The 144,179-nt window shown below is 40.9% G+C and overlaps 3 protein-coding genes and 1 pseudogene across 4 annotated transcripts; 1 reads left to right on the plus strand and 3 right to left on the minus strand.

Moving 5' to 3' along the window:
• The first annotated feature begins 15,845 nt into the window (after positions 1-15,845).
• Positions 15,846-20,231, plus strand: LOC131230892 (salutaridine reductase-like). Its single transcript, XM_058226917.1, has 5 exons — positions 15,846-15,986; positions 16,176-16,419; positions 17,199-17,273; positions 18,105-18,287; positions 19,486-20,231. The coding sequence occupies exons 1-5, from the start codon at positions 15,949-15,951 to the stop codon at positions 19,861-19,863; spliced, it is 918 nt and encodes a 305-aa protein (XP_058082900.1). The 5' UTR covers positions 15,846-15,948; the 3' UTR covers positions 19,864-20,231.
• A 4,851-nt stretch (positions 20,232-25,082) lies between these two features.
• On the minus strand, positions 25,083-57,259 carry LOC131230626 ((+)-neomenthol dehydrogenase-like; annotated as a pseudogene).
• A 2,816-nt stretch (positions 57,260-60,075) lies between these two features.
• Positions 60,076-77,554, minus strand: LOC131231042 (uncharacterized). Of its 2 annotated transcripts, XM_058227124.1 has the most exons (8): positions 77,040-77,554; positions 76,321-76,484; positions 69,415-69,626; positions 65,832-66,086; positions 65,264-65,350; positions 61,475-61,647; positions 60,897-61,042; positions 60,076-60,296 (listed from the first exon to the last, which is right to left on the minus strand). In XM_058227124.1, the coding sequence occupies exons 1-7, from the start codon at positions 77,492-77,494 to the stop codon at positions 60,934-60,936; spliced, it is 1,455 nt and encodes a 484-aa protein (XP_058083107.1). In that variant the 5' UTR covers positions 77,495-77,554; the 3' UTR covers positions 60,076-60,296; positions 60,897-60,933. The 2 variants fall into 2 exon arrangements, with proteins under 2 accessions (XP_058083107.1, XP_058083106.1); XM_058227123.1 differs by lacking the exon at positions 60,076-60,296 and having other exon boundaries at positions 60,867-61,042.
• A 2,988-nt stretch (positions 77,555-80,542) lies between these two features.
• LOC131231906 (NAD-dependent malic enzyme 59 kDa isoform, mitochondrial) lies at positions 80,543-111,512 on the minus strand. The gene is made up of 19 exons (XM_058228268.1): positions 111,085-111,512; positions 108,213-108,309; positions 102,657-102,775; positions 102,357-102,524; positions 96,783-96,911; positions 95,994-96,054; positions 94,580-94,683; positions 94,407-94,490; positions 94,179-94,285; positions 93,919-94,024; positions 92,551-92,664; positions 91,854-91,919; positions 89,613-89,685; positions 89,392-89,478; positions 89,252-89,306; positions 89,103-89,174; positions 87,991-88,053; positions 83,408-83,522; positions 80,543-80,835 (listed from the first exon to the last, which is right to left on the minus strand). Exons 1-19 carry the CDS (start codon positions 111,211-111,213, stop codon positions 80,764-80,766), a joined length of 1,821 nt encoding a protein of 606 aa, XP_058084251.1. The 5' UTR covers positions 111,214-111,512; the 3' UTR covers positions 80,543-80,763.
• Positions 111,513-144,179: the final 32,667 nt, after the last annotated feature.

Genomic DNA, 144,179 nt, shown 5'->3' on the forward strand with positions numbered 1-144,179 from the left:
GTTACAAACTAACTCAGATCGAAGAGCAACACAGCAACCCAGGCTGGTGCTGTGTTGACGTGGAAATTTCTGGGAGCCAATTGGATATTGAAGGCTTTGGTGGATACCAATAGGCTGTTTCCTTCCAATAAATGCTCTTCCAACAAGATCTGTTAGTGGATGTTTTCCGTTTAAGATGTGAACGCACTCGGCCACGCACAGGTAGTTGTTTATCTTAAGAAAAAATGGATGTGGCCTGTTTCTTGTGCTGGGAACCCAAGTGGGGCCCACTGTGATGTTTGTGAGAAATCTTACCCATCCATCCATTTTTTGAGTTCAATTCAAGACATGAAGCCACAAATGAACCGTTTCCAGAGCTTAAGTGGGCCAAAATCATGATAATTGAACGTCCACAGTTGAAATATTCATGGGCCACAAAAGTTTTGAGTCATGCTAATATTTGTGATTTCAGTTCATCCTAGTAAGAATGAAGTTATTAATGGTATGGATGGCTTGTAAACATCACTGTCGAACCCAGGTAGATTTTAACGGTAGGAATTTCTCTAACCACATTTTCCTTTAGTACGGCCCACTTGAGCTTTAGATACGGTTCCTTTTCCTTTAATACGGCTCACTTGGGAAATTTCTGCTTGTGGCAAACACAGGATTTGAAATCTTCTTAATAACATGTCACTTGTACAGGACATTAGCACGGTCAAAAGTACTAGGCCGTAGCATGAGGATCACCTGGTCCTCTCATCAAGTGGACCACACTGTTGGAATCAATGGACGATTGGTGGTTTGAAGCAACATAAAGACACTCTTGGTTTTGGAGTCTTGTTTTAATGTTGAAGATCATTTACATAGTGAAACTCACCATTGGATGTGGAAAAAAAAAACCACCTTAGATCGAGTTGATTTTATCATTGATCATTTCACTCTGCTCTCAATGCCTATACAAGGATTCTAGCCAAGAAATTTCCCACCATCTGCATAAATAGTGTATCCTGGTGCTGTGAAATTAGATATGAACTACTTTTTGTGGGCGTTGCCGCCCGATGGTGGGCCATCTGACCACTTCTTCGATCAGATGGAGATGTCAACATATTGATATGAAATCATTGGAAATTTTCAAGGGCTGTGATTGCTTCTCTGTTGTATTTTGTTTTAAAATATATATTAAAAAAATAAATTTCAAATATTTCAGTTACTCTCTAAATTTGAAATTTCTGTTACTTTCAAGTTGCAAGTATAGTCTCACATTATATTTTTTTAAGAAAGTTTTCTTGTATATAAGATGATCTTTTTGTCTTGGAGCTTGAGCCCTATTCCGGAGTATGTGAATTTAGTCTCATAGGAATGTCAATAGCTCTTATATATGACATTAACCACACATGCGCACGCACCACGCCGATCCAAGTTCGCATGCAGTATGATAGTCTATTTGATTCAACCAAATACTCCGACATTCTCTCCTTTATTTATCCCGAGCGCTTGTGCATGTCTTAATTCAAAAACCCAAAAACTCAAATTGATATGTAGTAGGCTTTGGTGAAGCATCCTAGGAAAATCCATATAAAAACCCGAGTTCAACCATGGGCGGCGCCGTCCGAGGGCCATACTCGACTAGCTAACAACGACTAGATGTACGTTTGTACTTAACATTAGGGTAATTAAGTTCAAGCCACCATTTCTACAAATGATGATAGGTTAGGATCGCAACTGCTACTAGCCCTAACGCCATCTGAGATCCGAGGGAAATTTTGAGGGCCTGCCCCTCTCGGGAGTGCCCTGAAACTTTGTAAGGGACTTAGACCACGCATCAAGGGTCCACTAGCCTCGAAACTATAAAATAATATCTGTCTTACTAGGCTCGACGTCATCATGGGAGCCGGACCTGGATGGTGTCAAGAACCGCTCAACTTCAGCCAAAGGGTAGGTGCATGAGAAGCACAAATGCCCTGGGAGAGAACCAGAAACTTAAGTGAAATGGTTTGTCCACTCTTACGTGAAGTTGAGAGTTTTGGACTGTCAGTTTACGGCCAAACTTTACAATTAAGGTAAGGATAATTCCTCGCACACATTTGTATAATCGCAACCCCGATTAAACACTTCTAACTATTAATCTGACACAGGCTTTCCACGGCCGATCTGTGTATCCGATCGTGTTGAGACTGTCCTAGCATGGATCCATTGGTGGGGAACCTACCTCATGGTGTAGATGAGTCTGCGGGCCCTCATGGGGGCCCCGTTAGTTAGAAATGATCGCCGGCCATAGGGTATAAACGTCAAATAGAGTGACCCTAGGGCCATTTGCACATCATCCGGAGCTATAAATGACTCCCAATTTGCACAATTTCCTCCCAATCCAAATTTAGGAACCCTAAAGTGGGAGAGAGAAGTGAAAGAAGAGATAAAGAAAGAGAGAGATCGAAGGAGGGCTTGCTACGAAGGGTGACCCCTCTTCCGTTTGACTTGCGATTCTAACCACAACCACTGTCAGAACTTCTCTGACGACGATATAAGGTAAAACTACAAACCTTCCTTGTAGATGTAGGTCTTCAAATGGGTTTTCCCCAACCCTAACGAACCCGTGTACTCGTATAGGTGGCCAACAATTCTATAAAATAATATGTCTTACTAGGCTCGACGTCCATACACTAGATGTATGTTTGTACTTAACATTAGGTTGCGATTTATCAATGCTAACATTCTATTTAATTATTTATGATTGCTATATAGTATGTGCATTATAACTTAGGAGTATTTCGATTTCTGTCCAATAAATTGTAAATTGTAGTATATTGATGCTTATGTGTTCGATAAAATGCCTAAATGAGTAGACTACTAAAACTTAATTATCAAATGTCAATCTTTGTGTTACAAATTCTAGTTGACTTGATTTAAATAGAAATTAGGACTACAAGAGTAATCTGGGTAGCCGGTAAATTTCTAGACATGGGTTGACCGAATTAGACTAGCCGCCTCTGCAAGTTCGATTGATTTGGGTCGAACTCGGATGACTGACAGTGGCTGGGCCACATAGAGTGTTTACGCACTCCATACCGGTTACGTTGATGTTCACCTGCACCAACCGAAATTGCCCAAAGAACTGACTGACCTTTTATATGTTCACCATATATGATCACAATTACTTGAATATGGGGCACCCCCTTACCATTGTTAAGGTCCACTATTAACCATTTGTATCGCGATCCTCAAGACTGGTGAGCCAGGCATGGTGGTATGGGACACCGTGTCTGTACTGTCAGCTTACGCTGAGGCAACGAGCCTCCCCGTAGTGACCACGAGCATTTCCCTTATAACTTGTCTTTCATTTGCGCTCAGTTGGGAGTGACGAATCAAGAATAAAAGAGCGGGAATGTTGCGGTCGTCCTACGCCTAGTGATTCAGATGAAATCGATGATTAAAATGAAGGTATTTTAACTTCCCCAAATTATTGGATGAATAGGCATAATTAATCACTCGGCTAACATGACCATTCATCGCATCGCACTGGTATAGAATGTGGTGAATTAGGCATTGAAATCATGTGTTGAGAGTGTTGTCATTTGCGAACCAAGTGGTCGGAGTCGCCTGTTGAGAGAGTGTTGGATGGTGAGGGCATGCCATCATTTCATAAACTTCATTATTTGCATTAGTAAGAGTAATTAAGAAGTGTTTGTTTACATTATTTTATCATTCTTGTACTGTTATACTTAATAACCTGTGTAACTCATGCTTTACGGAAGCACTGAGTTAATCACTCACTCCCACTATAGGACGGTGTTTTAAAACACCAACCAGACGTTGATATAGATGCAGGGACTATCGAGGCTAATGTGCTGGAGTAGACATTCACGGATGAGGAAGAGAAGTTCTCCTACTTCCAGCTCTCGGACGGGCCGATGTAGGCCGTGCACTTCTCGACAGGGAGCGTTGGGAGCACAGGCTTAGCTGGACGTCGCATTTCTACATTTTTGTAATTTTTTTATAATTGTATATTAAACCCAGCTTGGACCCATACTCTAGAAGAAATCACACTATATATGTTTTGATTTACACATTTGCTTTAATAACATTTAATCTAGAGTATAATACATTGTTTAGTATAATTTTATGCATACTCTAATGTCTAATGTAGAAGTAATCGAAAAGTCGGCTTCTACAAAGCATAAGTGATGCCTAAAATCTTGGGAGTAGAGCTTTGCTCAACCCTCGAATTCAAGGTGTTACAAGTTGGTATCAGAGCATCAGTTTAGGATTAAACTGGACCATGGGTTATGGTCTTACCATAATGCATTCGTTGACATAGATGGGAGCGGTGAAACTTAACAATGTAAAAACCCTAGGATCGAACCCTTAGTTATTTCGAGTGATCGGGCCTTAGTTTAGAAATTGGACTTAGAAGGGACTTAAACTAAGACAGAGTAGTGGTGGTAATATTGAGGATAGGGCCTTGGAACACTGAGAGGTGTTTCGGCCCGCACTCAGGGAAGAGCTCACAAAATTCGGTATCGCAACTCGGTGTAGCAGGGTTAGGTGACTAAAATAGCTCGTCCTACCCCAAAACCATATATGGTATGTCCGATCACATATTTCGGTTAGTGAGATATGTTCGTTTTGAGTCCTGACGGTCGAGATCATCTTTGCTTCCAATCGGGCCTTTCTTTGGCCCACCTCAACTATGTGATGGGAAAAACAGAGTCAGAATTGGAAAGAGGGGGTAGAATAAAGTAGGAAAAACCAAACTTCGCCATGAACCGATGCCTCTTTGCCCAAATGGGCCACCGCCGACTCAGAATTGGCCTTGTTGACCCATTTTAGGGCCATGTACCTACTCGACTTGACATTTTCGGTCCATCTTAACCCCGGAACAGACGAGAGAGGTTGGAAATTATAAGAGGGGAAGAGATAGATTAAGAAAAATCTAACTTTGCCACAAACCGATGCCCCATTGTCCAAATGGTCCACCGCTGTCTTCAATTGGACCTTTTTCGATCTATTTAGACTATGGAACGGACGAGAGAGATTGGAAACAGAAGGAGGGGAAGAAGTAGATTGAGAAAAGCCTAACTTTGACGCAAATCGATACCCCATTACCCAAATGGGCTACCTCCAACTCTCGATCAGGTCGAAAATGCGGAGAAGAGAGAGAGATGAGCAGCAAGGTGTGTTGCTGCCTCAGAGACAACATGTTGTCGCCCAAAAAGGGGTAACAACCAGTGTTGTCACCACAAGGATGGCGCGCCACCTCTGCTGGAGGCAACAGGGGGCGGAGCCATTGCAGGCGCAGCGTACCACCACCCCACTCTGGAAGCCGTAATGGCGTGCCCCCGCCACACTCGCGGTACTGCTGTTGCTGGAGGGTAACAGCCCGCGATGCCATCGTCGCCGCTGCTTCCGGTTGGCTGACCGAGTGCCCACACGAGTGGGGCCCTTTAAACCCCAAAGAAACCCTCATTTCAACCATTCCTCTCATTTTTCCTCTTCTCTCTCAAATCCCTAAACCTCTAAAAATTCCAAAACCTATCTTCCTTTCTCAAATCCCATCTTCTTCCCTAATCTCTACTATTCTTCTTCTTACTAAAACCAAACCCATTCTCCTTTTCTCAATGTCTACAACCCAGCTTGACCCATCTTCACATCTCCTTCTCAATCCCTACAACTCATCACAACTCATCCTCTCTTCGCACATCTTCCTTCCCTACACTTTCACATACCTGTTTTTCATCTAATCCATTCTCCAAGACCCCAAGCTCTTTCAACCTTCTTCACAAATCACAAGTCCCCCATTTCCTCCCTTCAAAAACCCATCTCAAAACCTCTACCCACATCTCATCCTCCAAAACCCCATTTCCCCAAGGTTGGAAGGAAATAACCCTTCTAGGAGTTATCTCATCCCTTTTCTCCATCTCCTTGATTCTTTTCCTCATGGGGAAAAGGAAAGCAGCTGCCGATGAGGTGGGGCCGAGCCATCGTACATGGACAAAGAAAGAGAACGAGCCACGTTCGATGGCGGCTCCTAGCGAAGCAGGGCCAAGCCGTGAGAAGCGCTCAAAGCAGATTCACGACGAACAATCGACGATAGCTCCTCCCGCGCAACCCAAAGTGGAGCTAGGCAGGTTCTAGAAGCAGAAAGTTGTGTTTGAAGTTTCTGTTGAGGACAACCTATTCGGCGAGTACGAGTTACTCGAACACCTCCTGCACAACATGTAACATCCAGGATTTTTACTGTTTTGGATTTCTAAAAATCCTTAAATTTTTTTATGTAATTAACTTATATTATCACTTATTGACTATTGGCACTCAATGGTAGTTTATACACAGGTGATACCAGTAAAGAACCACACAAGTCCGATTAATCAACCATAGGGAGCCAACGAATTTGCCCGATCACTTGAATATCAAGTTTAACCCCATGATTTACTCATGTAGGGCCCAAATCCAACCGACCCATTGCTAACTAATCAGGACAATCATAACTAAATTAAAGATCTAATCGAAGCCGAGTCAAATAAGACCCGGATCTTGATTAATAGACCAAATCAACACCATTACTCTTTTAGCCTAAAACCGACGGTTTAGAGTAAACATAATCAAATCTCCACTTTCACTACTTATAAATAGGCCACACTATGAACATAGTTAATCCTAATCCTAATCATTACTCACGAGAAATCTCAATACTTAATTCTTTCTAGAAATGTCCCGATTTCCTGAACAAGCTCTAGACCGCTCGTTGGTGGGCCACTAGTTCCAAAACTATAGGATAATATCCGTCTTACTGGGCTTGACGTCTATCGTGGGAGTCAGACCTGGGTACTATCCAGAACCGCTCAACTTGAGCCAAAGGACAAGTGCATGAGAAGTGCAAATACCCTAAAGGAAGGGCTGAAACTTAAGTGAATTGAGTCGTCCACTCTTATGCAAAGTTGAAGATTTCGGACCGTCGGTTTATGACCAAACTTCACGCGTAGAGTAAGGATATTTTTCTACTCATATCCATATAGCTGCGGCCCCGATCGACCATCGGTGACCATTGAATAGACTTCTAATTATATATGTCGATCTGCGCATCAAAATGGTGGGCCGATCATATCCATACATAGATCATCATTAGGGCTAGCTATCCTATAGTGTATATCAATATGTACGCTCCATAGTGGGCCTTAGAGGTTAGAAGGACCCTCTCATAGGGCTAGTATAATAAAAACCTAGCTCTTGGGGCCATTTACACCAAAACTGGCCCTAAAAAGGGCTTCTTTGGGGCACCCCTCTTCCCATAGGAATTTGCATTTTCAAAGGAGATGAAGAGAGAGAAGAGGAGAAGAAGAGAGAGTAGGGTGGGGGAGGCTTTAGTGCTTTTCTTCATCGGTCTCATCCAATCAAGCCTTAGCGTCGATCATTTTCCTCCGTCGAATCCGCCTCATTCGCGATTGGAAGGTAAGAAACAAAACTTACTTCCTAACCTAGGTTTTTCTAAAGTAAATTACATGAATCTTATCTAATTGCTTCTAAATTGATATAGGAATCATTTTTCCCAAATTCTCTAACCCAAGGGACGCCATGAGTTGGGCGAAACGTCACAAGGTGTGGACTATTATTCTTAGGTGGCCTAGCACCAATTTTAGTATGATTCTAATGATTATGATTGCTTAGATGATGTATTTGAAGAATCTAGAGAAAACCTAAGTAAGACCTTTTATTTTAGATTCTCTCAACCAACATGTATTGATTATGGCATGTTTGTTGTTTCTCAACATGATTGGACATGAATTGGTGAATGCATGATCATTTATTGCTTGATTTTTGTGTGATGATCCCTTTTAGCTTGTATGTTACATTAATCCTTGTTGTATACGTGTGTTTGCATAAGTCCTCAATGTATGTTATGCTAGCATTGATCCTTGTTGCATGTTTGTTCTATGAATGATTCATAGCTCTTGCCTTCTTCACTAACCCACATGACACACATGCACTTTTATTTCATAATATAGTTAGCATTTGCATTGTAGAAAAATTTAAATTTTTATGGTTGGAAATATAAATGCATGATATCGCTTGTATTAGTTGATAACCCTAATTGTTGAAATGTTATTGAATACCATCCAAACCCTTGGGTTGGTCAGGAATCTGAGGGGAGAGATGGTGGTCCCGTTGGTAGGACTATCCTGAGGCTAAACCTGTGGATTTGGGTAGGTACGTATGGGCGACAATGGTTGGACTACATGGGTCGCTTATGCCCTATGTTGTTTGTCACGTACTCGCCCGAACTCGTGCGATCTAGTCTACTTACTGACCAACCATGTTTGTTAACCATGTCTGCTCACGCCTGAATGGAACCTGGGACACCCTTCGCCCACTGAAGCCCATTGATAACTGTTGGAAACTGATCCACTGTCTCGAGAGCCGGACATGATGGAATGGGACACTTTGTCCGAGCTGTCGGCCTACGTTGGGGTGACGAGCCTCCTCGCTGTGACCACGAGCGATCCCTCTACTAAGCACTCCCCATGTGCTTGAAGTCGAGAATGAGGAACCCGACGGGATCAAGGATCGCAGGATCTTGGCCTCGCGCGTTGAGGGGCCTTAGCCTCGCAACTAGTTAAGGGCATTGATATCGTGGGGTGTACTAGTTTTTTCAATCTGCTGGATGAACGGAAATAACTAAATACTCGGTTAACATTATTCATACATTGCATTGACTAGGATTTGGCGACTCGGCAGTTGAAGTCGTAATGAGGGAGTACTGGTCATGTGCGATCGTTAGACGGAGTTGCTCAAGGGAGTGTTGTGACGAGGTCATGCATCATATCATATATCATGCATATGCATTAACAAGATTAGTTAAGGATTTATGAATGTTTATTTTTCATTAAATTCATAATATAATTAATGTCTGATGTAACTTAAGATTAGTAGTACCCACTGAGGTGATCACTCACTCCCACTCTGGGACGGTGTTTTAAAACACCAACTAGACTCTTCAGTAGCTGCATGTGACATTGAGCTCGAGGAGCCTAGTGGCGCGAGTCTTGAGGAGGAGGACGAGTTGTCCTATTTCCAGCTGATGGGCGGTTCTCCATCGCCCTAGTAGACGGAGCTTGGATCGCTGGGAGTTGGATTCAGCTCACCATTCTTTTGGACATATTTTGTGATTTTATTGGGCAACGCTTTGTGCGACCCATAGTTATAATTTTTGAACTTGTAAACATTTAACCTCTTTCATTTTAGTAGACTAGTTGTGGTTGTGCTTCATGTTTCCAGTAATTTCATACTGCGCATTTAAACCTGATTAAACATAAATTAGCAAAAATTGGTTATAGGTGATACCCGGGAACTTGGGAGTCGAGTGTACACACGACTCCCAATTTTTAAGGCGTTACACAACAGGTGGGCACACACGTTCGAGGGTACTTATTATGCCGATGCGGGCCTGGTAAGGGCATTCTACGCCCGGATCCATAAACCAAGTCTCGATCCCTTGGGATTCGACATCCCTTACAACAGGCAGGTAGTCCATATTGATGTAGAGGTCATCCCGCGAATACTCGACGCTCCCCTGGGAAGGGCGCATATCGATGAGAAGAATATGAATGAGAAAGAGACTTGATCACGCCATACCGGTTGCTCCACCACATTTGCACGTATAACGTATATCCAAGGACGAACAACAGTATCGAGTGCTCCTGTTATATGATTGAGTTCCTTTACCAAGTGGGCCACAGGGAGGAAGTATTCCTTCCCACTATTGTGCTTGCCTAAATTATGAAAGTGGCAATGACAACTCAGAAGACTTTAGGGCTCCCATCTGGTCATTTGATTTGTAAGATTGCTCAACAGTACGAGTTCAAAGGATCCAATGGGGACCCCGAGCCAGTGAAAGTCATCAATGAAGACACTCTTAACCACATGAGAGTGGGCCCAAAGCAGCGAATAGCTTGACTCGAGGAGTTTGGAGACGAAGCCAATGAAGAAGAAGAGGAATAAGAAGAGGAGGAGGAGAATGAAGAAGGAGACAGAGACGAAGAGAAAGCTTAAGTTAAGGGTGAGGGGACATGCGAAGAACCCTTTGCTTCGCAGGAAATACGAAATTGCCTAAATGCGCTTGAAACCAGGATGGACGGGATAGAGCAGAGGTAAGAGAAATGGAATAATAAGTTATATCGCGTAATGAAAGCGATCTTGTGGTGCGTGCAAAAGGAGGGAGTGCCCTCTCCTTCGCCTGACTTCGAGGACCAGTAAGCCTTAGCTCTAGTGTCATAGGCTTAATAGGACTAGTGTTGTCACTTCCTCTTTCCTTCTTTTCTGCTTATGTTTGGTAGTGTGTTATAGCTAAAGCTTTAATTCTTGTTTTTATGTTGTTATGTACTTGGTGTCTTTAATATGTCGATTGCATAGGATTGATGTATTAAAAGACCTCACTTATGAATAAAATATTGTAGTTAATAAATTTGTATGAGTGAATGTTGAGCATGCCAAAACATGAGATTTTTGCTTGCCCGGCAGTACCACGTGACTCCTTAGTCTGTTTAACGCGCCCTGTATTGAATATAGGAAATGCCTCCCAAGGGCAACCGGACTATGATACGTCTTGCATACGGTGGATTGGTCGACGGGGCCCATCCCCTCACTGATAGCCAGTAGAGCCCTAGCTTGGGTCCAGAGAGTGAGACACTGCCGGACTCGCAACCAGCCATCGGTACTATGACTGGGACCGTGCCGGACTTACTGTTGGTATTGGGGTAAAACCACGCCTCATCCTCGATGCCGCCTACATCTCAGGCAACCCCATCCTTAGATATGATGCGACATATGTTGCTCCTAATGCAATAACAACAACAACAACAGTAAACCCTAACAACACTAGTGGGGGCCATCACCCAAAACCTGAATGCGGCCCCACCGGTGCAACATGTGCCAACTCCCATGGTAGTGGCGACGAGCAGGTTGTTTGAGCGCTTCCAGCGCCTTCAGTCGCCCACCTTTGAGGGCACTCATCGGCTTGAAGAGGTCAAGTATTGGCTAAACCAGATATCTAAGATGATAAAGTCACTGCACTGCTTCGAGGCGGAGCAAGTAGAACTCGTCACCTACGGGTTCGAAAAGGAGGCTGGCATGTGGTGGGACAATGTTCTAAGGATTGTCTCGACCAAATTTGTATGGACTTGGAATGATTTCGAGACGCGCTTCCCTAACAAGTATCCCCCCTCACCTATCGCAATGAAAAAGAGGGCGAATTCCTCTGCCTTCAACAGAGAGAAATGACGGTAGTGGAATACAAAAACCGCTTCACGGAGTTGTCGAGACACGCTCCCCTGATCGTGGCCAATGAGCCGACGAAGATGCGCGGTTTTCTAAGGGCTTATAGGCTGACATCCGTACCAAGATGTGATGTGTGAACATCCACACATATGCCGATCTTGTGGACATGTCCTTGTGATCTGAGCAGGATGGTGAGCGAGTGTCCTGAGCGCACTTGCAGATGGGCCCGAGGCCTAGGGCGGAGTTATAGTCTCCACCGCTTTTCGACAAGAGGCCACGAGTGAATTTGCCCCTAAGACTCATGGCCCAGCCGGGCCCACAGACGCGGTTCGACCGTGTTTGCACCTATTGCAATAGGGTGGGCCACACCGCTCCCTTTTGTTTCACTAAGATGAGGGACAATGGCTACGCGCCACCCCAACGTATCAACCGCTAGCCCCCTTATGCTATTACAACCCCTCCTTTGTGAGCGGTTGCACCTGCTCAACAATACAATTGGCCCCCTGCATACTAAAACAGGCTGCCCCAATGGCCTATGACTCGCCGCCTAACTATTCGCAACAGGCACATGTACATGCACTAGCCGCTGAGGAAGCTAATTCCGTAGTTGTGGTGTCACTAGCATTTGAAGTCACGGCCCACATCCAAGGTACACTTGTGTTTTTTTAGTGGACACAGGGTCTATTGTTTCTTTGGTATCATGTTCCACAGTCAAGCGTATAGGGTTAGACACCACCCCTATGCCAAGAGTGAGGGTTATCGTTGCGGCAGGAACCTTCTCGGATGCCACTAAGCTCTGTAGGGGTTGACCTATAGATTTAGGGAGCAAAGTGGTGTGCATCGACCTAATTGTAACCAAGATCCACTACTATGATGTCATCCTTGGCATTGATTGACTCACCGAGATGAAGGCGGAGATTGACTATGAGTCTCGGCTGGTGACGGCCCATGAGACCAAGGGTGCATCATTCACCTTCCCAGTCTAGGTCGGCCACCCCTTTCGGATCTGCTACTATGCTTCCATGTTAAAAGGCCATGATGATCCATCGTTTGTAGCCATACTAGTAGTCTGAGATTTCATGGATGTATTCAGGACGATTCCTGAGCTACCTCCTCAACGAGAAATCGACTTTACTATCGACCTCGTGCCGAGCGCAACGCCCATCTCCTTGCTGACCTATCGCATGCCTCTATGTGAGATGGATTAATTAAGTACCCATATCAATGATTTATTAGCATCTGGCTTCATACAGCCGAGTGTATCACTGTGGGGAGCTCTAGTATTATTCGTAAAGAAGAAGGACGGATCGTTACGATTGTGCATCGATTATCGTAAGTTGAACTGCATCACTGTGAAGAACAAATACCCTCTGCCCATAATATATGACCTGTTGGACCAACTGAAGGGAGCCCAGTACCTCTGCAAGATAGACTTGTAGTCTGGGTACCACCAATTGTGTGTTAAGAAAGAAGAGGTGCATAAAATAACTTTTAGGACTAGTTTCGGGCACTGTGAGTTCCTCATGATGCTGTTTGGACTCACCAATGCACCAACTGTATTCAATGATTTGAAAAAGAGAAAAGAAAATAATATTTTCGTCTTTTTGTTTATGTCTTTGAATATGGAGTATTTTTATTTGGAGAAACGACATAGTTATAAAACAACCCAATCGTCATAATCATTGAATCAACTGTGGATAGAGCATAGCCCATAAATTAAAGAGAGAAGACAATATTAGCTATATGTTTTTCATTTCTAAATTAGACCACTCACTCATCAATCTAATCTAGATATATGATCCGTACAATGGCCTAGAATTTGGATGGTTTGGATATCTATACATCAGTGCCACATGTGAGGATGATGAATCACTGTCATTTTGTAAATGGGACAACTAACATAGGAGTCCATCCCAATAAAAATGATACTCTAGTAAAGTGTGATGGATGATACACAATCACTTAGAAATTACTAGAATTTACACACGTGGCATGCAAAAAAATCAAATTAAGCCATCTTAATTTGAAATTTTCAACTAATCTTATTTCAATAGTGTGACCAAAGAAAGTGGGTTCCACAATTTTCTCGGTTTGATTTGAGCTAATGAGTGGATTCCAAAAATTTACAAATGTGGCATACAAATAATTCAAATTAAGCCGTCCAAATTATGTATTCAAGTATAGATGCATCACAATCCAAAAAAACACATGTATTTGATAACCAGACTACTGGATTGGTGGACACTTATTGTATGGTTACAGATGAAAACTATCCCATGGTCCTACTTTGAAGTAGGAGTGTCTGCCAATAAGAGGCTAGGATTGTTCAACTAATCTTATTTTGGAAATATAACTAGATAAAGTGGGTTTCACAATTTTTCTGGTTCGATTTGAGTTAATGCATCGCAAGTATCCAATTTCTCTATGCTTGTGTATCAAGCTTCATACTCTATTAGAGTATCAAATAATTTCCCTAAAAATAATATCAGTACCACAAAAGGAGTGTGGGGCTAGCATAATGCATGTTCCTTACATCCATACCATTCATTCATACTGAAAACTCATTTTAGAGTATGATCCAAAAAATGAGGTAGATCCAAATCTCACGTGGACCATAGTTATAGGTGTACACGAGTCGAATCGAGTCGAGCTTGGCACAACTCAACTCGGCTTGGCCACTAGCTGACACTCTGCACCTTGAAAATCTAACTGTATGTAAAACAGCAACATTGGTTTTATAGGTATTTCATCAAACAACTTCTAAGCAACATAAATTTTTTTTTTTTTTAAGGATATTTGTTTCATATACATACCTTCCTTGCAACCAGCCGACGCTTTTTTGAGTCATTTCATCAAACACTTGGTGAGCAACATCAATATCAAAGTAACCAAGTCACTGAGTTGGTTCAATCCGAGTTCAATTTGAGTTGGGTTTGATCCGAGTCAAGATGAGCTCAGGCAAGCTCAAACTCAAGTCGAAATTTTTTTGAGCTAAAAATTTAGCTCGACTTGGCTCGAACTTAATTTCGAACTAAGTCGGATCGAGCTTTTTCAAGTCAAGACGATCGAGCTAACCGAGCTAACTTGGTTCCTATATAGCCCTAACTAGGGGTGCATACGGTACGGCTCGGTTCGGTCCGGTTTTGGGGTGAAACCGGAACCGAACCGTTCCTTACAGTTCCAGGATTTTCGGAACCGAAACCGGACCAAGATTGTTAGCACCTTAAATCGAACCGGAACCGGACCGTGAAAATCGGTTCAGTTCCACGGTTCTGGGCTTTTTATAATCCGGCCCAATTGCATGTTCTATTTTATAATTCATTCGTGTTGTAATCCACTTGATGAATGGTTTAGATATTGTATATGGTATGAAAAAATACATTTATGAAAACGAGTAAAGGATGCATTGTAAACCATAAATCATCAGTCAAATATATAACTAAAATATATTGTAAACTCACAGTTCCAGGTTCGATTCCACGGTTCGGTTCCAAGTTTGGTTCCACGGTTTGGATCCACGGTTCGGTTCGGTTCTACCTACCCCTAAATTGGAACCGAACTAAACGGTTCTTTAATTTTTGGAACCGGAACCGGTGCACTCTAAAACCGGACCAAACCAGACCGTTTGGTCAGTTCCACGGTTTTACCGGTTCGATGTGCACCCCTAGCCCTAACCATACTACAGGAGAAACAATAATAATTGACAATAAAAAACTTATGGTGGGCCACGAAAGTTTTGGACCAAGATGTTATTTTTGTGGTCTATTCACTCTGCTCTTTGTGACCTTATCAACAAATTGGATGGCAAATTAATATTATGTGGACCCACGAAGTTTTTAACGGTGGAGATTTAATCATGACAGTTTCCAGTGGTGTGGTCTATCTAAGATTTGTATATGCTTCATTTTTTGCATCATAAACTAAAATGGGTTTTCAATACATATGGACGGCGTGTATGTATGTCACATACATCAATGTGTGCCCTACCGTCAGGGTCCCACCCACCTCGGTGGATCCGGAATCCCCAAATGCCGCGCCCCAACAAAAGCTACCTCCAGGCCGAAAGCAATCGGAAGATTCTCTCTCGAGGTGCGCTCATATGGTCATATGGCACTGATACCGCCCCAACTTGTGGTGGCACAGGCCTCTAAGGGCTCCGCATCAACTACAAATACCATCCACTCCGTCCATCATTTTTTACACCTCATTATTACCATTGAAATTAAAAATCAGATAATAAGAAACTTATATGAACCACAAAACAATGAACAACGAAACATCATGGTTAAGATCTCTAAGTTCATATGGTATGATCCATCTGGATTCTAGAACGGAAGGATTTTTATTATTTCCATTCATCGTAGTGAGGATCGTTTGATAAATGAATTAGATGTCATATAAACAATACAGTGGATCCCACAAACATTGAGAAAACTTTTATTGGTTGGATTTTCCCTCTCAACATTTATTTTTAGTGTGGCCCATCTGAGATTTCATTAGATCTGATTTTTGTTTTCATAATCAAAAATCGAAGTTCAGACCTAATGGACGGGGTGGATCATATGAAAAGTTGACATGGGCCCAGAGCAGCACGGTCGTACAACAAAGAGGACTTCCACGTATGAGCGCACCTCTTTATTTTTCAGAGCAATATAAATAAGCCTTTCAGCTCTTTAAAATCATCAAGCAAAGGCATTCGCAATGGAAGGAGCAAACATTTCCAATCCAGCGGAAAAGAGGTACGTATATCTCCCTTCCACTTTTCCCATACACGCTCTCACACGTGCAGAGCCCTGCCCATCCACACGTGATAACATGTGTCAATATGGAATGCATGTGTAAAATCCCTGATTTCCATATTCTTGCATAAAATCAGGCCGTTTAATCCGGTGGAACTTTATATTGAACATTTTCACCGTTATTTTCAGGTGTGCAGTTGTTACAGGGGCTAATAAGGGAATCGGATTGGAGATCATTCGCCAGCTGGCATCCAACGGTATTACCGTCATATTAACGGCTAGAGATGAGAAGAGAGGCTTGGAAGCTGTCGCAAACATCAAAGAATCTGGGCCGTCTGATGTTGTTTTTCACCAGTTAGATGTGAAGGATTCTGTTAGCATTGCTTCGTTAGCCAATTTCGTCAAAACCCAATTTGGGAAACTTGATATCTTGGTAAGAAGTATGGAGTTGTTATTCTTTGATCTGGACCTTTCATCTAGTGGGCCCTTTCCAACTCGGCCGAGTGTGCTCGGTTTTAGTTGATATTTAGGACCGGAAATCCTCTACAACACCTGTTTTTACACACAATAAAGCTTTGTGACCCCATCATGTTGTCTATTTGAAATCCACTCCGTCCATCAAATGTGATGCCCAATTGTAGACCGTGGGAACAAAATTCATCCACACCCACAACTCAGGTGCACCACACCACAAGGAACAGGTGGGATGGGAAGCCAACCATAGGTTTGTGTGGAGGGCGACAGTGGTATGAATCTTTCATCAAACCCTTTCATCGTATGTGATTCACTAGGATGAAGGGATGGTAAGAAAAATTCATTCTGATTCAAAACTCAGGTGGGTCACACCATGCCAACTTAAAAGTTTTAGCCCAATTTCACATTGCTCCAATTAGCGCGGCCCATCTAAGCTTTTTATCTAACCGATCTTTCTTATATATAAGGGTTCTCAACTGATGGATGAGATGGATTTTAAATATACAACATGGTAGGCCCCACATAACCCGAGTCTTTCTCGCCTCACATAAAATAGGTGGTGTTGGAGTGTAAAACATGGTCTTTTGACTCGGCGACTCGCCCAACTCGTTTTTGGGATGACTCGTTCACAACCAAAACTGAGTTGACTCGCCCGAGTCAGCTATTACTCAGACGAGTCGTGAAAATTTTATGTTTAAGAAAGAGAGGGTATCATGAGAATTTTATTCTACAATGCAGGTGAACAATGCTGGCATCCATGGACTTGTAATAGACTCTGATGGTGTAACAGCTTTACGACTCCTAGGTGGTGAGGTGAGACTCATGGCTAATTTTCAGTTTTATACAAGTGGGGCCCATTATTCAGTGATCTAAACCGTTAATATTAAGGTCCCTACTGTGAATTTCAATACCCAAAATCTCCTTTAAAGTTGGCCCACTAAGGAACGGTAAAGAAAGAAAATACATCAATGGTTTTGTTAAATATTTTTGGCTATGATCTTTGAATTTGATGATCTTTTGTGCATGGACCATCCAATATGTTACCCACCATACCAACGTTTCAGATCGTTCAACCATGGGCCCCACTTGTTCAAATTTAAAGCTCAAATGCATTATATAATATGTACGGCTGAGCATTTTGCTGTACCTGGTAAAATGTATTAATGTAGATGTGGGGCCCATCTTTTCGATGATCTAAATCGTCTGGACAGTGAGCAGAACCCAACGGTGAATGGGAGACCCAAAAACATCTCTCATCAAATGATCCTGACCGTCTACTTAAGCATTTGTTATATATGGACGGATGTCACTATCTTCATGGTACGGCAGGGATACTTTTAGGGGAGAAATTGGGACATCGCCCACTGCATGAAGGGCCAACAGATAAGTGGATCTGGCTGCAAAAAGGTGGGACCCACCATCTGAACCATTGGGCTCATGGACATCCAAGTCCGGTCCAAGATCGAACCAACCAGGTCCATTCCCAGGCCGGCCCAGCCCAAATCCATCTCAGGGCCAGGGTGGGCCCACCATCTGAACCATTGGTTAAGAACATGAAGCTTTTCACTGAGTATCCAAGCATCATGGAAAAACCATATTAGAATTGGATTGCGAAATGAACGGTTTGGATTTTGATTGATGCAGATGGATGAAGAGAAAATGAAGATAGCAAGGGGATTGTGGCAGGAGACATATGAAATGGCAGAAGAGTGTCTGAAAACCAATTACTATGGCAGCAAATCAGTAACTGAAGCTCTTTTCCCACTCCTTCACTTATCCAAATCACCCAGGATTGTGAATGTTTCATCCATGGGGGGGAAGCTGGAGGTAACAAACTCGCCTGAAATGTGTGGTCCACTTGCTTGTTATGGCATGTGGGTATGAGATCTGGGCCATCTATCTGGTGGACCCTGCTGTGGATTTATGCTCGCCCAAAAATCATGCCATTTGGCTATAAGGCTGGGTGTTGTTGTATGTGATAAATGGACGGTCCAAAGGAGTCCATTACCCATCTGTGACTGATGTATCAGCATCATATACACATTGTCGGCCCCACCTGATGAGAAGAAGCAAGTGTTGATACGTGAGATGAGCATGGATTGCTGACTTGGACTCAGTCACGTACGATCCGGCCCAACTGAGTCACAACTGACATGTTCGAGTCACAACTCGACTCCCGGCCGGGATGAGTTGGTCCAAGGTCTTGAGTACCGCTGGCCATAACTAGGGGTGCGCATCGAATTGGTAGAACCGTGGAACCGGACCCAAAAAAAATAATCAAAGAACCTACTAGTTCAGTTCGGTTCTCGGTTTGGGAGTATGTACGACCAAATCAAATTGTCAACCGATCCGTAGAACCGAACCGTGGATCCGAACAGTAGAACTGAACCTGGAACCATCCTCTCTCTCTCTCTCTCACCCAACGAACAGCCACCTTCTGCTCACCCTCTGCCCACCGGCCACTGCCCAACGATCCCCACCCCCCCCTCTCTCTCTCTCTCTCTCTCAATTGAGCTGGATTATAAAAATCCCAAAACCATGGAATCGATCTGGAACTGAATTTGTTTTAACGGTCCGGTTCCGGCTCAGTTCTAGGGTGCTAATGGTCTAGTTCCGGTTCTAATTCTCCTACAACCGTTGGGAACGATTTGGTTCCGGTTTCACCCCAGAACCGGACCGAACCGACCCGTGTGCACCCCTGGCCATAACATGTCTCGTGCAAAAACCCACCCGGAATTCCATGCTCATGTTTCTCACACGTTGTTGTGTTGTTGCACGTGTTTGAGATCTAGGCCGTTCATCAAGTGGCCTCAACATGCACGTGACATGGACCAAAAATCAGCCCTGTACAGTCATACGACAGCCACGGGAAAGAATTGACTACTGTCTGATGTATGCCTGCAGCCCATACAATATATACATACATGGCCCACCCAATGAACTGCCAAGATCTCACACAAGGTCCCACCTTGTCATTCAAAATTGCAAATTGAACACAATAACATTTCCAACCCTATGGTTTCAGCTCATCCCCAATGAAAAGTTTAAAGAAGAAGTGAACCATGTTGATGGCCTAACCGAGGAGAGATTAGATGAATGGCTACAATCATATCTGAAGGATTTCAAAGAGGAACGGTTGGATAAACATGGATGGCCCACCACAACATCAGCATATATAATCTCAAAAGCTGCTCTCAATGCCTATACAAGGATTCTAGCCAAGAAATTTCCCACTTTCTGCATAAACAGTGTGCATCCTGGTGCCGTGAAAACAGATATGAACCACCTTTGGTGGACGGAGACCCTTGAAGAAGGCGCTCATGGGCCTGTTATGTTGGCGTTGCTGCCCGATGGTGGGCCATCTGGCCACTTCTTTGATCAGATGAAGATGTCAACATACTGATAGGAAATCATTGGAAAATTTTAAGGGCTGTGATTACTTCTCTCCTTTGTTTATCCTGACCGCTTGTGCATGTCATGTTTCAAAAACATGAATTTAAAATAAATAAATAAATAAAGAGTTTTTTATTTTTTATTTTTTTTGAGTTTAATCCCACATCTGAATTTTATTGATTGAAGAAATAACATAGTTGTAAAGCAATGTCGATCCACCAAATAACATAGATGGAGCATAGCCCAGAAATTAAAGAGAAGACAATATTAGCTATATGATTTTTATTTCGAATTTGGACCACTCACTCATCAATGTAATCTAGATACATGATCCATACAATGGACCAGAATTTGGATGGTCTGAATATCTGTACGTCAGTGACACACGTGAGGAGGATGAATCACCATCATGTTGTAAATGGCATAGAACTAACACAGGAGTCCATCCCAAGTAAAAATAATACTCTAGCAGAGTGTGATGGATGACACACAGGAACTTAGAAATTACTAGAATTTACACAAGTGGCATGCAAAAAATTCAAATTAAGTCATCTTAATTGCAAGAATTTACAAATGAATTATCCCATGGTGTCCTACCTTAAAGTAGGAGTAACTAGGAAACTCATTAATAAACAGATTCAAGAGTTTTTAATTAAAAAAATAATAAAATTTCCTTGAAATGTAAAAGGACATTTGATGGCTGACTAAATGCGTGGTCACATGCGTGTCATACCTATCTAAGAATATTACTACTCCAATATGCGAATCATAATATGCAATTATCCACCAACAAAAGGATCCTATTGAGAAATTATTTGAGTGGAAAATACTTTCCAAGAAAATAATATTTTTACTTGCTTTTTAATTCTAGTTCACCTTTTAGTAGAAAATGGTTTGCAATATAGTTGTATCATTTTTCTTAATAGGGTTCAGATCATCTGTTCGCCACAAGCATGGATTCCTGTTTGTTGCAATGTGATTTGAACACATTATCACTAGCTAAATACATTTAATGCAATATACAACAGTCTATAATAACATGAACCAATCACATTCTAATAAGTAGGAAGTTCCTGTTTGTAACAAACTTAAGATTTAAATTCTTCTTAAGGACATACCACCAGTGTAGGACATTGGTGTCATTAAAAGCACTAGGCCATGGCATGAGGATCATCTGGTCCTCTCATCAAGTGGACCACACTGTTGTAATCAATGGACGATTCCTCTTCCAGTTTTCGAGAGAGCATATCTCGTTTTGGAGAAAAAACATACAATTTCGTATGAGAATTAGATTGGTAGATCGATGGTTTGAAGCAACATAAAGGCACTCTTGGTTTTGGAGTGATGTTTTATTGTTGAAGATCATTTACAAAGTAGAACTCACCGTTGGATGTGAAAATTAAAAATATTAAAACAAAAGCAAATAACCACCTTGGATCAAACTGATTTTATCATTGATCATGTCACTCTTCCATGCAGGGCCAGCCTCCTAGGACTAGGGCCAGCGCTAAGGCCTTGTTAGCCCAAGTATGGTGAGGTTCCTAGGCCCATGTTAGGAGCTAAGCAAAAGCCTTTCCTTGGAACTTCCAGCCATGGGAAGGTAGGTGGGCCCCATTGTGATGTTTGTGAGAAATCTACCCTGTCCATCCACTTTTCCAGATCATATTAGGACATGGGCCAAAGAGGAGTAGGTCCGATGCTTAAGTGGGCCGCATGATAGGAAACAGTGACGATTGATGGGTAGCTATGTGGGTCCACTGTGATGTTTGTGAGAAATCCACATTTTTCAATATCATGTTAGGACATGGGAAAAATAAAAAAAAGTAGATCCAATACTCAAGTGGGCCCATGATAGGAAACAGTGAGGATCAATGGGTAGCTAGGTGGGGCCCACTGTGATGTTTGTAAGAAATCCGCTCCATCCATCTGTTTTTCGGGATCATGTTACAACATGGGCCAAAAAATGAGGTAAATCCAATACTCAAGTGCGCTGCATGATAGGAAACAATGGCGATTGATTTTCCACTATTGAAACATTCCTGGGGCCACATAAATTTTAGATCAGGCTAATATTTGTGTTTTCAATTCATCCCAGTACGAACGACCTCATGAATGATACGGATGCCATCTAAGAATCACGGTAAACCCTACGGAGGTTTAGCCGGTAGGCATTTTCCTACCGCTTTTTCTTATAGTGTGGTTTACTTGCATTTTGGGTCTACCTTGATTTTGAAACCATGTCATAATATTATCTGGAAAACCGGATGGACGGGTTGGGTTTTTCACAAACATCACAGTATGGCCCAACTAGCTTCCCATCACAAAAAGTTCTCTGTAAAAGGCTTTAGCAGGCAAGCTTTAGCCGGCAATTCGCTTACCCTGACTAGCCCTGGTCTGTCTCACCCATTTCCACGTATAATTTATTTTTATTTTTATTTTTTTATATATTTATATTAATAGTAGACTATAACTTACATTCACCTCTCTATTTTCGTTTCGAATAAAACTTATTTTATCAAATTAGATCTCTACTCATACAAAAACTTTAATAAAAATGAAAATACTTTTATCTTTTCAACTGCTTTTATGAAAATTAAAGATGTTTTTCTTTAAAATATTTTTTCGTACCTTAAAAATGTACTTTGACAATATAAGTTTTCAGAGTTCCAACATTATTAAAAAATTAAAAAAAAAAACATAAAATGGAAACATCCACGGTGCTAATTTTTTCCCATTTCCACCCCTGGTTCTCGTGGGGGTCTGGCCAAGCCGAGCCCGTGACTTAATCTTGAGCCCAAGCCTGGCTAAGGTTGAGACTGCAATCCAAACCGTTGATATAATTGATCTTATCATGATCTAGTTCCCTCAAAAATCCTCTGTATTTGAAGTTATAACTGCGCATGGCGGAGAAGAAAGCGGCCCTGATTTCAAATGGAAAATGGTCCGAATATCACAGGTTTGTGATCTTCCAATTGGAAGACTTTTTGGGATTTCTCATCTAAGGTGGGCCCGTCGTATCAACGGTTGGGATCATGGAGAGAGAGGGAGAGAGGAGTTATTTGATACCCTGCGGGAGTAACTCGCTCGATGCTCTGCCACTGTTGCTCATGTAGCATATGTTGTAGGAGGAGGAATATATGATCCTCAAGCTGAAGATATATCCAATATCGATCGTTATCTGGATAAGTGGGCACATAATCAGTGATACAGACCGTTGATCTGATGCATGGATATACCATGACACAAAAAAAGTCTCAGTTTTATTTCCTGTTGGATGTGGACCGTTGGTCTATTCTCCTGTTAACTGATTCATTACAATGTAAAAGGGAAGGTCTGTATAATGAGGAGATATTTTGAAGATCCTCCATCTACTGTGGGGCCCATCAGATCAACAGTCTGGATCACCGATCCATGGTCCCCACGTTTCCATACTTAAGGCTCAAGGTCGCCGTACACGTACTAGACTCGAGTATATCACGCTTCGTGGACTCTACTATTATACGTACGGGTATAACGGTATGGGTCTGGTAGAGATGGTAGAACTGGAATAAGAAGGTAAGGCCTTCTCTTCAGAGAACACATGACTGGGTTAAAGATCAATCGGGACCGTCCATCTTATGGGAACATGCATGGATGTCCTATGTTTTGAAAATCAGAATAACTGAAGAATTGTGTCCATCGTTTTCTCAACTTTCCATTACTTAATTTTGACCGTTTAGCACTTGGTTTTCTACTGATGTTTCTGAAGGTCTCTGATTGGATGGCTAGGATCATCTGATGTATGAGTGTTTTGAATCACTTGTCGTCTTTAATTGGTACTGATAGATGAACGGTCCCCACGATAAGTCACCACGCCAAGGGTACAGATGCGCTAGATTCCTTTTTAGTTATGCAGAATTTAGAAAATGGTAGTGATTCATCGTCCTCGCATGTGGCACTGATGTACAGCAATCGAGACCATCCAAACTGTGGGTCCCGTTGTAGATTGAATATACTAGCAAAACCACACTGAAAAAGCAATCCTAGCCATCCAATTAATTAGTAGAACATGGATGGTTATGAAAAAAATAGCAGGTGGTCCAAATTTGAAGGGAAAAGATGAGATAGTTATTATTATCTGCTGGTGCAACTTTTAGATCATGCTCCATATGCAGTTGGGTCAGATGTTTGGACGGTCTGAATTTCTATACAACTATGCCACGTGTGCGGTTGAAGAGTCTCCAACATCTTTTTTAAAACAGTTTTGGAAGCCGATTGCCTGCATCGCACGACTCTATGGGCCCCACCCTGATGAATTTATTTTATCCACTCCATAGATCATTTTTACAGCTCAGTTTAGGGCCATGAACATAAAAAATGAGGCAGATCCAAAGATTAATTAGACCACAACACAGGAAACAGTTGGGATAATGACACCCACCGTTGAAAACTTTTTAAGGCCACAGAAATCTTGGATTAAGCTGATATTTGTGTTTTCTCCTTTAAACGGTTCGTGTGACCTTATGAACAAGTTGGATAGGCCCTAGGAAGGTTTCAACGGTGGGCATAATTATACCCTCTGTTTAGTGTTGTGTGGTCCACTTGAACTTCGGATCTACCTCATTTTTAGGGATCCTGCCCTAAAATGATCTAGCAAAACGGATGGACGGCTTGGATAAAACACATACATCATGGCGGCCCCACAGAGTTGTGACACCAGGGTCAATCCGCTTCCATTTTTCAAGTGGTGCAAAACTAACATACGAGACTAGGCCATTCATTGGTAGCCCACAAATTGGCGGTTAGGATTTCCTTTTGGACCATAGCACATAAACGAATCACAGATCAATGTAATTTGACAATAGATCATTCTGGAAGGTCTTTGATTAGTGGGCTTAGAATCCAAGATGCAACTTTTGGGCCGTAGACTAATGCAATTTTTGTTACATACATAAGTAGGCTTTTATGATTGGTGGGCCCAGAATACAAAATTCAAGTTTTAAGCCAGAGGCTAATGGAATATTGGGCCTTGGATTAGTGGGCCCAGAATCCATGATGGACTATTGGCCCATAGATTAATGCAATTTCAAGGTTACAGATTATACAAGAATTAGACCTTTGATTGGAGGGTCCCAATCCAAGACATCAAGCATGGGAAGTACTGAGTCGTCTGCGCTGAGAATATGAAAGGCTGCATTATATCCAATTCATCTCTCACAATGTTATACCTGTAGACTAATATCCATCCAATCAAAAGGTGGATATTTCCATCTGATCAAAGAAATGGCCAGACGGCCCACCATCAGGCAACAAAGCCAACATCACAGGGCTTCTAGCACCATCTTCAGTACTCAAGATCCCAGCCACAAGATTCATGTCTCACAATGTTATCCACGCCGTTTGACTCGGAAGCGGATTGGCTGGTGTACCACACACATAGGTACGTGTCGTGCGAAGACGAGCGTTGACACTCCTTGAACTCCGAGTTGTATGAACGGTTCAAAGGAGATGAAAGTTACATCGCTCCACAGTCATGCATTTATTATATCCACAGCATTTATCCATTTTTCAAGATCATTTTATAGAATTATCCAAAAAATAATCATATCCAAAGATCACCTGGATCACACCACAAATAACAGCATGAATAATGTTTTTTACCATTAAAAATATTTTAGGACCCAACATGATGTTTATTTTCCATCCAATCTGTTCATAGGTCACAAAGACACCGATGAAAATGAAAAACAAATTTTGTATTGATCCAAAACTTTTGTGACCCGTAAAAAGGTTTAGATGATAGACGTACTTGATAGTTACATCTGTCTTAATTTTTCTTTTCAAGCTCGCCTGATGTATGTACGGTCTAGATATAACACATATCTCATGATTAGTCAGCAATTTCTAACTTGCCGACGCCAATACACCAACTGTATAGCTTGTGTGAGGTACACCAGCCAATCCGCTTCTCTCCAATAAGTGAACCCGACTCAACCGATTCAGAAACGTGAATAATCGGAGCAAGGTTACTGCGCGCGGATTAGGTACTTCCCCGCCTGTTCAGAGCAACTGAGGGTCCACCATGATGTTTTAATTTTATCCACACCGTCCATCCATTTTTCCATATCATTTTACATTATTAAAACAAAAGTGAAGAAGATCAAAGGCTTAAATGGACCACAAGGTGGGGATTATATTCCTACCGTTGAAAATTCTTGGGGATCATAGAAGTTTTAGATCAAGATGATATTTGTTTTTTCAATTCGTCCAAGTGTATATGACGTGTCAACAGGTTGGATGGCAAATAAAAAACACGTGGACCCTAAGAAGGTTTCCACGGTTGGCATCCTTAGCACCACTGCTTCCTGTGGTGTGGTCCAATTGGGTGTTGGATCTATCTTATTTTTTAATCAATATTCTAAAATGATATGGAAAAATGGATGGATGGTTTGGATAAAATTAAAACATCACGGTAGACCCTAAGTGGCCCTTAGAGCCTCCACCTGTCCCGAGCTCCGAACAGGCAGGGAAGTACCGCCCAAAGTTACTTAGCCCCGGAAGGATGTATTTATTATATTTATAGGGTTCATTTATTTTTATGGTTTGTTTGATTTTTCAAATTTATTGAAAATGCCCTGCAAATACCATCTTATTATAATTTCACCTTGGAAATTGGTAGGTACTTCTGCTTGGAAAAACGGTTCAAAAGGATTAACTTAAATTTTTGGGCCCCACCATGATGTATATTACATATCCGCGTCGTCCATCTATTTTACCATGATATTTTGAGGCATGACCCAAAAAATGAGGCAGATCCAACATTGAAATGGCACACACCAAAGTAAACAGTGACCCTAGGAAGTTTTTAACGGTGGGTGTTTAATTACCTTTTTCTTGTGGTGTGGTCCACTTGAAATTTAAATCTGGCTCATTTTTTGGGTCGTGCCCTAAATTCAGTTAGCATAATGGATGGACGGTGTGGATAATCCACATACATCATGATGGGCCCCACAAATATTTAGCAGCATCTTTTATTTCAGCGTTGAAAAAAGTAACAGTCAAATCAATTCTCGAAAATAATGCATTAATTACCTACAATGTTTAACTTAGAAAATTAAACAAGCCCTTAGATATTATTTTAGAGTTGGACCACACCAAAAATAAGAGCGGAGATAATGATTTTCACCGTTAAATAATTCGTAGGGCCCATCATAACATTTATTTTCCATTCAATTTGTTTATAAAGTCAAAAAGACTTGAACAAAGAGGAAAAACAAATTTCATATTAATCCAAAACTTCAGTGACTGCAAGAAGGATTTCAATTGTAAATGTTTGATTCCCCACTACCTTTTTAAGTGTGGTCTACTTGATAGTTAGATTCATCTTATTTTTCTCAGGCCTTAAGATGAGCTCGTCAAATGGATGAACATTTGGATACAACACATGCATCGTGATCGGACCATAAAATTGGCTGACGTAGATATAGCAGCTATGGACGCGGATTTCTTGAGAAAGCCTTTCGCAGGAAGTTCCTGCGCTCGAAACTTAGGTGGGGTCCACCATGATGTTTTTCAAAAATTCACTCCGTCCATCCGTTTTGTGAGCTCATTTTAGGAGAAGAAAATAAAATTTAGAAGGATACAAGACTCGAGAGGGCCGTACTAAAGGAAAAGGTGGTTAGGGAAATTTTTAACGTTGAAACCTCCTTAGGTTCAACAGTGATGGTTACATGCCATCCATACCGTTAATAACGTCATTTTGTGCTGGGATGAACTGAAAACACAAATAATAGCATGATTCAAAACTTTTTTAGCCCCACGAATATTTCAACGTTCAACTATAAACGTTCAATTATCATGTTTTCGGCCGACTTGAGCATTGGAAACAGTTCATTTTTGGCCTCATATCCTAAAATGAACTCAAAAAATGGATGGACGGAGTGGATTTCTCAAAAACAGTGGGCCCCACCTGATTCCCAGTGCAGTGACTTCCTGCGAAAGGCTTTCGCAGGAAATCTGCCTCCAGCAGCTATAAGGTACACCAGCGAATCTGCTTCCACATGACGGAAACGGATTGGCTACTCCCCCTTACACTAGCTCCGTGGCTGATGTTCAATGCTCTGTGGGGCCCACCATGATGTATGTGTTTCATCCATCCCGTTCATCCATTTTTAAAGATCATTTTATTGCTTGATCCCAAAAATGAGAAGGATATAAATCTCAGATGGACCACACCACATGAAAACAATAGTAATTGGATATCAATCATTAAAATCCTCCTATGGCTAACTATACTATTTATTTGACATCCAATTTGTTGAACAGGTCATACAGGCCCAGATGAAGAGAAAAAACAAATATCAGCTTGATCCACAACTTTTATGGCCCTCAAAATGTTTTTAATGGTCAACCCTCATTCAACACTGTTTCCTGTAACGTGGTCCACTTAAGATTTGGATATACCTCATTTTTGGATTTATATTGTAAAATGATCTGTAAAAATATATGGATGGCATGGATGGAACACATAGATTAGAGTGTGGCCCACATAGCACCGACCACCAGCCATTGGCTGGTGTCAGGGGGAGTAGCCAATCCGTTCCGCCCACATCACAGGGGTGACAGTATAAAGGCCGATTTGTCTGTCGTACACCAGCGAATCCGCTTCCACATGACAGGGCTGCCAGTAAAAAGGTCGATTTGTCTGTCGGCGCCGACAAAGTTATTACGTGTTGACCGTATGTGGGCGCGCTGCCATGTCTGTGGAGGACGCCGTTTAGCTGCTGACAGTTTGAGTAGCCGGGTTGCCACTGAAGTGACGTCACCGAGTTGTGTGGTCTCAACATGATGCACCACGCCGTCCATACAAATGGAGAGATTAATTTCCGATGCAAAGCTGTAGTGGATCCCACTACATAAAACAGTGGAGAGAGTGACATCCACCGTTGAAACCTTCCTAAGTACACCGTGATGTTTATTTTGAGATTAAACCTTTTCATAAGTTAAAAAAGACGTTAAAAAAGAAAAAACACAAATTTCTGATTGAACGATAAGTTTTGTGGCCCTTAAAATTTTTTAACTGTGGTGGGGCCCATTGGAGCTTTGAATCTGACTCACTCTTTGGCTCATGCTGTAAAATGTTCCCTCCAAATGGATGGACGGTGTGGATACAAAACATACATTATGGTGAGACCCACATAACTTGGTGATGTCACTTCAGTAGTAAGCCTAGCTACTCGACCTGTCGGTAGCTGATCCGCGTCCGTTTGTGGACCACACTTTTTATCCCATACCTAAAATAGATTCGAGAGGAGGTACGAATGGCGTGGATAACAGATACATCCGGGTGGGCCCACCCACAGAACAGAACTGTCCCTTCTTGGCTGGAGACAGGTGGGGGCAGGACGATTAATCTGCCTTCTGTTGACGCGGTTTGGCGGGTGACCTCTGCACCAAACAGCAAGCTGATGGATCTGTGGGCCCCACCATGATGTATGTGTTTTATCCATGCCATCCATCCATTTTACTAATGGCTTGTTTGGCCGGACCAATCCCACGGCATTAGGTGGGATGGGATTCAAAAAACATTATTATTACCCATGGCAGGGACTGTTCCCTGATACCATGTTACCAGGGATAAGCTTAATTCCCTTTTTTGTTTGTAACACAGTGGTACATTGAAAGGATAAACCCATCATCATCTGAAACTATTGATATTAACACACATGTTATATCTAAACTGTTCATTTATTTTGTAATCTCATTTTATGGCATGGGCCTAAAAATGAGGCAGATCCAAAACTTATGAGGCCCCAAAGAATTTTTCAACGGTAAGTATTCAATCCCCATTGCTTTCTATGGTGGGGTCTACTTGAGCTTTAGATCTACCTAATTTTTTGGCCCATGCTCTAAAATGATCTCGAAAAAATGGGTGGACGGTGTGGATATAGCCCACACATCATGGTAGGACCTACACAACTTGCTAACATTGAGTGATATTAGCACGGACCCAAAACGATTCTATCCTACTTCCACTCTTCCCAAACATGGAGTGGAAGTGGCACAGGACCAGATGCAATTCCATCCCACCCAAGCCCATCTAATCCAGCCGGCCAAACAGGCCCTAAATCATTTTAAGATATGAGTCCAAAATGAATAGGATCCAAAGATCAAGGGGACCATACCACACAGGAAATAATGCCGATTAAACACCTATCATTAAAAACTTATCAGGGGAACAAAAGTTTTGGATCACGCTGATATTTGTGCTTTCCCTTCATCTACGGTTACGTGTCAGTATGCCAGGTTGGATGGCAAATAAACATTACGTGTGCCCCAACAAGTCTTTAATGTAAGCATTCAATCCACCTCTTTCCTATGAGGTGGTCCACTTGATCTTTGGGTTTGACTCATTTTTGGTCTCACGCTCATTTACAGGTTGAATGTCAAATAACCATTACAGTGGACCCTAGGATGTTTTTGATGGTAGACGTCTAATCAATACTGTTTTCCCATGGTGAGGTACCTGAGATTTTGATCTTCCTCAGTTTTGGGCCCATATCATAAAATTATCTGGAAAAATGGATGGACAGCATGGATGAGACACATACATCATGTTGGGTCCACAGAGCACCGACCACTCAGGGAGACTGGGGGAGTAGCCGATCCATTTCCGTCATCAAGACCACATTATCACAAGGATTCCAAAAATCTGCAGATCCGAAAACTCAGGTGGACCCTACCACACCAAACGGCAGGGATTGAATGCCCACCATTGGAAACTTTGTGGGGCCACGCAAGTTTTGATCCACTAAGAAATTCAGTCGGACTTAGGTCTAGCCTTCTGGACCCGTATAAAAATCGGCTTTAGCTGGGCTCGAGTTACATCCATGTAATGGACCTAGTTAAAGTCAAGTCATATCTAACCACGTCCGGTTTAAGTTGCCCCATACGCCAAGGTCTAAAACTAGGTCAGTGGACTAAAAGTTCTGCCAAGTCAACTCGACTCAACAAGGTTCAAGTTTAGTCCTGGGACGCTCTCGTTGGTGAGCGAGACTCATTCCTGACACGGCGAGACTTATGGACTCAGCATGGCTTGAAACTCTCCCAAGTCAACTTGACCCAACAAGATTCTGAGCTGAGTCACCTAAGATGCCTTTGGATTTTAAGTTACTTATGCCTTAAGTAGCTTATTTTGACTTCTTACTTATTAAACTAAAGTGGTTAAGTAACTTTAAATAAAAAAGTTACTTATAATTGATCATCTACAAAACTTACTTATCTTGAATAAGTTACTTATCTACTGCTGCTGCTATAAGTAGAAAAAGTAATTTATTTGGTAGCATTCAAATGGGACATGGCTGGATAGGTTATTATTTATCTTACGTTAAATAATTAAGTTACTTTTTTCACATAAGTTAACTTGGCGGTATTATAAATGAAACTTATGTTCCAAAAGCTACTTTATTTTAAAAGTAATTTTCTAAGCTTTTTAACTTATAACTTTTCTACTTCTCTCTTATGGTCCATGTGAAAGGAGGCCATCTCTCAATGTACATATCAAAGGAGGCCCCACATGGCGGATTGCCCACATTGAAGGTGGGGCTCACATGGTGGATGGTCCACATAATAGGTGAGCACTATATGATAGATGACCCCATATTAATATGGTTCCATATATGGATGGTTCACATCAAAGGTTAGCCCATAGTGATAAAAAGTACACATGCAAAGCATGTTGGTATGATGGACGACCCGCTTCAAAGGTGGGGCCTACATGATGGATGGTCCACATCAAAAGTGGGCTCTACATGATGGGTAGTAGACACTGAAGTTGGGCCCCTCATGATGAATGACCCATATTGAGGTGGACCCACATGATGAACGATTCACATCAAAGGTCGCCCCTAATGATGAATGACCCACATTCAAGGCGAGCCCTGCATGATGGGCAACCCACATGATGGATAGTCCACATCGAAGCTGGGCTCCACATGATGACAATTAATAATGGTGGGCCCCACACGATGGTTGATACACATCGAGGTGGGCCCCACATGATAGACGGTCCACATCAAAGGTCGGCCCTAATTATGAGTGGCCCATGTCCAAGTGGGGCCTTGCATGATGGATGGACCACATCTGAGGTGGGGCCCACATGATGGCAATTCACATCAAAGGTGGGCTCCACATGATGGGCTGTGGATATTGAAAGTGGGCCCCATATGATGGACAATAACATTGATGGTGAGCCTCACTTGATGGATGGCCAACATTAAAGGTGGGCTCTACATAATGAATGGTGCACATTAAAGGTTGGGCCATAGTGATGAATGACCCACATCCAAGGTGGGCCTTATATGATGGACAACCCACATCAAAGGTGGGGCCCACATGATGAATGGTCTGGATCAAAAGTTAGCCCGACATGAAGGATGGTAGTTTAAGGAGGACCAAATAGACCAAGGGATTTGGAAACCAAATATGCATTTCTACTTTCTAGTTGATAAATATATTGATTACCAAAAGTACTTATGGACTAAATAAATAAAAACCAAAATAAACTACTTATTACATAAATAGCTTATCCAAAGTAACTTATGATCCAAATACTCCTTGACAAACTAAATTCAATTCTGCCACATCAAGAAGTTGACTCATTAACTTGGATGACTTGACCGAGCACAACCTCAAGGAGGAATGCATACATGTTTACCAACTCAGTAATTTAGCTATTCTTTTTCACTCATAAATATTTCAAATATCTACTATCATTCTAAACACTTTTTTCAATAAATTATTAAATAATTGAGTCATGTCTTCGAGTCAGCCCGACTCGATTGGATATCGATTCTAACCGAGTTTTTGGTTTTTGGACTATGACACGACACACGCTCAAGGGATAGTGATCCAACCCTTGAAAATTTCCAAACGATTTCCTCTATCAATATGTTGACATCTCCATCTAAGAAGTGGCAGGATGGCCAGCCATCAGCCAGCAATGACAACATCATGGCCCCATCAGCGCTTTCTTTCAATGTTGACTTCACATCAGTTTCACAGCACCAGGAGTTGCATACTATTTTTGCAAGAAGGTGGGAAGAGATTCCTATCAATATGTTGACATCTCCATCGAAGAAGTGGCAGGATGGCCAGCCATCAGCCAGCAATGACAACATCACGGGCCCACCAGCGCCTTCTTCCAATGTTGACTTCACATCAGTTTCACAGCACCAGGAGTTGCATACTATTTTTGCAAGAAGGTGGGAAGAGATTGCAAGAAGGTGGGAATTCTCTTGGCTAGAATCCTTGTATAGGCATTGAGAGCAGCTTTAGAGATTTTATATAATATTACGGTGAGCCAACCATGATTTTAGGTTCAATGCAAAAAATCAGCCCCATCCATGATTCGGGGGAACATCATGATTAGAAATAATATATATCCACATCATTCATCCAGTTTTCGAGATCATTTTAATGCATGAGCCAAAAAATAATCATATCTAAAGTTCAACTGGACCACACCACAAATAGCAGTGGGAATAATGATTTTCACCTTTAAAACATTCATAGGGCCTACTATAACATTTATTTTCCATCAAATTTGTTGATAAGGTCACAAAGACCTGCATGAAGAGGAAAAATAAATATCATACTGTTCCGAAACTTCCGTGACCCCCAAAAGGGTTTCAATGGTAGACGTGCAATCCCCCACTGCCATTTGAAGTGTGGTTCAATTGATCTTTAGATCTGTCTTATTTTTCATATCAATTCTAAACCTTAAAACCAACTGGTCAAATGGAGGGATGGCATGGATATAACAAATACCTTGTGATGGAACCCACATAACTTGCTGGCGACAATACACCAGCTATATGGCTGGTGTGTGGTACACCGGCCAATCCGCTTCCGCTTACGCTGTACGCGGATTTCCTGCGAAAGCCTTTCCCAGGAAGTTCCTGCACAAGGATTCTAGATGGGGCCCATTGTGATGTTCGTTAGAAATCTAACCCTTCTATCTGTTTTTTGAGCTCATTTTAGGACATGAGACCGAAAATGATTAGGATCCAAAACTCAAGTGGGCCATACCAGATGAAACAGTGAGGAAAGGAATTCCTACCATTGAAACCTTCCCAGGATCCACCTTGATGTTTATATTCCATCCAAACCGTTTATAAGGTCATTTTCACTGAGATTAAGTGAAAAAGCCAAGAAATTAAACTGATACAAAACTTTTGTAGCTATATAAATGTTTCAACGGTGGTCACTGAATCCCCACTATTTTCTCTCGTGTGGCTCACTTGAGTTTTTTATCATCCTCATTTTTGGTCAAATGTCCTGAAATGAACTCATAAAACGGATGCACGGAGTGGCTTTCTCAAAAACATCATAGTGGGCCCCACACAGAATCTTGTGCAGGAACTTCCTGCGAAAGGCTTTCGCAGGAAATCCGCGTCCGCTTATGCTCATCGAGCTTAAAGTTGTACCAACAGTTTAAAGTGGATCAAAGTTATATTGGCTCCACGATGATGTATTTATCATATCCACACCGTTCATTAATTTTCTGAGATTATTTTAGCACATAAGACAAATAATGAATCATATCCAAAACTCAACTGGACCATACAAAAAAATAGCACCGGGATAATGATTTTCAACATTAAAACATTCATAGGGCCACCATAATGTTTATTTTCCATCCAATCCGTTCATAATGTCACAATGACCTGGATGAAGATGAAAATCAAATATCATATTGATCCAAAATTTATGTGACCCCCAAGAGGGTTTCAATGGTAGACATTCAATCCTCCACTGCTTTTTACAGTGTGGTCCACTTGATATTTATATCTATCTTATTTTTCGGCTCAAGCCTTAAGAAGAGCTCGTCAAATGGATGGACGGTTTGGATATAACACATAGCTCATGATGAGACCCACATAACTTGCAGACAATACACCAGCTATGTGGCTCGTGTGTGGTACACCAGCCAATCGGCTTCCAGTGTTAGCGGGTAACAGGTAATACCCTGCGTACGCGGATCAGATGCTGAAAGGTCGAGTAGCTAGAATTATACTAAAGTGATGTCACCAAGTTACGTGGGACCCACTGAGATGTATGTGTTGTATCCACACCATCCATTCATTTGGAGAGATCATTTTATGGCATGAGACGGAATGAGTCGGATTCAAATATGGAGTTGACCCCTCACTGGAAAAAGTGGAAAGAGTGGTGCCTATCATTGAAACCTTCTTAAGATCCACTATGATGTTTATCTGAGATCCAACGCTTTCATAAGTTAAGACAGACATTAAAGAAGGGAAAACACAAATTTCAGCTTGATCGAAAACTTTGGTGGGCCTTAGAAATTTTTAGTGGTGGATGTCACTCTCTCCACTATTTTTGTAGTGGGGTCCACTAGAGCTTTGGATCTAACTCATTCTTTGGATCATGCCCTAAATTGATATCTTCAATTGGATGGACGATGTAGATACAACACATACATTATGGGGCGGGGATTGGCTACTGACAGGTTGAGTAGCCAGACTGCTACCGAGGTGACATCGCCAAGTTATGTGGGCCCCATCATGATATATATTTTGTATCCATGCGTCCATCCATTTGGAGAGATCATTTTAGGGTAAGATCCAAAGAATGAGTCATATCCAAAGCTTCATTGGACCCTACCAAAGAAAACAGTGGGGAGAGTGACACCGCCATAAAAAACTTCTAAAAGCTACAAAAGTTTTCGACCAAGCTTGTATTTGTGTTTTCCCTCGTTTAATATCTTTGTTAACTTATGAGCAGGCTGGATTTTGAAAAAACATCATAGTGGGCCTTAGGAAGGTTTCAACGGTAGGCTTCAATCTTTCCACTGTTGCCTATGGTGGGTCCACTAAAGATTTGGATATGCCTCGTTCTCTAGGTCATATATTATTTCCTTAAAATAATATCTCCAAATGGATGCTATGGATACAACACATACATGGTAGTGGGGTCCACAGAACTTGGTGACGTCAAATAATTACTTATATGCGTAGACAATGACAAGCAGTCAATGACTCACGAGAATGGATGCAGAGATCTTTTCAAAAACGGCAACGGATTCGCTACTCCCCCACCACCAACCAGGTTGGTGGTCAGTGTTCCGTGGGCCATCATGATGTACGTGTTTTATCCATGCTGGCAGTAGACGAAAGATGAGGTATATCCCACTCTCAAGTGGACCACATTACAGTAAACAGTGTTGAATGGACATCGACCATTAAAAACCTTTTGGGGCCCATAAAAGTTTTGGATCAAGCTAATCTTTGTTTTTTCCCTCATCTGGGTTTGTATGATCTAATCAATAGATTGGATGTCAAATAAAAAGTATAGTGAATTTTAGAAGAATTTTAATGGTAGATATCAAATCACTATCGTTTTCCTGTGGTGTGGTCCACCTGATATGTATATCCCTATTAATTGTTTAATCAAGACAAAAAATGATTGGTAAAAATGGATGAACCGAATGGATGAAACACATACATCATAAAGGGGCCCACAGAGTAGGGAACACTAGCTACGGGCTACTGGCAGGGGGAGTAGCCAATGCGTTTCCCAAAAAGCGAGACGGTTGAACGATGTGGTCATGTCAGGAAAAACTACATATCAGGTTATCAGTTTTTCTGACATGTCGGTCCACTGCGAATGAACGTAGTTTATCCGCCTTCCATCCATTTTTCTTATGTTTTTAGGAGTTGAGTTCAAAATTTGAGCACATCCAAAGCTCAAGTGGACCATACCACAAAAATACAGTAGAAATATTGACGTGGATGAAGTGAAAACACAAATATCCGCTTAATTTAAAACGTCCGTGGCTCCCAGGAACTTTTGACATTCAATTCACACTGATTCCAATGGTGGGGAATTGGATAACACCCTAAAATTATATGGTAAAATTGATGGTCAGAGCGGTAAAATGCATAGATAACGGGAGTTTACTCGGTACGATAAGGGCACCGAGTTACTCAGTACTCAATCTGCTTCATACGTCATGCGTGGCCCACAATTTTAAACCAATACTTTTGGTTCGATTTTGGAAACAAAAATACCCACTTATGCCTTTGGACCGTTTTTCAAATCAAAAATACCAGCTTACTTTAAACAAGGCGAAGTTGTAATAAAACCTACTTTTAAAGAAGATAGAGTTGTAATAATTAGTTATTTACATGGTATATATATTGAATTTGGAAAATCAAACAAGCCCATAAAGGGGTTTTTTTTTAAATTAAAAAATAATAAATTATTTAAATGATTTACTTTAGAAAGCTAAAATAGATAGGGTTGTTACTTAGAGATTCTGGATAGAGGGTTTTTTCTATCTGAATAAAAAACGAGAAGGACTTAAATAACAAATTCACCAGATTCTTGACAGAGGGTTTTTTCTTTCCGAATAAAAAGTGAAAAGGACTTAAATAACAAACTCACCATACATTTCCATTTGAAGAAGGAATTAAATCACAACCTCATCAAGACTCATCATACATTTTAGAAATGCTTGATGAAGTTACAGAAATCCCTTCTAATTAGAAAAACAAAAAAACAAAAACAAAAAAAAACAGACAAAACAAAAAAGTTACAAAAGCTAATAACTCCATCATTCAACATCACTTGACCTCGACAAACAGACACAACCCCCAATCATCTCCGCATAGGAATGCCCAAATGCATATGGAATCCCCCTCCTTTAATTCATTCATCTCTGCAATATTGAGGTTGTCATGTTACATGAGTCATGGTCGTCATGTTATATGGGTCATGGTTGTTATATTATATGTGGGTCGTGGTTGTCATGAGTCGTGATTGTCATGTTATATGGGTTGTAGCTATCATGTTATTTGATTTGTCAAGGTCGTGGTTGTAGCGTAGTAAGGGTGGAGGTTGTCATATTATAAGGGTTATGGGTCCTGTCGTGATTTATGTGTCGAATTCAATTCGTCCATTGGATTTAAATTTTAATTTAGCGTTATGGGTCCAAAAATGAATTACATTCAAAAAATTTATGGCCCCCCAAAAGGTTTTCAATAGTAGGTTTTCAATTTCACTACTTTCTATGATGTGGTCCCCATGAGACTTTGATATGCCTCATTTTTGGGCTCATTCCCTAAAATGAACTTTCAAAATGAATGGATGGCATGGATAAAATATATACATTACAGTGGGCCCAAAAAGACCATCCATCTCCACATAGGTCTGATTGGTAATGTTGTAAGGGTCGTGGTTGTCGGGTTGATATAATTAATAACTTGATTATTTTTAAATAATATGAATCGGGGCCTACAATAGGGTTATCCGTTCCATCCACCTTGTCAGCCAGCTCGTCATGGGACCAAAAAGTCTTGACTTGGGCAGTGTCCACTTCTAATAAACATCACAGTGAGCGTGTGGGGATCCTTACTCTTGCTCCGGTGGTAGACTCTATGGAGTTTCAACACCTAGTCAAGGGTTCGAGTACCCATAGGTGGTGAAATCCCACTATGGCGTGAGTGTGTGGGGGTGTATGTGCCTGTGTAAAAAAATAAAAAAAAATAAAAAAGAAAACATCACAATGAGCCTAGAAAGTTTCAACAGTGGGTGCCACTGTCACAATTATTTTCTATTATGTAGCCCACTTGATCTCTAAATTAGGCTAATATTTGAGCCCTAGCCTCAAAATGACACAGCAAAAAGGATGAGTTGTGTGGATTATACATATACATTAATGTGGGCCCACAAGTTGAGCTTGCCCACTCCTAAAAAAGGCTTTTGTCTACGTCACTTTCTTTTCTTAGCGTTAAATACTTATTTACTAAAAAACCGTACAACTACTAAAGCAAGGACAAAAGAAATTTCGTTTAAAAAAACTTCACAAGACATATAAAAAGGCTACCCTCGAAATATTTGGAATATCGATGATCTTTCGACAATTTGACCATACATCGAGGTCAAAATCTCTTATTTGACATCCAACCTGTAGGTAATACAAATATCAACAAAGGTAAAAAAAAGAAAAATATCATCTAGATCTAAAACTTTTGTAGTCCTAAGAAGTTTTTAATGGTGAGGGTTCAATCAACACTATGTAGCTCACTTGAGATTTTGATTTACTTCAGTTTTGGGTTCATGCCAAAAATTTAGCTGGGAAAGATGGACGGCATGGATGAGACATACATTATTATATCACCCTCGAAGCACTACTGGCCCATTTGGCATGGTCAATCGTTTTCGGACAAGACAGGGCCTTTCCATACCTGGATAAAGCATGAGAGGATGCGGATTTCCTATGAAAGCAGTAAGTTTCTGCCCAAGGATGCTGATTGGGACCTACCGCTATGTTTGTGAGAAATCCACTCCGTCCATCCATTTTGCGAGCTCATTTCATGATGTGCAACCAAAAATCGAGAGAATTAAAAACTCAAGTGGGTCTCACGAGATAGAAAATTGGGGAAAGAAATTCCTACCGTTGAAACATTTCTGGGCTCCACTCGATGTTTATATGTCATCCAAACCACTTATAAGGTTACTCCCACTTGGATGAAGTAAAAACACAACAAATTTAGGTTGATACAATACTTTTATGGTCAGTAGAATATTTCAACGATGCTCGCTGAAAACCCACTGTTTCCTTCGTGAGACCCATTTGAATTTTTAATCTTCCTTATTTTTGGTTTCATGTCATGAAATGAGCTCGTAAAACGGATGGATGGAGTGGATTTCTCACAAACATAGCGATGGGTCCCACCAGGCATCCGTGTGTAGTAACTTCTTGCCAAAGGCTTTATCTGGAAATCCGTGTAGGCCTTACCCTTACTGTGAGGCCCACCTTGATGATTTGTTGTATATCCATAACATGCATCTGTTCTTCCAGCCCATTTTAACACGTGATCCAAAAAATTTAAGTAGATCTAAATCTAAGGTAGACCACATCACAGGAAAGTGTTGGTTGAATGCCAACCATTAAAAACTTCCCAGGCCCACTGTAAGCAGTTCCCTAATGTTTATTTCGATCAAAGCCATTCTTGAGGTCAACCAGACCTGGATGAAGGTAAAATACAAAGATAAGCTTCATCCGAAGCTTATGTGGCCTAAAAAAGTTTTTAATGGTCATTCACCAATCACCACTTTCTCAAATGGTGTGGTCAATCAGAGATTTAGATCTGCTTTAGTTTTAGACTAACGATCATAAAATAAGCTGAAAAAACGGATGGGTAGCATGGATATACAAAACATTCATCAAGATGGGCCCACACAATAAGGATAACAACTAATCTCTTCTCTCCTTATCATGGGTTTGTTTCCCTTCTCAAGACTCAGATGCACGGCTCCCAAAGATCTAATTTTGTTGACGTATTCAGCGGAACGAAGACGTGGCATCCTAGTAGTGATAGTGATTGAGCAAGAACGATGACATGGACGATGACATGGCTTCCCCAATGACTCGGATGCGCAGACGTGTAATGCGGTGCCAAACTGCCAAAACGGTCTGTACGTCTGTATCAATAGGCGTAGTTGATACATGATACAGACAGATAGACAGTTGATACAGACCGTTTTGGCAGCTTGGCACGCATTACACGTCTGCGCATCCGAGTCACCTAAGCGTTACATAAATGAGATGATATGGTAGAGACGGAAGAACCGTAATTTCGTAGAGCGATTTCTCTGCATTACACGTGGAAATGTTATCTGAGGATCAGGTCCGTTCATATGCAGGCTCCAAACATAGATGTTTTGTATCTCAAAAAATCACTACTATTGAACTATCCTTTCGTTCTGAATCACGGCCATTATATTAACGGTGGAAACAGGTAGATTTAAGGTTCGATTATACGGTGACTGCGGTATGATGATCCATGCCATTGCAAAAAAGGGCAGTGACTGCAGTACGATGATCCAGACGATTCCAAAAACAGGGCAGTGACTGCGGCGTGTGTGCGTGTGTTAAAAAAATAAAAAAAAAACAAAACAAAAGTGGGAATATTCCTGAGGCAACCGACTCGTTGTCTTCATTCCCGGCCCATGGGACTGCTGAGCTTGTTGAAAGTGTTGACAACAAGAGGAAAGAAGAAAAAGAAAAGACAGTAATCCAAGATCCACGGCTCTCTCTACTACTACATACCTGCATGCGACAAATGCGTTATTCTTTAAGTATTGAGTAGAGAGGGGCTTCAGCCTACACTAATCATATTTGAGAATGAAAAGAAATCGGAGTTTGGTGGAGTCTTCACGGAGTCGTCCCAAGCTGCCGGATCTCAACTCTAGCTCATGGGTAGAGGTCCAACGCGAGATGCATGTTGGGGATTTCGTCCTCGTGCTCCATAAAAAGCTCACCACGTCCGATGTAAACCCACATCAAAGTCGTGTCTTCCTCAACAAAGATTGGATGGAGAAATACCTCATCCCGAAAATGAATGCGCGTGAGGTATCATTGCTGCTGGGTAATGAGAGTGAGGGCCTCCCAGTCACTGCCCTAGATCCTGCTCGTTGGCGTTATGGTGCTGTCATCAAGCTGTGGCCCAAAATCAATCAATACGCGCTTAAAAAGGAGTGGACGAAAATTGTGAAAAAGAACGGACTGAAGAAGGACGATTCCGTCTGCATTTGGGCATTCCGACGAGGAGATAATGGGGAGCTGTGTCTGTTCATCGAGGTCGAGTGAGTGTATGAGAGAGCTATCATCCGGTAATCTGAAGTTTCTAATACTTGTTTAGTTTCCTCTACTGCTCTTCCGTTACTATAAATAAGGAAGAGAGTACTAAAATGATGCTCTGTTTTTGGGATATTACAACTTTCCTTTTTCTTTTCTTTCTTTTTTTATTTCTTCTTCTTTTTTTTTTTTCCCTTATAACCGGAGGATTAATCGGAGAATAAGGAAAATCAGGTCCAGCCCAAGGGTCGGGAAATCAAGCCCGGCCTGTTTACGGTGAGAGGGCCACACGCCGCGGGAACTTTGTGGCCGCCGACAAATAAATCCTCTGTTTCACTTAGACACCTGTCATGTTTGGGGAACCGATTGACCCTGCTAGTAGCCAATCCATGCCGTCCATCCATTTTCCGAGCTAATTCTATGGCATGAACCCAAAAACGAAGTATATAAAAATCTCAAGTGGACCACATAGTGTTGATTGAACTCTCACCATTAAAAACTTCCTGGGACTACAAAAGTTTTAGATTAAGCTAGTATTTGTTTTTTTTACCTTCATTCAGGGATATATTACCTAACCTCCATGTTTTGGATATTAAATAAACATTACAGTGGGCCTAGGAGGTTTTTAATGGTAGACATTTAATCAGTACTGTTTTCCCCTGATTTGGTCCATCTGAGATTTTGATCCGCCTCATTTATGGTATAAAGTATTAAAATAATGTGTTAAAATGGATGGACGGTGTGGATAAAACACATACATCATGAGGGGCCCACGGAGCAAAGCATCACTAGCCAAGCCACCTCGAAAGGTAAAGCATGTTCTTTTCGACGACGTGATTATGTTGACAAAATTAGAACTTAGGGATCCGTGCATCCGAGTCCTGAGACGGGAAACAAACCCATGGTAAGGAGGGAAGGGATTAGGTGTTATCCTTACTGTGTGGGCCCATCTTGATGAACGTTTTGTATATCTACGCCACCCATCCGTTTTTTCAGCTTATTTTATGATCGTCAGTCCAAAACTTAAGCAGATCTAAGTCTCTGATTGACCACACCATTTGAGAAAGTGGTGAATGATCATTAAAAACTTTTTTAGGCCACATAAGCTTCGGATGAAGCTTATCTTTGTACTTTCCCTTCATCCAGGTTTGGTTGACCTCATGAATGGCTTTGATCGAAATAAACATTAGGAAACTGCTTACAGTGGGCCTGGGAAGTTTTTAATGGTTGGCATTCAACCAGCACTTGCCTGTGATGTGGTCCACCTGAGATTTAGATCTGCTTAATTTTTTAGATCACGTATTAAAATGGGCTGGAAGAACAGATGCATGGTGTGGATATACAACAAATTATCAAGGTGGGCCCCACAGTAAGGATAAGGCCTACGCGGATTTCCAGATAAAGCCTTTGGCAAGAAGTTACTGCGCACGGATGCCAGGTGGAACCCACCGCTATGTTTGTGAGAAATCCACTCCATCCATCCGTTTTACGAGCTCATTTCATGACATGAACCCAAAAATCAGTAAGATTAAAAATTCAAGTGGGTCTCCCGAGAGGAAACAGTGGGTTTTCAGCGAACACCGTTGAAATATTCTACTGACCATAAAAGTAATGTATCAGCATAGATTTGTTGCGTGTTTACTTCATCCAAGTGGGAGTAACCTTATAAGCGGTTTGGATGACATATAAACATCAAGCGGAGCCCAGAAATGTTTCAACGGTAAGAATTTCTTTCCCCAATTTTCTATCTCGTGAGACCGACTTGAGTTTTCAATTCTCTTGATTTTTGGTAGTACTTCATGAAATGAGCTCGCAAAACGGATGGACGGAGTGGATTTCTCACAAACATAGCGGTGGGTCCCAATCAGCATCCTTGGGCAGGAACTTACTGCTTTCACAGGAAATCCGCATCCTTTATCCAGGTATGGAAAGGCCCTGTCGTGTACGAAAACGATTGACCATGCCAGATGGGCCAGCAGTGCTTCGAGGCCCCTATCATAATGTATGTCTCATCCATGCCATCCATTTTTCCCAACTAATTTTATGGCAAAACTGAAGTAAATCAAAATCTCAAGTGAGCCATATAGTGTTGATTGAACCGTCACCATTTAAAACTTCTTAGGACTACAAAAGTTTTATATCTAGATGATAATTGTTTTTTTAACCTTTGTTGATATCTGTATTATCTAATCTACAGGTTGGCTGTCAAATAAGCGATTTTGACCTCCATGCATGGTCAAATTGTCAAAAGATCGTCGACATTCCAAATATTCCGAGGGTAGCCTTTTTACATGTCCTGTGAAGTTTTTTTAGATGAAATTTCTTTTGTCCTTACTTTAGTAGTTGTACGATGTTTTAGTGAATAAGTATTTAACGCTGAAAAAAGAAAGTGATGTGGACAAAAGCCATTTTTGGGAGTGGGCAAGCTCAACTTGTGGGCTCACATTGATGTATATGTATAATCCACGTAGCACATCCTTTTTGCTGTGTCATTTTGGCGCTAGGGCTCAAATATTAGCCTGATCTAGAGCTCAAGTGAGCTACATAATAGAAAATAATGGTGATAGTGGCACCCACTGTTGAAACTTTCTAGGCTCATTGTGATGTTTTTTTTTTTTTTTTTTTATACACACGCACACACACCCTCACACACTCACGCCATAGTGGGATTTCACCACCTATGGGTACTCGAACCCTTGACTCGGTGTTGAAATTCCATAGAGTCTAGCTACCACTGGAGCAAGAGTAAGGATCCCCACACGCTCACTGTGATGTTTATTAGAAGTGGACACTGCCCAAGTCAGGACTTTTTGGTCTCATGACGAGCTGGCCGACAAGGTAGATGGAACGGATAACCCTATTGTAGGCCTCGACTCCTATTATTTAAAAATAATCAAGTTATTAATTATATCAACCTGACAACCACAACCCTTACGACATTACCAACTGGACCTATGTGGAGATGGATGGTCTTATTGGGCCCACTGTAATGTATATATTTTATCCACGCCATCCATTCATTTTGAAAGTTCATTTTAGGGAATGAGCCCAAAAATGAGGCATATCAAAGGCTCATGGGGACTACACCATAGAAAGTAGTGAAATTGAAAACCCACCATTGAAAACCTTTTGGGGGCCATAATATTTAGTCCCTGGCCCTAAAATGACATGACAAGAAGGATGGGCGGCATGGATTATACACATACATTAGTGTGGGCCCCACGAATTGGGCTTTGCCCACACCCAAAAAAAAGGGTTTTGTAGACATCATTTTCTTGACATTAAATATGGCGTAACTTCTTATTTATTGAAAAACCGTACAACTACTGAACCTAGGACAAGGGCATTTTGGTTCAAGTAATTTTCAGTAGCTTGTCAAAAGGCCACCCTCGAAATATTTGAAAGATTGAATCTCTTTAGGAAATTTGACCATACATCGAGGAAATTTGACCATACATTGGGACCTTGTGTGAGATCCTAGCCGTTCATTGGGTGGGCCACATCCGTATCTATAACACCCTGGATTTTTGCCAACTTGGAGATAAACATCCTTAGGCAATGGGTCGATCATAACATCTTATTAATTTCTCAAAACTCAACCTCAAAGTCTAAAATCAGTTTTTTAACACATTTCCTTCAAAATCTCACCTTTCACCATCTTATTCTTCAAATTTTTTTCTAAGTACGTTCATACTATACACAAATCTTAAAGTTTAAGTGATGAAGAACAATACTTAAACTAAAATTTACTATAAATAGTAAATAAATAAATAAAATGGGTTTTTGACCATTGAAATTTTGGAATCTCATGAAATAAATAGGTTATTTGGATAGATCAGTTTCTCTTACCCCAAAATCATATAATGCACGTCAAATAACTCATCCTGGTTTGCAAGATACGCCCGTTTCAAAAATCACGTGGCGGAATCACCACCGGACAGTCCAGCAGACCGCGGCGCACCCCGGTTCATCCGGGCCTATCGGGCTGCAGCGGGCCGGGCGGCCCGTTTTTCATAATTTTTCTACAATTTTTCATACAACTTCGAAAAGTCATATCTCCCTCATTATAACTTTGATTTAGGTGATTTAAAAGATAGATTGAAGATTGTTAAGTCTAGTTTCATATAAAAATAAGTGAAAAATATAATAAAAAGTTTAATATAGTTAAATATAGGTCGTTGTGACAACTGTTTGAAAATTATTAGTTTGGTCAACTGCTGCTTCTAGAATTTTTAGAATTTTTCTGCGATACGAAATCAAATGAAATTTGGTAGAGATAAACTAGACTTGATGAAAAATTACTAGAAAAATAATTGAAATAATATACTAATTAAAAGTGCCAGAAAGGGGCGTAAAACTACCCTAGGACAATATTCTATCATAATTAGAGCATAATTTAGTTAAGTACTAAACTGGATACTCAGTAGAATTAGCTTAAACCACTTTAAATATAAACCGCAAGACCCAAAATGAGTAGAACTGCTAACGCTACATTATCTAAAAACTTAGGATCCATCTCTAAACCCAGTTGCTCTCAGGAGCATCTCGAAACTCCGTATCGGACTTGGACCGCACGTCGAAAGTCTGATGACCGCAAAACTATACAGTTATGACCGCATTACTGGACTTGACAACTCCTTCAGAAATCAAGTCTTGATTGTGTTTAGAAATGTACAACTTGAGCCTGGAGTAGAGTGTGTGAGAAACGTGGATATTTTTAGAAATAAAATCTGAATTTAAGTAATCTGAGTCGTGTCACTTGTGGGCTAAATATAAGGATTCAGACCATCAGAATCTGACCCAAATATACCCTCGGATCAGGAAAAATGTCTCATACATGGCCATGTACTTGTGGCCCTGATCGAGTGACCGTGACCGTTGAACTGAAACTGACCCGCTACGGCTGATCTGTAAACTCGATCGGAACGAAAACTCAGCCTAACCTAGATCCAATGTCAGGAAGCTTAATTCCGACTGCACATGGAAAAGGGGCCACCAGAAGGGCTCCGTTAGACCGGAACAGTCCATATTTGGATATAACCTAAGTATACCTTGGCCCTGGGGCCATTCCCATCAAACCTGGGCCTATATAAGGACCTTAAACCCTCTCTCTCTCTCTCACCCCATACGAATTTGAGAAACCCTTGGGGAGAGAGGAGAGAAAAGAGAAGGGAAAAGAGAGAAAGTGAGATTGAGAGTTGGAGATTCTCCCTGGAATTCGATCCTGCTACTCCTCGCACTCAACCACCACTCCTGTATCGCTATACAGGCGATTCCGATACCGTTCTTAGGTAAGAAAATCTAACCCTAATCTATTTTAGGGTTTCAGATAGTGTAAGTTATGAAATATCTAACCTAATTTATGCTATAGGTTGCCAATTCGCCATTGACAAATGCTAAGTGTCTAAAAAGAATCCGTTACGCGTTTACCGGCGTAAGGTGCGGACTATAAACATATAGGTTATGGTTTTCAAGGCTTTCAATGTCAGTTAATGGTTTATTACTGATGTGGGTGATATTTCACATGCCAAATGCGATGTTTGTTTTGCGTTTCAGATATGTATGAACTATGTGGAGTTTAGTGTATTCCATGTATTTGTAGAAAGGGCCGTATACGTATGAAATTTGAAAGAGTGTTTGCCATGATTAATCGTCGTATGCTTATACTAGTTGTATGTGTAACAACTCCTTGGCGAAAGGATTTGGCCCAGTATGTGTTACGGCTAACATACGTCATATATGTTGAAGTGTGTAGACTAAGTGTTTGTCGAAATGTCTGAGTGAATATGGAATCATGATTTATACTTGTTATGATAGATGCTTGTTAATACATGATCGTTGTATGTGTCGCAATTCCTATGTGAAAGGATTTGCTATAATATGCGTTTTAAGTAAATAAATTTATGTATGTTGAAATGTGTAGTCTAAGTGTTTATAGAAATGTCTGAATGATCAGGCATGTAATATTTGTACTTTACATGGGTGTTAAGATGAGATTCTCAACTACCTTAACGATGTATACGATTTCCTCCATGTAACTTATATTCTTTATCTGTTTTGCTTAGACACTGCATATGTGTGAATCCATGTTTTAGTTAAAATCCATCAAATGCTCACATGCTTGTATGATTGGAATTGTTGATCCATTACTGTTTTGATTATCTTACATGATTATCTGTTAAAATTGAATGTGTTTGGGACTATGTATAGTCCAGGCAATCGGTAACAAGTTCTAATTTGGTGGCTGAGGTTGTTTTCGCCCCACAGGACGTGTTCGATGAGTTCGAGCCATACTTCAGTTGTCGACAGTAGTTAGGCCACAGGAGTGCTCGTGCACTTCATGTCGATCAATTCGATGTGCACTCGTACTAGTCGAGCTCGTCAAATAACCCGATTGACCCGATATATGTTCACCATGTATGGACGCTATTGTTTGAATCTAGGGTACCAAACTCACCAGTGAAAATTCTTTAAAACCTTGGTACCTCAATCCGCTAAGACTCATGAGCCGGGCATGGTGGTATGGGACACCGTGGTCAAGTTGTCGGCCTACGCTGGGGTGACGAGCCTCCCCGTAGTGACCAGTGAGCAACCCAGACTTGTGAGCCGAATACGGTGGTATGAGACACTGTATTCAAGTTGTCGGCCTACACTAATAAGGTGACGAGCCCTTTGTAGTGACCTCGAGCGTACTCTTAGACGCAGAATAGTCTAGAATAGTCGTAGAATAGTCCTAGGAACCCCTATTTATAGTTTAGGCAACTTCTCTTCTGCACTCTTGCAAAACCGCCTCAAATTTACGCAGTCTGGACCAAATCCGCGCAAAATCTGCGTAATCTCGACTAGTCAAGAGCGGTTCTCGACCGGTCGAGTAGGCCACTCGACCGGTTGAGCAGCCCACTTGACTGGTCGAGCAGCATGGTCCAGATGAGGCTCCACACCTCAACAAGTTGGACTATAATTATGGTCCACTCAACCAATAACGTCCAAACTTTCATGCGTGTATGACATCCAATCTACACAGTGTGTATGACATCCAATCTATTCAATATGTTGGCTTTATCGTAAAGATCACCAGTTTAAAAAACTTTTTAAAAATCTACTCATTAAGTGCACCACACTTCGTTTTAACTATTTATTAATGGCTAGAAATTGTTTTATATGATGTGGCCCACCTGGAAGGTAGATAGAGATGATTTTTGCCTTAGATGATCCTCCATGTAAGACCAACCTAAAAGGTTGCATGTCACATGCACTTGATAGTTTAGATATTATCTACTGATTGAACCGTAATTTTCTGCGGTCCAATTGGGTGGACTTGATACCTACTCTTAAAGAAAAGGTCTTAATTCCAACCCCTTGGACTATGGCCCATCCGGCTATTAATTTCCAACTTTTCATGTGTGCATGAAATCCTCAAATTCAAAGATAGTGGCCAAAAATATATAACAAAACCATTGCTATATTTTCTTTCTTTACCGTTCCTTGGTGGGCCAACTTTAAAGGAGATTTTGGGGCATTGAAATTCACAGTAGGAACCCTAATATTAGCGGCTTCAATCACTGAATAATGGGCCCCACTTGTATAAAACTGAAAATTAGACATGGGTCTCACCTCACCACCTGAGAGTTGTAAAGCTCTTACACCATCAGTCTATTATAAGTCCATGGTCGCCAGCATTGTTCACCTGCATTTTAAAATAAAATTCCCAGAATACTCTGTCTTAAACATAAAAACATGGTTTCACGACTCGTCCGAGTTCAACTCAGTTCAGTTGTGAATGAGTCATCCCAAAAACAAGTTGGGCGACTTGCCAAGTCAAAAGACCATGTTTTACACTCCAACACCATCTATTTTATGTGAGGCGAGAAAGACTCAAGTTATGTGAGGCCTGCCATGTTGTATATTTAAAATCCATAGCATCCATCAGGTGAGAGCCCTTATATATATAAAAGATCGGTCAGATAAAAAGCTCAGATGGGCCACACTAATGGGAGGAAGGTGAAACTAGGCTAAAATCTTTAAGTTGGCACGGCGTGGCCCACCTGAGTTTTGGGTCAGAATGATTTTTTTTTTATCATCCCTTCATCCTAGTGAATCACACACGATGAACGGGTCTGATGAAAGATTCACACCACTGTGGCCCTCCACACAAACCTATGGTTGGCGTCCAATCCCAACTATTCCTTGTGGTGTGGTCCACCTGAGTTGTGGGTGTGGATGAATTTTGTTCCCAGGGTCTAGAATTGGGCATCACATTTGATGGACGGAGTGGATTTCATATAGACAACATGATGGGTTCACAAAGCTTTATTGTGTGTAAAAATAGGTGTTGTAGAGGATTCTGGTCCTAAATATCAACCAAAACCGAGCTCACTCGGCCGAGTTAGAAAGGGCCCACTAGATGAAAAGTCCAGATCAAAGAATAACAACTCCATACTTCAAGATATCCAGTTTCCCAAATTGGGTTTCGACGAAATTAGCTAACGAAGCAATGCTAACAGAATCCTTCACATCCAACTGGTGAAAAACAACATCAGACAGCCCATGTGCTTTGATGTTTGCGACAGCTTCCAAGCCTCTCTTCTCATCTCCAGCCGTTAATATGACGGTAATACCGTTGGATGCCAGCTGGCGACTGATCTCCAATCCAATTCCTTTATTGGCCCCTGTAACAACTGCACACCTGAAAATAACAGTGAAAATGTTCAATATAAAGTTCCACCGGATTAAACGGCCTGATTTAAGGCAAGAATGTGGAAATCAGGGATTTCACACATGCATGCCATATTGGCGCATGTTCTCACGTGTGGATGGACAGGGATCCACACGTGTGAGAGCGTGTATGGGAAAAGTGGAAGAGAGATATTCGTAGCTCTTTTCCACTGGATTGGAGATGTTTGCTCTTTTCATTGCGAATGCCTTCGTTTGATGATTTTCTGGAGCTGAAAGGGTCATGTATGTTGTTCTGAAAAATAAAGAGGTGCGCTCGTCTGTGTTAGTTCTCTTGTGTACTACCGTGCTGCTCTGGGCCCGTTTCAACTGTTCTTCTGATCCACACCGTCCATTAGGTCTGAAATTCGATTTTAGATGAGGAAAACAAAAATCAGCCCGAATGAAGTCTCAGATAGGCCATACTACACAGAAATTTTTAGAGGGAAAATCCAACCAATAAAAGTTTCCTCAATGTTTTTTGGGACCACTATGTTTTTTATATGACATCTAATTCATTTATCAGACTATCCTCACTACGATGACTGGAAATAATAAAAATCCTTCCATTCTAGAACCCAGGTGGATCATACCATGTGAACTTACAGATCTTAGTCATGATATTATGTTGTTCATCGTGTTGTGGTCCATATAAGTTTTGTATTATCTTGATTTTTAATTCCAGCGGTAATAATGCTGTATAAAAATGATGGACGGGGTGGATGGGATTTATAGTTGATGTGGGCCCCACAGAGGCATGTGCCACATCAAATTGTGGTGCTACCGGTACCATAGGACTGTATGAACGCATCTCGAGAGAGAATCTTCCGATTGCTTGATCGGCAGGGAGGTAGCTTTTGTTGGGGCACGGCTTCAGGGGATCCCAGATCCACTGAGGTGAGTGGGACCCTGACTGTGGGGCCCACCTTGATGTATGTGGATTACATCCAGGCCGTTCATATGTATTGAAAACTCATTTTAGTTCATGATGCAAAAAACAAATCATATTCAAACCTTAGATGGACCACACCACTAGAAACAGTACTGGTGATTAAATCTCCACCATTAAAAACTTCATGGGGTCCACGGAATGTTTATTTACCAACCAATCTGTTTATAAGGTCACAAAGACCTGAGTGAAGAGACCACACAAACATCATCTTGGTCTAAAGCTTTTGTAGCCCACCAAAAGCTTTTAATGGTCAATTATTACTATTTCTCCTATACTATGGTCCACCTGAGGTTTGGATCTACCTCATTTTTTGGATCATACTATAAAATGAGTTTTCAATACGGATGGACGGCATGAATCTAAGGAACACACATTAAGTTGGGCCCCACGCCCCTTCTCTTGTGCTGATATTATTTTAGGAAACTTATTTGATACTCTGGCAGAGCATGAAGCTTTATACACAAGCATAGAGAAAATTGAATACCTGCAATGCATATACTCGAATCAAACTGGACAAAGTGTGAAACCCACTTTCTCTTGTAATATTCACAAAATAAGATTAGTTGAACAATCCTAGCCACTTATTCGCAGACACTCCTACTTTAAAGTAGGACCATGGGATAGTTTTCATCTGTAACCATACAATAAGTGTCCACCAATCCGGTTGTCTGGTTATCTATTTTTTTTAGTTTGTAATTCATCTATACTTGAATACATAATTTAGACAGCTTAATTTGAATTATTTGTAGGCCACATTCAAAATGAAAATCATATAACTAATATTGTCTTCTCTCATTAATTTTTGGGCTATGCTCCATCCACCCTTGATTCAGTGACATAGACTATCCGTGTTGTTTTACAACTATGTTATTTCTCTAAATAAAACTATTCCCCATCCAAAGACTAATACATTTAAAATATATAAAATAAATAAATAAATAAAAACTCCTATATTATAGGAAAAACATTTTTTCTTTGCTTGTTTCAAATTCATTTTTCAATAGCAAATGAAATTTCAAAGTTTTTTTTTTTTTTTTAATTTTAATTTTAAAAACCAAAATCTGAACAATTAATAGGGCCCCACATAATGTATGGTCTACTTAAAATGTTGGCCTATATGATAAATAGCCCACATGTAAAGTGGGCTCGTACGATGGATGGCCTATTTTAAAGGTGGGGCTTACATGTTGGACAACCCACGTTAAAGGTGGGCTCCACATTTTTTGGTGGACATTGAATCTGGGCCTCAATCTTCGCATTAACGTCTGAGTCAGTTGCATATCGAGTTGAGTTTTTAGCATTTTGAATTAAGATGTGCACATGCTTTCAGGATAAACAAAGTAGAGAATGTTAAAATATTTAGTTGAATCAAATAGTCTATTTAAAATAAAAAGCCAAAAAGAAAATAATTTGAGATACAAGGCCTATAGATTTGAGTCGGAGCATAATGTAAGTCACTCGGCTTGAAATTAAATTTGTTTTTCTGTTTCCATAAAAATCCATTTCTAAGATGCATTGACTATAACCTTGTCCTGACAATCACTCCAAGTATACTCTTGCACAAATAAAACTTCCTAAGTTTCCATACACAAACACCCGCACCTTGACCCATCCATCCTGCACAAAAACTCATCTCAGCGTAGTGTGCACAAGCGCATATGTAATAATGACATAAATTAGAGCTATTAGTATAACTCTGCGTACAATCAAATTCATGTACCCCAAATGTGAAAGCTTTTAAAAAATATATAATAATAATAATAAGCTTATCTTATATATAAGAAAATTTTGCTGGACAAATTTAATGTATGATTAAACCGACAACTCAAAAATAACATAAATTCTAAATTTTCAGTAAACCAAAATATTTAAAGTTCTCTCATTTTATTTTAAATATATATTTTGAAAAAAATACGATGGAGAAGCAATCACAGCCCTTGAAATTTTCCAACGATTTCATATCAATATGTTGACATCTCCATCTGATCAAAGAAGTGGCCAGATGGCCCACTATCAGGCAGTAACACTAACATCACAGGCCCACCAGCGCCTTCTTCAACTGTGGTTGTCCACAAAAAGCAGTTCATATCAGTTTTCACAGCACCAGATGCACACTGTTTATGCAGAAGGTGGGAAATTTCTTAGCTAGAATCCTTGTGTAGGCATTGAGAGTAGCTTTCGAGATCTTATATGCTGACATTGTGGTGGGCCATCCATGTTTATCCAACTGTTCCTCCTTGAAATCCTTCATATACGATTGTAGCCATTCATCTAATCTCTCCTCCGTTAGGCCATCAACATGGTCCACTTCCTCTTTAAACTTTTCATTGGGGATGAACTAAAACCATGGGGTTGGAAATGTTATTATGCCAAATTTTCATTTTTGAATGCGAAGGTGGAACCTTTATTGAGATCCTGGCCGTTCATTGGGTGGGCCGTATGTGTATCTATTGTATGTGGACTGTAGTATAAAATATGGCCCACCTGATGAACGGCATAGATCTCAAACATGTGTTTGACAATTTGACAACGTGTGAAAAACACGTCGGTGACTCGGACCAACTCGTCCGGTCCTGAGTCAAGTTGTGACTCGACCATGTTGGGGGTGACTCAGTTAGGCCGGGTCGTACTTGATTGAGTCCGAGTCAGCAATCCATGCTCATCAGGTGGGCCCACAATGTCTCCATCATGTCGATACATCAGTCACGGATGGGTAATAGACTCCTTTGGACCGTCCATTTATCACTTACAACAACAGCTAACCTTATAGCCAAATGGGACTAATTTTTGGGCCAGCACATATCCGCATCGGGACCCACCAGATAAATGGTCCAGATCTCATGCCCACATGCCATAACAAGTAAGTGGACCACACATTTCGGGCGAGTTTGTTACCTTGAGCCTTCCCAAGATGGATGAAACATTAACAATCCTGGCTGATTTTGATAAGTGAAGAAGTGGGAGAAGAGCTTCAGTTACTGATTTGCTTCCATAGTAATTGGTTTTCAGACACTCTTCTGCCCTTTCATATGTCTCCTGCCACAATCCACTCGCCAGCTCGAATTTTTCTTCATCTATCTGCATCAATCAAAATCCAAACCGTTCATTTCACAATCCAATTCTAATGTGGTTTTTCCATGATGCTTGGATAGCAACTGCCCAGCTCGGGTGGCAAATGGGCCACGATGGCATAGCCCTGGACGGTTCCAGATCATAGTTTCAAAAATAGGGAGCGGATTAGGTGTTACCCCGGTAACAGCTTAGTGGGTGTTACCATTACCGTGTGGGGCCCACTTCGATGTTTTTTTTTTCATATCCACGCCGTCCATACGTTGTTTTAGATTATTTAAATAACGTATCCCAAAATTTAATTAGATCCAAATCTCTGGTGGAGAACACCGCTGGAAATAGTGGTGAATGACCATTAAAAGCTTGTTGTAGGCCACAAAAGTGTTGGATTAAGCTAATATTTATATTTTTCCCTTCACCCACTTCTGTTTGACCTTATCAAATGGTTGGATGGAAAATAAAAATTACTTATCTTCTTACAGTGGGCATTGGGAAGTTTTTATTGGTGAGCATTCAATCATCACTGTTTCTTGTGGTGTGGTCCACCTGAGATTTGGATATGCTTAATTTTTTATACATTGTCCTAAAATGATCTGAAAAAACGGATGGACGGAGTGGATATACAACATATGATCGAGGTGGACCCTACGGTAAGGGTAACACCAAATCCATGCCCAAAAAATGGCATGAACTCGTCCGAGTTTTTGAGTTGACCCGACTCGACTGAGTTTCGATTGGAGCCGAGCTTCCATGTTTTTATTTTAAGCTATGGATCAGATGGAGTGCCCAGATGGGCCTCGAGGCAGATTTGGGCTGGGCTGGGACCTGGTTGGTTAGCTCTTGGGCCGGACATGGACGTCCATGAGCCCACTGGTTCAAACTCATTTACCATCCAGGTCCACCAAAGTACGGGTGAGTCCCACTTTTTTGTCACTGATCTGTGGGCCCTTCATGCAATGGGCTGTATCCCAATTTCTCCCCTATGAGTATCCCTGCCATAGTACGAAAACAAAGATACTGACATCCGTCCAACTATAACAAATGCTCAATTAGACGATCTGGATCATTTGATGAGAGGGTTCGGATCACTGTCCAAACGATTTAGATCATTGAAAAGATGGGCCCCATATCTACATTACTCTATTTTACAAGGCAGAAATGGTCCTGACTTAGTAAGACTAATCAAGTCGACATAACTTGAAACTAGAAATGGTCCTGACTCAGTAAGACTAATCAAGTCGACATAACTTGAAACTAGAAATGGTCCTGACTCAGTAAGACTAATCAAGTCCTTAGACAATAATTGTTGATGAGCTAGAAATGGTCCTGACTCAGTACGACTAATCAAGTCGACATAACTTGAAACTAGACCGAGTCAACTTGACTCAACAAGATTTTGAGCTAAGTCGTTGAGAAACTCGTTGACGATTCAGATTCGGCTCTTCCTCGACAAGAGTTGTTGAGTTGACTCATTAACTTGGACAGTTCAACACAACCTCAAGGATGAGTGCATGTTTGTTTATCAACTCAATAATTTGGCTATCTTTTTCACTCATAAATATTTCAAATATCTATTATTACTTGAAACAATTTTTCAATAAATTATTAAATATTGAGTTGAGTTGAGTCTTCGAGTCAACCCGACTCAGCTGGATATCAAGTTGAGTCGAGTTTTTGGTTTGTGAACTATGACACGCACACATGCTTAAGGGAAAGTGGTGATCCAACCTATGAAATTTTCCTGTGATTTCCCATTAATATGTTGACATCTCCATCTAATTAAAGAAGTAACAGGATAGCCCGCTTTCAGGTGGCAATGCCTGTGATCCGAATAGTGGAATAAACAAATAGTCTATGCAACAATAATAGAGATTGCATACCGTAATCTTAAACACATCTTGTAGGGAGGACATTTTTGACGTTGCGATATCGTTGAGGGGAGATCTTGATCTTCAGTAGCTTATACCCTGTAGACACCCCACCTTAGGCCAACAAACTGATTAAGGATTGGACCAACTCCACTCGACTCCTAACTATTCCAAACCTGATCCAACCCTAACCTAAACCCTAAACCCTAGCCTAATCCCTAAAACCACAATCCAAACCCCAACCCCTAACCTAAATCTGAAACCCAACTCAACTCGAATTACACCCTGATCAATAGCTCAAGTGGTAGACTAAGTGAAAGATATCTCGTTTCAACACTGAGATCTTGGTATCGATTCCTAGTGGGGGTGGCTAACAGTGAAGTGTGAACTGACAGTGGGGTGTACTAACAAGCTAACAAAAAAAAACAAAAAAGACTCGACTCAAATTTGGGTATATATATAAAATTAAAAAAATTAAAAAAAATCTAATTTCCAACATCTCTAACCCTACCCGCCACACCTGACCCCAATCCAATCCCAAACTCTCTCCCTCCCTCATCATCCTATTCCAAGCCATCCACCACCACCACCCACCCCTCTCTCTCTCTCTCCCTCTCCCTCCAACTCAGTGCCAACCAACTCGGTACTTATGACTGGATCAGACTCTCTCTCTCGATCCAACTCAGTGCCAACTAACTCAGTACTTATGACTGGATCAGACTCGGTCGGGATCAGTCCAAGCCAAACAGGACTTGGATCGGGTCGGGCAGACTCGGTGCTGAGTCAGATCGAGTTCAAGGCAGGCCTATTTCAAAACCGGATCGAATCAGGTCAGCCCTAACTCTATCCAACTCAACTCAATGCCCAGCTCTAGTCTTGACCGTCTTCCTGGTGGTCTTTGCCCTAAACAGTATATCTATATCTAGTGGCCTGAATTTCAACCATTTGGTTTCATTTTTTGCATTTTACAATTCATTTTTAAGGCCTGTGATAGGGTCTCTTAGGTGTATGATCATGATACCCTGCCCCGTGGATGCTGAAAGAATGGTTTGATCACATCCGTTCCCTTCAAGGATATCTCCAATCTCTTACAAACAGTGCACATAAAGGCTGTTGGGTCATCTGGCTCACCCCATAATCTCTTCACTGTTGAATTCATCCCGACCCCACATAACTATAATCTGGTCGGGAAAGCCCTCATTGAAAGGACCGGATTGAACCTTAATGACAGGTCCTCTGATGGGCCCCCCAAATGAAACCCACTTGAGCAATGGTCAAGTTTTAAGAGATGGATGAAAATGATTTGTGGATCCATTCAATCTCAGCCGCTAAAAGTAAACATGTCAATGGCATCCTGAACACAAAACTAGAACAAGACTATAGAGCTTTGCTTAGCTTACGTGAGTGTACAAGTCAGCATGACATGGCAGAAGTAAATAATCCAAGCCATCCATCAGGTGGACCTCAGTGATATTAGAAATTTGAAAATTTTAGCTTGTCTTTTCACAACGGTACATTTCTTCAGTTAAATTCTGGCAACCACCTGATATTAGGATAGAGCTTCTGCTGGATGGCTTGGAAATTGTACCTGTCTGCCATGCTTGGATATCTCCTGTCCAAACCAGCTTTTTAAATAGCTTATGCTAAGCATGCAGATAGCATTTAGCTTACATAACTCATGAAAAAAAATTTAATACGCTACATAACTTATGCCACATGCTACTCGGCTTACACTACAAGTTATGTTTTCAATGATTTTTTACATTCATTATTCCAAGTATCGCAATATTATCGATTTCACTAACTCGTCGACGCCAATAACACTGTTAGTATCAGAAATTCCAGGGGCATCTGTGAGTGCCGATATATTACAAAGTATGGCCAGCCAAGCCATGATCTACTTTCTATTTCTCGTCTAGTATAGTAATGCCTCATTACAATGATTTGATAATGTCAATAGCGCCTAAGATAATAATAATAAAGAGATGATACTTGACGTTATAGCTATGCATTTGCCATTCTTGATGCTGGGGCTTATTTTCTTACCATATTTTTGTTTTTTTCAGCTCTACAACTGTTTGAAGTATTAGTATCACTACAAGTTTCATTGGCCGGGGATACGGAAACAATATCGGTATTGCTGATAATATCGTCAATATCCAGAAATGTGGGAAAACACATGGAAAACGTGTCAGCGAAACTTCAGGAGATGTTAAAATACACATCTTTGCATATTTAGGAATCCAAAAATTACAAAATGAATACATATATAATAAGTTTCCATTTAATGGGAGCCTAAAAGCACGTACTATCGTAAGAAATCAATCCAACCATCCCATCAATCCCATCTATCAATCCAACCATCCAAACATCCATCGATCTTTCACAATATCGACAAACACTATTTCTCCAAGAAATTTTTGACAACTGCTAAGGAAACGAAAGATTGTGTTCTCAATATTGCCCATATTGCAATAACAATAATATCACAATATTATCGATATTATCTTCGACAATTTCAACACTACATATAACCATATGCCCATATAAAAAAAATTGAAATGAAAACTTTCTAATAAATAATTTTTTGCGACATTGATACATTGACAATATTATCGAAATATTACTAATAGACTGGTGACACAAGCGACACCTAGAATTTACATAGTCGAAAATATTGACGATACAAGCTACGCCTGGAATTTACAAAGTTGAAAATATTAGCAAAACAATGGCTATAATGATACATTGGCGATACTTAGCAATACATTTCCAATACTTGGAATTTCTGATACTACGAGTGTAATCGGTGTTGCCAGGCTGGAGAGACGGATAATATCAGGGATACTCTGAACAATGGCATCTACACTTTGCAATTTCTACTCTTGATGTTGGCTGCTTTACATCACTTAAATTGATTTAAATCTTATGCATTTCCTTGTTCTCGTCCGGTATGTTGGAGGCGGGCTAGGGCCTGATAAAAAGTGCTAGTCCTATGCTTCCAACAACTAACTCCAAATGTCACTTGTATTGCTAATGTATTGGCGATATTATTGATATCGCCAAAAATCTACTTATTATAGTAAAATTCCATGTTGTATAATGAAATGTATACATGTATGCATGCATGGATGTATGAATAGATCATGTATGCATGTAGGTATATTTGTATGGATGGATGGAAATGTATGTGTGTATGTATGCGTGGATGGATGGATCATGCATATGTCATACGTGTACATATGTATGCCATTGTATATATGTATGTATGCATGGATGGATGAATCATGCATGTGTGTTTGTATGTCCATGCATGCATGGATTGATGGTTGGATGGATGGATGGATCCACCATTTTCTCCATATGTTTCTCCAATGCTTTAGACTCCCATTAAAGGGAAACTTATCATGTATGCATCTTTTTTGCTATTATTTGATTCCTAAATATGCAAATGTGTATTTCTTTATTTATTGAAGTATCATTGAGAAATTCCACCATTTTGCCCATATTTCCCTAATGTTTCACCAAGTCAACATTGAATGCTTTTAGGCCCCCATTAAAGGAAAACTTATTATGTATGCGTTTTTTTCTTTTTTTTTTTTTTTGTTTTGCAATTATTTGATTCCTAAATATGCAAATGTGTGCATTTTAGCATCTCCTGAAGTTTCATTGACAAATTCCAGTATTTTCCTCATGTTTACCCAATGCTTTCCTCAATCAGTGATACATTCCGGGTATCAATGATGATAATATCGGTGATATCGATACATGTTTTTGTATTCTTAGCTAGCGATACATGTAACGATACTAATACTATAAACACTGGTTACATTTTTCTATTTTTCAATGAAATTAGTAGATCGATTTTTATTTTTTTTGATATTGAAACATCCTCCCCCCCCCCCCCCCCCCCATTGCAACCAATTCTGAATTAGCCAAAAAACCTTTCTAACTATAGACCCCAAAGGTTCTTTCCTATCCCTGAAGCATCTCTCATTTCTTGTACAACACAAAACCACTAATAGTGCCAGATGCCAAAACCTGATATCCTTGGAGTGAGGACCCCCCTACACGCCAAGATAAGAACAACGCCTCCAAAGAGCTTGGCATAAAGCACGGCACTTTGAAAGCTGGCAGAATGTTGTCCCACACCCCTTTCGCGAAAGGGCATGTGATGAAAAGATGCACCGCGAAGTCTTCATCCTCCATGCACATTAGGCAAACGTTAGGTAGGACCATCCCTCTCTCCTTCGAAGAGTAACAGTATTAAACAAATTCCTTTCAGCAATTTTAGTAAAGTGATAGAAGTAAACAGCATTGAACAAGTTCTTTTGCTCTTTCTTTATCCTTACAGTTAAATCTGTCCTATTTTTCCTCTTATTTTAGGTTGTGTTTGGTTGCACCAAATATCATATAGTTTTATCATTAATCAAGCTAATTTGGTGCAAAATATCATGATATTTGGTGCAACAAAGCACGGCCTTAATTAAAAATCTAAAAGTAGCATGTAACTTACACTACGCACTGTAGTTTACACCTCATGTTTCAGAGTGAACACTATGCTACATGCTATTCGCTATTCAAAACATTGGTCCAAACATACTCCAAACCCGTCCTTTCGGGTTTCACTTTATGTGCCTTCCTAAACCTACAGTCAGTTCAAAATGAATTCACCCCCACCAACAGATCCAACCAAAATCGATCTGAGGGTACATCCAATTTCCAAATTCTATATAAAAATTGCACAGAAAACTGTTGGCATCATTGGGTTTGCAGCAACGAAATGAAATTCTTGCCTGATGTAGTGCTGTCGACTCATTCTCGCTGGAGTTTTCAGATGAAAGGGACCAAAAACCTCATCTCCGAGCCATTTCCATTAGATAAGTAGTAAATCTTCTTCCATCTTTCTTCCGAAAATTTATCCCTGTTTACAAGTCCTTGCCTGCCATAAATGATGGTTAGGGGCTAAAACAAAATGAATGGAACATGATCACAGTCAACATGAAGCCAACAATTTAAGACATTAAAACTTGATCCGCAACGAATTATCGGTGTTTAATTCAGTTCCATTCTCGATGTCAACAAACTGTATGTTTGCGGGCTTGTAAGCATGGTTTTTAAGACAGACAGGTCACGACTCACGTAAGACTCATCCGAGTCTACCCAGACTCGAACAGACCTGATTCGGTTCGCCATCACGAATCACCTCGATGAGTCACCCTTACTCGGGCAAGTCAGGCCAATTCACATAGCCACTACTCAGTCGAGTTATGACTCAACTCAAGACCGGCCGAGTCACCGAGTCTTAAATCGATGCTCATAAGTTTGGGAGCTTATGGTTTCTCTTGAAATGGAGCAGTGGATGGAGCCATACCTAAGATAATAGTGACAAACAGTCGCAGCCTCATCCAAGGTGTAGCGAGGCAAGTTGATGCGAGCATCTACTGGGACATTTGGCAGGTCTTTACGTAACTTTCCTACAGCTGTTGAATGAGAGAAGGCCCCCACCATCATGTTATCATGCATCATAGATCGGAATGCATTCACCTGTCAATGTCAAATAACAAAAATATTACTATCACATGGGCCTTTATCAAGGTGTAAAGATAAACTCCTGCATGAATTCAAATCAATCTCATTAAGAGCAACATCTGTCACCATGATCAAAAGAAGGCCATTGAGTAGTGAAATGACCCAATAGTAGAAAGCAATTTAAAACGACAAGATTCAGGTCCAATAAAAATTAAGATAACCAACGAATCTTCATCATCATCATCTTTAGTCTTTCTTCCAGAACTTTGGGGTTGGCCTTTAAATGGTAAATTGGCAAAAGTTCTATGATCTGCAGCTCACCAGACATTAACCTCCCTGTTTTACCTGGGCTTTTGGAATCAGCCATGGCAGAGGCTGACATTCATGTTCATGCACAGTACTAAACATTTTTTAAATGGTTCACTAAAAGAAACAAGGAATTTTTACAAAATAGTACCTCATTAATATGGTATTTACATCCTGCTACCTTTTTAAATTACAGTTTCATTAAGATACCTCATAAACCAAGTCATGGTCAAAGGGGTACCTTACTATTAGTTTTTCTTAACTACCATTAAAATTTTTCATAAAATGACAAAAATGACCACTGATTAATGAGATTGCATAAGAAAATTAAAAAGGTAGATGAGATGTACTTATCAAGAAAAATAATCCAGAGGCTTTTTTGACACAGATTGCATTGGGACGTGGCTACCGGTTGGTGGTATGTGGGTCCACCATGATGTATATGTTTTATCCATGCCCTCCATCCATTTTTCTAGATCATTTAAGGGCACGAGAAAAAAAAATGAGGCGGATCCAAATCTCAGGTGGACCATACCATAGGAAACAGTGGTGATTGAACGCCCACCATAAAAAACTTGTTAGGGCCCACTGCAACATTTATTTCCCATCCAACCTGTTGATTAGGTCACATAGACCTTGATGAAGGGAAAACACAGGTACAGCTTCATCCAAAACTTTTGTGGCCCCAAGAAAATTTTAATGGTGGGTATTGAATCACCACTGTTTCTTATGGTATGGTCCACCTGAGATTTGGATGTGCGTTATTTTGGCTGATGCCATAAGATGATCAGGCAAAATGGATGGATGGCGTGGATAAAATGCATACATCATGGTGGGGACCATAGAGTACCATATGCAAACTGCATCAAAGTTAAAAGCTCTGCTGCTACAGCAGGTTAAAGGATTTCTGGATTATGTACAGACCTGGCCTCACCCAACACAGTGCAGCCCTGACTGTGGGGCCCACCTTGATATCTGTATTGTCTATCCATGCCGTTCATCCGTTTTTCCAACTCCTTTTAGGGCACGAACCAAAACATTAACCAGATCCAAATATCAGGTGGACCATAACATAGGAAATGGTGCTGATTGAACCCCCACCATTCAAAACTTCATGATATTTGCTTTAGCCCTTCATCCAGGTTTGTATGTCCTTATCAACAGGTTGGATAGCAATTAAACATCAGGTGCCCATTACAGTGGACCCAATGAAGTTTTTAATGGTGGGGGTTGAATCAACACCATTCCCTATGTTATGGTCCACTTGATATTTGGATCTGCTTAATTTTTTGGTTCATGCCCTAAAAGGAGTTGGACAAATGGATGGATGGATGGCATGGACATGCAATACATAGATCAAGTTGGGCCCTACGGTCAGGGCCACACAACGTTGGGTGAGGTTTGGGCCATACGTAATCCGAAAACCCTACCTGTTGCGGCAACAGGGATGCAAATTGCCCAGCCCGACGGTGCTCTTGGGCCCCCACCACCATGATGTATGTGTTTTATCCACGTCATCCATCCATTTTTCCATATCATTTTAGGGCATGAGCCCAAAAATGAGGAAGATCCAAATCGCATGTGGACCACACCACAGGAAACAGTGGTGATTGAACGCCTACCATTGAAAACTTCTTGGGGACCACAAAAGTTTTGGATGAAGTTGATAGTTGTGTTTTCCCTTCATCCAAGTCTGTGTGACCTAATAAAAAGGTTGGATGGTAAATAAACAATACGGTGGGCCCTAGGAAGCTTTTAACGGTAGGCATTCAATTACCATTGTTTTCTTGTGGTGTGGTCCACTTCAGATTTGGATCTATCTCATTTTGTGGATCATGCCCTAAAATGATATGGAAAAATAGATGGACGGCATGAATAAAACACATACATCATGAAGAGGCCCGCAGAGCACTTTCCAATAACCACCTCGCTACTAGCAGAGTTAGTAGGCAATCCACGTCCCGGCAACAAAGCCTTTAACTTGAATGGAGCTTGCATATTGTGCTCCGTGGGCACCATGATGTATATGTTTTATCCATGCTGTCTATCCATTTTACCATATCATCTTATGGCATGAATTAAAAATGACGTAGATCCAAATCTCAGGTGGACCACACCATAAGAAACAGTGGTGATTCAACAGGTTGGATTGAAAATAAAAATTATGGTGGGCCCTAGGAAGCTTTTAATGGTGTGCATTCAATCACCACAGTTTCCTATGGTTTAGTCCACCTGAGATTTGGATCTACCTCATTTTTGGGCTCATGCCCTAAAATGATCTCGAAAAATGCATGGATGGTGTGGATAAAACACATACATCATGATGGGGCCACATAGCACCCACCAGTAGCTCTGTCCCAATGCAATCTGCATCTGAGAAAGACTTCGGATTTTATTTTATTTTTGAATTTTCAATAATTACATTTAGTAACCTTTTTAATTTTCTTATATAGCTTCATTAATTGGTGGGCATTTTTGTCATTTTAGGAAAAATATAACGGAAGTTAAGAAAAACTAATGGAAGGTACCTCTTTGACAATAACTTGATTAATGAGGTATCTTAATGAAAACGTAATTTAAAAAGGTACCCAGATGTAAATATTGTATTAATGAGGTACTATTTTGTTAAAATCCCAATAAACAATAAACATCATATTACTATTTAAGAGAATCAAATAATAACAATAACCCCATTTCAATACATTGCAATAACCAAACCCCAAGTTGCAATTGCCTTTATATTTCAAGTTCAACCAGAAAGGCATGTAATTTCAATTTGGAGGCTAGCTCCATGTTACAAATTTGGGGTGGCTAGTGCCAGTTTGGTCATTTCTGCTTCACTGAATTGGGTTATTGCAATTCTGTTCCATCATAAAAGGCACCTTAGGCTTCTGGGAGACAACAGTCATTTTTATCTCCCATCTTGGGATTGCATTACATGTAACTGCATGTGGAAGAAGACAAAAACAACCCATGTCAATGTTGATAAATAGTTGCATGAAGTGTGAAACAAAGCGGCAACAGATTCAGGTGCATACGCAGGGAAGCATCTGCTTCAAAATGTAAACAAGTAGTAGGGAGCAGGAGGGGGAACAAGAGTCTGATGTGTGATTCGAAGCGGGTGTGACACCTAGTTAGAAGGATCCAGTTTATCATGTCCATCTTTCTCTCAATACATCACAATGGAATTACCATGAAAAAATCAATGAAGATATAGTTTGAAGGTCAAAGGAACTAATGAAACTCAAGTGATGAGAAGAAATGTTTCAATACTGATTTGCGTACATAATCTGCAACAATTAAATAAAAAGATTGTAATACTAACCGTTGAGATTTCCCTTGCATGGATTGGACGGCAAGAACGAGGTGTTACTGGTTCCTCATATCCACTGAATGTAAACCAGCTATTATACTGAAGAAGAGAGAATAGAAAAGATGAGGGAATAATTACATCATTTAGACTTTACTGTTCAAAAAGAATTGCTTCGGCAAGATGATAACTCAGGAGGAATAATGAAGTGTGATGCACCAGGATGTGAATATCCTAATGCAGTAAGTTTATACGAGTGGGCCCAGGTTGGGTGATCCCAAACTATTGATCTGATCAGCCCCACCATGGATGGAAGAGACGGCGTATTTTTATTTTTTTTTCTAACCATCTATTTGTAGGACATTAATCAAAGGATTAAGACCTTCCAACATGGAATAACCTTGAGGCATCACATCCATGACTTGCCCCAAGATCAATGGTTTGCATCTTAGAACAACCATGGGCCTGATGCAACAGGCCTATAAATTCTACTCTTTTTTTCTGGGCAACTTCCCTACACTTTTCATAATTACAAAAAACCATAGAAAGCAATGAAATTGGAATGAGGTGCATTTGGTTTTACCTGGTCAATTGCAATAAGGACAGGAACATCTTTTACTAATGATAACTCCTGCCTCAAACGAACTACTACTCCAACTGCAGCATGTGTGTAAGAAAGCCCTGTTTGAATCAGGTCAAACAATGTAGAACCTTCAGGCATTGCCATGGAATCAACCCCTTTCATCCACCCGACACCAGCACCCTCCCCCAACGGAATAGGATCATAGTTTTGGCAAGGCAATTGTTGCAAGCGAGATTCATTGCATTTAAGAAAATCCTGGAGATGAAAGATACTGCAGTAAATTAAATCAAAGTATAGCTCAAAATAACATTTATCTCATTTCAGATAGTATCTGGAAAGAACAAAATATTATCTTGCAGAGAAACAATAATCACCCATTCAGGTTTCATTTTCCACACCACCCCAAACAAGCAATTAGTTCAAAACTAAATCATCCCACCAACATAACCAACAACACATCGACTTAGGAAACAAACATAAGAAAAAAGAAAATGTCTAGGGTGAGTTTGGATGCATCGTCAAATTAAATCACAGTTGTAAAATGGAAATAAGCATTCCTTTTTGGTTGATAACGAAATTCTATTAAAAATGCCCATGGGAAAGCTACAAACCTCCATCAAAGCAATCAATAAAAATCCCCAATACAGAGAAGAAATGAGACCCTGGCTAGGGAATTGAGAATACAATTTTTAAAACTGGTAATACAATTACCCTCCCCAGGAATTTATGATTACGAATCTCTATATTACAGGAAAACATTCTTAAGCCATTATAGATAAAAGCATGATCCAGAGGGGGCTGGGGACATCAACCATCAATGACCTGCCCACTCAATTAGCAAATATTTCCACTCCCATTTTGATAGCTAACAAATTGGCTCTTTCCGAGGAATCTTTTTTTTTTTTTTTTTTAACAGCAGAGGATCTATAAACAAATTTACAACTACTGCATAGAAATCCCAGGATCTGATAGAGGCTCTCAGCCCCTCGAAAAATGAGTCTGTATCTCTTCAAAATTACACCCCTTAAAATAAAGGGAGATCTGAGGTCCAAGCTATGGAAAGCCCATTAATTTTGTGGAAGACCTGACCTAGCGATTTTGTTCTAGGAGCCATTGACTGCCAACCCTGAAATGGAAAATAGAGTAGGATCGCATGTGACATCCATGTTGAGCTTCCAACAAATGGTAGGAGGAGCTGACCAAGGGCCGGAAGAAAGGGACCAGTCTCCTAAATCCTTCAAGAACCACACTCCAATCCCTAGGAAAGTTGGATTCAGGGACCCTCAATTTATCAAAAGACAATTTAGTGTCTTGATTAAACTGAAAGCCCGTAATTCAATTCACCTGTTTATCCAAGTGCAGCCTCAGCTTTCAAGCATCATTTTCTAATTTTCCTCAATTACAACCATGTGTTATTCCCATCTGGATATGGGAATGTTGTTATATGGTGATGGCACAACCAATGCATTATCACAATGATAATGATGATGACAATGATAAACATGTTATTGAGCAATCAACTCGTAACTCTTTTTGGTGGGTGACTAGCGAGTGAGAACTTTTATGAACAATTTAATGTTTGGGTTCATTTTTATCACTTTATGATTTTATAAAGTAGATTAACTAGATTTTATCAGTCAGATACTTGTTCGGCATATTTTCAACATGACAAATCCATATTTATTGCATTTTAGGTCATAAATTAATTAGATTTTATATTGAAACCAGCTTAGGTATCATTTTGCAATTTTTAAAATTTTCTATGTATATATATTTTTTTTTCCATGCATTTTGAGAAAAAGGAGGCAACTCGGCAGTAGAGTTGGGCACGGGACAACTCGACTCGCCCGACTCGTTCAAACCCGACTCGACCCGAACCGAATGGGTGAATCGGTCTAAACCAAGTAGGCTTCGCCCAATCCCAACTCAAATCGAGTCGAGTCCAATTTACCCAATAACTCGACCTGACTCGACCCGAAACTCGATCCGAAACCTGACTTGACTCGGATTTGGGTATATATATAATAAAAACCCCTAATTTTTAAGTATCTCTAACCCTACCCGCCGCACCCGATCCCAAACTCTTTCTCCCTCCCTCCTCCTCCTCTTCCAAGCTCGGTAGCCACCCACCACCATCACCGCCCTCCTCTCTCTCTCTCTCTCGTCTCCACTCCCTCCCCCCTCTTCTTCCAAGCCCGGAAGCCACCCACCACCATCACCACCCTCCTCTCTCTCTTCTCTCCACTCCCTCCCTCCATCTCTCGATTCGACTTGGTGCCAACTCGACCTAACTCGGTACTTTTGACCGGGTCGAACTTAGTCTAGATTAGTCCAGGCCAAACTCGGACTCGGATCGGGTTAGGCATGCTAGGCTTGGTACTGAGTCAAGTTGAGTTCGGGTCAGGCCTATTTCAAAACTAGATTGAGTCGGGTCAGCCCTAACTCAGTCCGACTTGATTCAATGCCCAACTCTACTCAGCAGAGTCACCCCCAAATTGTTTCATACAGCCTAACTTGAGATCAAACAAGTCAATGTGAGTGGGCAAGTCTCTTAATCCACTGATTCAGGTCCGGAAGTGAGGAAGCTTCTTTTCTTTTTTTTTTGTTTGGGGGGTGGGGTCAAATTTTTTTAATGAAAATTTAAAAAAAAATCAAAAAATAGGAAAATTTCAAAAAAAAAAAAAAAAAAGAGTAGAAAAATTATAAGAAACCAAGGGAAACTTTCCAAAGTAAATAGATAACTAATTTACATATTTAAAATACATTTGAGAGAAATAAAATCAATTTAACATTGAATTAAACATCAACTCATCAACATTCAACAATATAGTTAACAAGTAAGAAGTAACAACAAAATCAATAGGCTATTTATTTATTATTGTAGAAAATCAACAAGCTATCTTCCTTGAAACTTGAAAGTGCTTGAATCTTGATCTTCCAACTTTCAAGAAAGAGGGAATGTAGGAGAGAGAGAGAGAGAGAGAGAGAGAGAGAGAGAGAGAGAGAGAGAGACCACGTGAAATTAAGAAATGTAGGAGAAGAAGAGAGTAAGAGAGTTTTGGGGTGAGAATATTGCAAATGGAGGAGGTTAGGAAGCCTTTTTATAGGCAAAAAGTTATTTTTTTGCAAAAAATTTGAAAAAAAAAAAAATTTTGACTGTGCCATGGCCAATATGTGATCACATATGTTGTATGTGATCGCATATTTTCGCATATGTGCCATGATTGCATATTTCATGATCGCATATGGATATGCGCATATGCGGTCGCACATGGCAACACTAATCAATCCACATCAATTTGCTCTCAATCATATCATTATATGCATACATGCAAAGGAACCAATGGACAGGAACATGGACTAGTATATTCTGGTACATGTACTTGTACTAGAATGAAAAGGCTTGACTGTTTCAGCTAAAACAGAATGAATTGACAACTCTATACTATACATAGAAGATTTAGATTCAATTTACTTTATTTTTTAGATTCAATTTACTTTATTTTCAAATGAACCAGCATTTAAAAGTTTCCCTATAAGTTTAAATCACTTGTTCAAGAGGAAGAAGAAAATAGATTCATACCTGGAGAATTTTAGCAGCCTGAACAGGAGTATCCCAAAAACCAGTCTCTGGGTGTTTATAAAAGAATCCACCATGCGTCCACTCCCTAGCTTGTGGGACATACAACACTAGCCAACCTTCACTTCGAGCCCAATGTACCAGCATAGCAAGTGTAATACTTTTTCCACAACTAACAGGACCATCCAAGACGATCTGCTTTAGAACTTTTGGACCTGGAAACATGGAGAATATCAACGGATTAGAAAGAATGTAAATTAAAGTAGATCTCCTCATGGATCTAACATAAAAGTCATGTTACGCTTGTATCCATTCTTCACAACTAAAACAATCTCTAACAATTATGTAAATTGCACATGGACACATGTTGCTATCAGACATCGGGGATATGGTATTGGATACAATGGCTTTTAAAATCAGATTCACCGACATGTCCATACAGACTGAAAATAATCTAAATGACATATTTTTAATAGGAATGATCACCTACAATGCATATGTGAACTTCGCATCATGTGCTAGCGTGTTACATACTCCCATGTGTGCAACATCCGAGCAATGCAAAATGTTGGACCCACCATGAAGATCATGTAGTGCAAAATCAAACCTTGCACGATCCTTCCAACTAGGTGATGCTCCCACTTCCAATCGTACTTTGAACTTGCGCACCCACTCCCGCTTCCTAGAAGTATATACTTGCTAACATTTTGAAATAGACACTTCCTGCTCATGCACCCGAATCTGTCGCCGCTTTGGTTCCCTCTTCATGCAACACTCATCAAACTGACTACACATGTACTTTGCATCAGACTATTGGCATGTCTGACTTAGAGCATCCATTGTTTTTGTAGGCACAGCCTGCCTAATGAGTGGGCAGGCCTGATTCTGCACATGAAGGGCCTATTCGAGAAGATGTGAAGGCTTGTTCGCTTACCAAGGATCTAATATTAGAATCTTAGATAGGATTGATTGAAGAAACAGGATCTGTGATGGGGACATCACACGCACACGCACACCCCCCACCCTATGCAAGTATGCAAGGAGGAGGAAAGCCCCACTATTGATCTGGATCGATGACGACATCTAAGGAGGACCTCTTAGTTAGGAGGCTGTGCTATGGAGCATTGGAGTGAACCCGATCATTATAGAGATTCCACCAGTGGATCTCGTGATTGTGGCCCACTACCCTAGATGATCTAGGATTTTGAGTTTTGGTTATTATCATTATTAGGAACATCATGGACAGTTTTGATTGTGTTGATTAGTTGTTATTTTTGTTACTTCATCTCTAAGTAATAGTGTGCGCACATGGCGCAGCCTTTGGAGTTTAGGTTTTTCTTATAAATAGGCAACCCCATGTAGGTTTTTTCTTATTGAAGTTTATGAATAAAATTCTGCATTTTCCTTCTTCTCTAATTCTCTGAGTTGAGGAACCTAATTGGGTGCGAAACTCTCCCTTCTTCGAAGGGCTAACTACCGTGGTGAGAAGCCACAACCATCCTGAATCGCCCCCACCTCCTACCATCCCTATCCATCATCTCCCACAACCATCCAATCCTCAAATCCAACCCTTTTTGCATCCAATCATTTCTCTACAACAGGTTTGCAGATTCTAGCCCTCCAGGGGGGCTGAAACTTTGACGGAGCACCGTGCACAAGCCGGACATCGGATTAGTATGAAACTTGGTGTGTGAGTGGGCCATCCCTGGCCGACCACACCCTAGGTGGCCAATCCTGATTTCGTGGGCCCCACACACGTGCGGACGGGAACCCACACATGTGTCTCTGCGCCAGATCGTTGTCCACACGTGTGGACTGTTCAGGTTCTTCTCTCTCTTCAAATCCTCACCTCTCTCGCCTTAAATTCCTAACCCTAACCCTAGATAATCCTAAATTCCAAGTTCTATCCCACTTTTTGCAAACCCTAGATTTTCTCGAATTGAAACATGATGAATCTCTTGAATTGGGGAACAATCCTTTGCAAGAGTGGATGAATCTACACTCCTTTGGGCATTGTTTGGTTTATAATTTTTAATTGATCTAGCCCTAACATGTGTAAGCTTGGACCCTCGTAGATTCCCCTTGTTGAATGCTTGATCATATGTGGGACATGGGATTTTGTGATTGTTTAAAATTAGTATGATCTAAAGCTTGAAATCTTACATGTCTTTGAATGGTATATCGTAATTATTTATATAGAAGTATCACAAAATAATGTTAACAAAATAATACCTTTCAAATAAAAAGTATCGGAAAACCAGTGTTCGTAGTATCGGTATCATTACATGTATCACTGGCTGGGGATATGGAAACATGTATCGATATCGCCGATATTATCACTGATTCCCAAAAATATATCACTGAGGGAAACATTGGGGAAACACAATGAAATGGTTGAATTTTTCAATGAAACTTCAGGATATTTGCATATTTAGGAATTAAATTATTGCAAAAAAGATGCATACATAATAATTTTCTCTTTAACGGGGGTCTAAAAGAATGTAACGCTAACTACGGAAAAGATTAGAGAAACATGGAGAACATGGTAGAAATTTTCAGTAATACTTCAGGAGATGCTAAAATACACATATTTGCATATTTAGGAATAAAATAATAGCAAAAAGAGACACATATTTGCATAGTTATTAGTTAGGAGTCAAATAATAAGTTTCCCTTTAATAGGGCCTAAAAGCATATATCATTGACTCAAGGAAACATTGGGGAAACATGGTGGATCCATCCATCCATCCAACCATCCATCTATGCATGCATATGCATACATACAAACACACATGCATGATCCATCCACCCATGCACGCACGCACGCACACACATCTATCTATCCATCCATCCATGCATACACTAATGCAGGGGCATTTTCACATCAGGCTCGAGTGGGGTGGCCTGCGGGATGCGGGGGCACACTTGGGTTGGGCGGCCCATGGAACCCATGTGATTTGGGGCCCGTATGAGGCGGGTGGCTTGTGTGAGGCGGAACCCATGGATTTGGGGCTCACAACAAGGGTTCCGCCGAGAACCTAACCCATGGATGTGGGGCCTAGGCTAACAAATAAACGGATTAATTCGCCATGCTCTATCAGTTCGAGCTTTTAGAGCAAGTAGTTAATTATCCCGCATCATACACCCATCCATCCATGCATCCATCCATCCATGCATACACCCATCCATCCATCCATGCATACATCTATCCATACATCCATGCACATATGATACACCTTTCTGAATTGCTTGCCAATCTTCCATCACTGCTTTTCAAAATCCCGATGCCCTATACAAGACTAAATCCTTGGTGAACCATTCCCCTTTCAGTGTGCCATATTTTTCCCTTATTACTTGCTCCCATTGGGAATTTTCCTCACATCCAAGTCTCCATAACCACTTATCTAGAAGCACATAATTCATGGTGGGCAACTCTTCAATGCACATACCTCCACTTTGCACTGGATTACAAACTCCGTTCCAATCAACCAATTGATATTTCTATCTTTACATAAGAAATTCCTCTGAAGTTTTTCAATTCAGCGAACGACTCCAGCTAAACATTTTAACAATGACATAAACTATATCGGCATGTTTGATAATGCCACCTTAATCAATGTGATGCGGCTGCTCAAAGAAAGATACTAGTTTTTCCGTGATGACAACTTTCTCTCAATGTGCTCTATATGACCAGATCCAATAGCCTCTTTGCTGGTTGGACGATACAAAGAGGAAGCCCACAGTATGCAGCTAGTAGAGCTCCTGCCTTGTAGCAAAAAAAAAAAGTCAGACAATTCTTCTAGCCACTCGTCATTTACATATATTGCAAGCATTTCTTGTTTTAGCATATTGATCTTCTGACCTGACTTGATTTCAAACCATGTTACCTTCTTCATATTGGCTACCTACTCCTTAGCTTCAGAAAATAGTAGCATTCTTTGGCGTACCATGGATGAGTTAACTAGATACCATCCCTTCCCACCCTGAAACCTTTCACCAACCCCACCTCCATTGCCTTATCCATCATTCTGCTTAACACTTCTACAATCACAACAAATAAATAAGGTGAAAATGGATATCCTCGTAGATGCCTCTAGTTCCCCTAACGAAACCCCTTGCAAGGCGATCAAACAATAGATGACAAATCTAAAGTGCATTCTAAGGTGCTTTGAGGTGGTCTCCTTGAAAGTTAATCTCTCAAAAAGTGACGTTTTGGGCATCAAGGTAGGCGACAAAGAGGTGGTTGATCAAGTAGAAGTTGTTGGGTGTAAGGTGACCTCCTTTCCCTCCACCTATCTATTATTCATCACTAATTCACTACCTTGCAAGCCTTCTTCCTAATTAGGAAAATTTGAAAAAGAATTTCCTCCTACACGTAGAGGGAGAATGTTGTAAATATCATATATTGGACTAAAATGAAACGTGCAAACCAACTAAATGGGAGGGGTGGAAGGATTAATCAGTTAAGTTGATGAATTAAGTACTACTAAGGAAGTGGTTGTGGCAGTTTCAGGAAGAAGAGAATCTATTGTGGAAAACTGTAGCGTTGCTCAATTATGGCACTCATGAAGATGAAGTACTATCGTATCCTCGAGATGGGAGCATCATTAGATGTTGGAAAATCAAGGTGTTTTGTATATGTTATAATACAGTCGCAAAGGCCGATACGTACATGTAACAGTCGTGACCATTACACGATATTGGGATGAAATGGGGTAGTTGGTTTTTTGGGACCGTATCAACCGTTACAAGGGTTGTAACAGCTATTACGAGGTATAACGACTGTTACCCCCATAATGGTTGAAAAACGACCACTTTTTTTTATTTAAATCAATTTTCTCCTTATTTTCTCACTTTTCTCTTTCCGAAAACTTTTATACATTATTCTACAACAGATTTCGACCACTTTTACTATAGTTTTTAAGATTAAAACCATAGATTGAAGTGATTTGGGCGAATAGAAGCTCTGAGGGCCATTTTTTCAAAAAATCGAAAATTTTGGTATTTATACCTTTTTTCCCGCTTTCTAGTTCTAATACTTGATTGTGATGTGTAAGAGGTTGTTTGTTTACCACTTAATATGCCACCAAAATCTTAAAATCAGATTTCAACCACTTAATATGCTATTTTAGGTACTCGTTTACACACTTAAAAAGTCCTTAATGGAAATTAATCACAAAATTAATTCAGGAGTGGCATATGTGCCAAAAGTGGCAAGTGACTTTGACGGAATGCAGCAAGTGCTTTTAATTTTTAATTTTTATTTTTTTTGAAAGATAAGTGCTTTTAATTTTTTGGTTATTTTTTACCAAACTATCCTTAATTTTTTTTTTGTAAATGACAAGTTTACCCCTTTTACATGTAACTTCCGAAAAGGCTTTGAAACGACTTGGATTGGAGAACACTTGGCAAAGTTTTGTGGGCCCCATCATAATGTATGTGTTATGTCCACACTGTCCATCCATTTTTTCGGATCATTTTAGGTCATGAGCCAAAAAATGAGGTAGATCCAAAGCTGAAGTGGACCATACCACAAAAGGCAGTGGGGACAGTGACGTCAATTGTTGAAACATTCCTAGCGACCACCATGATGTTTATTTGCCATCCAACTTGTTCATAAGGTCAGACAGACTTGGATAAAAGGAAAACACAAATATCAGCTTGATTCAATCCCCACAGTTTTCTATGGTGTGGTCCACTTGGGCTTTGGATTGCCTCATTTTTGGGATCATGCCCTAAAATGATTTGACCTAATGAATGGACAGTGTGAACATAGCACATACATCACATTGGGCCACGCAAAACTTTGTCAGGTCAACATGGCACCAAGGTGTTGCGTTTTGGACTTGCGAAAGGAGTGGATTAGGTGTTACCCCGACCTTGGCACTCACCTTGATGTATGTATTGTATATTCACGTGGTCCATCAGTTTTTCCAACTCATTTTAGTTTATGGTCCAAAAAATAAAGCAAATCCAAATCGCCAGTGGACCACATAGTGGGGATTGAATGCCACCATTAAAAACTTGTTGAGGGCCACAAAATTTTTGGATCAAGCTGATATTTGTGTTTTCCCTTCATCCAAGTATGTGTGACCTTATCAACAAGTTGGATGGCAAATAAACATTAAGATTGTTGGGACCATGCCCTAAAATAAGCCGGGAAAACTAATGGGCGGCATGGATATACTACATATATCAAGGTGGGCTCCATGGTCAGGGTAGGACCCACTACGGTATTACCACCTCTCCACCAACGGTGGACACGATTTGGTAGTGATCCCTTCAGTCAGTGCTGGAAAAGCTCTGTGGGACCACCATGGTGTATGGTTTTATCCCTTCAGTGTGCGTGAGTGTAAACTAAAGACTGTTTTTATAATGAACGGCCCACCAGATCAACAGTGCATATTTGACATGCGTACAGGCAGGACAGAGCTGCATTGAACTTACTCATCCAGGTGCGACTGCCTGATGAGTGGATCAGCCTGATTTTCAAGTCAGGGCACATACCACATGGTGGGATCCATCTGATGAATTGCAATTTGCAGGCATATGCTCCTCTCCGCGCACGTAATCTTCATTTCTCAATTTTGAATGAGTGACTAGGTAAGTTTACCAAACTACAAAAGTGAACCACTTGTAGAAACCGGATTGACTAAATAATCTAATTAATCCAAAATTTGGTGTTCATTTTTATATCTCTGTTTTCACAACTCCCGGTTGGGATGGTTAGGATTGTCTGGTCAAAGTGATTCTTTAGAAACATAATCAATCCATGATGTGTCCACCAAATGGACAGTCCAAACTGCTGATTGGTCCAACTTTCTACAAACAATCTCAACCATCCATTTTGTAAGTCTATCAAATAGATCATCATATCAATTAAATCAAGCAACATTCTTGCTTGCTCACCTTTACCATTGGCCCGTAATGGAGGATCAACGACCCGCCTGAAGTTATCACGGAGGTCTAAGAAGCTCTGGCGCACCAATAATGCACAACGCTGCGTCATCTTGAACTCCCTCTTCATCCCTGACGCCAATCCCTCTCCCAAAATTCCACTCAAATCCTCCAACCTACGCCAGCCAATATATAAACAAATAAGCCAAACAACAGAATAAAATATAGGAATTGACTTCTACAACCACCTGATTGATTCACGCAAGACCTCATTTTCCATTTGGGGTATTAGACGGAGCTCAGGTGAAAGTTTACTTGCACAACAGTTCAAAGTTTCAGTTTGTACAAATGAGACACCATGGTTCACCAATCCAAACCGTTGATATTCTGGGCCTGACCCATGTCCCAAATGGGTAAATCATAATCCTTCAATTGGTGGCCAACAAATGGGTAGTTAAGAAAGAAAGTATAGCAACAGTTTTCATTCAGCAAAGAAAATGCCAAATATTCTATAACAAGAATATTCAAATTTGGGGAATTTTCAGTGCATGGGACACTGCTGGCAAGGCCCATCGTACACCCGCTTCAGATCACTGAATCGTCAGGCCTGCTTGCATAATACCTCTTTCCATTTTGGGTATTGAAGTGGCATTGGGTGGTACCCAAATCAATCAGGAAAATCCAAATTTCAAGAAGTTGAGATAACAATCACCCGGGCGGTGGGCCACCACCTGAAGTCTACGTAAACAGGGACATCTTTGCGGCCGAGATCGGACAGCGATTTGGTGGAGGTGAAGAGGGGGCGGCCATTGGGGCCCACGTCGAGGGACCGATCGGCTTGGAAGGTGGAGGGGTCAAGGACACCAGAGATGTCTTCGGAATCGGAGACGGCGAGATCTTCTTGTGTCCACGCGGAGGCGGCAGGGCCGGAAGAGGACTCTCCAGGGGGTTTGGCGGGAGAGTCTTTGGCGGATTTGGATTTGGATTTGGATTTGGCTTTGGATTTGGAAGCTGAGGATGAGGATTTGGAGGAATAGAAGCAGAAGGATGGGGAAGGAGAAGAAAGGGGTTTTGATTGGATTGGGATTGGCTGCGTCAGGATTCGGGAATTTGAGGGGTTTGCGATTCGCGCTAACGGTGATGATGATGTTGTTGTTCGGAGAAGTGATCGGAATAGATTCTGCATCTTTGAGAGAGAGAGAGAGAGAGAGAGAGAAGGAGAGGGAGAGAGAGGGTTTTGGGAGGTTTTGGATGCTGGAGAGTATACGAACTACAAGTGATCTGGCAATGGGTCGGGTCGGCCCGGCGGTCAAATGGCCGGACCGGCTTCCTAGTTGGGTTTGAGCCGATGGTCTGGGCTTGGGCTGAACCCACTCAACATGCCACGAGTAACACGTGCCATTATTCAATTTTAACCCTCCAAAAAGTGCCAATATTATACCCCTATTACAGCCCATTTTCAATTCATATGCACGTTATTTTTTATCTCTGTGTTAAAAAAAAAAAAAAATTTAAAAAAAGTAAATTCTTTTTGTCCAAATAAGGATTTGATTTGAAAATTGATAAAATTTTCAAAAAAATCTTGCCGTGGAAGCAGCCATGTGGGTTGGACCTTGACTGTGTGGAATCTACTAAATGTATGCATTGTATATCCACACTGTTCATCCATTTTTTCAGCTTATTTTAGATCAAAGTTCCGTCAATAAAGTAGATATATGTCTCAGGTGGACCACACCATAGGAAAGAGTGGTCATTAAATGCCCATCGTTAAAAACTTTCTACAGTCTATCTTAATGTTTATTTACCATCCAACCAGTTGATAAGATCACATAGACCTGAACGAAACGAAAAAATAATAAATAAATAAATATCAGCTTAATCCAAAACTTTTGTGGCTCACAAATAGTTTTTAATGGTCACTGACTACTGTTTCCAGTGGTGTGGTCCACCTGAAATTTGTATCCACTTCATTTTTTGGAACACGTGTAAAATAATCTGGAAAAACGGATGGACAGCTTAGATATAGACTGCATGCATTGAGGTAGGCCACCCGTCCGGATCCCACCCCATTCAACTGTTCTTTAGGTCACATAGACCTGTATAAAGGGAAAACATAAAAATAACTTGATACAAAACTTACGTGGCCCCGGGAAGTTTTCAATGATAGGATTTAAATCTCAACTGCTTTATGTGACGTGCTCCATTTAAACATACAATCTGCCTTCTTTTTTCGGCCCATGCCCTAAAATAACATTTTAAAATATAAATGGACAGAGTGGATAAAACATATAGATCACGGTGGCCCTAGCCCTACAGAGCCCCTTACACGACCGTCTGTCTTTACCCAATCTGCGTCCCGCAGATGCAAGGCTCAAGTGGACGGGGGACAGAGATTTCCACCGTTGAAATCTAGCTGGGCATGTGTACTGTCTGCACCTTGCTGGGGCCCACCAGCGTGGATCCCCTGTAACTATAAGCCTTGCTGGATCTACAGTCTACACCCTCCAGTGGGTCGGAACAACCCCCGGATGCCCACCGTTCAAACCTTCCTATGCCCCCACTGTGATGGGCCGTCCATACTCGATGGTCTAAAAGCACTGAGAACATGGATGGTGAGATATATGGCATGTTAGGCACATTATAACATGTGAGGCACTTGAAGATAAGTGTTTGCACATGGGGCACTCAGGGCTTGTTTGGGTGCCATTAAGGGCCCGTTTGGATGCCACCAAATAAGTTGTTTTTTCTACTTACAGCGGTAGCTAAGTGACTTATTCCAAATAACTTTAGTTTATGATTAGTTATAAGTAACCTTTTTTATTTAAAAATATTTAACCATTTTAGTTTTTTTTTTTTAGCTTTTCTACTTTTTCAGGGGTAGCTAAAGAGCGGGATAGGGGAGACGAAAGAGAAGAAAAGCTAATAAGTAAGTTGTTTACAAAATATATTTATCTTCTTAATAAGTTGAAACTAAGATAAGTTACTTATAGCATAAGTAACTTATCTTAAGCAACTTACTATCCAAACAGGACCTAAATAAGTTAATTTTTTTTACTTATGTTAAGTAATTAAGTAGCTTATCTTAAGTAACTTACTATCCAAACGGACCCTTAAAAGAAGGTCGGTGGCACATGTTGCACACGTCATACATGTAAAGTGCTTGAAAATGAACGACAGCTGCTACACGGGCACATTCACACATTTGAGACATTTGAAGATGGATGGTAATGCATGTGGAATGCTTACAAGATGGACTACCATGCAAGGACATTTGTAAAAATATGGCTCATTTTCTCCCATTCTCTTCAGTCTCCGAAGAAAGATGTGCCATGGGGGCCCTGGTTCAGTGATCCATACCATTTGTCAGGTGGGTACCAAAGTGGATGGACCAGATTGGAAGATCCTAGCCACCTACATTGGGCCTTTTTAAAGGAATGTGCACCGTTAGTGTATTTTTCTTAACCACCTATTTCGGCCTTCGGGTGATAAATTGGCGGAATTGTCTTATTAAATACAGTTTCTAAATATGTTTCCTCCCGACAGTGGCCTCAACTGACCAACGGTTTGGATCACTGAACCATGAATCCTGTAATTCCTCTCGGTCGAAATAAGAAGCTCTATCTCAGTTTTGAATTTTATTTATTTATTTATTTTTTTTTTCCATTTACTATTTAAAGCTCTATCCAATCCATTCAAAATCCAAGGATTCCTAATCCAACCCAACGCAGCTTTTAGTCTGACCCACATGACTTTGGCAAATGGCCTGATTTTTTAGGTTGTCCACACATCTTGGTAAAGTGCATATTTTGAATGGATTGGATAATAAAAAACGAGGGCCCCGGAGGCAAATTGGGGAGTTTTTTAATGGTGGGCATCCCAACTGTACCCTTTGGTGTGGCCCACTGGAGTTGTGGAACATCCTTATTTTTGGCAGCCAAGGAAAACATGAGAGGAGGCAGATGATAAACAGATTAGATGTCCTTTTTCACATCACAGTGGGCCCTAGAATAAAATTTTGGATTCCACAATTCCAGGTTGCAAAACTGCAAACACAGTTTCTGAAATCCCAGATAATTGAAAACCTAGGTTGCCAAGCACAAATGACAGAACCCAAGTCTCAAGGATCTCAGATCCTGGATTTCGATTTCCAAGCCAGGGAATCCACATTGTGGGACGCACCGGCTTGGATCTCCTGCTTGTGTGCCCCAAGAACACACTCCCATCTGATGACGAAAAAAAAAAAATCAAAAGCGACCCTAGTAATCATAAAATTCAAGAGTATTTACATGAATATCACCCGAAGTCATGGTCCGCAATCAAATAGGGGATGATGCCTTATTATCAAATTTCTTCTACTGGGCCATTCAAAATTCCAACAAATAAAAAACACGTAGAGATAGAACATTTTAATATCTATTAACTGCCTTAAGTAGCAATCACCTAAAAATAAGATCCTCACTTCTCATGAACTAGAGGGCTGTAAATAGGGTACCACATACTGCGTGCTATGTACTTCACCATCTCGTCCTGCGATCCAAATAATAAGTAAATGAGTAAAAAAAGACAGGGAATTAAATAAAAACCAAAACGAGCACAATCTGCCAAGAGAATAATGATGTTTTTCCATGGGAAAAGAAAGGAAAAGTAGGAGGTTTCCTTTGACATGATGTTTTATCATTTTAATTAGCAAAGAAAAGCATGAATTCCATGGTATATTATATTTTTCCACGTCTACAATTCTCAAGCATAAAAATCAAGGTGGGATTTACGATATGAATTGAGAGATTTCCACTTGCAAACCGTACATAACTATGAGAAAAGGAGTCCATTGGAATTCATTTCTCGATAGTGCCTTGGGCGAATTCCTAGTTATCAAACAGGCCCATAATGATGACAAAGGGATTTTTACTAAGGTGCTGTTTGGGGTGATGGATAAGGGGGAGGGATTTTGGTATCCATGGATTTCAAATCTCTCGTATTTGTTTCTAGTTGGGGATTTGGCAAATCCATGGACTTCCTAAATCCACACCTCCATAAATCCTTGGATTCAGGGCAAATCAACATCCCCCAAAGAAAAAGAAAGAAAGAAGAAAAAAAAAAAAAAGAATCACCAAATCCTCAAAATGAGAAACATTTTAGAAGCAAAAAAAATAATAGTAGTAATTCATTTGCAATAAATGTTTACCATTGCAATAAATTGATGGGGATATCATGCGCACTCATGCCGCTCCCCCTACGCACGTACGTACGTATAAGGAAGACCCCACCATCGATCTGGCTCGATGATGACGTCCAGGGAGGGCCTCCCAGCTAGAAGTCAAGTTTTGGTTCAGAAAAGTGGCCCGATAGTCAAGAAAAGCCCACCATGGGATCTCATGATCGTGGCCCACTCGTCGGATTGGTTTTATATTTTAGGTTTTGCTTATTGTTATTATTTAGAATATCGTGAACGCTTTAGATTTCCTTGTTGGGTTTTTATTTTATTTTACTTATCGCCAAGTAATAGGTGTCGCACATGGTGCGAGTTTTTGGGTATAGGGTTCTCCCTATAAATAGGCACCCCTTGTAGTTCTTTTCATTCATTGAAGTTAATAAAAAAATTTCCGCTTTATTTTTCTGCTCTCTTCGTGAGTTGTGGAAGAATTCAAAAGTGGGTGCGAAACCCTCTCTTTTCGAAGGTAGTTGGTGCGAAGCCACATCTATCCCAATTCACCCCCATCTTCCATCATCTTTTTTTTCATCTTCCCCCACCATCCGTACTTCAAATGTCTTTTTGTTGCATCAGATTTCTTCATTACAGCAGGTTTCCAAATTACGGCCCGCAGGCGAGCTGAAACTTCGGCGGAGCACCACGCACAAACCGTAAATCGGATCGAGTTGAGATTTGGGAGTTTTGGAGTCCATCCCTGGTCGACAAGGGCCAAGATGGTCTTTTTCTGAATAGTGAGCCTCACACATGTGCGGCCGAAATTACATGCACGTCCGTCTAGACCATTGTTGCTGTCCACACGCGGGATCATCTTTTCACGCAGGTTTTTATCCTCTTTTATCCTCTCATAGCCGTTTTTCATGAATCCTAACCCTAGATTACATGATCCCTAATTGATTTGCCCCTTTTTTATCACCTTAGGGTTCCTTGAATTGAAATTAGGGAATCCCTTGGATTAGGGACTGATTTTTATGCATGAACAATTGATTTTATTTCCCTTTGACATCGTTTGGTTTATAATTTTTATTGGTCCAGTCCTAGCCTGTGTCGGCTTGGACCCACATAGATTCCCCTTTTTAATTGAATGTATGGATTTTCATGTGGGACGTGGAATTTGTGTGATTGTTTCTGAATTGGTAGGATCTAAGCCTGAAATCTTGCATATCATATTTAATTTTCCATGTCCTGCATCATAAGTGCTCCCTAAATTCATGAATTTTTAGTTTGATTCCCAAATAGTGAACTTCGGAATTTGCCAAATCCATGTCCAATGCAAATCCATGAATTTGACAAGTTCATGGATTCACCAAATTCACATTCTCATTTCCTTGATCCCAAACAGCTGCTAAGTGAAGTTATGAACGGATTTGTTGTAAATACCTTCAATTTGGAAGACAGTAAATTAAATAGCTCCGCAAGTTAGCAATAGTTTGATGATGAGCTTTATTCCACGCATGTGGGCGATATGGCCTAGTGATCTCAACCATTGATTTGATGCACCCCACTTGGAGGGAATGCTGCAAATATCTCCCAAATTGGAAAATGCTAAAAGCTTGATTGTCGTAGTTGCTCTTGAGCATCTGTTTGTAGGCCACCAATCAGAGGTTAGCGAATCTTCCAATTGGAAAGATTGCAAGGCCCCCTCCATCCACACTAGTTGGTGGGGCCCGTCAGATCAACGAACCATGGGTCCCACATTATGGAATCCTGAACAACAGCAAACTACACATTTGACCCTACAAATCCCTTTCAAAATTAAGATAATTCAAAAATATCGGCCTGAGCTTGTCTGTGGCTGTTTCTACCACATTTCTTGGACCTAACAATAATTTACACAAGCAACAGTCAATCCTACCAATCGAATGATAAGAAAATGGAGCTCACACATACCTTCGACATGTGCATGAGCTCTTTCGGCCCAACCTCACCATGTCCTTCAGCAAGTTCTTCAGCAACAGCTGCCTGCAGAACAGCTGCTCCAACTTCCGTCGTGATATGACGAATGCTGCATAACATTTCAGGCATTAATGGGCAGTTTATTTCATTCTCACACATATCCTATATTAATAAAAATGACTTGGCATTACTCAGCTCTGTTCCAATTGGTCGTGAACAAATACTGTCTATAGAATAGTGCCCATAAAATATTTAGAAAATTATTCAATTTTCTTTCTTTTCTTTTCTTTTTTCTTTGAAATAAATGTTTAGAAAATTATTCAAATCCCTCGAGCATGATGGATATTCATATCTGATTCATTTCATCCAATTTTTAGCCTTGGATGATGTATATTGTTTTTGTAACTTGCAGAATATAAAACCATGATGCAGTTTCAGGAAGTGTCATATGGGGAGTATTTAAAGGTGGAGAATTAAACACGCATGCAGGGAAGGATGGCGATGGGTATAAGAGGGCACATGGGGAACATGGATTTAGGAAATTAAATGAGTTACAAGATGCAGTCCTTGAGTTTACAATGGATGTGAATTACTTAGAAAATGTTTATTTCAAAAAGAGATGAGCATCTGATGGCTTTTTAAAGGACCATGCTTACCAAAATAGACATTTTCCTGTTAGGTGGGCAGAGTAGTCAACTGCAACTGCTGTATAGTTCTACCAGGTGAACTCCTCGCTGTGCAACATAAAGTTAGTAGGGGGGCAACTCATGCAAGTTGCATAATGTTGCAAGTCAACCCGAGCTGATGAGGACATCAGAGGACCTACTCGGGTGTACCGGAGTCGGAGACGACCACCCACATCAACACAACTTTCTTTGTAGATGAGAAACGAGTTCCAGATGGGGCCCACCAAGCCATTTTGAAGACTCCACATGCATCGGACTTGCATCATGAAGATCCCACTTTCGGATGATGCATGTGGGCTGCTTAGGAGACCATTTTAGTCATAGGAATTTTATTTCGTGTCGATCCGGCCATTGGATCTTGTCGATTAGGCCATCGGGCAATCAAATCTTCCAAATCTGGGCCCCTTGGAATTTGATTTTGCTTCCTTTATGTTTTTTGTTATTTTTAGAATTTATTTGATAGTTGGGATTGATAATAAGTGTTTTAATTTTCTTATTTTGGATGATGGCCTATTTCACTTAAGCGAGTGATGTAGTTTTAATTATTTCAAATTTTTAATTCCGATTTTTTAATGATAAAAAGCACAGGAGGGTTGGATGTCCAACCCTAAAGGAGATTTAAGAAGAAAAAAAGAAGAGAGAAGCTCTCTTGTGTGAAGGAATTTTCCTCCTTGTCTTATGGGGTTTCGAGAAACCCTCCCTTCCAATTGAATTGTGGAAGGGTATAGGCTTGTTTGGTAGTGGATTCCCCGAGATGCATCCTTCCTCTTTTTCTTCTTCGAAATGTATTCTTCTCGTCTTCCTCCTTCCCCTTCCATTACAACCTTCTAAATACATCAAAACCCTACTCAATCCTCCCTCTCTTTCTTCCCCTTTACCAAGACACATGTGGTGTGCATGTATGTCCGTACAGGCAGCCATGTGTGGGACCCCCGTTTGGGGTTTTCCCACTTTGATTTCCATCTAAAACTCCTTAATCCCTAGATCCTTTGAATCCCTAGAAAGCCCATTCCTAAATCTCCATCCATGAATACGAAACCCTAATGAAAATCTGATTTTTTTGTGAAACTTTCCCCAAACCAGAATTTTGCTTGCATCATTGTCTATCCACATGATTGTTGCACTACCCATGTTAGATTGGAAATCCCTACTTCCAAGTGGGTCACTCTTGAATTATTTTATATTTTCGTGTACCGTGTATGTGATAACCTAAGACCTTCATGTTATAAATCTGAATTTCCGAATCTATTATGTGGTTATGTTTGATTTTATATGTTGATTGCTGAAATTAATGTGTAAATTGATCTCTCATCTTGCATCTTAGGGTAGTTTCCATCATCCTACATCACGAGCCCAACCCAATGTCAAGAGGGCTCAACCTGCAACCTAACCTGACCCAAATTCCAACCCACGGAGAGCAACCCAAAGTCCTCTATACTCGACCCGACCTGACCCAAATACATGTGATTATTCCCAACCCAACCTAATCCAACCCGAACCCAAACCGAACATAAAGGCTTGGCGTTTTCCAACCCGAGGACCTTGACGGCCTGACCCAACCTAACCGGAACTTGGGTTGGGTCAATCATGTTCGGGTTGCCCTGAAACCAAGCAGCAACCCTAGAAGCTAGTGATCTAAAATGCGTGGTCTGAGAGCAGCAAAAGAGGTGAATGTAAAAGTGATCACGAGTACAATGGTGGAACCTAAAAAAAGTCCATGTCATATGGAGAAGTGATAGAAGTCTCTTGGAACTAAAGGTAAGAAAGGCATGCAGAATAAAACTTGATTGGGTTAGGGTGGTGGTAGGGGAATGGCGATGGTGTGCCGTAAAGCCCGTTACAGGGCTGTAAAGGCCATTACGTAAATGTAACGGTGGCGACCGTTACACGTTACGGGGTCGTAACGGCCGTAACAGCCATTATGGACAAAAATGACTTGTAATTGCCGTTAACAGCACGTTACATCCCCTATAAAGGCCATAATAGCCTTGTAATGGTCTATTACGGGACATATACGGGTTTTTCATACTTTTTAATCAATATTATGGGGCACATATAGGTTTTTTAGGAGTTTTTTCAATAAATAAAAAAATAAAAAAGAGAGACCGTAACGGCCGTTACAAGGCCGTAACAGCCGTTATGCCCCGCATCGTAAAGGTAACGGTGGTGGCCGTTACGGCCACCATTACCGTTACGGAACACCGAATGGCAAAGAAGTAGAAATGTAAAAAACATATAAACTTGATAAAAGGGGAAAGCAAAGAAAATAAGGGCAAATATAAAGCAAATGATGAGTAGAAACTGAGAGAAGTATCTAGAAAATAACAAAAGTGAGAGAGAGGAGAGGATTGTAGACTTAAAACCAAATTACATGCATCAAGGGCGAGGATCATAGGGTCTTCGTGAAAAAGAAGAAGAAGAATAAGAAATTAGGGATAGACGGTCATTAAATGATGACACAAGCCTTGGGATAGAACTAGACGGGTCTCAAATCCAAGGGGATTGGGAGCATAGGGTATTATAATATGATTGTGATAGGGGAAGTAAAGGCAGTCTTAACAAGGATGAGAAAATGATTAGTTGTAGGAGCAGATGATGTAACTATAAAAGAAAGGAGATGCATAAATTTACATCAGCGAGGGATTAAACTTATGAGTAAGAATGATAAGCTCTAAGAGGGTAGTGGAACAAAGATTGTGACACAAAACAGGAAAACTAGGAACAATTTTGCTTCGTGCTAAGATGATCAACAACTGAAGGTATTTTTCTAATTCTAAGATTGATGGAGAAGTCTAGAGATCAGAGGAAGAATATATCGAATAGATAACCAAAAGTTACGAGAAGCCCATGGTTCGCTCAAAACTAATGTTGGGTTCCTTGGCAAAGGTTTTGATTTCAAACTCATTGGCTTCTTTTTCAATTTGATTTTTTTTTAAAGTAATGGTTTTGGTAAACCATTACAGTAGAGTACATAGGAAAGGTTATGTGGTGGGTAATGAGGAAAGGTATCCAAGTAGGGCTGTTGACAGGTCCAGCTTGGGTCAGATACTAGTGTAGCTGTATCCAGAGCCAACTAAGAGGATTGGTTTGGGGTCCTGTGAGGTGTGAAATCAGGAACCACATACGAGGTCCCAGACATGGATCGGTTGGGTATCCGATTGGGTCTAGTATTGAGAAAAAATTAGGATTCAAAGTGCGTTTTGAGTCAAGAACTAGTTCAGACGCAGGTTCAGATATCTAGGTGTGGGTTTATACAGAAGTGCCTGTTGTATGGTTTCAAAACAACAGATGTAACTAAATAAAGAACTAAAAAATTATATATATTCTTTTGGGTAACAATCCCGACCTAATTTCTAGTCAGATCTAAATCCACGGACCCAAATCCAGCCCGGTTATCAATAGCACTGAAGGATCGTGATCTGATTTAAATCACGTCAGATACAACCGACATCTACTTTCAAGTACCTGTTGACACCTTGGGGCCTTAGGATGATACATGGACATCATTAAAATGTAAAGACATCTATGAGGATGTCAATATAAGAGTGAGAACGGCATAGGTGAGACTGATGAGTTCCTAGTGTTGTCAACCTTCATTTTGGGTCTTTACACTTGCTATAGATGATAAACTGTCCAAGTATAGTATAATACTAGGAATATAATGTTTAATAATTTTACATGTACAAACATGTCACACATCTGAATTTTAAAAGCCACTATGTCCACCATCACGTGTCCAAATTACATAGGTAACGAAATTTACAATGCATGCATGCTTTATCTTTATAAGCGATAAAAGGAACTTCCAACAATCAATTAAACCTAGTTGCATAAACATTTATTCCTGAAATGAGAAAACGCTCTTTATCACTTTGGACGTGGGGATACTACCTTGATATAGAAGGATAAAGGATGCCCTTTTGGAGTTGCTCATCCGTCATATATGATGCAAGGCTGCAAAAGCAACAAGTTAGATTGGCAACAAGATCTAAAGCAAATCATGCTAGCATAAAGCAGGCATAACCATAGTATTGGAAGACGGTTACATCACAGCTGTAACAGCCGTTACATAATGGTGACAGTGGGTCCCATTATGCGATACAGCGCTGTAACATCTGTTCTGAAAATGGGCCTGTAATGGCCGTAATAGCTACTATGGGTAATAAAGAGTCAATACATTTTCTTCCTATTAATTTTTTTTAACCTTTACAGGGCTAACATAATGACAATGACAGTTGTTACAGCTGAAACATAGTGGCCATAAGGTTGCCGTTACCGCTGCCAATACTGTTATTGAATACCTTGAGCATAACAGTACTAACAATAAACACACAATATTGTCACTGGACCAACTACATGTTCATTCTCAACCCTACAAGCCACCATATGTCACCAACTATAGTGGCAAACTTGTGATATGACAGCTTCTTCTGGACAAAATCCCTCTCCTGATATAAATAAAAGTAGAAGCATATCCTTGTATTTCAATTGGAAACAAAAAGCCTTCATGATGAACTACAGATGTAAAACACCTGTGCTTTGTTAAAGGACCTAATATTTATTTTTTATATAGTTAGTTATAGGCAGACCTAGTTGTCCCACATAATATTCAAAAAAATAAGTTGAGCTCTCAAATCTTGTGTCATTGAGGTGCTGGGCATGTGCATAAAGCCCGTTATCAAGTGAGGAAGAAAGCCATCAACATAGCAAAGTATCACAACTGCTAACACAAAATAAGTCAAGCAATGTATAAGATCTCATACAGAAATTCTCTTTCATGTAACAAATATGCTGTGCAAGAATACAAGGAACCTCCCAAGATTTTCTCAGGAATCCGAGAAATCTACTCAGATCCTAAGTTGATTGCCGTCAATCTCAGTTCATTCTTATAAGACCAAAGTTTTGGACAGGGGACTCTAAGAGCCAAGACAAACAGAGTCAGGATTAGTTCATAACCTATCAGAGACTTTGGAACACCGATATGCAAATCGATCAATTCTTACCACTCAGATGCAGCTTGTAACATCCCATCTGAAATAAAATGGGCACCGGCCAGAAGAGTTCCTAAACCGATCCTGAAACATGGGCAGAATTTAGACAGTCCATATTGCTTGAATTTATGTAGTTTAAGCAATAAAGAATCAATACATACCCAGGAAACAAATACATGTTGTTTGCTTGATTAACATGGCCTACTTTTCCATTTCCTGCATACAGTCACAAACAATCTCTTGAGCATACAAAATCAGAACATCCAAAATAGCATTTGAACTAAAGAAGGAGACTGCTAACCAAGATCAACATTTTGGAATGGGCTCCCACTAGCAAAAACAATGTTAGGTCCCGCATATTTGAATGCATCAGCAGCTGTGCATTCGGCTGTTCATATGAAGATGCAAAACAGAGAAATATTCAGTAGGGGAAAAACAGGTTCGTGATGTACCCTCCAGTATTTCTAGAAGTAAATAAAGCTGATATTTCTTGAAGAAGAGGTAAAGGCTAGGGAAGGCAACCGTTCATTGTAGGATTTGACATTGCAAATATTGCAGGCCGAGGGGAATCTGACTCTCGCATGGCCTTAAGCACCTGCCAGAAAATTAATAGTTAAAGCTTCAATGTAATGCATTATAAAGAAGCCATGAAGTGTGGACCAGATTAGAGCCAGGAGCTTCGCTAAGCACACGTGCAAGTGCAATAAAGCTCATATACAACAGCACAAACCACACATGCGCCAGCATGGCACTTAGGCACGAGATTTTATCCAATCGATCCATCAGGTTCGCCCATGCTTGCCCAAAAAACTAAATCTAGTGTACACAGGACATAGGCCCCAACATTGGAGACAGGTGGATGTGTTAGAAAACATCAGCCAAGTTTTTCAGAGCCGTACATTTGTTTTGCTAACTGTGATCCACCTGACCAATGGATCAACGTGATTCTTGGGCTAGGGCATCAATACAGTGGTGCCGTTCTGATGGATTGACATTGGATCTCGGACCTATCGTGCCATGCTGGCACATGTGTGGCATGAACATGAGTGTTATTGCACGTGTGTGGGCTTATCAAAGCTCTAGTGCCAGACTTATGGAAGGCAACAAGAAAACTGAACAGACTGTTATGGCAATAAAGTTTGACATTGATTTTAGTAAACATGCTTATATCCCAGGTAGGGCTGTACACGAACCGGGCTAGCCCGGTTAACTTGCTCGACTCGGCCCGACCCGGAACTGAGTTCAGTTCGGGATGGGCCATTTTCTTCAGCTCGAAACTGAGTTCGGGCCGAGTTCGAACAGGTCCCAATTCAGCCGACTCGGTTCGAAACCCGACTCAACCTGGCCCGACCCAGCCATATATATATATATATATATATATATATGAGTCATGCTCCCCTGCGCACCTACGCACGTGCGCACCTTTGCACACGTGCCATGGGTGTCTAATCTGAACGGTCCATGTGATGTGGAATCCCATGAAACGCCATGTGACAAATTTTCACCTCGATCTAAAATTCTAGTGGGCCATAGCAAAGATAAATGCAAATCAAGGGAGGAAACTGTTTTCATTTTTCATGGCCCATCAAAGTTTTAGATCAAAGTAAAACATGGGCCCAGGGGGTTTCATGAGGTGCTGCTTCACATGAACGGTTCAGATTTTGGATCCACACCACGTATGATGGGTTCTCAAAAAAGTTCGTACGTAGTACGTACGAACTGGTTCGCAGGTGAGCGTTTCCGTATATATATATATATATATATAAATCCTTACCCTAACTATTTGAGACAGAGAAGTGAGAACGCCGCCCGACCCATGAACTTGCTGTAAGGTCCGAAACTGGCCCGAACTCGCCCGATTGCTGACCGGGCCGAGTTCGGGCTGGACATGTTGGCCCGGTGACCGGGCCGGGTTGAGCCCAGTTCGACTCGGTTCGGCCCGATGTACACCCCTAATCCCAGGTAATACCAATGTAAACAAAGACACCCTCATAATATATGGGGGATGCATGTAAATAGACAAGGCCTTTGGGATAAACCATAGCATACCTTTTATCTCGTTTCTTTCTTTTTTCTTTCATTTTTTTTATATTTTTATTTTTTATTCATAGATGTAGCCAGAGATGGCAATGGGCTGGGCAGGCACATCCGGTAACAGATCCGGACCTGATATGGGGCGGGCTCGGGCCAGTAGTAGAGGCCCATGGTAAGGTATGTACTTGGATTTGGAACCCTCTTAACAAAAGGGTAAGGCCCGGCCCTATGTTTTGCAAAACTTTCTATTAAAGCCCAACCCGAGCATAAGAACAAGCCTGTTTTGGGTATCAATGGGTGGGCTTCTGCCTGAAATCAAGGGCCTGATCTCGGTAAGGTTGACCCCAGCCTGGACCATACCCCACTTATTGCCACCCTAATGTTGTTATATGCATCCAAATAAAATTTTCCATTTCTATACTTGAATAGGTTAATATTTATAAAGCAATGCATCTTTGTATGGGCAACTTGGCACGTTAAGCTTGCTGGCGTCACCCAACAACTGCTCTACGACCATGGCACATAATCAAGAACAAAAAAGGCCTTCATACAAGCACAAAGTTCAGCCATGAAGATTCGTTTACCCCAGAATTTAGCTTGAATGAAATCAAAATAATTCATCAGTTCTAATTTCTTGTCATATATGATGAGTTAAAAGCTCTTTTTTTTTTCGAAGGATGATGAGTTCAAAATTATTAGTGCATTATTGTCATATATGGTGAAATTCACCTGCTCATCAAAGATGCCCCCAACTCCAGACAAACCTAGAAGTACGTGGGGCTTCACCTTTTTAACCTGACAAATAAAGAACTGTTAGCACTCAATACCTGAAAATAGCGCAAGTGATATCATCATCACCATCAAAGTCTTGTCCCAACTAGAGTAGTGTAAGTGATATAACCTATATAAACAAGAGGTCTGACATGCAACTAGTTGGACTACAAGGAAAGGTCCAACAAGAGCATAATTCCCAAAATGTCACGTGTGTATGACATCCAACCCGTCCAAAACATTAGTCCAGCCATGAAGATCGCCTAGTGCAAAATCACATGTCATTCGGGTAAGAACAGTGGCTTTCCATTGTTTTCAAGTGCAGGCCACATGATGAGTGGATCAGGTTGATTTTCCCATCAGGCAGTCTTCATGGTGGGGCCAAACTTTTGGTCACATTGGGTGTTGTACATGCTTGACAAGTTGACACTCATGAGCTAGTTGGCGGTAACTTATCATCCTGCTAATTACTCCTAAGACCTCCTCCACAGATAAATTGAATCATTTGAGGAAAACGAAGGAATCAACCATTCAAAAGAAAAACAGAAAGAAAGAAAGAAAGAAAGGAAAAAAGGAAAAGAAAGAAAGAAAAAGCTCCCTAGGAAAAAAAAAATCTCAACTTGAACAACGGTTGCCGTTCACCATAAGGACTTACCACTTCAAGGAGACTAGCCCCCTCCCCAAGTCCCTCAATCTCTCCTGGGCCAATGCCTCTAGCAAAAGGAGCTGCTGCCGGGTCTAGATCCTTTCTATCTTTTGTGATAAGACCCTGCACCCACCAAAGAGTTTATGAAAACAATTTTGTAAGAGCCTAACGCAACCAAAATGAGACGGATACATAGTAACAGAAAAATTGCAACCTTTGGTCTACAATCTTAAGGGGCTTACAGGCAAGTGATTTTTGCTAAGCCCACACGCACCTCTCCACATGCAGATATGAGATGACCTGGCATGTGTGGGACGCATGTCACGCATCCAAACCGTGCATAAGGTGGGCCCTCTGTGTAGATGACCCGGCCCAAAAATCACCAATCAATTTATGAGGTGGCACACATGTAGAAATCCACATTTAGTGTACATAAACAGCTCTCCTGGGGAGTGTATCAGTCTGGAATTGGCATATGAATGGTGGCCCACCTCACCTGATACATGGCTTGGATGTTTAGCACACATATAAGGAGGGCACATACAACTGTTTTGAGACGTGTGCAGAGAAAGGTGTTGGCTTAGCAAAGCTCCTGGAAAGTTATGCCATCTGAATTGATAAAATAACCAGCAGTTAATTGTTCACGGATTAAAAAGACCGCATTATCAAAATGATATTTTGCAAAATGTTGGTGAAGGGGCTCCCAAGGATGCCTAGGAACATCTTTTCATCTTCTCTTGAAAACCCAAATTATTTCCAGCATTTTCTTTACAAGCATGTTTCAATATGAGGAAAACTATGGAAAACCCAGGGAAATGGAAACAATTTTCCATTGATGTCATCATTTTTGTTGTTTGGATAGCAAACAAAATAGTGGATTCCACCTGGCAATCGTTAGCCTTCTTCATAGTTTGGACTCCCAAGCAAAAGAAACAAGGTGAGCATTGTGGAGGAATATGAGATTTCCACTTGCTATCCAAACAAGGCCCCTAAAATGGAATCTATGTTTGCATGGGACTTGGGAAATAATCATCCCATAATGATTAAGATTTCCAATCCAAAGATTCCCTTAGGTCAAATTAAGAAAATACACTTTACAGCAATAGAATTGTAATTTTGAAAGTTAGATAGGATAAAAGGTGAAAAACACGACCATTGCATTACTTTGTGAGTAAAAACATTTTGAGAAGGCTAATATCCAAAGAAGAAATTGAAGATTAAGGACCGATGGAAGCAAAATGGTCATGATTGGCAGTGAGAGCTAATTCACATACATAAAAGTCAAACAGATTTAATAAATGAAACTAGGGAATGCCATTTTTTTTCCTTTTTTGAAAGGCCTGTGCCAAAGAACAAACATTAAGGACAGAATCGCACATTTTTATCAAGAAGCCAAAACTGGTTCTTTGCTGCCGTAGTTTCACTTTTTCCCATCATTCTTGAAACAGCTTGCTTTGCTGTGTCGAGCACACCTATCCCTGCACTGAACAGTAAATAAAAACATTAGAGGATGCAAAGAAAGGTCGCAGTTTAAATGTCCAATACTGCCAAAAATGAAGAACATGCCATAAGCCGGAAGACTTGGTGCGATTTCCACATTAAGGGAAAGGAATGATTCTTTTCAGTTATATAAATACCTTCCAGCTCCTACTACAACAATCTTTTGTTTAACGAAGTCAGTTAGTGGTCGACCCTGTGCTCTTACCGCTCCCAGTAATCCAGCTAGTGCAACACCAGCAGTTCCCTGATAGAAATGAAGTGTAGATGCAACAATGGTGGTATTATTAGAGCACACAGACATATTATAAACAGTCAACACCACAAGAGAGGCTAAAAAGACAAATGAAGATAAAAGAGACCAAAACCTGTATGTCATCGTTGAACATGCAAAATTTTCTCCGATACCGTTGCAGAGTTTCAAATGCCCACTTCATTTGGAAGTCCTCGAACTGATAGGTTACAAAAACCATCATGTTATTTGGACAATTGTTGTTAAAAACAATATTGCAATTTTTCTTCTTTTCTGAAAGAACTAAACCTGTACAATAGCCTTTGGCCAACGCGTAAACACAGCTTCCATGAATTCATCAATAATTGATAAATACTCATCTCCCTCCAACCGAGGTTGACGTAGTCCTAAATCTGAGAAGAAAAAGGCAATCGGAATGAGAACCTAAAAGTATTCGCAAGCAGAAAGCATTTAGAATGGGATATACTGAAACGGACGTGGATATGACTTATGAGAACAGGAAAAGACTCCATTTCTGAAGAAACCAGGACACAAATGTCCCACTTGGAACATGCTATTCATATTCTGTTTCATGATTTTTACATGAAAATCAGACATTATATTAAATTCCAGTTTTATTCAATTGTTACATGAGCTTTCTTCTTATGATTCTTCCAACCACATATGATAACATCATACCATTTTGAGCACAGCATCTGTATGGGAATGCCTCTCAGCCTAGAATCGGCCATAGCCCACTCAAAGATAAGCTTGACAATACATCTCGGTGTCATGCTCGCCAATGAGGATATGCTATTGAAGATCCTTCCATTTCTTTCAAGCCAAAGGGACCAAAGCACCAATTGCAGAGATAGTTTCCACAAAAACCAAACAATTGAGGCCCAAAGGATTTGTGCAACGGACCTACACAAGCTCCAAAACAGATCCATGAAAGACCCGTGCTATACCAAATCTAGAAATCACCAATATCCAACAATTGTCGCAAAAAAGCAATGGATCCATTAGTGATTCAGCATCTCTTCCTCTTTACAACACAACTCTTCCCCTTTACAGCACAACAAACATATATTAGGTAACACCACCCCTCGACTCTTATTATGACAAGGGGGAGAATCTTATTTAAAAGTAGTCCAGAGGAAAGCGTTGACCTTCAGAGGAATTGTGCCTTTCCAGATTTTAGGGGGGGAAAATCAGGGGTTGTGACATCTATGAAGTAAAACTAGGCAACCTCATCAAGACCAACCATTGGCTTCAAACTCCCAACTCCCAAGTATGCCAATCGACAGCCAAGCAGGAGATATAAACTCTTCTAGCAGAGGCAACAACTGCAAGAACACTAGGATTTTGATGTCCTTAAGGTTGCATCAGAACAGAAAGCACCACACTGTCTTGCCCCTGATATGTTGAAAGCACTTGCCTATGGTATCTCCTTTGTTTGAAGCATAATGATGGCCTCTTGATGTATTTCATGTGCATACAAGATATCATGTACAGAAAGTATGACAAATATTTGTTGAACCAAACTCAGACTGGTTAAACCTACTTCCAGACCTGACTATCTTAAGAATAGGCAAACAACAATTTTTTGTTCCATAGATGGCACAGTCTTTACGAGTCCTGAAGGCTGAAGCACATTTTGAGAACATGAACCAGAAAAATAATAAACAAGATTGGAGCAGAAGATTTAGTTACTCTTACTCACAAAGGCTATCTTCAAGAAGCTTTTGGTTGTTGGTACCAACATCAAGCATAACCGGAAGTATCTGTCAAAGATGTAGCAGAAGTTGATCAATACTATGATGAAATACAGAGTAACCATTCAAAAGATGCATGTTTCTCAATGTTTCTAATGCCAACCATGAAAGTTAGCATTTTTTAGAACTAAGCCAGTGTTGTGAAACAGGTGGTTTTTTTTTGAGAACAAAACAGGTGTTGTGAAACAGAAGTTTCTCAAATCCTCGGAGCAGATCATGGGGTAAACAATTAAAGGAGTAAAGTTTGCTACATTGGGCAATCTGCAAGCCATGAATTACTAAGCGGGACATACAAAACAAACAAGTATACTGATCACAAGGGGTAAGAAGACTGAATATTCATGACTCTTTGATGAATTTCAGTACCAAAACACAAGGTTAGTAGGGGTCTCTACTCATGGCTCAGTGGTAGACACTGTGTTTTAACTCTGAGGTCATGGGTTCGAGAACCCATGTGGTGTGTGTGTGTGGGTGTAAGAGCGTGTGTGTATTCACCTTTCAAAATAAAAACACAAGGTTAGTATAAGAGATGCAATTTCATGGTTAAAGTAAGAAAACATCTGCAAAGACACGAGCTCAAATGGAGAGACACATGCGCAAGCATGAACATTCATCCATGAGAGCACCTCTGACCAGGCATGTGCAGGAAGCCACCCACTGGCACATATATAAAGATGAAATCACAAATGCTAGCATTCACACTTGGAAATATTAGCAAGATGTTGGATAATACATACTCTCTGTGGATTGATGCCAGCAGCAGCAACATACATGTCAAGTTTTCCAATAGGTATTCCGATCCCCTGAACTCCAAGGTCACCAAGACCAAGAATACGGCTCCCATCTGTCAGCACTATCATGTCTACCTGAGGGGAATAAGGATAACCCCATGATATAACAAGTGGAATGATGCATGCAGCCTACAGTTGTAAAAGTCAATGCTCTTGGTGCATCAATCAGTACTAAACATAAGAAATGCAGGGCATATTGATATGTACTTGTAAGAAAATTGAAAAAAGGTTTCTAACAGTGAATTTCTTTGTGATGCACAGAGCTACCACACGCTTAATTTCCTCACATTATGTAGGAAATCAAAAGTCAGGAATGTATGTATGACGTGTATCATCATAAAATTTATCAGAATTTGGGTGAGTGTGGAAGTCCCCGGCTTGCGGCAGATTAAACGCACTCTGCTCAAATAGCAAGTAGGGTAAGAACTGCCCATAATCAATGCAAAGTGAAGAGGTTGTCATGAGATGGCAGCCCACCTGATGCACCCAGAACACACATTACAGGTGGAGGATCCAGATGGACCGCACACATAACAGATTTTTGTTCAAAATGGAGTCTGATGCAAGGTGTACAATAACGGTGACAGTGGCCGTAACAGCCGCAACGGCAATTTTTATTTTATTTTTTAAAACATGTTTCTAGACCGTTACGGGCAATTTTTTCTGTAACGGCAGTTTCGGCCCCGTAACGCATAACGGTTATGACTGTTACGTAACCATTTTTTTATACCTTGATGGACTCAGGGTCCATCAAATGCAACTGGAAGTATTAAGGGCCCTATCCATTAGCTGATTGAAATATTTGATATGTGTACAGAAATCATAGTTTATTCCCGCCCTAAAGTTGCATAACAAGACCCAAACAGCTGATTTGTAGGAAAGTAAATTAGATTTGGACTTTTCATATCAACCAGGTGATATTTAATGCCGTCCATGTCAACCGATACCCTTTTTTACCTATTGCACCAACCGTGTCACACTGCTGGTATACACACTCCATTCGACTGGTTTATAAAGAGTTATGAGTAGATTTGGTCTCTTTATTTACTGACTTTTAGGTTTTTCTTATTGCTTAGAAGTTAGAACTCTTTTAGCAAGTAGAGTATATAAGGCCCTGTTAAGTAGATGAAGTAACACTCGGCATAAGTACAAGAGGAGAACCTAAAGAAATGCCAAGAAGCTCGCCGAACTTGCACCCCTACCCTCCACCACTGACTTGACCAAATCTTCATTTACCACCACAACAAATATAGCACTTTTCTAAGATTATGCAGAAACCAGAGACTTCCTTGAAGCACCTTTCAAATTAAATACTTGCTCCATCTTCACCTCACAAATCACCAGATAGTCATCCGCAAATTGAGCGTCTGAAATTTCCAATTCCAGAGTGCCAACTCTAAAACCCTTAATCATATGATAATAACAGATGAAGCCTTTCTCATGACCAAACAGAGACCTTCAGCTACAATTGAAAAAAGAAGGGCAGACAGCGGGTCTCCTTGACAACTAGAAAAGAATCCTACTGGTGACCAAAACCAAGAACAGAGCTGAGGAATAACACTCTTTAATCCAATCAACTCATTTCTCGCCCAATTCCATCCTACTAATAATATACAAGTAAATCCCAATCAACATGGTCATCTTACAAACGAAACCTGCTTACCCTCTCAAAGGTCTTCAATTGATGAGCCATTTGCGCTAAAATGACATACAAAATTTGCTCGCCTTTAATGAAAGACTCTCTGTTTTGCTCGTCTTTAATGAAAGACCCTTAACGGAGAGATGACGAGAGCCATTCTATCGTGCATCCTTGACCCCTAGTTTTTTTTTTTCCTAATGAATAATGAGAATTTATATTAGAAGGAAAGATACAAACAGAAAAAGCCACAGAAGGAATGCAAATGAAGAGAAGGGAAAATAAGGGAGGCAGTGGACAGCATGACTCTGCACCAAATTCCATCAATTTTTAAATACAATTAGCTGACTATTTTTTAGAGTTCCATCTTTAGCAAGTCAGTCCACTTCAGAATAAGCTTCCCTAGGCACGGAAACAAAAGGTATACCGAGGTCTTGGCAAATGTCTATGGCCTCTTCAATCTCGTCAGCCACTCTCCTTGGAGAGATATTGCCCTTGTCCCAGGAAATAGCATTGCTGGAATCCCCTTCAACATAAATCAGCACATCAGCGACATCCGTGGCAACTTAGCAAGCTTGCAAAAGGGCTTGCCTTCAGCATAAGTGGAGTCACTGATTCCGGTTGGCCCCAACACTTTGCTTACGAGTTTCCATTGTTGTCCCGAATGATGCTTCCAATGCCAGGATCCAGCGGAATGACTTCTTATACTTGAGCCATTTGCAGTGGAGAAGTTTATGCAATTAAGCCGAGAGAGTAGTAATCGGAATACCTTTAAATCTCCAATCAGCGCTTGCCCAAAATATAAGCAGGCAACCAATCTTCTTCAAAAGATGAAGGGTGGAATGGCTTTATTGTTAAAACTCTGTTATTTCTTTCTAGCCATAAGCTCTGTATAACTGCATAAGTCCCCCTATCCCAAAAATCTTACTCATATGGCCCCACTGAGTAGTTGACCAATCTTCAATAAGATCCCAAACAGAATTATGTATCACCCAGGTTATGTTGAATTTGGCGAGGATGGAAGACCAGATCTTATGTGAATATCAACAATTTAGTATTGCGCAGCAATTTGTGTACAAGGCTAGAAATATAGGCATTTATGTACAGGGTATAATATATAGCCATGTGTATTTACTTATGGAGATGAAGTGATGATAACTGAATAAAAGATGTTTCTTTTTTCATGGATTCCTGTGATGGGTTTCTGTTCTAGTGTTGTGATTCCCTCGAAAACCCCTTGGCTGTGAATGCATTAGGGTTGCATGGAGCAATTCTGTGAATCTATCTTCTTAATTACTTTCTATCATGATTGTTGATCGTTAGTGAGTTGATTAGAGATTAATGGTGGCACGTTGGAAGGATTTCAGCTTCTAAATTGGTACATGTTCATCACTGCTCTAAAGTTTCAGACTCTTTCCTATTTCGCTGCAATGACACCAATGCAGGTTTCCCACTCCTATCCCAAATGCTAGGAGAATTGGTTCTGCTGAAAAAGCAGAACCAATCCCAATTTGGTTGGACTTCTAGATGGTGTTGAACAACCATATACTCTAAAAGCTTAAGCTGTTAGAGTGTGGTGTATCAATGTATATCAACGGATTTCATGACTTCAACACCCCCCCGCACACGCAGGGTGGGAACACCGCACGAGAACATACTAACAAGGGTGGAGAGACACTCACATCATAAATAGGCCGGGCTTGATTTCCCAATCCCTGGGCCGGACCTGATTTTCCTGACCCCCCGTGGGAGAATAATATTTAAAGAGGCATATTTGCTGCTCTCGAGATTCGAACATAGGACCTTCCTCTCTGATACCATGTTGAACAACCATTTACTCTAAAAGCTTAAGCTGTCAGAGTGTGGTGTATCAATGTATATCAACGGATTTCATGACTTCAACACATGGATCTTAGCTAGTTATCAGCTCTATTACCTTTCACTCCATAAAACTTAAAAGCTCCACTAGTGCAATCATTTAAGGAGTTCATATAAACAAAATACAGAATGCAAATAGTAAGCCTACTTCCAGTTTATGTGTTACATGGAAGGACAAAATCCTTCTAAGTCATCAGACTTCGAGCAATTGTTGCTTTCAGGAAGTGAGGTCTGGAGATTGGTGGGTAGAGTAATGGGGGAAGGAAGGGAGGTTTGGAGGTTGTGCTTTTGATGATTCTGTGAGCATTGTGGGGAAGAGGAACAATTGGATTTTCCAAGACATCTGAGGGTCGAAGGCAGATGTTGTAAAGAGGGTAAAGGCCGATGTATTAGACTGAGTTAATTGTAATTTAGCCTCCAACCAAAGCGATTGGTTTGTGATGGCTAGGATCCTATGTGATGGCCAGGATCCTGCATTACTATTCAAATCTCTCTCTCTCTCTCTCTCTCTCTCATCAAATAATTCAAGTTAATGACCTACAGTTGATGCAGGACAATTAACCACTTGCTCTAAAAGCTCGAACTGTTAGAGTATGGCAAATTAATCCATTTATCTCATAGCCCAGGCCCCACATCCCATGGGTTAGGACCTCGGCCGAACCCCCCTCGTGGGCCCCAAATCACATGAGTACCACATCACACGGGCCGCCCACCCCAAGTGTGTCCCTGCATCCCACAGGCTACCCCACTCGAGTCCGATGTGAAATGCGCATTAATCACCCCCCGTGAGAAGTCTCGAACACGAGACCTTCCAAGTGGGCCCCACCCACCCCGAGTGTGCCCTGCATCACACAGGCAACCCCACTCGAGCCCGGTGTGAAAATGCCCTTGTATTAATCACCTCCGGTGAGGAGTCTCGAACACGAGACCTCCTGTTCTGATACCAATTTGATGCAAGACAATCAACAACTTGCTCTAAAAGCTCGAACTGTTTGATTATGGCAAATTAATCCATTTATCTCATAGCCCAGGCCCCACATCTCATGGGTTAGGACCTCAACCGAACCCCCCTCGTGGGCCCCAAATCACATGAGTACCACCTCACACGAGTTGCCCACCCCGAGTGTGTCGCCGCATCCCACAGGCTACCCCACTCAAGCCCGGTGTGAAATACGCATTAATCACCCCCAGTGAGGAGTCTCAACAAGAGACCTCCCCCCGTGGGCCCCGCCCACCCCGAGTGTGCCCCTGCATCCCATAGGCGACCCCACTCAAACCCGGTGTGAAAATGCCCCTGCATTAACAGTTAATTCAAAGTAGCTCAAAACCCATATGAGATCCAAAGCACACATGTACATTAAGATGAGCATGGATTATTGGAGCACAAGCACTTATCAAGGTCAATTTGGTGGCACTGGCAGCAAACTTTGATGGAGGACCCATGGCAGCATGCATGCTGTTAATTGGAACATTCTTATTGGGTACTCCATGAGAGCCAAAAATGAACCTTTCTACAATGCCAGATCGACTTCGCCATGAATAACTTCATAAATTTGACTATCACAATGAATGACATTGGTCATGTAAATGATAAGTAATAAATACTGGAAATTGCATGCAAGAAAAACAAGACATGATGGCAAGAATAAAGCATCTTGATCAACATATCATTTCAAGAACCAGATGGACTCCAATAAAGACTACGAATGGAATACATTATGGTCTTGACTCTTGAGCCAGGAAAAAAAAAAGGATAAGAGAATATATGGTCAAAGTTCAATAGTCTAACACTTTTGAGCATCCATAATAAAGACAGTTCCACAAGCATATTGAGATCAGATAATATTTGTTCAACTATCTAACACCATCCATAATAGATAGTTTAACACACATGTGGAGATTAGTTGACATTTGTTCAACCAGCTAACATCTGAAAAGGATGAACCAGAAATATACCCTTAAAAATCTTAACAGGATCGACAGAGAATCACCTAATAGATTAATACCTGTGGAGATGGCCAATTGTAGATCATGGACATCATCTCTCCCTTATCCTTTGCACTGAAATACATCCCACGTGGACGTCTAAACAGACCTCCATAGTTTTGACAAACCAAACCTACTGTTGGAGTGTATATTATTGGAGCAAAGTCTTCAATGTTATCAATGAGGACCTGCAGAAAACAGCTATGTGCAGTAATTTCGGGGTTTTGAAATTCCTAAACAATTGAAAGATCTACAAGCTTATAGTGGCCACCATGTCAAAAAATGTGTGGTCCTTACAAGACATTTGAGGCTAAGCATACCCTATAGTACAATGTCTCATTCCTGTCATGCAGTCTGTTCAGTATCCTCCATTTTGCTAAAGAGACCACATTAATGGGTTCCCCGTGGGTATTATGCTCCAAGGATCGATATGATTCCACTGTCATGGCAACAAAATAATGATAGCATCAAATCTACCACTGTTTAGGTAAATAATACACCAATAATAAATATCGAGGAAAGTAATCAACTGCAGTGAAAACCATGGGAGATGTCTTCCAAGAAAAACCATAAAGACATTTAGAAACAAGAAAATCAATGCCGTGCCAGTGAGGTTTGTGTTTAAATTCGAAAAAAGAACTGTAATCAATTGACACCATCATCATCATCATCATCATAGACTCGTCCCTGCTATTTGGGACAACCAACTGTAAATGAGAAATGCAGCTCAATTCATGTGAAGGCAAATTGAAAAAAAGATTCAAAGCACACATGCCAGTGTGGCACATGTGTGAGATCCAGGCCACTAATAGATGGGGCCACCATGGCATGTCCTGTAGCAAGAAAGAGGGGTCTCCATCTATCAGACGGACAAATCATGCATGAGAAGAATGGGAAGTCAGGAAAAGAAGACAAACAGTCCATATGTTCACAACAAACATGTAGGCTGTAGCCCACCCAATGAATGGACCACCCTGATTTTTGAGCCAGGGAATTTTCACGGTGGGCCTCACCTGATGAATGGTCCAGATCTCACAAGTGTGCCTCGAATCTCCACTTCATTCTTCCTCCATGAGAATCATCTTAGCATTTCTCAACTGAAAGTGAAAACATTATCCAATTTACAGCATGCAGCAAATTGCCCATAAATTCTGTAGAAACTGGAAAGCGATCATGATCATTCGTGAAGCATCACACTAGCATTATGAAACAGGATCAAATGGCGGAAGATATCAGGGGACACAGAGTTGGTATATCACCTGCATTTGCAGTGCCCTTCACTCATGCAATGTGAAATAGTTCCATTGGTGGTCATTGATGTGGCTTAATCTATGCTCAGTTCTATCACGGGCCTCTTTGAAGCATGGGGGTGCATATTCCATTCCACAAGAGTGCACATTCTTTAGAATCTCAGTGCGCCCAATTGGAAGGAAAACATCAATGGATCCTTCCATAACAAAGCAATGACTATAGAGCAAGTGATAGAGAGTCAGAGGGAGAATGGTTTAATGTTCCTTGAGAGCAGTAGTGTTAGGCTTGACAATCTTAAGAGGGGATTGGAGAATGTAGATGATAGGAACAGAAGATTGGAGAGAAATCTAGAACTGAGATATCCTCCAAGAGGAATGTTGAGGCTCAAATCTAATGGAAGTTCGACCAGTAATTTGGGCCCTGCTAGGGTACCAACGTAGCGTGTATCATTAGACATGACTCAAGCAATGCACAAAGTTTGTAGGGCATACTTGGGACAAGTTTGAGTTAGCAATTCTAGCAAGGGGGGAATAAGAGCTTGGTGGATACATGTCCAAGAGATCATCTGCAAGTTTTGAGGTCAGTCCCTTTTTGAAGGTGACTCATTTGAAAAGGACAAATGCGTCTAAGGGTTTTCCTAGGAGAAATAAAATATTCGAATCAAGAGAATTGTGGATCTCTTCCATTACCTTCTCCCATTCTCTAAGTCAAGAAAAGACCAAAGTAGATGCTCTGGTAAGGGAGTGAACCTTTTAAGCCTTGTCTATATTTTGGGATTCTTTGTTTCTTTTCCCTTGTCGTCATCCTCCTCCTCTTATGGTTGGAATAGATCTTCCCCACTACCAGTCAGGGGAAAAAAAAAAGCAGCAGCAGAAGAATCAGATGACATTGCACCCCGTCTTCTTAATAAAGGTGCATACCTCCATAATCTCAGCATTCATTCTTGGTAAATGGAGACAAGACTGAAGCACAACATTTACTGCCACATAATGTACAATAATTGAAATCCTAGAACAAAGATCCAAAAGTATCCTCCGACCTAGAGGATCAGTTATTTTCTTTTTTTGATCGATACTCCCTAAGAATTTGATGTGATTTGGACATAAAGTTTTGGGTATGAATAAAACACGAAATGATCGAGTAAAGTGAGCAAATTTTGACAGACCAGACCAGTTAGTTATTCACTTGGTTTTGTGAAGAATAATTCCACCTAATCAAGCATGTCAAAGAAAGGTCCAGAGATAAAGGAAGTACGTGGACCATTCATACAGAACGGTGATTCAAAAAAGCTATATCTTGAGCAATTTTGCCTTAACTGGGAGGTACTTTATGAACTCAAGTGAAAGATAATCAATCCATGCTAGAGCTTTCAATGGAAATGCATTGCTTGTGTAAGAAGCAATTCTCTATGGAAACTGTTAGAGAATTGCACAGTGCATAAAAATCTTAATTTCATAAAAAAGAACTCCCCATAGCACACAAAAATTACAAGAATACCATCATAGAAATTGCACTACAATTTCTTAACAAAGATAACACCTCATTCTCTTTAAATTAATTTGAAAGTTGAAGTAAATATCATAGCATATCAAGCATGTGAATGTTATAGCAATCACCTGTTTGTATTAGTTAAATATAGAAGGATTTTAATCCTTTCGGATTTCTGACATGGTCTGACAATGCGAGGCCCAAGGCTCCCCATTATCACATGCTCATTGTTTTCCTCAAAGGGGCACCCAATTACAACACAATTTGTTTCGAGAACCCAACAAAACAAAACGTATGTGATTGGTGGGCCTCTTGGAAGCATAACAAGGTGTGTGATGACATGAAGCCTTGGCCCCAGGTGATCAGACTGTCAGAAATTTAGAAGGACTTGAATTCTTTTGAATGTAACTAATGCAAACAAGCCTTAAATAATATATTCCGGTAACTAGCAATTTTTTTAAAGATACTGAATTTACTCAAGCCAAACAAGCCAAGAGAAAAGGAAAACAACAAGGAAAAAGAAATTGAAAATTGCAACCAGCCAATTAAGGCACCCAAATCCTTAATAGACTAACCCTACTGATAACCCTTAGAGAAGAACAACTCCTATCCCGGAAGCAGTGATCATTCCTATTGCTCCAAAGAGTCCAGATGACAGCATGCAAAGCAACTCTCCATCTAGTTGTTCTCTTATGCCCCAGCCCACCCACATGCCATGAGCAAAATAAATCAGTAATAGAACTAGGCATTGCCCAATAGACACCAAACATCAAAAGAACATTGCTTCAAACCTCTCTCGCCAGGAGGCAATGAATGAATGAATTATTCACAGATTCCACATCCTTGAAGTAGAGAAGACAGGTATTAGAGAGCACCATGTCCCTTTTACAAAGGTTGTTCACAGTCAGGATCATGTTTCTTCCAACCAATCAAGAAAAAGCTACAACTTTAGGGGGAGCACCATAAAACCACACAACACCAATATTTAATGCAGGGAGCCTGGGTGGCAGATTGGGAAACTAGAGAGAAATAATCTCACCGCAAAAAACTCCAGACTTACCAAAGTGCCAACCCAACAAAAAATCCTTTATGCCCGGGTTTGGTTGGAGCCCTAGAAAATGGGAGAGAAGGCAGACTAAATTGTCGGTCTCAATGTCCAAGAGATTTCTCTAACAAGGAGGAATCCATACACCCCCATCCTCCGACTTTGAAAAACAACAGGCGAGCGAAGCATCAGCAACACTACAAAGCCCAACCAGCCTAGGGAAAACGTATCTAAGGGTTGACTCCCTGCACCAATCATCATCCCAAAACTTGACCCAAACACCATACCCGACAAAGAAACCCAACCCATCAAACACCTTGGGGGCAATCCTCACAACAACCTTCCACATGCGGGAAGCATAATACAAGGACAGGTCTTTGATCCACCAGCCCATAAAGGAGGATCCATATTTGCCGACCACAATGAACCTCTAGAAATTGCCTTCCTCCACCACAAACCTCCAAATCATTTACCCAGCAAAGCCATATTAACCACATCGAGCCTCTTAATCCAACACCCCACTTCCTTCCAACTCAACAGGTGATATTTACCCAAAAATAAAATGCACCACCTTGCCAAAGAAAATTCCTCCTTGATTTGTCAATCATGTCAATGACTGACATAGGACAACAGAAAAGAGACGTAAAATACAGAGGTGCCTTAATAACAGTAATTCTGACCCCAAGATAAAGGAACTTACTTTTCTAGGGAGAGAGCTTCCTTTCCATCCTCTCAATTACCTTATCCCATGAGTGTTTTGCACAATTCCTAACACAGAGAGGGAGACCAAGGTAGGAAGAAGGAAGAGACCAAGTTCCCACCCAAAGATACCCACTATCCGGGAGGCCTTAGATAAGGACAAATGGATCCCTAGCATCTCAATTTTATCCAAATTGACTTGGAGATGCGAAACCACCTTGAAATATCTGATAATTTTTCTTAAATTGTCCACCATGGGCCCATTAGCTTCACAAAAAATGAGAGTATCATCAGCAAATTGGAGACGACTGACTCGATGAAGGATATTAGGAGCTTCAAAACCCTTAAACAGACCCATAGATTGACCCCTTATTAACATCCAACTTGAAGCTTTTGAAACAATGACAAACAAGAACGGGGAGATGGGATCCCTTGCCGGAGGCCCCTCGAGGCTTTGAAGAAGCCAAATGGGGAACCATTGATAAGAACACAAGCCCTAATCCAGTTTCCATTTAATCTCATGCCCAATTCTTTCCAGCATATATAGTCCAAAAAGGACTACAACATGATCATAGGCTTTTTCCAAGTCCAACTTGCAAAGGACTCCTTACTTGCCAGCCTGATGGCATGAATCCAAGCATCCATGAGTTACCAAAGCACTGTCGAGGGTCTGCTGCCTATAAATAAAAGCACTCTGGAAAGGAGCAATGACCTTGGGAAGCACAACCCTCAGCCACAGGTTCAAAATCTTGGCAAATAATTTGTAGGGGCTTCCACCTAGCAATCGGGAAAGAAAATATAGAAATACAGTAAAACTCAAAAACCCAATAGAAAGCCATTAGCCCAAAGACCAGGAAAAGCAAATAGATCATCCAGTTTGAATTATTCAGTATCGAAATCTATAAGGTAATTCTTATTAGCATATATATGCAATTAAAACATGGAAGCCATCACATGCAGTTTAAAGCTACATGAAATAAGAAATTGAAGGTTCAATCATTCTTTTATGGCTTATTTACCAATAGCAAAGATATTCAAGTCAATGTTGGCTACCAAACAATAACTGACCTTGCAACTAATAGTTCCAGAATAGATATTCTCAAACTTTAGCATACACAATCGTGTCCAAATCCACGACTAAGATTTATTTATTTTTGAAGGGCAAGAGTAAATTAAATTCCAACTGCATTTACTTAAAAATGAAAAGTCAATGAGCATATTATTGCTAGAACAAGAATATGTAACAACTTCCCTTCCCATAATCACACTTGAGGGTTTTTTTTTTTTTTTTTTGGGTGAGAGAGAGAGGGAGAACATTTGAGGTGAAGTGAGAGAGAGAGAGAGAGAGAGAGAGAGAGAGAGAGGGAGAACATTTGAGGTGAAGGTAACTCACTAAAACGATCATATTGCTGCTCAAATGATATAACTCGAGGAGGAAGAAGACCCCGGAGCCCAAGCCGATCTCTTTCTGTCAAGGGGAAACCAGTATCCTACCTCGACAAAATCAAACACAATTTCACATGATTGCATCAAACAAATAATTCCATAATATGCTCGAACAGTTGTGGCTATGACATACATCATCCAAACCAAAACCATCACCACACCACCACTCCAAATTCCTAGAACACAAATATATTGAAATTATCATAATTCTAACACAGTTTCTAGGCCGTCAGGAGTCATTCACATAAAATTCATCTATTTTTCATGACAAACAAGAATTTCAGCAGGTAATTAACTCTAAATGCATTAATAATAACCAAGCAAATCTCTGTCCAAATTCCTGAAATATACAAAGGCACTAGAAATCAATAGTTCCATAGCTCTCATACCGAAGCCCAATATGAAACTTCACTCCTGAAGGATCTAAGTCTACAGTAACATATTTCAAACCCAATCAAAATTTTGCTGGAAAATCTACCCTCTTAACTGAAGGTATTGATTTTCCACATCAGCAACATCTTCTACACTCTCATTCATCAGATCCAGAAAGGACTTCTATGGGATTTCAAATTCAGATGGGGGACCAAAGTAATTACAAGGACTGAAGGAGAATACTGCCAAGGGACCAGCACTTACACAAACTACTCCTATCAACTCCCCTGAACTCCTACTCACACCATCGATCTCTTTCTATTTCCCAAAACTAACTCAACCCCCATATCATTTCAAAGCATCACAAAACGCATCTTAGATAATTAGATTGCTAGCTTGTTCAATGATTCCTACCAAAATAAATCAAACACGTAACCATTGTTTCCAGTGATAACACAAAAAGAAAAAAGCCATCTACATGTGATAAGGGGAAAAAAAAGGTTTTCAATACTCTGTGTATTCCATCATTCTATTAGGCCCTGTTTGGGTGCCAACTGATAACCAACTAAACTCATTTGCTGCAGTAACCGAGCCCGACCAGGCCAAGCACCCATTAGGATTGTCTCTCATGATATGGCCCACCTGTAAATCCAATTGGCATGACATTTGCGGGGACAGTATTTTAGGGCATGGCACTTTTGACGGACAGTTTGGATGTTCAATGTGTTCACCGTCATAAGATGTGAGAAGTGGCAAAATTTGTTGCATCTTGGAACCATTTCAAAAAACTAAAATTAAAAAGAAAGAAAAAGTAAAACCTTCAAGTAGTTCTTCTTCCAACCAAGAGACACTAGCAAGAAATAAACATTAAATAAAACATGTGCCCCCCAAACAGGCCCTAGATGTTGGCAACTCATCCATGTTGCGTGTGGCCTACATGTGAAGCAATCCAGAATTCCCAGATGAGAGCCCCATCGTGGATGTCGAATATATTAAAAAGCACACTTAGCAGATAATCCTGACCATCCAACTGGGTAGCCATCAAATGGATTTTGAAAAGAAAATTGGCCAGAGATCATACAGATGGCTAATATAGCCCAATCAATATGATTTTCGGAATATTCCCTATCCACGATGGGGTCAATGAGTAGGATTGACTTGTGTGTGTGTGTGTATGCCAATTGTCATGTGCATGGGGGATGAGTCGCCACCATTTAAGAAATAGTTCAAATGGGGCAAGGATGTCAGCCAAAAAATGAACAGTAAATAATTTTTAAAAAAAAAAAACTAAAATTTAATAAATTTTCAAGAAAAACATTGAAATAACATGATTATACATGAAAATGTTATCATTTGCCGATTAACATCCTCTTTTTCTTTTTTTTTTGAAAGTTGACAATTTTAGTAAGCAAAGGAAAAAGTTACCAAGAGCAGAATACCAAAAAAAAAAAAAAAAAAAAGCAAAAATAAGAAAAGACGGGGGAAGTTTGCAAAAGAAAAGGGGGGGGGAAAAAAAAAAAAACAGTCCCTCAACTGGCTATACCCCTACAAACCAACTCACGGAGCCCAACCCAGGAATTTCAACATATTTCAGACAATAAAAATGTTGAAGCTATCAACAGCGTCCTAGATTCTACTAAGAAGCCATGAAAAATTTATTGTGAAACAATCAATTGCACTACCATAATTAAACTTATCAACTTCCTAGATATACACTTGAAATGCCCTTTAAAGTAGAACAAAATACATCACCAAATAAAAAAATAAACAAAACATCCTTTTATACAAATCATCATCATCATCATCTAAGCCTCATCAAAACTAATGGGGGTCTGCTACATGAATCCTTTTATGCAACTATCAACAAATTACAACTTCTACACCATCAGAATCAACTCAAATTACTCTAAATCACATTGAAGGGATTTGTCAATTCTACACACATGAATAGCCTGAACACGATCTACACTGTCAAATGTGCCATGTGGCAAGATTGCAGAACATACAAGATATCCATCAGCTGGGCTCCACCGTGTGGATGCCTTGGCAAAAAAAATAATCTGGCCTAATCATCCAGAGGTCAGATCAAACGGAACAAATCAACCGCGAAATAGAAACTTGTTCGAGACTACTTTACTCTGTTTCTTCAGTTTACTATCATCCACCTGATAGATTGAAAAACCTGATTTTCAGACAAAGGAGATCCCAGAGTGGCGCCCCACCTGATAGACAGCTCAACCCGTTCGGTATTCAAGGCTGTGAAATTACTAAATCTACTCACTGAAAACTCCGAGTAGATAAATCACCGGAGTTGGCAGACCTCAAGAACTGCTGATTATCGGTTCGCAGAAATCAAACCTATGAATCGATGAATCTACTAAAAAATTATTTTTAAAAAAAACAAAAACAAAAACAAAAACAAAATCATCTGAGAGAGCGAGTATAACCTTATTAAACCACGGATCGTGGAGGATGTCAGTGCCGCGCTTGTGGACGATGCAAGGGCCGGGGATCGCGGCAGAGAACCGCCGCGCCTGGCGCAAGCTTGCAGCTGCCGAGCGGGCAAGTTTCCACATTTCTCGATCGCCGAAATCTAGATCGAAATCGCAAGGATTTCAAGATCTGCGAAGAAAATATCGAAGCTGTTCTACTACTGTTTTCGCTCTCTAAACCACATTTTCCCAATTTCGAAGATCTTTCTCTGTTTTCTCCTCCTTATATAGAGAAATCTCTCTCTCTCTCTCTCTCTCTCTCTCTCTCTCTCTCTGTATGAGTGGGAGTATTTGAACAGTAGAGGGAGGAGAGAGCGAAATGCGGGTAGGAGAAGATCTGCCCGAGAAAGAGTAGCGAAGCAGAGGGGAATGGCAGTGGAAGAGGATGGTTGAAGTTGCCCGGGAGAAGGACGGGCAGCAATGGAACGGATTGGATCCACGGCCAGGGAACACACACGGAATGCTCTGGCGATTCGCGCGAGGAGAGAATGATGGACACGACTCACCTCTGACCCGAATTACCCCCAAGCTCTGTGGGCCCACTGTGAATTATTTATTATATCCGCTCCGTCAATCTGTTTCCTCCGAACATTTTAGTACGTATTCTAAAAAATTACGTAGATTAAAAACTCAAGTGGGCCACACCACTGTTTTTCCCATGCCCATCACTTAAAACCTTCTCGAGGGCCAAATGAATATTTGTGTTTTCCCTGCATCCTATACGAGGATCATCTTACAAACAGGTTGGATTTCGTACAAAAATCAAAGCGGCCGCCCCCACCATATTTCAACGGTGGGCCGTTTTGAGTTTTGAATGCGCCTCATGCTCGGGCTCATGCCCAAAAATGAGAGAGAGCTGTTTGATGAACAGCGTGAATTTAACACGATCTTATATTATTGAATGGACGAAACTCGCCGACTGATGGGTTAAGGCAATGGAAAGCGGATTGCACTGCCTGTGAGTGAACGTTGTGGGGCCCACTGGGATGTATATGTCTTATCCATTCCGTCCATCCATTTTTTTCAAATCATTTTAGGGTATAAGCCGAAACTTGAAGTATGATCAAAGCTCGAGTGGACCACACCACAGGAAACAGGGGGAATAATGGCATCCACCGTTGAAACCTTTCTATACGGCCCACAGCGATGTTTACTTGTCATCCAACCTGCTCATAAAGTCACACCGACATGGAAGAAGGGAAATTGTAAATATTGGCTTGAACTAAAACTTCTGTGGCCCTCAGGAAATTTTCAACCGTATGTGTTCAATTCCCACTAGTGTGGTCCCCTTGAGCTCTGGATATAGTTCAGTTTTGGTCTAACACATTAAAATCAGCTGATAAAATGGATGAACGGTGTGGATAAGACCCGTAAATTATATGGGACCCACAGAGGTTACTAAGTAGGCTGGCAATCCACTGACGGTTACCCCTGCAGGCTTGAACAAGGGTCTGGACCATCGAATGTAGATATTTTTAAGAGACAATAAAATAAATTTATAATTATTATATTTTTATACTATATTTTACATTAAAAAATCTCAAATTCAAACAGCACTATCGATGCATGAATATAGTTATTTGACATTAAATAATAAGAAAAATACTATCATTTCAAGTTTACTGCCAATGAACCCAACACAGAAATTAAATAATGTTAAAATACTACATGTGGTGTAAAACTTATATTATTACTTTTTATTTTTGATTGGATAAAACCCGCAGTCAAAGTAATCCTTCGGAATTATTACAGAGGCGTGTTGACATGGCATAGGTTTGTGGGCCCCACCATGATGCACATGCTTGTTCATCTTTTAAAATCATTTTATGAAAAGAGATAGAAATAGGTATATACAAAGTAGAAATTGACCACAACATAAAAAAGCATTGGGCTTGAAGGCCTACACTGGGAAGATTCTTGCATTACATAAAAGTGTTGAATGAAATCGGTATTTGTATTTACCCATCATCCAAGTCCCTGTGAGCTCGTGAGCAAGTTGGACGACAAATAAATATCTTGATAGACCATAAGAAGGTTTAACGTTGGACATCATTGTCCCATTGCTTTTTGTAGTGTGGTCCACCAGATATTTTTTTAAGGTCACATATTAAGTGAGTTATATCCACATGTATCTAATCACATGAGTGCATTACATGCATGTTAAGGTTAAAATGAAAATTGCAAAAGTAGTTCATGTACACTTTATTTCATACTATTATAGTAGTAATAATCATTATATATCTATAGAATATTACAGCACAGTATTACTATAATCACTAAAACAAACAGTCTCTAATATAATTTAAACTCATTGCACATGCCTATTATGTTATTATGGTAATTATCATGGGTACATTTCCTCTATATTACTATGGTAATTGGTGAAACAAACAATCATAGCTTGTGTCCAGCTCCACTACTCAATGGTAGACCGACTTTGTTTCAACAATGAGGTGGTTGGATTGGGAATGTGTGTGGCATGGGTGGTAAAAAAAAAAAAAAAACAGAGAGAAAGAGATCCAAGCCAATAATGAGATGGGTCCACCATTAAAAATGGTGTCTTACATGAATTAGGCCCGTTAAAGGAATACTAGAATTACAATTTTATAGTTATAAATAACCGCTATGCAACCTAATAAATGGATTTGACCTAATTTTTAAGTAGAATATAATCCATTTAGTACATGGTCTATTACATAATCCACGGCTTTGGGTGTACATTGTTTTAACACTACCCTTTTTTTTTTTGTTTTTTTATTTTAACACAGGCACACACACCGGCGCACACACACGTTAGTGGAATTTCACCACCTATGGGTACTTGAACCCTTGACCAGTTGTTGAAACTCTTGAGGGCATGTTTGGCCAAGCAGACTGAATAGGATTATATTGTATTGGAAAGGATTGGAAGGAGCAATCCCAGGATTCACCGGGCATGCCAAACAGACAGATAGAACGTCTGCATAGATTGGAGCAATCTCATGGGATTGCCAGCAATCCACTGACATCACCATCATTATCTTGAAATTCACCCAGTCCCTCCTAATCCCATCTATTTTGCAGGCCATGTTTGTGTGGACGGATTGGAAGGGATTGGGTGGGCATAATCACAAGATTGGCCAGGCGGGCCGAACATATTCGGTGGTAGATTCCTTGAACATAGGAATCCCCCAGTAATTCACTGAAGCAGCCATCGTTGCCTGCCATCCACCCTAATTCAATCTAATCTTACGAGATAGGCCCGTTCAAACACGCCCTGGGAGTCTACAACCAGAGCAAGAGCAAGGACCCAAATTGTTCCGAAACTTGAGATCTTGGGATCGAGTGCTCACGTGGTGCAGACACTTAGATGATAGGATTGAGTGCTCCCGTGGTGCGCTGTGTTTGGTAGGAGGGTGTGTCAAATAGAGAGATCGGGACGAGTACATGGTCCATTATTTTCACACGTGTCCGTTCCTGCACATGTACAGATTTTCATGTCTTAAATCTCTCTTTGCGCGAATCGCTTTAGCATTACAGGAAGAGATATAAGAAATGCAAGGGAACCACTCGTATGAGATTTTGATGGTATAGTAACGGCAGGTCTACAGAAGAAATAAGCGAACAGGAGATCCTAGACATTCATCATGTATGACCCACAATAAAAATATCACGAAACAAGAATCAGAATGATTAGATTACAAAGTCAGCCGCACATCATGTCAAATCAAGGGATCATACTCTCCACATCCATTATTTTCTCCTACATCTAATAAATCGGCCTGATATTTCGAACAAAGTATGAAATGTTTGGGCCCAGATTAACTAATGGTTCAGATCTCTCACACGTATGAAAAAAAGAAAAACGCCTAGTTTCAACTTTCACGCGAGCGTGTCTCGTCAGCGAATCTAGATTGGTAGGAACATGATCAGTTCCTGAGTTGACACGTGATAGGTATTTTACTGGTGGCAGCATTATTCTCTGTGAGGATAAATACACCCCTTTTTTTTTTTACTTTCGGTGATACAGTAGTGGATTTTTTGTACTGTTTCCTTAGAAAAGTAGGAAAAAGGGGTTTATTTATCAATTTAAGTGGGTGCCGAGAACAGTTCCCTGATTGGCGACTTGTTTTCTCCCAAAAGCGGAGCCATGAGATGGGAAGAGGTGTATGATATACTCGGGCTGGGTACTCCGCTTCATAAGCAGCCACTCAGAAATCATACACGTGGCATATATTTACCCAAACAAAACCGACTAGACCGTGAAGATGACAATTTCCAAGCCACAATCCAAAGATCAGAATGTTTGAACTATCCTAGACTATGATTATATTTTTAATTTTTAACCGTTCAATAAATGTCCATCAATCGGATTGTAAGATAAACGGATAAGATTAAATTTTAGTTATTGGTACATCTACAATGGTTACTATAATTTGAACTGTTTAATCTGACTATTCGTGCTATATTTTTAAATAAAATTTGAGTGCCTGGGTATATATATTTCCTAAGTATGGAAGTTTTCCTGAAAAGGGACGGCGTCGGACGCGAATTTCATAAAAAGCCTGTTGATAAAAACCTCTGTGGGGCCCACCCTCTTGTCAGCATTAATTCCACCAGACCCTGTCAGGGCGTGAGCCCACGAAATAATGGGGATGGAAAACGCTAACCGTTGAAACTTTCGTGAGGCGATGGAGGTTTGGGCGTGGCTCCGGTGGCCCCGGAAACGGATTGGCTACTCCCCCCCCCCCGAGACCCGCCAATGGCTGGTGGTCGGTGCTCTTTGCTCCGTGGGCCCCACAATAATGTATATGTTTCATCCATGCCGTCCATCTATTTTTATAGATCATTTTACAGTATCAATCCAAAAATGAGGTATATCCCGATCTCAATTGGACCACATTATAAGAAACAGTGTTGAAGGAGTGTAGACCATTAAAAACATTTTGGGGGAATAGAAGTTTTGGATCAAGCTGATTTTTGCTTTTTCCATTCATGTGGGCCATTAATCTGGGCCTGTATGACCTAATCAACAGATTAGATGTCAAATAAACAGTACAGTGGGGCTTAGGAGGATTTTAATGGTGGATATCCAATAACTATTGTTTTCATGTGGTGTGGTCCACCTGAGATATTTATCCCTCTCATTTTTGGGATCAAGCACTAAGATGATATGTAAAAATGGATGAAACACATACATCATGGTGGGGCCCACAAGGCACCGACCACCAGCCACGGGGCTGGTGGCAGAGGGAGTAGCCAATCCGTTTCCGGTGCACCCAGGATCCACCAAGGTGGGTGGGATATCTGATTGTGGGGCCCACATTGTGATATATTTTTGTTATATCCACGCCGTCCATCTCTTTCTTTGAAAAGTCATCTTATGGTATGATACTAAAACTGAAGCAGATACAAATCTAAGATGGACTATAATGCAAGTAATCAATGGTTAAAAACTTCTGATGGGCCATAAAAGTTTTAGATCAAGTTAATATTTGCGTTGTCTTTTCATCCATGTCTTTACGAGCTTATCAAAAAGTTAGATTGGAAAATAAACATTCTGGTGGGCCCTATAATGTTTTTAATGGTGGGGATTCAATCACTACTGTTTCTTGCAGCATGATCCACCTAATATTTGGATCTGCTTCAATTCTGAGAACGTCCTAAAATGAGCTTTCAAAGTGGCCGGACGGTGTGGATTTAAGTTAGATATATCACAATAGGCCCCACAGTTAGGGATCCACCAACAGATGTGAGGATCCACCCAATCCGTGCCGGGTTCAGTGTTTTATCTTCAGTTGCATCAGATTTATCATAGGAGTATGTTGGATGGGTTATAAACATGTCCCAATGAAAGTGATGGATGGAGTGGATGTCAATGTGATATTATGGTGGGCCCACAGTTTTTGTTGGAAGCTCCATCAACCAGCAGAGGATTGGGCAGTGACCTAACACCAAACTTTGGAGCCCACACTGAATGTATCCATGTTGTTCATCCATTTTATGAGCTCATTTTAACGCAGGAGCCCAAAAAATAAAGTAGATCCTAAGCTCGAGCATACAACCCCACTAGATTTGGTGGAGACAATGGCACCCTGCTTATTATTATTATTTTATTTTATTACACACCGCGCTGCACTTACACTGTAGTGGGATTTGCCTGGGTTGTACATTGAGTTGAGTTGAGCTGGGCTAAGTTTGACTTGACTCGATTGTACTCTTTTTGAGGTTAAGCTTAACATTGGAGCTTGTCTTGTTTATCAAGCCTTTTAAGACAAGCTCAAGATGAGCCCTGATCGTAACTCGCACTCGGCCCAATCCAGCACCCAACTTATACCCAACTAAACTTAGCTACCCAGCCCAACCCCCAAATTAAATGAGTTGACCCTAATCGCAACACGCACTCGACCCAACCCAGCACCCAACTTGTACCCGATTCAACTCCTAAATTAAATATTCAATATATATATATATATATATATATATATATATATAGGAGGGGGGTATCGTTGTGGGTGCAGAGAGAGAGAGAGAGCTTGAGTGAGTGGCCAAGTATAAGCCATACGACTGAGATGAATTGGGTAGACGCTAAGTTGAGCTCGGACAGGAGGGAGAGAATCTTGGGCATGGCTGGTTGGCTAATGTTATAAAAATGATCTTTAGATACACCGAAAATAAATAAATAAATATATACATATATATAATATAAAATTCATTTCACCAGGCTGAATCACGTAAAGTGATACATTATCCTTAAAGCGTGATTCACCCATTTATTAATTGTTGATGGGTTACTAGTGAATTGCTTCCAGGATAAAACAAGCCTTATCTGGATTCGGCGTGTAGCAATCACGATGAGTCCACTATGGAACAGTTTTAACGAAGCAAATCTATTCTGACAGAATTAGACAGTTGAGATGTTCACAGTATTCTAAGAAGGAGATTTTGAATGTATCTGATATGAGAGATGGTATTGATGATGAAAATCGGACTGGAATGTTCCAGTTTATATAGGCACCAGGTAGTGGACTGTTGCTAAGTGGTTATCAATGATTCAGAATGTTTGAAAAACGTTCCTGACTATTGACTATTAATCCCAACCGTTTCTGGTTGTCTGATTAGAATATTTGACCATTGGATCATCATGACTCATCTATTTTTAGACTGTTGTGGCTTTCAAGGCAGTTAGCCGTTTTCAGATTTATGATCCGACCGTTCTCAGTCGCCTATAAAGCCTTGACCATTTCAGACCCCACTGCACATAGGCTATAATTAAACTTATCGCACCTTCTCGCGTAAGGTTTGCACGTGCAAAGTGCAAAGTGTGTTAACTAGCACAATTATAGCCACACTGCTCTACGCGTGCATGTGTTCCAGTGCTACAACCGGGCATCTCCACCTCCAAAACATCCAAATAAGAATACTCTTCACGAGTCCACATATAAACCCCAAAAAAATTTCTACCATTTCCGATGTGAGACAAAGCACACACCGCACTTTTGGATTTGAAATTCTAAAAAAACATTTTGGCGGCAAAATCCTAAAATTTTGAACTTTCAAATTTTTTCAAAAACCACTAAATTTCAACTAGAAAAATGAAAGAGTAAGAAAAGGATGGATGATTGGATAAGATAATGTTGCTTGTTTGCTTTAATTTTTAACATTTTTATAATAATATATAATAATATATATATATATATATATATATGAGTCAAGTCGAGCTTGAGCTTTGAGTCGAATCAAGCTGCACTATACTTGAAGTCAACTCATTACGAAATGAGTTAGGTCATATAAAGCTTGGCTCACCCTAAGTCATATTTTATTTATTTATTTACACACGTGCACACACATACCATAGTGAAATTTCACCACCTATGGATACTCGAACCCTTGATCGGGTGTTGACTTACTGTGAGTCTGCCACCCGTTTAAGTCATCTTTCAAACCAAGCCAATCTGAGCTTAATCAAGCTAAGCCGGGTGAGCTTTTTGAGTCATCGTAGCTCACGTACAGCCTTAGATTTCACCACAAATGAGAACTTGAACCTAATACCTCGTATTAAAACTCGTGAAAATCTACCACTAGGGCAAGGTGTGCGGGTGAAAGTGCCTGCGTTAAAAGAAAAAAACAAATCTACTAATAATGTTACACAGATTTAGATAAAAGTAAAACACAAATACCAGCTTAATCTAAAACTTTTGTCCCCATGATTTTTTTAACGGTGGATGATCCATCATCACCATTTTCTTGCGGTGTAGATCACTTAAGCTAACGATAAAACGCACGCATCATGGTGGGCCCTGCACTGCCCAACACAACCTAGTGTGCTGGATCACCACCCAATCCACTTATCTGGGTGTTGTAGGTGTGGGAGTGGATTACATGCGGCGCTTGCCATGGGCCCACCTTGATATATGTATTCCACACAGGCATCACTTGTTTCCTATAATATGATACAGTTGAAATTAATATTTTTGTCAAAATGAATGGACGGTGTGGATATAAAATAATCGTATAAAATAAATATATCAAGGTGGGCCCCATGATAAGCGCCGCACCATCTTGGGTGAGGTCCACCGCATACCTGTTGGAAAGCGGTTACCGGGCCAATCTCCTTGTGGGTACCACTGCCTCTGGGCTATTGTTCTGAGAACGTAGCAGCTGAGCGTGCCAGCCATCGTTTTCATGACTCCCATACAAGGCATTATTTCCCGCCAACGTCTCGCTTTCGAAGAACATCTGAACCGTCCAAAACACCTTTGAGGAAAATTGGACCGTTCCAGTCATTAATCACACCATAACATTGGTTAGACCCATTGGCTGTCCATTGATTTTGACGATATAATCAGTCCTATGAGTGTACCATCACGACTTTCACCCCAAGTGGTTTTTATGCTGTGGCCCACATTTCCTACGGCTCTGATCTCCTACACGAGCGACACGTCAGCAGTAAATCATTTCATATTCACATTTCTCGCGTAAGATTGTGTGTACCAAAAAGCTATTTGATTTGGTATTATAAAATCCATGCTTGGGCGCCGCGTGCATGAGATCCTCACTTTCTAAAAGGGGAAAATAATATTGTGTATTCCAAATGGCCCACTAGAGAATGAGCACCTAAATCCCCCACCGTCCGTTGAAGGTGGGCGGGAATCCTATGCATGCCGAAGATGGGATTCCCAGCAATTAAAACCCTTGACTATGTTCGGAACATATACCAAATCAACGAATCTCATTCCTTCAAACGAGAGATCAAAATAATGCAACGGTCCGCATCTTTGCAGGTATGTTCAGATTTTTCAGTTCGGACAAGTGGGGCAGTGGTTTCATAACCTAGGTCATTGGTCTTATGTCCCATCATGGATGGGACGTGCCCAGAAAATATCTAAGGATGGAGGGTAGGGGCGACGAATGTAAGGACTTCTTTTGGGTGGATGTGAACCGGGGTTGTATTTATTTTCTTCAACCACCTATGCATATGCCATAAATCTGACGTAATGGTGCACATTGATCCGGTAGAACTGCGGAACCGGACCGGAGCAGATCAAACGGTCTAGTTCCAGAGTGCATCAGTTTCGATTTCGATTCCAAACATCAAAGAACCATTTAGACCGGTTCGATTCTGATTTAGAGATGTGTAGAACCAAACCTAACCATGGTACTTAACTAAAAGCTCAACCTGGATTCGAACCTACATTTTAAAAATAAATTAAAAAATAAGAAAAAAGAAAAAAAGATATGTGTGCGGCCCCGGCGCCCCCGCCCCCCCCCCCTCTCTCGCTGCTCCTCACTCTCTAGCTGCCACCGGCCCTCTCTCTCTCTGCTCGTCTCTCGTTGGCCTCTGATCCTCTCTCTCTCGTTGCTCATCTCTTTCTCACTGATCCTCTCTCTCTTGCTGCTCCTCTATTTCTCGCTAGTCCTCTCTCTCTCCATGCTTCTTAGAAATGTGGAACCGATCTGGGACGGAACTGTCACGGTCCGGATCCAATTCCGAAAATCCTAGAACCGTATGGAACGGCTCGGGTCTGGTTTCACCCCAGAATCAGAATCAGACCAAACCAACCAGTATGCACCCCTAATCTGAGGGTTAAGATTGTTTAGTCATGTAGATCTTTGATGGACACCCCATCCAGGATAGACTAGAACAGATCAATGGTCCGGGTGATTGAATCGTGGACCCAACTTGTCAGATCGAGAACGACGCGTGCATGTGAAAAACGCGGCCTACACATCACATATTTCCTCGTATTGTCATTCGCCGGATGCGGATTGCACACGGTGATGTTTGTGTGAAATCTACGGCGCGACTTGGCTGCCATCCCAAAACCAGCTTGGTGGGTGGGACTGTGACCGCAGGGCCCATCCCGATGTATGCGTTGTATATCCACGCCGTCCATCTATTTTTCCAGCTTATTTCACACGTGGTGCCAAAAATGAAGACGATTCAAATTTCAGGTGGACCACACCACAAAGTGGTTGTTGAACACCCACCACTGAAAACTTGTTAGGGCCAGTAATACTTCTTGCACGTCTAACTCAACGAACTCTATTAAAATCTTCCTAATGCCCATGGTAATGCTTTTTGCCAATTCAACTAGTTGACAAGGCCAAACATACCTGGATGAAAGAAAAAAAACAAAGACCAATTTAGTCCAAATAAAATTTGGCCCATAAAAGGTTTTTAATGATTAAAAGCTAATTTTCCGTAGTATGGTCCGCATAAAATTTGTCTATTTAATTTTTTGGGACCATGCCCTAAAACAAGTTGGCGGAAGAAGGCCCTACATTTAGGGTCCCACCTAGACAGTTGGTTCCAGGGTTGCAGCTAAGTGTGAGAATCATTGTCCCCGATGCTATTTGTAGTGTGGTCCATTTGATCTTTGGATATAACTCATTTTTGGGCTCATGCTCAAAAATGATGCTATTTGTAGTGTGGTCCATTTGATCTTTGGATATAACTCATTTTTGGGCTCATGCTCAAAAATGATTTCTCCAAATAGATGAACGGCATGGATATACTTTGATATCCTTCGAACCGTTCATACAACTTGGAGCTCGAGTAGCGACAGCGTGCTGCTTTGCACCACACATATGACATACCCACATCAGCCAGGTGTGTGGTACACCAGCCATCCCACTTCCCTGATCATGAGGCAGATCCAAAACTTTTACAAGTGTGGTGGCCCCACCTAGCTTTTCAAGGAAGATCTGCTAAGTTGCCAAGTGACCCTGCCTGTAGGGTAGGCCTGGCCTCTAAGCCCAAGGCCAGGACGCCGCACCAGTGACAGAGGGCTCACCTCTGCATAATACAAGACATGTCTTTGAGAATAACAATTGGAGTGGGAAAAGAGAAGAATGGTGTGTACTATCCCTCTCCCTTTAACAGCAAACCTCTTCAAGCATGTTCTTCTTCCCACCTTCAGCATTATAGACTAGGACATTTATCTCATACTTGGAATTTTTAGCTAAATCTATTCACAATATTTCATTTTCCAAAAGCAAAACATTGCGGTGTATTCCCTTTTGCTAAATAAAACAGCCATTCATTTCTTATTAATCAAATTTCTACTACAAATCTTTTCTTAATTGATACATCGTGATATCTATTATAGCTGCTGGAGCATTTAATCGTACGAGGATTCTCCTCCTGATATCGTGTGCGGGATCCTCTCCTGGTATCACGGAGATAGGATCGTGCCCATCTCCAGTCTTCATCCGATCCCGTGAGCTTCGGATCGGGGATCTTATCCCAAGATATTCGGGATGAGGCTTTATCTTGCGGCCGATCCGATAAGAAGATCGGCCCGATGCATGCCCGGATTGCTGATGTGTCGTCCAACTTAACTTCTGTCTCGGTTTGGTGAACCATGCCTCGGATCGACACATCCTTTGGCGACCGAGGCATTAAGTCCGAGTCTCCGAACTCGGTATCTTTTCCCCAACAGGAAGCCCCCTTACTCCGTGTGTTTCATATGACACTTAGGAGTAGCGAGTTTTAGTCGGTTCATAACTTAGTCCGAGATAATAAGTAGTCATTTAATGCATTATGTGTCGCCTTTGACGGAGACGGTTCGCTCGACATCGCATGCGCCGACAAATCGCTCACCCCGCCAATGAGGGTTGGACACGTAGCAAGGGCATTATTGTCGTTAGTCGACGTGCGCCACGTGTCGAGTGGGGGAGTCAGGCGTCGAATCATTTTCCCATTAATTGCTTCCGCCACATGGCAATCTTATAAAATGGTGGGGGTCCCGCATTTCGAACTTCTACGCCATTCCCGCTTTGCATTTCCTTTGGAGCTTTTTCGGTCTTTCGTCTTCTTCCTTTCCTTTTTCTTAACGCGGCTCCTTTCGTCATTTCCGTTTTCCTTCCTCCCTCCGGTGAGTCTCCCCTTCCTCTTTATTTAGTGATAATGGCGGCTAGAGGTTCTCGAAGTCCCCAGGAGGAGTTTCAGGAGATGAAGGCGAAGCGCAACGTTTTTGGAATGTTGCGGAATCGCCTTCCTCATCGCAGAGATAGCAGTTGATGCGAACGCTGCTTTTCTTTCTGAGATTGTCACTGAAGCTCCGGCGGAGCGCCCTGCTTCCGTTGATCCTTCTCGTGGTGGGTCGTCTTTAATAACCCGCCCGGGAAGGCCTAATCTTCCAATGGGCATGGAGGAGGAAGAGGAGGAAGAGAAAATATTGATTGCCGAGGGAACCTCTGGGCCGGTTCCTGTTGATAAGTCGGCACACGCCGAGTCTGAAGGAGAAGGATCGGGGGATGATCTAAGCGGCCCGGTTCCTTCAGTTTTAACTGAGGCGGATTTAGACAGAATCCGAATCGGGTATCACATCCCCGAATCGGTTATCACTTATCTCCCCCGTCCGAATGACTTGCCGGATCATCCTCCTGCTGGGGCGGTCGCGATCTACCAAGTCTCGATGCAATGCGGCTTGCGTCTGCCCCTTCAGGCCATTGTCCGGGGAGTTTTATCTCGTATTCAGATTGCCCTGGGGCAAATAGTTCCGAATGGGTGGAGGAACTTATTCGGGTGTGCGGTGTTGTGGGCTGAGATGGAACAGCCACCGCTAACAGTCGACGAATTTCTCCACTTATACCAAGTGCGCGTGAACCCGAACTACCCCGGCTTTTATGTCTTCGCTGCTTGGCGGGGCGGAGGTGGCTCCCTAATAACTGACCCTCCCACTTCCAACAAACATTGGAGAGAACGTTGGTTTTGGGCCTGCGGTCGCTGGGAGACGGCTGAGTCCGGGTCCTGCGAGGCTCGTGTTCCTCGGGCGTTCCAGAGAGCAGGTGACTTGGGTCTTCTCCCTTGCCCTTCTTTATTTTTGGCTTGTGTCTGGCAGATATTCCGAAGAAGCGGCAAAAGCTCGGCTCCAGTGCTTCAGTTCGGATCAAAGAGTTGAGGACGTTGGATCCGGTAGATAGGTCCTGGAAGGTGCTCCTACAGCCGGAGCGTCTTCATCTCGCAGGTCTAGACTCGGCCTTCACAGGTAATTGAAAATGTATCTTCATGTATCTTCTGAATTTTTCCTGACTTACTTCGTTTTTTTTTTATTATTATTTTTAGATTTGCCCGAAGCTCGACCCCATCTCAGGATTGTTCCCGAATCGGCCCCCTCGAAAATGACTGGAGCTCGTCCTCCTCTTAGGGCGGTTTCGAAGTTAAAGGCTCAAAAGGAGCTATTAGGCTTTGATACCACTTGAAAAGGCCAAGCTATATGTCCTAGAGGGGGTGAATAGGACAATGCCAAATAAAAACTTATAACAGCGGAATAATAAAGAAAATGATAGCCAAATTAAATAATAATGCAAGAAAGAAAAACAACCTCAAAATTCAGATCTTGAGAGGTTGATACAAACGTTATTCTAAGGACAACCTTACACCCAAAACAGAGTTTATGGTAGACAACCTTATTTCTAGAAAGGTCTTTGTATCAAGTCTCAAATCGAAGAGGAATACAAAAACAAATATGAATTGAATTACAGAAACAAAATCAATTAAAATAAAGCTAAGGAAAGAAGATATTAAATAAGCATACTTAGCTTAAATGGAGCACAATTATCTCTCGAAGTTCGACGAAGATTGGCTTGAATACTATAATTAAATCGATGATTTCTTCCGAGATTCGTGCACTATTTATAGGTAAAAAATCAGCTTCGACTCGTCTAGAGTGCTCTTCGACTAGTCGAAGCCATACCAAAATATTTGAAAGATTAGGCGGGATAAGCGCATCGCTTCTACGATCGGTCGTAGCCCTCCTACGATCGGTCGTAGGTTTTCTTCGATCGTCGTAGGTCCCGCAAAGTTCGCCGACTTCGAGTCGTAGATTCTACGACCGGTCGAAGTCGTCGACACTGTTCCTACGATCGGTCGAACGGATTCCTAGACTAGTCGAAGGCTAACAGATTTTATCCGTAATATGTAACAAACTTACGATCGTCGAGGAATTTCTTAGACTGGTCGAAGTAAGTCTAGGACTAGTCGAAGCAGACCTAAGACTGGTCGAAGAACAGACCAATCACATGTAAAATAACATTCGACTTATGTATCCGAAATGACCTACTTCTAAGGTCATCCTATGGTCACACAAACCTCAATCATGAAGTATGGACATTGAAACAAGAGACCATGAAGAATGAGCCTTGAAGTCTTGATGTAGATTAAACCTTGAAGTAGCTCAATCATGAAAGTGGCTTGAGTTTCAGCTTGAGTCTTGAGTTCAGCTTGACTTTCAACTTGAGTCTTGCCTTGTACTTTCTTTTCGGCTTGAGTCTTGTTTTGTGAGCAGCTCTTGCATTCAAGATCTTGAGTCTTGTACTTGAGAGCTTTGCTTGATGTGAGCTTAGCTTGTTCATGTATGTTGATCCTTGAGAGAGCTTCACTTAAGCAGGTTATATATAACATAACAGTGATTTTGGCACCACAAATTTGACAACAAACAGGGATATAAACTATAGCACTTACAATCTCCCCCTTTGTCAAATTAGTGACAAAACACATAACCAAATAAAAGTAAAACAACCGGTTAATACATGCAAATCAATATTCAACATTTAACATTCAACCAGTTTCAACATTCAACAAGATCAAACATATCAACATTCAACAAGATCAAACATATATTCTCCTTGACACCCCACTCCCCGAGTAACATAACCAATGCTACTCCTCTCACAATCACATTAACAACAAACCATTCCATTCTACCCCTTTTTGTCACAAGATGACAAAGGAGAACTAAATAAAGGAATGAGAGTAAACATGAGGAGGAAATAGAGTATAGCAAAAGAGTCATAGAGATACTCAAGATAGCATCACAGATATCCAACATAAATATTACATGAAAAACAAATATCCAACAGCATAGAATCCAACTCAAACTCAATCAAACAAGAGCAAAGTAATAAAGTTATTACATACCAAAAGTCTCATAGAAACTAGTCGAATTAGAACTTGAAGATGGAGCAGAATAGAAGGATCAAGTTGGTGCATGCCTTTGTTCAAGCGCCTTAGATATTTGCGTATGTATTTGAATTGCAAATCATGAGCAAGACATGTTCTCCAACTTAACATTAATATTCTCAACTTTATCTTCTAATGCACTCGACGTGCATCAAATCAGATGGTACAAATCTGGATCATTATCAGAGTCAGAATCCAGTTCCTCAAAAATATCATCCATATTAATATCAACACCAGCTTCTTCAGGATCACCACCAACACCACCACCTTGTTCAGGAAGCAGATCCAACTTCATCTTATTAATATTTGTATTGTTGAAGATCAGATGATGGATAGGTGCTTCATCAACAGGCATATCGACTAACATATGAGTAGCCAATACAGTCATAAAGTATGCAAATGGAATGTCACTATGACTAGGATGGAGTCGAAACTGAAGAATGAAATGACAGATTAAGGATGGTAAACAAATCCGAGTACCATTTGAGATAGCATGGATAACACGAACCATAAATGAAGTTAAATCGATTTATTACCCGATCGAGGATACGATTAGACACAAATATTTTGGAAGAATTTCGTATTTGGGTAACAAATACCTTGCGGGAGCGCATTCCCTTTTGAGTTCATTGAACATCCATATTACACAAGTCTCTAGTGAGCATGCGTTTTTCACCATTGAGGGTTTATCGGTTAAATTATGAATTGGAATACCCTCATCATTCACAGGAATTTCCATAAGGGCTGAAATTAAATGACGATCAACGTCAAATGGCCCTTCTCTAGTAGAAATTTGAAAAGTTAAATTATCCTGTGAAAATGCACTAATACATGAAAACATGGATTGGGCAATGGACCGGTATGCATGCCCACCCCAATGCAATAAGTTAGTCCAACCTACACCTTCAAGCATAGGAAGGATGTCAAATGGAGCAATATGATTGACATCAACAGGATGTTCAACGATAACCTTACGAGATCTAATGTCCTTAACAAATGATGGATCATCATTGGGAACAAGAAGATGACGTTTAGATATAGGGGTAGATCTGGAGGAAGAAGAAGGACCACATGAAGTAGTTTTCTTACCTCTAGAAGCCATTTACAACAAGGATTTAAAGGAATAAAGAAGTTGCAAAGGATTGAGAAGAGGGTTTGCTCAAAACAGATTTTTCAAAATCTCAACCCCAAATCTCAATGATTTTCAAGATAGAAAGCTTCAAGAGAGAAAATGAAGCAATCTTGACACACATATGCAAGATATTCGGATTTGGAACACTAACCTTGAAGAACTTGAAGGATGGGTTCGACGAGTCGAAGTTCTGCTCCAAGGAGAAGAAAGAAGAAATGAGGAAGAAAGTGAAAAATCCCCAATATGAAGTGAAATCCGTGCTCCACGATTGGTCGTGGGTATCTACGACCGGTCGTAGTACGACCGGTCGTGTATACTCACGACTGGTCGTACAAACCCAAAAATTCAATATCTTGCAATATACACAAAAATTGAAATTTAATCTAGCAAATATATACAATAATATACAAGAAAGCATAAATTATCAATTTAAAATGCACATGATAAGATCAAATTTCTTCTTTTTGAACCTGCTTTTATCAAGTGGTTTTATGAAAATGTCAGCACGTTGATCTTCAGTAGGTTTTTTTTCTAGAGATATAACTTTTCTTCTACTAATTCCCTTATATAATTAAATATAATGTCAATATGCTTAGTACGAGAATGCTGAATAGGATTTTTGAAATATTTATCGCACTGGAATTATCACAATGTAATAACATAGAATCTGTTTAATTCCATAATCACTTAGCATTCGTTGCATCCAAACAAGTGTGTACATGCATTACCAGCTGCATATACCAGTTGTTGAAAGTGATATAGAATTTTGTTTCTTACTAAACCAGAAACTAGACAATTTCCAATAAAAACAACCACCACCGGTTGATTTTCTATCATCTAGATTACCTGCCCAGTCAGAGTACCCAACTAATTGAACATTGGTTTCATGAGGATACAAGAGACCGAGATTTACAGGTATTTGCGACATATCTAATAATTCGCTGGACCAGGAATCAAGTGAGATTCTTTTGGATCGATTGATATCTTGCGCAAATACCAACACTTAGAGAAATATCGGGTCTACTAGCAGTTAGATATAACAAACTACCAATCATACTCGATAAAGTTTTGAGTCAACATTTTTACCATTCGAGTCTTTTGATAGTTTCGGGTAGTACTCATAGGAGTATCGAAATTCTTGCCATTCTCAAATCCAAATCTCTTAATTAGATTCAAGGCATACTTAGATTGAGAAATGAATATTCCTTCGATTGTTGCTTTACTTGCAATCCAAGGAAATAAGTCAATTCCCCAACCATGCTCATTTCAAACCGTGATTTCATCAAATCTGCAAACTCAGTAGTCTAGTCATTATAAGTTGATCTATAAATGATATCATCAACATAAATCTGTACTATTAAGATATGATCATTTTGTTTTTTAACAAACAGAGTTTTATCAACAGATCCCATTTGAAAATTATGAGTTAAAAGAAATTTCGTTAGTTTCTCATACCATGCCCTAGGTGCTTGTTTTAATCCATAAAGTGCCTTTTAAGCCGATACACATAATCAGTATTTTTGTAATCTTCAAATCCCATTGGCTGTTCAACATAGAATTCTTCATGTAAATCGCCATTTAGAAAAGCACTTTTTACATACATCTGATAGATCTTTATCTTTTTAATACATGCAATGGATATAAATAGTCTGATAGATTCAATACGTGCTATCGGTGCAAAGGTTTCATCGAAATCAATCCCTTCAATTTGAGTATAACCTTGTACCACCAGTCTAGCCTTGTTTCTAATTATATTTCCACATTCGTCGACTTATTTTTGAAAATCTATTTTGTTCCAATGATGTGTTTATCTTTAGGTCTTGGTACGAGATACAAAACATCATTTCTTATGAATTGGTTGAGTTCATCTTTCATATAAACAATAAATTTATAATAAGTAATCGCTTCTTTTACGTTAGATGGTTCAATTTGGGATGTAAAACATACATAATTACATATAACCTCAAGTTGTCTACGGTGCGAACACCGGTGAGAGGGTTTCCAAGAATTTGTGTGGTTGGATGATCTTTAATAGTCCTCAAATCAGAATGATTTGATGAAGTATCAGGTTTATCAATGATTAGTACTTCATCATTATCTGAATTAGTAGTTGGTGTGTTTAAATGATCATCTATGATAACATTAATGGATTCTTGAATCACACCATCCTTTTGTTCAGGACCCTATAAGCTCGATTGTTTAAAGAGTATCCTAGAAAAATACCTTCATCACTCTTCGTATCGAACTTTCCCAAATTTTCACGATCACGTAAAATATAGCACTTCCTGCCAAAAACTCGAAAGTATTTAACAGTAGGCTTTTTATTGAACCACAATTCGTAAGCCGTCTTATTATTATCCTTTTTTGTGTAGACTCGGTTAATAATATAGCAAGCTGTGTTGACTCAACATAACATTAGCCATTTCTTGAAGCACCCTATTCATCCTTTCTACAATACCATTTTGTTGTGGAGTTTTGGGATCAGAGAATTCATGAAATATTCCTTGGTCTGTACAGAACTTCTCAAAATTGCTATTCTCAAATTAATATCCATGATCACTACGAATTTTAATGATTTGAGAGGATTTTTCAGTTTGAATCCATTTGAGAACTTTACTTACTTCTTCAAGGGTTTCAGATTTATCCCTTAAGAAGACTACCCAAGTGAATCTGGTAAAGTCATCAACTATTACCAAGATGTACTTTTTCCCACCTCGACTTTCTGTTCTGGTAGGTCCTATCGGATCCATGTGGAGAAGTTCGAGTGGTCTTGATGTGGTATTTGAATTCACCTTTTTGTGTGAGTTCTTTGTTTGTTTTCCTATCTGGCACTCACCTCATATTTTATCTAATTTCTGATTTTTGGGTAAACCTCTTTCACTTTCTCGTTTGCTCAATCGATTTAAATTTCTATAATGTTCATGTCCAAGCCGTTTGTGTCATAAATCAGTCTCGTCTCGTATGAACCATGTAACATGTTTGATTAGATGAGCTGGATTCACTAATAATATAGCAATTTTCGGACGTTCTACGTCCAGTTAATATTACAGAACCCTTATTATTTAATATCTCACAGCTTTGATTAGAAAAACGAACATTATGGTTATTATCACATATTTGTGATATACTAAGCAAGTTGTGCTTTAGACCTTCAACGTATAAAACATTTTTAAACACAGAAGATTAAAAAGTTGAACCGTACCTTGGCCTATTATCTTGCGTTGCTACCATCACCAAATGTGATGAACCATCATCATATCTTTCAGATCGGTGAATAAAGCTTTGTCACTGTCATATGCCTGGAGCATCCACCGCCTAGGTACCACTTTGAATGACTTGTTGCTTTGAAAGCGGTGTGAGTAACCAAGCGGTGACTTTAGGAACCCATTTCATAATGTTTTGGGTTTAGGAACATAGTTGGTCTTCTTTTGTGTATATTTGTAGGAATGACCTATAGAGTTAGATTTTAATAGCTCCTTGAGTAAATCAACTATCTTTTCAGCTAGTGGATTTCGATTCGGATTAAAGTTGACATGGCTGGTTCTAGGTTTTTGAAAAGTTTTTGAATTTCTAGAAAAATCTTGATAAGTACTTTTCCCTTTTGAGTTTGAGGACTCTCTTTAACAAACATAGGAGGAGTATACTTTTGTTTAGGAGGTTGATTTTTATCATAGCCCAACCGGATCGATCGCCACATTTTCTTGATCCGGATAACAATTTTTCTAACTTTGGATCACCTTGGGCATATTTCCATGTGTCCTTTAAACTCAAAAGAGAGGATACTTCAGTTTTAAGTTTCTCAATTTCAGATTTTAAATCAACAATTTGAGAGTTTTTAAATTCCAAATCGTATTTTGATTTTTCAAAATTATCCTGAAATTTGTGATTTTTCTAAGACAAGCGATTCAAAACAATTTTTGAGTTTAGAAAACTTTTCTTTTTGAAGTTTAAGTTTGACAATTTTACAACTTTCCTTATATAGGGCATTGTAAGCATCTTGAAGATCATCTTCATTTTCACATTCACTATTGAGATTTTCTTCACTTGTAGAGTCATTATTTGAAAATGTGAATTTGGCTAGAGTCATAAGAGCTTTAACCTCATTGCCCGACTCAGTTTCAGAATCTTCTGATTCAGAAGAAACTTCAGAATCGGATGATTCATCCCATGTAGCCAACATACCCTTCTTCTTGGGTTTGTCCCTTTTAGGACATCTATTTGCTAAGTGCCCATATTCTAGACGGTTGTAACATTGACTATCTTTCAAAGATTTTCGAGATTTGGGTCTAAACTTCTTTTGTCATTTGATTTTTGAAAATCAACTCTTTTCTTGCTTTTGAAAATTTTGTAAAATTTTTTAGCTAAAAGAGCCATGTCATCTTCTGAATCAGAATTTTCTTTTGAACTACATTTAGAAGATTTTAGAGCGATAGATTTACCTTTAGGAGCTTTAAAGTTTAACTCGTAGGTTTGTAGAGAACCAACTAGTTCTTCAACCCTCATATTATCCGTATCACGAAGTTCTTGGATTGCGGTTACTTTAGAATTGAACCGTTCAGGAAGTGAGCGTAATATTTTTGCACATACTTTACTTTCCGGGATTTTATCGCCAAGACCCCACATTGAGTTTACAATGTCATTCAATCTAGTGTAAAAGTCCATAAACATCTCATTTTCCTCCATATGAATTTCTTCAAATCTAGTTGTGAGGAGTTGGACTTTAGATTTTTGACAATTGTAGTACCCTCGTGTGTCATTTCTAATATATCCAAAGCTTGCTTTGCAGTATCACAAGAGATGATTCTTTTGAACTCATTCGGTGATAGTGCGCAAGTAATTGCATTTAGTGCTTTAGCATTTGCACTACTCTCACTTTTCGAAGGGTGGTCCATTGGTAATATGGTGTGGTTTTCATAGACTTTGAACCATCAACCCCAATAACTTCCATGATAGGAGGATTCCATTCAGTCACTGTGGCTTGCCAACCAAGCAGGTGACTTTAGGAACCCATTTCATAACTGTTTTGGGTCTAGGAACATAGTTGGTCTTCTTTTGTGTATACTTGTAGGAATGACCTATAGAGTTAGATTTTAATAATCATCGAAGAATTAAATCCAAGAATTAAAAGGAGCTATTAGGCTTTGATACCACTTGAAAAGGCCAAGCTATATGTCCTAGAGGGGGTGAATAGGACAATGCCAAATAAAATCTTATAACAGCTGAATAAAAAAGAAAATGATAGCCAAATTAAATAATAATGCATGAAAGAAAAACAACCTCAATATTCATATCTTGAGAGGTTGATACAAACTTTATTCTAATGACAACCTTACACCCAAACAGAGTTTATGGTAGGACAACCTTATTTCTAGACAGGTCTTTGTATCAAGTCTCAAATCGAAGAGGAATACAAAAACAAATATGAATTGAATTGCAGAAACAAAATCAATTAAAATAAAGCTAAGGAAAGAAGATATTAAATAAGCATACTTAGCTTAAATGGAGCACGAATTATCTCTCGAAGTTCGACGAAGATTGGCTTGAATACTATAATTAAATCGATGATTTCTTCGAGATTCGTGCACTATTTATAGGTAAAAAGATCAGGTCTCGACTCGTCTAGAGTGCTCTTCGACTAGTCGAAGCCATAAGAATATTTGAAAGATTAGGCGGGATAAGCGCATCGTTCTACGATCGTCGTAGCCCTCCTACGATCGTCGTAGGTTTTCTTCGATCGGTCGTAGGTCCTGCAAAGTTTCTCGACTTCGAGTCGTAGATTCTACGATTGGTCGAAGATCAGTCGACATGTTCCTACGACTGGTCGAACTGATTCCTAGACTAGTCGAAGGCTAACAATTTATCCGTAATATGTAACAAACTTACGATTGGTCGAGGATTTTCTTAGACTCGTCGAAGCAAGTCTAGGACTAGTCGAGAAGGGCCTAAGACTAGTCGAAGAACAGACCAATCACATGTAAAATAACATTCGACTTATGTATCCGAAATGACCTACTTCTAAGGTCATCCTATGGTCACACAAACCTCAATCATGAAGTATGGACATTGAAACAAGAGACCATGAAGAATGAGCCTTGAAGTCTTGATGAAGATTAAACCTTGAAGTAGCTCAATCTTGAAAGTGGCTTGAGTTTCAGCTTGAGTCTTGATTTCAGCTTGACTTTCAACTTGAGTCTTGCCTTGTACTTTCTTTTCGGCTTGAGTCTTGTTTTGTGAGCAGCTCTTGCATTCAAGATCTTGAGTCTTGTACTTGAGAGCTTTGCTTGATGTGAGCTTAGCTTGTTCATGTATGTTGATCCTTGAGAGAGCTTCACTTAAGCAGGTTATATATAACATAACAGTGATTTTGGCACCACAAATTTCCGCGATCATTTCTTCTGTCGGAGCCTCGGCCGCCGAAGAGACAAAGAGTGGTGCGGAAGGAGAAGGAGCCTGCGAGTTCTTCTGCCCTTACTGTCGTCGTAATTTCTGACCCGGAAGAAAGGGTGGAAGTGACGGTGGCCGCAGCCTCGGAACCTCAGGCGGCACCCGACTCGGGACACGTTGCGACGGATGTTCCGAGACAGGGGGAAGAGACTAGGGTTGTGTCTTCCAGAGGGGAAGAAGAGACGAGGACTGCATCCTCCAGAGGGGAGGAAACGAACCAAGAAGGGTCGTCCGTCCTGCAGAAGGTGGTGTCGGGGATGGTTCCCTAGGCCCTAGCCCATGGGAGCGAAAAAGAGTTCATCAGTCTCTACAACGCTCCTTCCTCGCAAACCATCGGTCATGCAGCAAGGGTGCTTTTTGAACTCGCTCCCTTTTTGGTTAAGGCCAGCAAAGAGTTATCTTCGACTCATCGGCTGCAGACTCTTCTGTCGGAAGCCGAAGGGCGACGCGGGGATGCCGAAACTCAGGTCGGCGTTCTGATAGGCGAGGCGACCCTTGCCCGAAAAGCTGCCGAAGACGCAAAAGCAGAGGCGGCTTTCTCCAGGAGAGCCCTTGATGAAGCGCAAGACGAAGTTACTCGGGTATTGGCTCTCTTTTCCAGAGCTGAAGAAGAGAACCGATGAGTTCTCGCAGTCCATGCTTCTTGTGCAGATGACTTGGCTCGGGCTAAGCTTGAGGCGGCGGGGCATATTCAGCAGGCCAACGAGAAGACTCGGGAGGCTGAGAAGGCTAGGGACCAAGCCGTCCAAGCTTTCCTTGAGTCAGCGGAGTTCGAGGATGAGAGGAATCGCTTGTTCCAAAGCGGATTTTTGGAATGTGTCAAAGACATAAAGAAATCTTTTCTCGACCTTGATCTCTCGAAATCGAGGTGGAGGAGCCTCAAATCCGAGAATCGACGCCGTTCTGAAGTCACCGCGGGATGAGGCCGGTACATGCGAGAATGCTTCGGGTACCGTTCCTACCGGAGGACAGTAACCAGGGCCCCTTGTGTTTTTTTTTTTAAATCGATGTATTCACATGTTGTACTCGCATGTGGTTGATGAATGAAAGAAAACGCTTAGTTTTATTCATTTAACTTGGCTTTAATCTTTCTTCGTTCAGAGTCTTTAAACATTGAGTATCAAGCTAAGGATAGTAAATCTTGAGGTGCTCAGCGGTCCAAGGATGAGGCAATGATTGTCCGTTTAGATCTTCTAGCCGATACGTTCCTGGTCGGATGGTGCCCGAGACGATATAGGGTCCTTCCCAATTGGGTCCCAACGTACCCGATCCAAATTTCTTGGTATTGGAAAATACTTTTCGGAGAACCATATCTCCCATTCGAAACCTCCTGATCTTAACTCGGGTATTGTAGAACCGAGCTACTTATCGTTATCGTGCCTCCGTGCGCAGCCGCGCCACTTCCCTTTGTTCGTCTAGAAGGTCGAGCCCGAGTGTAAGGAGTTCTTCATTTTCTTCCGCATTGAACGAAGTGATTCGAGCCGAAGGTAATCCGATTTCAACGGGAGTGACGGCTTCCGAGCCATACGCGAGTGAAAAGGGAGTTTCTTCTGTGGCGGTTCGAGCTGTAGTTCGGTAAGCCCAAAGAATTTTCGGGAGCTCTTCGGCCCATGCTCCTTTGGCCCGGTCAAGCTTGGTCCGAAGATGTTGCTTGATAATCTTGTTAACCGCCTCAACTTGTCCGTTAGTTTGAGGATGATGAGGTGAAGAATAGACGTTTCTGATTCCGAGGTTGTCGCACATCTCGCGAAAGCTCCTATTATCAAATTGCCTTCCATTGTCTGTAATAATGGTACGGGGTACTCCGAATCGGCAGATAATGTTTTTCCATACAAACTCGGTGATCTTCTGCTCGGTTATTTTAGCTAATGGCTCTGTCTCGGCCCACTTCGTGAAATAATCCACTGCTACCACAGCAAACTTGGTCTGACCTTTTCCCATAGGGAGTGGACCTATGATGTCGACACCCCACTGTGCGAAGGGCCAGGGACCAATCATCGGCGTCAGTGCCTCGGGGGCTTGCCTCGGAATTGCCGCGAACCGTTGACATTTGTCGCATTTTTGGACGAGCTTGCGAGCGTCGTGTTGGATAGTGGGCCAGTAATATCCCTGTCGTAGGACATTGTGGGCGAGAGATCGCCCTCCAGAGTGGTTTCCGCAGATTCCTTCATGGATTTCACGTAATACATAGTTCGCCTCACTGGGTTTGAGGCACCGCAGCAACGGAGCGTAGTAACCTTTCTTATAGAGGGTTCCGTTGAGTATGGTATAACGGGAGGCTCGGATCTTAACTCGTCGAGCCTCAGCACGATCTTCAGGCAGCTTTCCCTTGTCAATGTATTGACGGATTGGATCGATCCAGGATGGTTCCGAGTTGATTGCATTGACGGCCTCGCTAATTGGTTCATTTATACTCGGCTTATCGACGTATTCGACAGGGACGGACCTGGGTATATCATCTTCATCGGTGGAGGCGAGCTTTGCTAATAAATCGGCTTTGTCGTTTTCTGTACGAGTGACACGACAGAGGTGAAATCCATTGATAAGTTCTTTCGCTTTCTCCACGTATGCTCTTAATTGGTCTTTCCGTGTCTGGTATACACCGGTAACTTGATTAACAACCAACTGAGAATCGTTGAAAACACTTAGGTGCGTGACTCCCATGCTAGCGGCGAGTCGGAGGCCGAGTAACAATGCTTCATATTTTGCTGTATTGTTCGACGCTTGGAATCCAAGTCGTAAGGCATACTGTATGTAGGTATGATCGGGAGTTTCCAGCATAACCCCAGCCCCACTTGCCTTCGAGTTGGAAGAACCGTCGACAAACAGTTTTCAGGGAATAGGGCAGGGTAGGGTCGGGGGAGCGGTTGTTGTCGGAACTGCAACATCCTTTGGCATATCGTTGACCGGGAGTTCGGTTGGTGGTGTTCCCTCGGCTATAAAATCAGCTACGGCTTGCCCTTTGATTGCTACCTTCGGTCTGTATTGAATGTCAAACTCACTCAGTTCGATAGCCCACTTCGTGAGTCGGCCGGAAGCTTCTGGTTTCTGCAATACCTGGCGAAGCGGAAGATCGGTCATCACGATGATGGTATGGGCATGGAAATACGGCCTGAGTCGGCGAGAGGAAGTTATTAAAGCCAAGGCCACTTTTTCCAAGCTTGGGTATCTCGTTTCTGCTGGCAATAACGCTTTGCTGACGTAGTAAACCGGCAGTTGCTTTCCTTCGGATTCTCGTATCAAAGCCGAGCTAACCGCTGCCTCGGACACAGCTAGGTAAAGGAGCAAAGACTCCCCTGATTCGGGTTTTGATAAGAGAGGTGCAGAATCGAGATATGATTTTAATTGTTGGAATGCTGCTTCACATTCTTTCGTCCAACCTACTGTTTGTCTTCCTTTCAATTGTTTGAAGAAAGGGCTCTGAACAGGAACCGATTAAGTGCTGTGACTCGTCCGGTCAACCTTTGGATGTCCTTAATGGTTTTGGGGGATTCCATATCAATCAAAGCCTTTATCTTCTTAGGGTTTGCTTCTATTCCTCGCTGACTAACCAAGAAACCGAAGAATTTCCCAGAGCTCACCCTAAAAGCACATTTACTCGGATTTAGCTTCATCCGAAACTTCCGTAGGATGAGAAACATTTCTCCCAAATCATTCACATGATCTGCTGCGTGTATACTTTTGACGAGCATGTCGTCAATGTATACTTCCATGGTTCGGCCAATAAGCCGAGCAAAGATTTTGTTAACTAATCTTTGATAAGTTGCGCCGGCATTCTTCAGACCAAATGGCATCACTCGGTAACAATAAAGGCCTTTGTTGGTGACAAAGGTAGTTCTTGATTTATCTGTTTTATGCATTGCAATTTGATTATACCCTGAATAAGCATCCATGAAGCTAAGGAGCTCATGTCCGGCGGTACTATCTACCAGCTGGTCTATCCTCGGAAGCGGAAAGCTATCCTTCGGGCAGGCTTTATTTAAGTCAATATAGTCAATACAGACTCGTCACTTCCTGTTGGATTTCTTTACAAGCACGACATTCGCGACCCATTCTGGATAGTGTATTTCTTCTATGAAATTAGCCTGGAGGAGTTTATTGACTTCTTCTTCAATGATGGCGTATCGTTCAGGGCCGAGCGGTCGTCGCTTCTGTCTGATCAGTCGATACGACGGATCGATGTTGAGTCGGTGAGTCATCACAGAGGGGTCGATCCCGGGCATATCTTCATGACACCAGGCAAATACGTCGGCGTACCTACGGAGCAGGGCTATCAGCTTTTCTTTCAAGGGGGACTGTAAGGATGAGCCAATTCGTACCGTCTTGGATCCATCTGTTTCGACCAAGGGGACCGAGATAAGATCTTCGACCGGCTGCCCTCGTTCATGACTCTCGCCCCGAGGGTCCAATGATTCGATCGTTGATATGTTGATCGGACTTTTGTCGGCGGTTCCCTTTACAGCTATCATGTAACAACGCCTCGCATCTTGCTGGTCTCCTTTGACAATTCCTACTCCCGACTCAGTTGGGAATTTCAGTGAAAGATGGTATGTGGATACCACGGCCTGGAGGAGACTTAATGAAGGTCGGCCGAGTATTGCGTTGTATACTAAGGGTTGATCGACGACCAAGAATTCGACCATCATCGTCGTCTGATGTGGGGCACTACCAGCGGTGAGTGGTAACGAGACAATCTCCTCGGGCAGTACTTGTCCTCCGGAAAAACCGATTAACGGGGTCCGAACTGGGCGTAGCATGGATCGTTTGATCTCCATTTTGTCGAACGCCTGAGTAAACAACACGTCTGCAGATGACCCCGTATCGACGAGTATCCGGAACACTTTTCGGTTAGCGATAGTCAGGGTGACAATCAACGCGTCATTGTGGGGGTGATAGATACCTCGGGCATCTTCCTCTGTGAACGAAATGCAATATCTTTCCCTTTTCTTCTCCTTTGGTGGCCGATCTATAATCATAAGCTCGGACTTAGGCTGACTAAGTTTTCTCGCATGATTCCTTCGAGCATTGTTTGAGTCGCCCCCACCTCGCGGACCGCCGATAATTGTCCGGATTTCTTCCATAGGCTGACTCTCGGTCGGACGTCCCTCAGCTACCCCAGCTTTAACCACATGTTCTTTGAGTCGGCCGTCCTTTATGAGTCGTTCGATCTCTTCCTTTAGGTGACGGCAATCACTTGTGTTATGCCCGTGATCACGGTGATAATGGCAGTATTTATCCTTGTCCCGCCGATTAGGATTACTCCTGAGCTTACTGGGCCAGTTGATAAAGCCTTCGCTTTTGATTTCCATCAATACCTGTTCCTGAGTCTTGTTCAGGGGGGTATATGTGGAAAATCTTCGATCTGGTCGTTTGCCTGACCTTCGCTCATCATGCGCTTGATCATCCTTGCGTTTCCTTCCTCCGGCCGAGTCGGCTTCCTTTTTGGCCGACTCTTTGACCAAAGTTTTAGTTTCACGCAGAATTCGCGTTTCTTCGGCGTTTGCATACTTATCTGACCGTGCCATAAATTCTGCCAGAGTATCGGGCGGAGTTTTGTCTAGAGATGCCAGAAATGGCTTATCTTTAACGCCTTGCATGAGCGCATTGAGAGCCGTTTCTTCTGAATGTTTTCGAACCTAAAGGGATTCGAAATTGAAACGCTTGATATAATCTTTCAATAGCTCTCCCTGCTTTTGAACTATGTTGTTCAGATGTGCAGGGGGCTTCAATTTCTTTTTTCCACCGATGAAGTTGGTGAAGAAGGCGTCGCTCAGCTCAACGAATGAGCTGATGGACTTTGGTTTCAACTGTTTGAACCACAGTCGAGCTACATTGGTCAATGTAAGAGAAAAGACCCGCCACATTACCGCATCCGAGGCATCGTAGAGCTCCATATAGGTTCTGAAGCATTCGATATGCTCCGTCGGGTCGGTCTTGCCGGTGAAAGGAGTGATTTGAGGTAATCGAAACCTCTCGGGCAACCGAGCCTTCATTACCGAGTCCACAAAGGGGGACGCCTTTGCTTCGAATCTGGTCGAATACATATTCCGGCCATGCTTCATGTCCGCCATCTCTTTCGCCATTTCTTCCCGCACTTCTTTTTTAAAATTTTGAATATCGGCTTTCCAAGGTTCACTGCTTCTGCCGTGCCTTCCATGGAAGGGCGGTTGCGCCTTCTTCGCTCTATCTCGTGTCGAAGATCGGTCGGGGGCAGGGAAGCGTTGGCCGACTGCGCTGGAGATGGTTCTGATTCGCCTTGGGGTTGGCTCGGCCGGAAAGACTGCGGCGCGGAAGGTTGAGGATCAACCGCCGCAGTCGGTACGTGCGCTGTCTCCCCTTGAGGATGCGGGAGTGGCTGCATTTGCTGCTGATACATTCGTTCCAGCATCTGCTTCATCATATTCATATCAGACCGGATTTCTTGAACCTCCTGGTCCAACCGCCCATCGTTGCGACCCCGCTGATTGTTGCTTGTTCTGGTCGCTCCTCGTTGGCGGTTGTTAGGTGGGTTCTGGGCTGCGGGGACCGCGACTGGACCCGCTGGCCCTGTAATCGCAATCTCATTCAAATCTTCTTCTGGGACCGTCCTTCTAGTCATCACCATGGAATTCAATATAGAAATATGAGATGACTTTTTTGTACGGTTCCCACAGACGGCGCCAAACTGTTGATGCAAAAATCTGGTTCGTCCTCTTAGACCTTCGTATACCTGCACGGAAAGAGGACAAAGGAGACCCTGGCTTGAGCAGGGGACCCTCCGATGCCAAAGTCAGGCCTGGATTCTGGGTCTAAATGTATTGAGGGATTTTGAGAAAGAATTTTTGCCTACCTCACAAGACGATGGAGGTTCCTCTTTTATAGCTGCTGGAGCATTTAATCGTACGAGGATTCTTCTCCTGATATCGTGTGCGGGATCCTCTCCTGGTATCACGGAGATAGGATCGTGCCCATCTCCAGTCTTCATCCGATCCCGTGAGCTTCGGGGTCGGGGATCTTATCCCAAGATATTCGGGATGAGGCTTTATCTTGCGCTGGCCGATCTGATAAGAAGATCGGCCCGATGCATGCCCGGATTGCTGATGTGTCGTCCGAACCGACTTAACTTCTGTCTCGGTTTAGTGAACCATGCCTCGGATCTGACACATCCTTTGGCGTCCCACCTTCAGCATTATAGACTAGGACATTTATCTCATACTTGGAATTTTTAGCTAAATCTATTCACAATATTTCATTTTCCAAAAGCAAAACATTGCGGTGTATTCCCTTTTGCTAAATAAAACAGCCATTCATTTCTTATTAATCAAATTTCTACTACAAATCTTTTCTTAATTGATACATCGTGATATCTAGGGGCTATTCAACTTCATCATTCAATAGTGCATATTATTTTTTAACCATTGTTGAGGACTTCACATGCTGCAAATAAGTTTATCTCATGCCACGTAAGTCTGAAATATGACATCTTCTTAAATCATTTTGTACTTTTGTTAAAACTCAATTTAACATGAGTCTTTGAGCTGCGAAACTACAATTGTCAAAATCCAAACCTTAGAGGAGAACTACACTTGGATCTTAACTTCATTACCTACCGGCAAAAAATCCACCGTGTGTAAATGGGTTTCCAAAATCAAGCACAATTTCCATAGCTCCATTGCACTTTACTAGGCGAGACCAAGGAGTATCAAAAGGAATTGTTGGTTCAATTCCCCTCCTTGATATTATCCGATACACGTAGTTGTAGGTGATTGTGTGTATCCGCAGGGATTAGTCTTACTTCAAAAGGGGTGGAGACACCCTGTGTCTTCAAAAAAATAAAAAATCAAAAGGAATTGTTGGATAACCACGAGACATTTGCCCTGCCAACAAGTTGGTTATGCGTTGTCTATTAGCCATTGTAGCCATTAAAAATTGGCATTTCCAATAGCTCGATGTTTATAATACCTTTCTACATCTTAATGAGGAAGTCTGCATGACCACTCTACCTGAATTCGTGTGAAAGGGGGACATTAGGTTGCGTCACCTTAACAAATCAATGTATGTACTAAAATAGGATTTATGGCAATGGTTTGCCGAATTATATATAGCTTTATCAAATGTATGCTAGCTACGCTGAGATTATTCTTCGTTCACACAGTCCACTAGTTCCTCTGTCACTGCCGTTCTGCTTTACGTTGATGACATCATCACTGTCAGCAATAATATTAGCTTAATTAATGCCCTCAAAGCCTTCCTTTATGACAGATTAAAAATAAAAGAGCATCATCATTTAAAGTATTTTTAGGCATTGAGATGGCCCGCTCTCAGCATGGCATATTCATTTCTCAAAGAAAATATACCTTAAAAATTCTTGAAGGCACTGATGTTCTTGGAGCTTAGCCTACTAACCTTCCCATTAAATAAAATTTGAAATTCATCAACTACAATAGAAGCCTACTGTTTGATCCAACAAGCTACCACCGCTTCATTTACCTTATAATCACAGGGCTAGATATTTTTTATTTGATCAATCTTAAGTCAGTTTATGGATAAGCCCCGTCATTCACGTCTTGACGTGGATTATTGGGTTCTTTAGTCTATTAAACAAATGACTGATCAGGGTATCTTATTCTCTTCTTCTAGCAATTTATAACCCCAAGCATTTTGTGACTAGGATTAAGCTAGTTGTCGAGACTCATCATTCCATTATATGTTATTATTGCATTACGTTGGAGGCATCTTTTATTTCATAAAAGTCCAAGAAACAGTCCATGGTTTCTTGGTCTTTTGCTGAGGCCAAATACCATGCAGTGGCTACTACATATTGTGAGCTCACTTTGCTTTTTTATCTCTTCCTTAACTTATAAGTGTCCCATGCACATACAAACGGTTTCACTTTTTTTGTGATAGTAAGCCTGCTCTCAATATTGCCTCCTATCCCGTTTTCCATGAATGCACAAAACATATTAAAACCGATTGCTACATCATTTGAGAAAAGATTCAATCATGTCTCATCGACACTGCTCATATTTAAACAGATCAGCAACCTGTCGATATCTTCACTAATCTCATTAGTGCCTTTCAAATTCATCATCTAATTCGTAGGTTGGGTGTTCTTAATATTCACACACCAACTTGAGGGGGAGTATCAAAGATATCATCTAGCTAGGCTTAAGTGATATCCATCTAAGTTAATTGATCTCCAACTAGGCTAATTGGTTCTCCTATGTCTGCATGCAATGTACACTCATGTATATGTTGGTTGAGTGCATTTAATCTAGTGCAAAGAAGCCATGTATTTGTTCCACTGGTGTCACTTTCAATTCGACTAAATTAGGAGTGAATTTGTGGATTGTATATTGTCCACTTTTGCACATTTTCGGTTCTATGTATGTGTGTGAGTCGGGAGTATATAAATATCATCCTAATTGTGATTAGGGTTAATATTCAAATCTTAGCACAAATATTCAAGGGTTTTGAAGGGGAAGCTAGGGCTTCTACTGTAAATTGTTCATCTCTTGTAACATTATTCTAATTATAGTAGATTGATCGTCGTTTTGTACAGTAGTTTTTTTTCTCGCAAGGGTTTTCTTCATTAAATTTCGTGTGTTCTCAGTGTTTGTTTGGATTTTTCATTTTCTATTGCTTGTTTGATTCTTACGTAAGGTTGCTTTAACGTCCAATAAGTGACATCAACGCACAATAAGTAGCATTGGAGCATAACATAGGGGTATTAGATTGAATCTGAAAAATGGCATCAAGGGGATCAAATGTGAAATTCGAGATAGAAGTTCATAAGCAAAAACAACTTTAAACTACGGAAGTTAAAGATGATAGATAGCCTCCTTAGTTCAACAAGAGTTGCAGCATGCACTCATTGAGAAAGTGCATTGTTCGAAATCTATAAAGAAAGATAATTGGGATAAACTTGATCAAAGTGCGATTAGCACAATTCAATTGTGTTTGACTGATGAAGTCATTTATAATGTCATTGATGAGACGACTGCTGTAGATTTATAGTCAAAGTTGGAGAGTATCTACATGACGAAG

Source organism: Magnolia sinica, chromosome 17, assembly GCF_029962835.1.
Source record: "Magnolia sinica isolate HGM2019 chromosome 17, MsV1, whole genome shotgun sequence".
Lineage (NCBI taxonomy): Eukaryota > Viridiplantae > Streptophyta > Magnoliopsida > Magnoliales > Magnoliaceae > Magnolia > Magnolia sinica.

Bases quoted from the DNA above. Each gene is read 5' to 3' on its own strand.
- LOC131230892 (XM_058226917.1), top strand. From the start codon at position 15,949: ATGGAAGGAGCAAACATTTCCAATCCAGCGGAAAAGAG. The intron at 16,420-17,198 runs GTAAGAAGTATG...TCTACAATGCAG, and splicing joins TTGGGAAACTTGATATCTTG to GTGAACAATGCTGGCATCCA. The intron at 18,288-19,485 runs GTAACAAACTCG...CTATGGTTTCAG, and splicing joins CCATGGGGGGGAAGCTGGAG to CTCATCCCCAATGAAAAGTT.
- LOC131231042 (XM_058227124.1), bottom strand. From the start codon at position 77,494: ATGCAGAATCTATTCCGATCACTTCTCCGAACAACAACATCATCATCA. The intron at 66,087-69,414 runs GTATGAATCTAT...TTTCATCTCCAG, and splicing joins AGGCTGCTAAAATTCTCCAG to GATTTTCTTAAATGCAATGA. The intron at 61,043-61,474 runs GTATGGCTCCAT...CATTTATGGCAG, and splicing joins GTTTGTCACTATTATCTTAG to GCAAGGACTTGTAAACAGGG.
- LOC131231906 (XM_058228268.1), bottom strand. From the start codon at position 111,213: ATGTGGAAACTTGCCCGCTCGGCAGCTGCAAGCTTGCGCCAGGCGCGG. The intron at 96,912-102,356 runs GTATTAATCTAT...TATTCCCCTCAG, and splicing joins ACAATTGGCCATCTCCACAG to GTAGACATGATAGTGCTGAC. The intron at 83,523-87,990 runs GTAGTATCCCCA...AATGTTATGCAG, and splicing joins CTTTATCCTTCTATATCAAG to CATTCGTCATATCACGACGG.